At 33.4% G+C, this 144,179-nt stretch overlaps 4 protein-coding genes and 1 pseudogene across 4 annotated transcripts; 4 read left to right on the top strand and 1 right to left on the bottom strand.

Annotated features, from left to right (window-relative positions):
• Positions 1-48,615: 48,615 nt before the first annotated feature.
• LOC120145736 lies at positions 48,616-51,474 on the bottom strand. The gene is made up of 3 exons (XM_039159492.1): positions 50,704-51,474; positions 50,497-50,586; positions 48,616-50,122 (listed from the first exon to the last, which is right to left on the bottom strand). The coding sequence occupies exons 1-3, from the start codon at positions 51,076-51,078 to the stop codon at positions 48,815-48,817; spliced, it is 1,773 nt and encodes a 590-aa protein (XP_039015423.1). The 5' UTR covers positions 51,079-51,474; the 3' UTR covers positions 48,616-48,814.
• Positions 51,475-56,103: 4,629 nt separating this feature from the next.
• LOC120145660 lies at positions 56,104-56,703 on the top strand. Its single transcript, XM_039159442.1, has one exon. The coding sequence runs from the start codon at positions 56,104-56,106 to the stop codon at positions 56,701-56,703; it is 600 nt and encodes a 199-aa protein (XP_039015373.1).
• A 3,219-nt stretch (positions 56,704-59,922) lies between these two features.
• Positions 59,923-63,647, top strand: LOC120145737 (mitochondrial fission protein ELM1-like). Its single transcript, XM_039159494.1, is given in 11 exon segments — positions 59,923-60,191; positions 60,427-60,650; positions 60,860-60,956; positions 61,489-61,638; positions 61,761-61,887; positions 62,425-62,537; positions 62,632-62,695; positions 62,775-62,852; positions 62,855-62,867; positions 62,972-63,080; positions 63,311-63,647. Coding segments are annotated over 11 exon segments (1,260 nt in total). The 5' UTR covers positions 59,923-60,008; the 3' UTR covers positions 63,413-63,647.
• A 35,546-nt stretch (positions 63,648-99,193) lies between these two features.
• LOC120145706 lies at positions 99,194-103,495 on the top strand (annotated as a pseudogene).
• A 20,833-nt stretch (positions 103,496-124,328) lies between these two features.
• On the top strand, positions 124,329-125,389 carry LOC120145716 (F-box protein At2g27310-like). The gene has a single exon (XM_039159472.1). It carries the CDS (start codon positions 124,354-124,356, stop codon positions 125,383-125,385), a length of 1,032 nt encoding a protein of 343 aa, XP_039015403.1. The 5' UTR covers positions 124,329-124,353; the 3' UTR covers positions 125,386-125,389.
• Positions 125,390-144,179: the final 18,790 nt, after the last annotated feature.

The raw sequence follows: 144,179 nt of genomic DNA, 5'->3' as shown, positions 1-144,179 counted from the left end.
ATTCGACCTATTAGGTAAATTAACTATTCCAGCTAGGGTATTGGGCAAAAAAAAACCTTGTTTTGTTGGATATTCACTAAGGGTTGAATTTTGAATTTAGATTTCTATTCAAAACTAAGCATGAACCAAGTTATCTCGATGATAAAAGAATTGTTGTTATTCCCTGAGTCACAGGTTCGAACATCAGAAATGTCAAGGGTGTGAGCGTTCAATATTAATTGGTTGAGAATTATCTTCAAACAAATATTATCTCAGATTAATAAAAAAATCTATTAAATGACTATTTATTTATATTTTATATTTCATAGCCTCGTAAAATTCTAATAATTTTATCCTTTTAAAATTTATGTAAAATATATTTAATTTTAATTTTAAATTTTTCCTTATTAAATCAAATAAATGATTTACTAATTGAATATTCCCCTTTGAACTCAGTTAAATACTAATCCAAACTTATTAAATTAAATTTTCAAATCATATTTCATTATAGTGAAAATGTTATTACTTATATATATATATATATTACATTCTATATCTCATCTAAAAAAATTTAATTTGTCTATGATCAAGAAGCATTCCATTCATGAGTTATAAAGAGGTAGTGAATGGACAATCTATACTAATATGATGTAGGCTAAAATAATATATATAGTTAAATTATAATTATTTGTCTATTAGTTACATATCCATTATTTAAGTTAACGAGTCATTGTAACAAAGTATCAAGACTAAACTCATACACATAAGATATTAAAATTTAATGAATACTCTACATATAGCTTCTCTCCAACACCTAGTCATAACACCTTCGGTCTACCGTCCTAAAATCCGACTTAATATAAATACATAGTCCGATCGAATAGTCATATCAATTTTTAGAAATAAGTTTTTTTTTTTAAAAAAACTCAGCATAAAAATTATTTTTTTAATTTTTTAAAAATATTTTAAAATATGTTATACGAGAAGTATTGAGTAGCCTAAATGTCTAACTATGTTAAAATCGTATTGGAAATTAGATATGATTTAATTTTAAGAAAACTTTGAAATTGATTTAATTTGGAATTCACAGTAAAATGTACTAAAATATAAAAGGATGAAAACTTGTAAGCTCCCAAAATTAATTATACCTTGAAGTTTGAAATTGAGTTATTTTCATCCATTTCTCACGTTATATTTTCTTCCAATTTTACATCTTTTTCCAAAACATTTTAGTTAGTTGTTTTTGTTATCCTAAATCATGACTAACTTATTTTTACCCCTTTCTTGATTTTCTATTCTCCCATAATCCTCTCAAAATTTTATTGTCTTCTACATATTTTCACTTGATTTTCATGAAAACTTTCACAATTTTGCTCTTCATCTTCAATTGAGATAAGATTCTATATTCATCACTTATTAAAGTGATTTTGCTCTTCAGATCAAGGTTTGATCCTTATAAATGTGATATCCAATTTTGATAAATTTTCTAAATGAGATTTTGATAAGCAAAATGGTGATTTTCATTTTACTTTATTAATCTTGGTTCTGATTAATTTTAAACTCGAGATGATGTTTATAAACTTGTTTTAACAAATCAAAACAAGAATTAAATGATTTTATAATTTTCTTTGGTGTTCTTGATGAGATTTTTCATACAAATTATAAGTTGATAATATTAGTGGTGTTGAAGTTGTAGAGTGATTTAAATGGTTAGGAATGATGAATGTAATGTGTATAAAGTATTAGACTTAAGTTTAAATGGATGAAATCAAGAATTGTCATATAAATCACCTTTATATATGTTTTTGTGGTGTTTGAAGTGATTTTCAAGCAAGTAATGAAGTGTTTAATGTTGGATTAAAATCCATAATTATGGACACATATTTATAATGTATATTGTTATCATAAAACATGACATAAATTACTTGACTAATTATGTTATAACGGTGTCATGAAAATAAACTGTAGATACTATTAAAGTTGTATTTATAATTCGATGAGGGGAAGAGTTATAAGTATAGATAATAATTGTTTCTTAAATCAACTACATAAAGGGGTTATGGTCCCCGAGAAATAGACAATATCGTATTTACTTTTATCATGTCAAAGAGTTTCTACTTAAGGGAACTCTATCTTCTTGGTAGATCACCAAACATTAAAACGGTTCTAAATTGCTATTTCATACCCTTTTTAATATAATTCTCATAAAGTAACCCAACGGATATAATGGGCATGCCACTAATAAGTCAAAGTTAGGATGTCTTACTGATACTGTCGGTAGGTTTGATTTCCACAAGATGATGGCAAGCTCCTCACTTCACGTCCTCTACTATATTAGAACCTACGCATGAAAATCATCACGCGCTAAGTAAAACTTAGTGAGACAAAAGTCTAGCTAAAACATAAATTCCAAAGAATATAGGCAATAAACTGTAATTTAAATAAAACATTAAAACTTCATATTGGGCTAGTCAAGTAGTTTTCCTTCTGAAAACCTGAAAATCATTATCTCATGATTTTGTCAAAAAATCATGTAAGTCATCATCAAATATCATAAATAACTTTTATTCTTTTCATTCGAACATATTTCAAAAATTTCTTTTCAATTATATATTACTTTATTTCATTTATTGTCATAACTTTCACATTTACTGTTATAACCCAATGTATATATAAGAGAATACAAGGTATGTGAGTATAAGGTGCGCACTATGCAAAACACGGTGCCGAATCATAACTGAAACTGAGATATAATACACTTCAGTGCAATCATAACCTATGCACCAATGGTACTGATCATAGGGTACATGAATGTACTATAGCTAAATTGAAACTGAGATTTGATGCACTTCAGTGCAATCATAACCTGAAAAGTACTCAAATTAATGGCATGCCAAATGTACCTACGACTCTCAATGCAACATACAATGTGATTATATTTATCATCATAATATCATTTATTAATCTACATCTGATAACTGTAAAACATTTGATAACTAAAAAGTATGATAACTGTATAATATCTGATAATTGTAAACATTTAGAATTCATCATCATAAATATCGTACTTGGGTATTTCATACCCAAAATCATTCATAAAACTTGATGGAAAATATTATGAAAATATTTCATCATAAGAACTTCTAAAACGTACTAGAAAAAATAAAATGAGGCTAACTTATCACAAGTCGTCATCGATCATAATAATTGTCGAAACGATTTTTTTTCCTTAAAAGGTGAGATTTTGAAAACCACATTAATTATTAATTTATTTTTAATTTAAAAAAAATGCAGTTTAAAAGACCTCTCGTTTCGAAAAATTTTGAATTTCCTTTACGATCGAAAAATACGGTTCGAAGAGTCGCCACCAATCTTTGATTAGGGTGTGATTGGGCACCAAAAAAACGTTTCGTCATTTTAAGTAAAAATTAATTTTAATTAAAACAACAAATTGAGGTCTGCGTTACCAAAAAATGAGTTCGGGAGTCGATTACGTGTGGGGAAGGATTAGCACCCCCACAACGCCCTAAATCGGTACCTAATCGATTAATTAACGTCTTTGCAATGAACTTTACAAATTCGGATTTATTTTGATTTTTGATCCCATAAAATAAAAATGTAAATTTAAAACATTCAAAAGCACTCAAAATAATTAAATTAAAATTACCAAGTCGTTTTAGAAAGATAAAGAATGTTCGATTATTTACAAATATCGAGACCAAATCTTAAAGATATAACAACCTTTTCTCGATATATTTAAATAAACGAACATTTCTTTTTATCTCGTTCCCAAATTTTAGGTGACGAATCAATTTTTTGAGTTTCACTTTCGGGATACAATTTTATTTTAAAATCATTAAAAGCAGACCTCAAATCAGTTATGACTGCCCACTTCAACAATTTTAAATTAAAGGTATATTACCCTTAATCCAATTATGTAATATGTCGAGTTATGCAAATAAGGCTATCATGCAAATTGTGCAAAAATAATGTCATGCAAAACTTAATTAAAGAAGGATATATTACATCTAATTACTAAATAATATATGGAATTATACATTTAAAAAAATATATGCATACTTTTAAAATATAAATTATAAACTATACACATATTAACACAAATAACTAAATATGACTCAAATAAAAAAACGAATCATAACACTGAAAAAAAAAGTTCAAAAATCAAGTAAAATGTTTAACCTAGATGCTAAATACTACATAACAGAAATTTACCATCTTAATTATAGAAATAACAATAATTGAGATAAAACAAACATTAAACCATTTTAAGTATTGAAATAAAAAGAAACCCTTGTTATCCTAATGGACTAAAACAAAATAAGCCCTACACATACAATTGACTAAAATTAAATGTGCATGAAACAAAGTAACAAGATTATAAACATGAAAATTTTGACCTAGGACTAAAATGTCAACTAACAAAATTACAGATTAAATATAAAAATAATGTAAAACTCAAAACAACATAAGGGCGAACCAAAATGAAAGACACATTAAATATAAAGAAACAAATAGAAGCCTGAAAAAAATTTAATCTGAGGACCAAATTGCATCAACCCGAGAACTCTAATGACTTGTATCATAGATATACCATGCAAACCGGCCACCCAAAACGCTGCCGTTTTGGCAGTGTTATAAGTTTAAAACCTAAGTAAAAATCAAACCCTAACCTCATTTCTCCTTCCCTAGCTTCAGTCGCATTCTCTCTCACTCTCAATGCGCAGTTCTCACCCCTTAACCACCCTCCCTCTCGTCTGATCCTCTCTTCTAACTCACAAACTCACACAGCCATCTCTCGACCACTCATCTCCTTGAACCACCAACGCACCCAAACGTTCCTCCTTCCCACTCTCTCTTCAAACGACACCTTCAAGAGACTCCAACGGTGAAGCCACAGACAAATGGTAAACTCACTGCTCCCTCGCTCGACCCCGGAGACTAAAGACAGAACAATACACCAAACGCCTCAGGTAAAACGACCCTCTTCCTCTCTTCTACTTTGTTCTCTTGTAATTTTATTTTATTAATGTATGTTGCTGAAATTTCTAACTGCTTTCAAAATAAAGACATACATATATTAAACTGGAAATCGAAATAAGGATGGAAAATACCAAAAAAAACTGCTCCTTGCTTTCAATTGCTTCTTGGATTTCAATACAATGGTGAGTGAAACTCTAATTGCAATGGATGTTTTTTCGAAGAGTTCTGTCCACTGTGGTTGATGAACGCTTTTTGTTTTTAATTGTTGCTTGAATCCTCTGTTGGAATTGCTCTCTGGTTACTGCTGATGATCCTCTGCTCACCTCCCCCTTGGTTAATTTTTTTTGCCCTCTCTTTCTGTTCTTTTTTTCTTTTCGTTCTGTCTCCCTTTTTCAGTAGTTAAATTCCCCCTTCTCTCTCTGATTTCTGATGGTTAATGCTTCCAAAAAAACTGACTCCTTACAGTTTCTTAGTTGTTCAAGTAGTGTTCTCCTCCACTACCGATAATGGCTCCTCTTTTGTTAACTGCCTTCTCACGTTTATTTCTGGTTTTTTAACTCCCACTGCTTTCATTTGAAAATGGTAAAGGCCCCAGACAAATTAAGCATCTACAGCTGCCCCTCTTTGCTCATTATCGTGTAACAAGAATAAGGCAAAGATCAAAAGATGATCGAATTTGTCTGGTCATGAGAACTTCAAAAAATAAACCACTCACTGTTACGTCAGGATAAATAAGACTTGAAAAAATCTTCAAATGACGAGCCTGCTCCCTATTCCTTCAGGAAGTATAAGACTCGAGCAATCCTTGGCAAACGTGTCTTCTCCCTATTCATTCAGGGAATATAAGACTCAAACAATCTTCAACAAACGTGTCTGTTCTCTATTCGTTCAGGGAGTATAAGGCTCGAATAATCTTCAACAAACGGGTCCGCTCCCTATTCCTTCAGAGAGTATAAGACTCGATCTCCAATAAACGTGTCCGCTCCCTATTCCTTCAGAGAGTAGGACTCAAAACAATCTTCAACGAACTTGTCCGCTCCCTATTCCTTCAGAGTGTATAGGACTCAATCTTCAACGAACTTGTCCGCTCCCTATTCATTCAGAGAGTATAGGACTCAATCTTCAACGAACTTGTCCGCTCCCTATTCATTCAGAGAGTATAGGACTCAATCTTCAACGAACTTGTCCGCTCCCTATTCATTCAGAGAGTATAGGACTCAATCTTCAACGAACTTGTCCGCTCCCTATTCATTCAGAGAGTATAGGACTCAATCTTCAACAAACGAATTTGCTTCACTACTCTTTCGTGAAGGCTTATAGATGATTTGCTTCAAAGGTCAAACCTGAAAATCAAACATTATTCATCATGAATGTATATTTGAAAAATATTATACTAAAAAAAAAATTTTAGAAGTTGAGAAAATTTTTGAAAATCCATCTCCATCGTGAAAACTTTTCTGGAGCCATTGGATATTTGAATCTGCTTTGACTCAATTTTCGTATAAACATCAGTCTTGTCAAAATCTCAAGACCAGTTATCTTCATCTCGATGCTTTCATATCTTCAATCTTCAACTATCCCTGGGAAACCTGTAGATATTTAAGCCATCATGCGATTATGAATGCCATGATCCTACTCATGCCTAAAATGTATGCAATTATGTAATTCAATGCGTTTTCTTCTTTGAATGAACTCTATCTCCTTTTGATCTCGATGGAACTCGGCTTCATCTTGGGCACAGAACGTTTGACCAGTTCACCCCAGTTGAAAATCTCAATTCCATATCTCTCGCTTTAACATGACCTTGGTTCATTTCTTTCTTGAAACCCGCCAGTATCCCTGACCAACTTCTCGACAAACAACAATCTCTTAGGGTCATCTTTTAATGGCTGAAATTTTCTACGAACTTCAAGATTTCATTTTCCCGTAACCACACAAGCTTACATGTTAAAACCATCATCAGCTTCAGAATACTTGCATTTTCCGAAACCTTTTACACAATAATACAAAATGATCTCATGTACTTCAAGTTAAGCTATATGTTTTAACCTTTCAAAATAAGATTTACAAGAGGGAAACGAACAAGGAAAGACATCTCTTTATTTATATAAAAGTCGAGAATTTTCAGGTAACTACATGGCAAACTTTTAACTGGAAACAATAAAAGAACAAAAGAGTAGGCGTCTTCAAATATCAATAATGCAAATGCTTTTGAACTGGCACGCCGTTAGAATGTCTCGAGTGTAGCTTCTATCAAAAAGATCTTCAAAATTGTGATGCTTACGAGTATGAAGCTACTTCTAAACTCCCCAAATCTCTATCATTGGATGCCCTAAACCAGTATTGAATCTCATATGCATTCAATTTCTCTTGGTTATTTCAATCGAGACTCATTAATCTTCAGTCTCATCCCTGATCACCAATTGTCATTGTTACTATCCATATCAGGAGCTCTTTCTACTTCCAAAATTAATCCAGAATCTTCCACCATGCACGAATTCTGAATTTCAAATTCAACTCAAGTCGCCCTTTGCGGGTTTTCAACTTGAGACCTCCTTTGGTTCCAAGACGCCCTTTTCAGGTTTTCATCTTGAACCCTCCTTTTATTTCTTTTTTTTTTCTTTTTGTTTTTCATACGTTTTCTTCCCTTTTCCATTTTTTCTTTTTTTCTTTCTTTTTGTTTTTTCCATCATTTTTCTTTTTTCTCATTTTTTCTCTTTTATTTCTTCTTCAAGCAAAATATCTCTTAACAGCGTCGAAATTCACTGGATATGGTAATTCTGATCCGTCCATTTCAGTTAGGACTAGAGCTCCCCCAGAAAAGGCCTTCTTGACAACATAAGGTCCTTCCCAATTGGGCATCCATTTTCCTCTGAAATCCTTCTGAATAGGCAAAATCCTTTTAAGCACCAAATCTCCCTCATGGAATTCTCGAAGGTGAACTTTCTTACCATGTGCCCGTATCATACGTTTTTGGTACATCTGACCATGAAAAATAGCTTTCAATCTCTTTTCTTCAATCAAATTCAACTGGTCATACCTAGCTTGGACCCATTCTGCCTCATCAAGCTTTACCTCTGACAAAATCCGAAGTGAGGGAATTTCCACCTCAATAGGTAAGACAGCTTCCATCCCATAAACCAAAGAAAACGGAGTTGCCCCAGTTGAAGTCCGTACTGAAGTTCGATAAGCAAACAGAGCAAAGGGCAACTTCTCATGCCAATCCTTATAGGTCTCAGTCATTTTCTCTATGAGCCTTTTGATGTTCTTATTGGCCGCCTCTACTGCCCCATTCATCTTTGGGCGATAAGTGGTGGAATTATGATGCTTTATTTTGAACTATTTATAGACCGAGTCCATCATCTTATTATTTAAATTCAACGCATTATCGGAGATAATCCTCTCGGGCAAACCATATCTACAAATGATCTCCTTCTTCAAGAATTTACATATTGTAGACTGGATAACATTTGCGTAAGAAGCTGCTTCTACCCACTTGGTGAAAAAATCTATGGCTACCAGAATGAAGCGATGACCATTTGAAGCTTTGGGCGAAATTTGTCCAATAACATCCATGCCCCACATTGAGAATGGCCACGGAGCTGTCATTACGTGCAACGGATGAGGAGGAGTATGTATCATATCTCCATAAATCTGACACTTGTGACATTTTCGGGCATAATTGATACAGTCTGTTTCCATAGTTGACCAATAATACCCAAATCTCATAATCTGCCTAGCCATAGCATGCCCATTAGCATGGGTACCACATATTCCCTCATGCACTTCTTCAAGAATCAATTTAGCTTCTTTCGCCTCCACACATCTTAACAAGACTTGATCCAGACTTTTCTTGTATAGGGTCTCACCATCAAGCACATACCCTGATGCCATTCTTCTAATGGTTCTCTTATCATTCTCAGTGGCCTGTTCTGGATAACTCTGATACCTTATATATTGCAAGATATCATAATACCAAGGGTTTCCATCTTCTTCCTCTTCGATATTAAAACAATGGGCTGGATACTCATAAGCTTTCATTTCAATGGGTATCATATTTGAATGCTCGTTCATCTTAAACGCTGCTGCCAGTGTGGCTAAGGCATCTGCCATTTGATTCTCTTCTCTGGGGAGGTAATTGAAAGTTACTTCTTCAAATTCTTCAACAAGTTCCATAACCAACTTACGGTATTCTACAAGCTTAGGATCTTTTGTCTCCCATTCTCCCCTGAGTTGGTAAATTACCAAAGCTGAATCCCCATACACTTTAAGCATTTTTACTTTGCGTTCAACAGCAGCTCTAATGCCCAGAACACAAGCTTCATACTCAGCCATATTGTTTGTACAATCAAAATTAAGCCGACTGGTGAAAGGATAATGCTCTCCCTCTGGTGAGACCAAAATTGCCCCGATTCCATGTCCCAAGGCATTTGAAGCACCATCGAAGTTCAACTTCCAATATTTGCTAGTTGATGCAACTGCTTCTTCTACTGAAATAGCCATTAAATCTTCATCTGGGAAATCAAAGCTCAACGACTCATATTCTTGCGAAGCCCTGCTTGCAATGAATTCTGCTATAGCACTTCCTTTAATTGCCGTCTGGTTTACATACTGGATGTCAAATTCGGACAATAAGATCTGCCAACGAGCTAATCTTCCAGATAATGCAGGCACACCCATTAGATATTTCAAGGGATCAAGCTTGGATATAAGCCAAGTAGTATGATACAACATATATTGCCTAAGCCTTCGGGTAGCCCATACTAAAGCGCAACACAACTTTTCAATGGGTGAGTATCTTGTCTCACATTCAGTGAACTTCTTACTGAGATAATAGATAGCCCTTTCTTTCTTCTTGGTTTGGTCACATTGCCCCAGCACACACCCCATTGAATTTTCATAAACTGACAAATAAAGAATTAAGGGTTTGCCTGAGATGGGTGGCGCCAAGATTGGAGTGCTTGACAAATATCTTTTCACTGCTTCAAAAGCTTTTTGACAATCTTCACTCCATTCCCCTGAGTTATTCTTACGAAGAAGGCGGAATATGGGATCACACTTTTCCGTCAGCTGTGAAATAAACCGAGCTATATAATTCAATCTCCCCAAAAATCCTCCGACTTCTTTTTGTGTTCGTGGGGGTGGCAAGTCTTGAATAGCCTTTACTTTATCTGGGTCTATTTCAATTCCTTTTTGGCTTACTACAAATCCCAACAGCTTCCCAGATGTCACCCCAAAAGTACACTTATTTGGGTTGAGTTTTAGTTGGCATCTTCTTAGTCTTTTAAAAAGTTTTCTCAAATTCCCAATATGTTCTTCCTCTGTCTTAGCTTTGACAATCATATCATCGACATAAACTTCTATCTCTTTATGCATCATGTCATGAAATAACGTCACCATGGCCCTTTGATATGTTGCCCCGGCATTCTTCAATCCAAACGGTATTACTTTATAGCAAAACGTTCCCCACATGGTAACGAACGTCGTTTTTTCCATATCTTCAGGGTTCATCTTAATTTGATTATAGCCAGAGAAACCGTCCATAAAAGAGAACAAAGAATTTCCAGCAGTATTATCCACTAGCGTGTCTATATGTGGCAAGGGAAAATTATCCTTTGGACTAGCTCGGTTGAGATCTCTGTAGTCAAACACACATTCAAACTTTCCCATCCTTCTTCGGTACTGGGACAATATTAGCCACCCATTCAGGATATTTGGCCACTTTAAGAAACCCGACATCAAATTGTTTCTTCACTTCCTCTTTAATCTTAAGCAGCATCTCAGGTCTCATTCTTCTCAGTTTTTGATGTACCGGTTTACATTCAGGCTTTATTGGCAGTTTGTGAACAACCAATTCTGTATCCAAACCCGGCATATCTTCGTATGACCAAGCAAACACATCCTTGTATTCTTGAAGCAATTCTATCAAATCATATCGACCTCCAACTGACAGAGTGGTACCAATCTTTACTTCTCTCTTATCCTCATCTGTCCCCAAATTCAAAATCTCAGTAGGCTCTTTATGAGGCAGAATCTGCTTATCTTCATTCTCCACCATTTTCAGCAATTCAGAAGGTAGTTCACATCTCTCATCATCATCACAATCTTCGATTTCCCCTTGACATATAGGCTTCTCGAAATCAATCTCCGGGTCAGAGTCATTGGCATTCATATTATTGATATCTGAGCTCCTGAAAAAATAATGAAAGAGAAGATATATATACATATATACATATGGGAGGATCTTTTCCCATATAAATAAATAAAAAGAAATAAATACATACATATATACAACAAAAGAATGAATGAATGAAATGGATGGGAGAATGTTTGCCATTTGGAACTAACAGAATGCATCCTTTATTGAAAGCAAGAAAAAACAAACAGCTTAACCCTTTACATAAAATCTCCTATTACCCCAGGGTATGAACAACAGGGAGAAAGTTCCAGTGCATTACTCTGTAACAGATTTGTAAACTACAGGCAGTTCTTCTGCGGTCCAATTGTTCAACACGAAGCCCGGTGGTGCAGGATAAATGCCCATAGCTCTCATTTCCTCGGATTCATCATCAGTTATAACATTAATGCCTAAATCTCCCAAGGCATTCTCAACTATCGTCTCAGTGTTCCTTGAATTCCCTTGAAACATATGCCCCCCAGACATGATAATGCTACTCAATGGCGGGAAGGTCATGGGTTCCCAGCTAAGGTCTTCACCAGCCAATCTGGCCTTTCTGATTTCTTGGCCCTTCTTAATTCCCCTCATCTTATCCCTCGAAGTTGGCTGATATCCCAAACCAAATCGATCTTTTTTAGTAATAGGGCATATGGGATTCACCGGTCCTTGCAACTGTCGGTCTAAACCCTTTCCAACTTTTGCTCCTCTTCCAAGAGTCAATTTAAGCCCCATCTTGGTACAGTTTGACAATCGAGGCTTTGGTATCTTCTTGCCTTCGGCCACAAACGTAGCATTGACAAACTCCAACGATCTGAAAGAACACTCGACGGCTTGCTCATCAACTTCAATATACGGAGCAGTAGTAGAAACAGAAGCAATAATGTCCTCTTCAGCATGATACATACCAACCTTCCATCAATCACAAATTTCAGTCTCTGGTGTAATGTGGACGGAACTGCACCGGCCTGATGAATCCAAGGCCTTCCCAACAAACAATTGTACATAGGCATAATGTCCATTACGAGAAATTCTACTTCATAAGTTGCTGGACCAATATTCAGAGGAACATCAATCTTGCCCAACACTTCTCTTTTAGTCCCATCGAAAGCTCGAACCACACTTTGACAGGTTCTCATAAGTGTACTATCTAATGGAAGCTTCTTTAGAGTCACTAAAGGCATCACATTCAGAGCTGAACCATTATCAACCAAGACCCGGGTCAACACATACCCTTTACATTTAACTGTAATGTGCAAAGCCTTCTGACTACCCATCATCCCAGAAGGGATTTCATCCTCAGAAAAAGATAAAAAATTATTAGCTTGTACATTAGAAACTAACCGATCCAACTTTTCAATGGGCAACTCTTTCGGAATAAAAGTCTGGTTCAAAACCTTTAACAGAGCATTCCTATGGGCCTCTGAACTCAAAAGTAATGATAAAACAGAAATACGGGCAGGCAACTTGTGTAACTGTTCCACAACACTGTATTCAATGTGTTTCAGAAACTTCAAAAATTCTACCGCTTCACTCTCGGTTACTGGTTCATTGATAACAGGCTTATCCTCTTCTATCTACACATCAACTTTTTTCCCCTTATCAACTACAACCTTCTTCTCAGACTCTTTAGGTGGATTAAGAGAATAACACCTACCGCTTCTAGTAAAGCGTCCCACCTCATCTACTTCTTCATTCTCTTTTGTTACATCTCCCATCTGGCAATCATATCTCCAAGGCACTTGTTTATTATCCCGATATGGGAATGGAGATGGAGGTGTAATAACCACTTTCGGGGCTACCTTCTCAGCAACTCGATTTTTGGGTGTAATAATTAGGGGACAACTGGCATTGTATACCTCTTTAGACGATCCTTCTGAAGCGCAAACTTCCGCTTCCTCTTCTTCAGCAATCTCTCTAAAGAACTCAATTTCTTTACTGTCCATCATGTCTTGTACCAAAGATAGGAAGTCAGGACATTGTTGAATATTGTGTCCTTCACTGTTATGATACAGACATGCCTCTCCATGTTAAACTGTTCACCTGTCAAACTGGGCTTCAACAATCCTACCTGACCATCTGGCACCACCCAACTCATGGGTGATACCACATCACTAACATTCCTTACAATTCTCTTTCCTTTCTCTTCAGTAATCGCGTTAACTCCTGCCCCTGCATGGCTTGGCAACGGATTCTGAGCTATATTTGGCTGCTCACTGTCACCAAAGTTGATGACATTCCTCGTTCTCAAAGCTTGGATAACCTTCTTAAAAGCAGTACAATTCTCAATGGAATACCCAGGGTTCCCTGCATGGTACTCACACTGAGCACTAGCATCATACCATTTGGGAAAAGGAGGTTGCATTGGTGTCACATGATACGGCGAAACCACATGCCGATCATACAAAATCTGAAACAATTCCTTATAAGACATCGGGATGGGGTCAAATTGAGGCCTCTCTCTCCTCTGGTCCTTGCCCCTTGATTTTGTGTTGACGACCCTGCTCCTCAGTGATGTTATTAGAATCGTACTGCCTCACATTACTGACTTCGTTTTCCTTTTTCCTCGTTGGTGGCCTCTTACTAGACTCTCCTCCCTCGAGCTTCCCACTCTTAACAGCCATTTCAATCATTTCTGCCGCCGTAACTACATCAGCAAAACTTCGATAAGGATTACCGATAAGATGCGAGAAAAAAGGAGCCTTTAAGGTGTTGACAAAAAGCATATTTGCTTCTTCCTCTTCCAATGGCGGGTGGACTTGCACTGCTACATCTCTCCATCTTTGAGCATATTGTCTAAAACTCTCGTTAGACTTCTTTTCCATTCCTTGCAACATCATCCTGTTGGGCCTAACATCCTTCACATGTTTGTATTGCTCAAGAAAGGACTTAGCCAAGTCTTTCCACGATTTAATATTAGCTCTACTCAGCTGGTTATACCATCGAATTGCCGAGCCAGTTAAGCTTTCCTGAAAGCAGTGTATCAACAATTGATCATCCCCTATGTATCCGGTCATCTTCCTACAAAACATTGTGATATGTGCAGAGGGGCACCTGGTACCATCAAACTTTTCAAAGTCAGGAACTTTAAACTTTGGAGGCAAGACCAGATCAGGAACTAGACTTAACTCCTTTGCGTCGAATCCATAGACACTGGTATCTTCCTTCATGGCTCTGACCTCTCTTTCTAACTGCTTCCATTTTCTTCCAACAGATTGTTTTGGTCCTTCTTGGCTTCTTCATCAAGGTCCGGAACTTGATGATATTGATGTTCTTCCTGATACGAACTAGATCCAGGCTGTACGTTAACAGAAGCACCGACTGGATTAATGTGCACCTTCCCGACATGAACAGGGGTCACTTGAACATTCTGAGATTGTTCTGGGGTTAACCCTGGATGATGAAGTGGTTCTTCAGTTACACCTTCTAGCATAGGGCTTTTCCCATGTTCTGGATTTCTTCCTTCCAACATACTCGCAAACTTGGCAAACATCTCCTTTTGGGCATTCATCATATCTTCTTGCATTTTCTTGATATTATCTTGTAACTCCGACTGAGCCTTCTCAATTTGGGCAAGTTTGTCTTCCATAACTTTCTTCCTGGTTCTGTAGATATGCTTGGGATTTTCCAGTATTACTCTGTCACAGAGTCATTTTGTTATCGCTGATATTTATTAATGAATATGAAACATATGATTATGAATGAATAAAATGCGATGCAAAAATTAAATGCATTAAAAATGCATATGCAAAATGCAGGGTGTTGATCCTGGAACGACTCCTTAGAACAACTCTTTATATTAGAACGACGTTCAAGTACAAAGTTGAAACACATCACAAATAAATCTGCACCATTTCTCCTATTTGCTGTACTCGTGCTAGCAACTCCATGATCTTCTGGTTTTCTTCAGCCTCAGGATCCAGTTCTTCAGTCACATCAGCAGCTTCCTCAGATAGAATGACCAAATATTGAGCTATCCCCCGCGCGTGGTCTAGGTAACAAGCAATAAAGTCCTCTATTTGCTTAACTCTCGCCTGAGCTCGCTCCCACCGAAAACGCCACTGTATATCCCCCTCATAAGGAACTATCGATAACTCACTTGCTTGCCTCTGAAAATCTTGAACCATGGCTTCAAGCTCACTCACTTGTTTTTTCAGACTTTCAACATCTCCCTGGCTCAAGCTACCTTCCTTATTTCGATATCATCGTAATGCAGTCTCTAAACTTGAAATTTTCTCCTTCAACTTTTCATTCTGGGCTTGACTCTTTTGTAACCGCTGCTCTAAAGAATCCTTTTCTTTCGATAAAATTTTCACTTGGTGCCTGCTTTGCTTGAGCTCTTCTTGACTCTCTCCGGCTACTCTTTTGAGGCTCGCCACCTCTTGCCTCAATTCGACAGACTTACTCGAGCTAGAACCTACTTGAGCTTTTACCATTCGCTGATAAGTTGATCGAAGATCGTCAAAGTCTAGCCGAAGTTGCTTCTCTACTTTTTCAATTCGATCTGCTCTACTCTTCTGAATATCAATCTCCAATCCCTTTTGATACACTTCATCTTCCAGTTTCTGCAAAGTCATTCTCCATTGTCTCCGTTCTGCTTCGAAATCGCGCTTGGCTAACTCTAATGGAGATGGCACCACTCTCAACTGTTCCTCCACTGGCTGAATATTTTCAGGATTCACCATCGGGATATTGTCATTTACTCGACCGCTTCTCCACTGCTCGTACTCTTGAGATAACTCGAGATCATAAGTGAACAGATTCACACGACGAGTTTGCTTCCAGGCCTCAGCAACCCCTTTAACTTTACCCTTATACTGATCTCCTTTGAATGCAAAATCCGACCCTACCAAGTCCCATGTGGCTGGAATGAACTGCCTTGACCCATACTGTCTGGAAACTAGTAGCGGTGCATACCCAACAGAACCCATATACCTGGCAAAGGAACCCAATCTCGCTCTCCACATCGGTAAAGTATATCCGAAGAGGTATTCCACGAAGATCGCCACAAAATATCTCCATCTCTGATATCCTTGAAGATGGCCATCCATTTTTCTTCAGTAAAACCCCCAGGCCACTCTTTAGAAAGAAAATCTTTCAAAGGCGAAAACCCCTCTAGAAACACTCGTCCTGGTGCTCTTTCAACATGTTTAAAATGATTCAGAATCCACACTAGCAGTAAAGGCGCACATCCTATAAAGCGTCCTTCTCCCTCGCGCCTACAAGAACTCAAAGACCGGAACATCTCAGCTAGAATAGCTGGAACAGGATCCACACGCTTGTCTAATCTTTCAAACAGGTCAACAACTGATACATCTACATATCCTAGCACTTTTGGAAAATTAATGAGCCCATAAATCCCTAAAGCAAACAAATCAAGCTTCTTTCTTTTATCAGGATGATGAGCAATTACTTCTTTCAGAACCGCCCAAGAGATGCACTCATTGTCTCCCTTCTTCTTAATGTTTCTGATTACCCAATCTTCACTCATTCCGATCATCAATAGTAATTTCTTCTTAAATGAAGGAGTGACTGGCAGCTTGGTATATATTCTATCCATTTGGGACCTCGGACAACAGACCAAAGCTTGATACTCCTCTATTGTTGGTGTCAGGTCCACCCTACCAAATGTGAAACAGCTATAAGCCGGATTCCAGAACTGCGCCAATGCTCTAAACAGATTTCGGTCAATAGGAACATCCAGAAGACAAGGAATATCGCCGTACAACTGATAAAACATCTCCTTATCGGCTGCTTCCCATCTTCCCCATATCTCTCTTAGCTCACTCAGATCATTCTGACGTACATTGATGTGAGTGTAACCAAATAACTCTGACACATATCCAGGCATCACGCTGTCTCCATTGGTCAACTGGGACTGTTCCGACCACCTCAGAACATCTGCATTGTCCTCGACCTCTTTTCGAACCGTTCGTTCCATATTACTGGCCTTCTATATGGACATCGACCCCAAATCAACACCATGTAATGGACAATGCAATGCAAAACAGAAAAGAAACAAGGCAAAAACAACAAAAGATCAGTTAGTAAACATAAAGCAATTAAGTCGGGATAATAATTTATTCAAGAATCCTACCCACATGCTGGCTACCCAATCATGCTTTATCAGATCCTACCCAACATGATATCTACCCCCATGCTTTGTTATCCACAAAAAGAAATCCTGACCGCATGATATCTAATTCGCATGCTTATTCAAAAATAAACCTAACCTCATGATATCTAGTTCGCATACTTGTTCGAAAAATAAACCTAACCGCATGATATCTAGTTCGCAAGCATTTATTCGAAAAATGAAAATAAATTACTCAAAAAAGCTTTTCCTTGTGTACCCTCCTCACGGGATTCTTAAGGTTCGGGTTTGGCTCAACCTAAATTCAGGCTCTACGTTCACTATATGCCGGGTTAGGTTCTAAAGCAATAGGTTCTCGAATTGTCCTTGCCGGTGCCCCCTTGGGCTGCCGAACCCTCAATCTTAGCCCATCACAGGCTTTAGGGGATCGAGTTCAATTTCGAGGGAACACACCTCCTTATGTCCATGCGGAGGTGATTATCATCACGAGGACCATAAGGCGTGAGCTCCAGGAGCGATCCACTATCCCATGCGGAGGTGAAAACCACACGAGGGCATAGTCTCTCACTCCTACTTAAATAGGACGGAGCGGGGTTTTAGCTCATGTTATGATAATGCAGCTGTGCAGTGTGTGAGGAAAAGAGAAAAAACAATCAATAACAACACTCAAAATCAATTCCTAAAACAAACAATTATTCTGAAACCATTAGCAAACAGATTAGTACAACTATTTAATTGTCAATCGAATTAAATTAAAGAAATCAAAATACAAACAAACAAAAATTATTAAAAACCAAACAATAGATCAAAAATCAAATTAAAACGAATTTGTAATTTTTCAATTGCAAAGACAATTAATTAATCGACTATCGGCTTGACTCTCTAAACAAAAGTCCTCAGCAGAGTCGCCAAACTGTCGAAACGATTTTTTTTCCTTAAAAGGTGAGATTTTGAAAACCACATTAATTATTAATTTATTTTTAATTTAAAAAAAATACAGTTTAAAAGACCTCTCGTTTCGAAAAATTTTGAATTTCCTTTACGATCGAAAAATACGGTTCGAAGAGTCGCCACCAATCTTTGATTAGGGTGTGATTGGGCACCAAAAAAACGTTTCGTCATTTTAAGTAAAAATTAATTTTAATTAAAACAACAAATTGAGGTCTGCGTTACCAAAAAAATGAGTTCGGGAGTCGATTACGTGTGGGGAAGGATTAGCACCCCCACAACGCCCTAAATCGGTACCTAATCGATTAATTAACGTCTTTGCAATGAACTTTACAAATTCGGATTTATTTTGATTTTTGATCCCATAAAAATAAAAATGTAAATTTAAAACATTCAAAAGCACTCAAAATAATTAAATTAAAATTACCAAGTCGTTTTAGAAATATAAAGAATGTTCGATTATTTACAAATATCGAGACCAAATCTTAAAGATATAACAACCTTTTCTCGATATATTTAAATAAACGAACATTTCTTTTTATCTCGTTCCCAAATTTTAGGTGACGAATCAATTTTTTGAGTTTCACTTTCGGGATACACTTTTATTTTAAAATCATTAAAAGCAGACCTCAAATCAGTTATGACTGCCCACTTCAACAATTTTAAATTAAAGGTATATTACCCTTAATCCAATTATGTAATATGTCGAGTTATGCAAATAAGGCTATCATGCAAATTGTGCAAAAATAATGTCATGCAAAACTTAATTAAAGAAGGATATATTACATCTAATTACTAAATAATATATGGAATTATACATTTAAAAAAATATATGCATACTTTTAAAATAGAAATTATAAACTATACACATATTAACACAAATAACTAAATATGACTCAAATAAAAAAACGAATCATAACACTGAAAAAAAAAAGTTCAGAAATCAAGTAAAATGTTTAACCTAGATGCTAAATACTACATAACAGAAATTTACCATCTTAATTATAGAAATAACAATAATTGAGATAAAACAAACATTAAACCATTTTAAGTATTGAAATAAAAAAGAAACCCTTGTTATCCTAATGGACTAAAAACAAAATAAGCCCTACACATACAATTGACTAAAATTAAATGTGCATGAAACAAAGTAACAAGATTATAAACATGAAAATTTTGAACTAGGACTAAAATGTCAACTAACAAAATTACAGATTAAATATAAAAATAATGTAAAACTCAAAACAACATAAGGGCGAACCAAAATGAAAGACACATTAAATATAAAGAAACAAATAGAAGCCTGAAAAAAATTTAATCTGAGGACCAAATTGCATCAACCCGAGAACTCTAATGACTTGTATCATAGATATACCATGCAAACCGACCACCCAAAACGCTGCCGTTTTGGCAGTGTTATAAGTTTAAAACCTAAGTAAAAATCAAACCCTAACCTCATTTCTCCTTCCCTAGCTTCAGTCGCATTCTCTCTCACTCTCAATGCGCAGTTCTCACCCCTTAACCACTCTCCCTCTCGTCTGATCCTCTCTTCTAACTCACAAACTCACACAACCATCTCTCGACCACTCATCTCCTTGAACCACCAACGCACCCAAACGTTCCTCCTTCCCACTCTCTCTTCAAACGACACCTTCAAGAGACTCCAACGGTGAAGCCACAGACAAATGGTAAACTCACTGCTCCCTCGCTCGACCCCGGAGACTAAAGACAGAACAATACACCAAACGCCTCAGGTAAAACGACCCTCTTCCTCTCTTATACTTTGTTCTCTTGTAATTTTATTTTATTAATGTATGTTGCTGAAATTTCTAACTGCTTTCAAAATAAAGACATACATATATTAAACTGGAAATCGAAATAAGGATGGAAAATACCAAAAAAAACTGCTCCTTGCTTTCAATTGCTTCTTGGATTTCAATACAATGGTGAGTGAAACTCTAATTGCAATGGATGTTTTTTCGAAGAGTTCTGTCCACTGTGGTTGATGAATGCTTTTTGTTTTTAATTGTTGCTTGAATCCTCTGTTGGAATTGCTCTCTAGTTACTGCTGATGATCCTCTGCTCACCTCCCCCTTGGTTAATTTTTTTTTGCCCTCTCTTTCTGTTCTTTTTTTCTTTTCGTTCTGTCTCCCTTTTTCAGTAGTTAAATTCCCCCTTCTCTCTCTGATTTCTGATGGTTAATGCTTCCAAAAAAACTGACTCCTTACAGTTTCTTAGTTGTTCAAGTAGTGTTCTCCTCCACTACCGATAATGGCTCCTCTTTTGTTAACTGCCTTCTCACGTTTATTTCTGGTTTTTTAACTCCCACTGCTTTCATTTGAAAATGGTAAAGGCCCCAGACAAATTAAGCATCTACAATAATCAAATAAATAAATAATTTGCACTCACTTTAACACTTTACGTATTAATCAAAATATAAGTCTCGCTAAGCTTTAAGCTTAATCATTTACTTTAAATTGTTTCCACTACACAATTTATCAAAATTAATTTCATATTTTGACAATTTACACTACCTTCAAAGAAATATTATTCTATATTAATATACATACTGAAAAATTATTCTGTTTGCACCAATGAAAAATTGACTCAAATAAAAATCTAATCGTATAAGGCACTCCATCTAGTTCCACTTGTACAATTTATACCAAATTTTCAAAGTTGACTGACAGAAGTTGTTTTGGGTAGAATTTGTTGCCCTGTTTTCTGGCCTATCACTGATTAAAAAAGCATATCTTTTTGTATACTTTTTGGAATCAATTTCCGTTTGTTCTAAACAAAACTATATTGATATATTAATCCAATAATATAAGATTCATCCTTCAATCATTTTTATATAATTTCTTGTGATTTTCTAAACTTACTGTTCAAAATATAATTTCTAGACAGATTTTACCAACTTGCATCCTTAACTTATTCACTAATTTATTAGTTTACTAAATGAACATGTTGGCTCAAATCACAGTTCCTATTACACTAAGAGTCACTTTTTAACTTAACTCCGGCATTGGCTCATCGCAAGTCAATGTTTGTTTGATAACATAAATACAAATTAAATGCACTTACCTTTGCCTCATTATCAAACATTCTTCACGATAATCTTCTAAATTCCGCATCCTTTCCTTCTCTTTAAAGTTATTTGGATCACTAAATTTATCGTAGTCTGATAACATCATATAAAATCATAAAATATTAAAGCTATATGTTAGTATCGAACTAACATAATTTAAACTTAAATATAAAATTTGATAAAAATAAAATCGATACTTAAATCGATATAAAACTAAATCGTACTTCCATTATAATTTCAAACTTCTCAAAATATTCCTTAAATTTCCTGAAAATTTAATTTCGCTATCAACTCTTCGACTTTTACTAATTTCATAATCCAATCACTAATTATGAATTCTATTTAGAATTCATATCAAATTTCTAATTTAATCCATAATGACCCTTAACCATTATGATCATTTCACATTAATCACATAAAATTTCCAGTACCTCAATAACATATTCAAATCAACATTTAAACATTCAAAAGCTTGCAATTCCATCCTAAACTTTCTTATACTTTCCAAATTCAACCACACAACTTGATAAACTTGAAATTAAATCTCAACTTAAGATTTAAACAAAAAAATCAGCATTGAATCCTCCAAATATTACATGCTTGCAATAATATCCTACAATTCTCAAAACTTGTATATTTACCCTTTTTCTAACTCAAGGCTCCAAATTGACCTAAATTGATCTCCAAATCACATAAAACAATTAAAATATCAATTCTAGACCATATAATTTTTTTCAATATTTTCCCCTAATGGTCGAATATCACTATGATCATAAGGCTAGTTTTTCATTCAATTGCAAGCATGAATTCAACTTCCTTACTTCAAATTCATGCTATTTTAATCAACACAACATCAAATTGAACCAAAAACCAATCAATCACCAAAACTCTAATTAGGCCAAATGCTTTAAATCATTATACACTTAATTTTAAACATCATACATGCTTGAAAATTAATCTCCAACATCAAAGACATAATAATCTTTCATTAATTCTTCAAAATTCAAAAACCCTACATAAAGTCTAATTCTCAATCTCAACACTCAAGCATCTTCACCATAAAATATTGGTACCAAATGATAGAGAATTTCATGTAGATTAGTTCTCTATTTCTCAACTTAATCCAAAAATCAATCATATAAGCTTAAAAAAAATACTTACCTACAAGCAAGAGTAATTTCGGCCTAAGGAGAAGAAGTAGCTAAAAAATGATGCTTAATCTTGATAATTCTAGTATTTAATATCTAATACACTTGGCATAAAATTAATTTAATTGAATTTAAAATTCAATTAATGAGAAATTCAAAAAATACCATTAATGAAACTTGAAAGTTACCAAATGCCATTGCATTATCTTCTATTAAAATATCCCTTACTCAAATATGAATCAACTTGACTTTGACTTTTCACTTCAGTCATGTAATTTTCAAAAATTGTACTTTAGTCACTAAAATTCCATTGTTCGACCAAATATGAAAAATTACACTGTTATAAGCCAAATTTCTTTGATATAAAATTTCGGTTATATCCGATTATCCAATTTCAATAAAGAACTTTATCGCTTTATAGCTTTTAACACAAATCCCGTATTGAAAATCTGATTCCTAAGAAAATCCTTGTTTTAGGAAAAATTGTTCATTTACGGGCTAAAATATATATTTTTCAAAATTACATTTTTGGTCTTTAAACTTTTACAAAGTTATTACTTTAGCCCTCAAACTTTCTAAACTCACATTTTAGTCACTAGTCAAATTTTGGGGTGTTACATTAGAGACACATCAAGATTATTAGCTTACACCCCCTTAATTTCTCTCTTTCAGATATTCAAGTTAGGAGAATCGGTACTTAGAGTTACAATATTATTCAGATTTTATTATATTCATAGTACGACATTTTACATGGTTTTCTATTTCATATTTTATTAATATTTTATTTGAATAATATTTTTTATGTTTAAATATTTTTGGGACATTGGACATAAATGCTATTTTCGACTTTGGGACTTGAACTCTGAATTTGATTAATGTTTGATTTACGTTTTTAATTAATGTTGGTTTATTTCATTACTTTAATTATTGAAATCAATAAATACGAGGGTTAATTTTAATGTATTAAAAATAACAATTGGGTAAGCTTTTGGGAAATTTAGTTAATGGGCCTTCTAAATCTGACTTATTTTATCAAGGTCGGGTAAGGGGGTTACAAGACATAAAACGAATACTAAACCATTATGTTGCTTTTATAGTCTGTGAAACCCTAATTTTGGGTTCACACTTTAATATGAATTATATTTTATAATTACGTATTAAAAGAATTATAGTTACACTAATTATTTCTTTTAATATTTATCCGATGTTATAATTACAATAATTATAATGTCATTAGGTATAATTAAAAGCATTTATATATCAATATATATTGATTTTAATTATATTGATGTGCAACAAATTTTCTTATATATGATTTGTTTAATATTTACTCGGTTCAACCATAGGGTGTGACCCTGTAGGTTCTTGTAACACTAGTAGTAAATATTAGGACAATTCTAATATCACAAACAATGAGTGACATCTAGCAATGCATCATTGTCACCTAAACTACAAGAAATCATGATTCAATATAACCTATTCGTGATTAACTCCCTTTTATATATATTACATCTTTTTATCCTTTATATCAAGATCAAACACAAGTCATGGAATAGTCACACATGTATAGTTCGTCTAATGTTTCTTGATATCTTGAAAAAACTATTATAACAAATAATTTAATATATCGCATATCAAACTATTCGAACATGATCATGTGTTTCTAGTCTCACTCAATCAAATGGCTTGAAATATTACTCCTATTATGTAGGATGAATAAATCCTTTGTTGATCAATCATATCTCACTACATAAATTGTGACATGCCCAAAATCAGTGTTTATGATGTAACTAGTTACGACACATGTTTAATTGTATCAAAACATGGGACAATAAATGTTGAGATAATGATGATCTCAAGTTATAGGATCATATATGAAATTATCGCCATGAGCAATGTTGTGACTGTCACATAATAATCCAATAGACATTCTCATACAAGTCAATCCAATATGTTGTTCACTAATACATACTCATGCATTGATTTTTGACATTTCTATGTTAGAGCTGACAACACTTTGCCATTTATCAACTACACATTAGCCTTAATTGTATTATTGTTGTCCATGTCTACAATAATACATGACCAAAGACTTTTTAAGAATAATCATATCATTCTATGGATTTTATTATTCTACGGTTTTATTTAAGCACACAGGAAAAATAACTGAAAATAATAATGACAGTGTGTTATTTAATAAACTCAATAAAATAAGTATGACATTACAATCATCTCATAATTGGTCTTTAGGCATACTCTAATACTTCATCGGTGCTCTCATTGATTTCTGCAACTCCCTCTCCTTCACTTTCTTCTTAGAAAATTGAAAAAAGTATTTCTAATCCTTCTGTTTCACTTTCTTCTTAGAAAATTTTATTTTTAATCTCTTTATAAGATTCATTTCAAATCCCACTAAAGTTGCATAAACCCTAATATAATCTAGAAAGGGAATTTTATAATGCAAATTCATGTGATTGATGATATGAATAAATTAATATTGGCTAATTGTATAAATTTAATATAGACGATAAATTCCATTATCATTGTGAATTATCAATCCGCTCTAATATGATTCCATTTGAAAAAAAAATTATTGCACAAAGCATATTCCATTTTATAATGTAAACTCTTTACCTTGCTTGTGTTTCATTGTTAAATCTACAAATATTGTTTTAATTGTGCATTTGTGCTTCTTATAAGTATTTTTGTTTGGAAACATTTTTGAACATATATATATAAATATGTTCATGAACATTATACTGACTCTAAAAGAACACTAAACAAACTTATTCATGAACATTAAATGAACATGTTTGCGAACATTTAAATGAACATGTTTGTGAACATTTAAATGAACATGTTTGTGAACATTAAACGAACACATTCGCAAATTTTAAATGAATGAACACAAAAACCTTTAAAAACAAATAAATGAATACGAACATGATATTAAAAAATTAAACGAACATGAATATATTTAAAAATAAACAAAAGAACACGTAATTTGGTTTGTTCAAACTCTTGGTTTATTTAGACCCCTAATTAAGTTATTATTCTCCACTGTGTAGGCTTCTAAGACAAAATATCCTTATATTTTGCAGATTTTAGTCAAGGAAGAGCATAAGAACTAGTTGAGTTCTTTAATATATGTTATTTCCTTTCTTTCATTTTTTTTTCATACAAATGTATTTTCTTTTTTATAGTCATTTGAGATATTCTTGAATTCTAAATTTTGATCTACAATTTTAGATTATTCAAAACTATCTAGGGTTTATTTCAATCCATGTATACACTTATCTATCATTTGGTAACAATTTCCTGGAATTCACAATTTAGGGTAATTTACCCAGATATTGCACAGCCGTTTTTTTTTCCAACATATTGTAATGGTGTTTATATTTTTCAAAATATTGTGAAAGCTACAGTGAATCTAAAAACAGAAGGAAAGTGTGGTGTTTTCACTGTTTACAAATTTGTTTGAATTAAATAAAAAAAATCATGACGGCAGGATTGCATGATGTCTTCTTTATTTGAATTAAAAAATGTGTGACGCCATATCCACATGACGTCTTTACTGTGCACTTAAATTGAATTTTGCTGCAGCATGGCGGCATGGCAATTTTTCCAATTTGCTGCATGCATTTTGCATCATGGCACAGCAGCGCGTCAGGGGGCCAGCGGGAAAGCTGTAGCGCGTAGGGGTAGCGGGGAAGCATGCACAGCGTCAGGGGCAGTTGAATCAGCATATTTTTTTTGGCTAATTTACTTAACTGACACTTTTTTGTTTGTAATATTTTTTTTAACACCCGATCAATATTTCCTGAAGTAGCACACATTCGGCTTACGTGACTCAAAGGCGCATCCCCGGGGACGCGCTTTCGCGGGATTCTGATGACTCGGATGCCACGAGTGGAAGGCGCATCCCCGGGGACGCGCCTTCCATTAAATGTCATAAATGTCCTAATCCGTTTTCCCCCAACTACCCCTACTCCCCTCCTATAGCTTTATTAAAAACAATAAAAGAATGGAAATATAAACATTACCCACGGGTTTGGCGTTCAGAAACATCACCCACCTTCCCCATTTTTTTCCACCAAACAATTTAATGAGGTTAGGGTTCTATATTATATTTAAAGGGTCAAGTATACCAATTACCAAAGGTCATTGAATTATATTTAAATGATTATTTTTATCATCTATTTTCTAAAAATAATAAGATGATTATTGGACTTATCAATCTATTTTAAAATAGTTAATGTGATGTTATAATAAGTGTAAAAGTTCAATGATTATTTTATAATATTTTGATAAAAATGTAATGGTCATTTTTAAATAGTTCGATAAAAATTTAATAATTATTCTAAATTGATTTTTAAACTTTTGAATATTTTAAATTCATCCTCAAGGTATGACCCTCGTTCTATAATGGTCCCCAAAATTTTATATGTTTTAATTTCGTCCTCAAACTTTTTAATGTTTTAGGGGGAATTATTGGAATGTTCGAAAGTTTGGAGATTAATTTAGAATGAGGGTATAATCTAGGGGTAGATTTGGAATATTCAAAAGTTTGAGGATCAATTAATATGAGTCATAATTTAGGGATAAAATTAAAGTGTTCAAGTGTTTAAGGTTAAGATTAATTTAGAATAAATGTTATAGTTTGAACAATTAACTCATAAAAATACTAGAAGGGTCATAAGCATCCAAAAGAATAAAAAATTAAAGAGAAGATTTCGAATAAATTTTTAAGGGGTCTAGGGGTGGGTCAAATTGAAAATAGCCACGTGGCGATAATGTGAGGGTAGTGATACTGATCATAGTAGAGAGGGGAATGGGGGGAGGCACATGGGCGGCGTTTGGTTCAAGAAAGCCATGTGAACACATGGGCTTTCCGTGGGTTCCCTATCTTTCTCTGGATACTTGATCCTTTAAATATAATATAGAACCCTAACCTCATTAAATTATTTAGTGGAAAAGAATGGGGAAGGTGGGTGATGTTTCCGAACGCCAAACCCGTGGGTAATGTTTATATTTCCCTTCTTTTTTTTGTTTTCAATAAAGCTATAGGAGAGGAGTAGGGGTAGTTGGGGGAAAACGGATAGGGGCATTTATGACATTTAATGGAAGGCGCGTCCTCGGGGATGCACCTTCCACACGTGGCATCCGAGTCATCAGAATCCCGTGAAAGCGCATCCCCGGGGATGCGCCTTTGAGCCACGTCAGCCGAATGGGTGCTACTTCAGGAAATATTGGTCAAGGGGTGTTAAAAAGGGAATATTACAGACAAAAGGTGTCAGTTAAGTAAATTCGCCATTTTTTTTGGTAACATAATTGCATGCATGAACCGGGGGCAAATTTCCCGAGATAATATTCTCAAACTTTTTATTTCACGAGATAATGCTCTCGCAAGATTAATTGCTCAAATAGGGTGAACGACCTGTATGGGGTTTGCATGAGCCATGCATGTGAATGGATAGGTCACCAGGGCATCCCAACGACATTGTAGGACGCCATGGCATCCCAGCGACATGGTAGGTTGCCAGGGCATCCGAGCGACATGCATGCTTTGCATGGACATCACTTCACATGGGATAGGTCGCCAACGTTCACGGCTGCTGCTCGCCTCTGCAGGACTGTCCCCTCCCGTTGCGCCCCTGCTCCCATGTAGCATGAATTCAACTGCATTATTGCATCACTTATTGATGCATTATTACAACCCTTATTGTTGCATTATTGTAGTCGTTCAGCTCACGTGAATGACAATTTGAGGGTGATATAATTGAAGCAGACGAGATGGGTTGGTTTTATTATATATTGGATGGGTTAATGAGTGAAATATAAAAGAAAAGAAAGGGAGAAGAGAGCAAGGGAAAAAAGGAAGAGGAAGAGAAAGAGGAAGAAAGGGAGAGCATAACATTGAGGTAAGTTTTTTAATTAATTAAATTAGTTTATTATTTTAAATTATTAGTTTGTTAGTTTATGGTTTAAGGTAAAACAAAATTTTAGTTAATTAGTTAGTTAGTTTAAGGTAAAACAAAATTTTAGTTAATTAGTTTGTTAGTTTAAGTTATATTATTGTTAGTTTAAGTTATATGATACATGCATGGCACATGCAAACGTTCAAATGTTCATTATCTCTCTGCAGCTCACTGGGAAGTCATGGCGATCTACGACCAACACTGTGGATTTCACCCTATTTGAGCAATTAATCTTGGAGTGCATTATCTCGTGAAATAATTTCTTTGAGAACATTATCTCGAAAGTTTTGCCCATTGAACAACTTACAGATTGAATTATTTTATTTCCTCTCCATTTTCTCGGCAAAACTTTCGACATAATGTTCTCGAAGAAATTATTTCACGAGATAATGCACTCCAAAGATTAATTGCTCAAATAGGGTGAAATCCACAGTGTTGGTCGTAGGTCGCCATGCCATCCGGGCGACTTAGTAGGTCGCCATGGCTTCACGACGAGCTGCAAAGAGATAATAAACATTTGAACGTTTGCATCTGCCATGCACGTCCCCATCCATAAGTCGCCATGCCCTCATGGCGATCTTGTAGGTCACCATACATGCACTCCCACACCTTGTACGTCTATAAATGATGCATGTGCCATGCACGACGTCCAACAGAGAGAGAATGATCGCCAACACTCCCACATAGGTCGCCATGCACGTCCGGCGACCAAGTTTCTGTAGCTGCTCCCGCTGTTCCCTCGTGCCATAGTTTCGAGGTTGTCCCCTCCCGTTATCATAGCTACATTGTTGCAGCGTAAAATCAGCTGTTGCATGCAGCAATTAATGTTGCATTATTACAGCGTTCAACGGTTGAAAATTTTGCAGCCTTCAACATGAATTATACAGCTCAAATTGATTGCAGCTTACCAACCGTGCAAAGATCATTATATATTGGATATGAGGGGTTTAGGGTAGAATCATAAGAAAGAAAGAAAATTTGGCGAGAGAAAGAAAAGGAAATGAAATGAAAAGAAGAAGAAGAAGAAAGGGATATAAAGGCTCAAACATCGTTCGTGAGGTAATTTTTTATTGTTTAATTTAGTTTATTATATGAAATAATTAGTTTGTTAGTTTAGGGTTTAGGGTAAAACAAAAATTTAGTTAATTAGTTTGTTAGTTTAAGTTATATTATATTAGTTTGTTAGTTAGTTTAAGTTATATATTAGATTATATAAAAATTAGTTAATGAGTTTCTTAGTTTAAGTTATTAAATGTAAAAAAATATTTAATTAATTTGTTAGTGTGTTTAAACGTATATTAGGTTATTTGTTGAAGTTTAAGTTATGTTATAAAAAAAGTTAATTAATGATTAATTAGTTTGTTAGTTTGTTATTTTAACTAAATTATATTATAATAAAGAAATAGTTTATTAGTTTAAGTTATATTATAATATATTAGATTATATAAAATTAATTTGTTTAATTTATTGTTGTTTAAAGAAATAATTTTTTACACGTATAGGGCATTATTCCACAACATTTGCCCCCGTACAGATTGATTCGAAGAAAGAAACAAGAAAGGAAAAGAAAAGAAAATAAATGAAAGGAATAAGGCATAAATACAGGGTAATTAATTATTTTTTGTTTTCATTTTTTGTTGTTGTGTATGTGTAAATTAGTTAGTTAGTTTATATTAGATTATATAAAATTAATTTGTTTAATTTATTCTCGTTTAAAAAAAAGATTGTGTTTAATAATATATAGTGTTGTTTTAAAAAATATATTGTTTAATTTATATTAGATTAAGTGTAAATTAATAAGGAATAAAACTTGAATGGAATATAATCTTAAAATTTATAACAATTAATTAACAAATTTGTTTGATATTTAAAAAAAATAAAAATATTATCAAACTAATCATTATTATTAGTAATCAATACTAAATGATTTATGAAATTATCTTATCTAATTTTTTTAATCTAAATTTATATATTTTTTTAATTTGTAGAGAAAATGAGCAATAACTTTTTCACGATTGTCCGTTATAATGGACAGATTATGGAAAATGAGGTCGAAGTTATTTTTTAGTCTGAAAAATCAATAAATATGATGTTAAAAAAACATCACATTTATAGAAATGAAGCATAAGATAGGAAGAAAAATTCGAGCTACAGTGGAAGGTTTGAGGTACAGATTTATGATATGTCCCAACCTAGTCAGATATGCTGCAGTTCCACTTGAAGAAGATGATGATATTGGAACCATGATTGGATTACATGAGTCAATCAATATAACAATTATTGAGTTATTTGTTGATGTGCGTAACATATGTGATGTTCCTGGGTCATCAAGAGATGTGGCTCGAAATCCATATGAAATGGCTTTCGATAGTGCGTTTGAGTACCCGACATACAGGTTCTAGAACAGTTTTATGGAACTATTAGAAAGTGAAAATGAAGTCGGAGGGACATCTGCAGCAACAAAGTATGAGGCGAGAAATATACCAGAATTGGTTGTTGATATTGATGCTGAAAATCGATGGGGAGAAATTCATTACGATTCAAGCAAATATGAAGAAACCGAAGAACCCGTTTTGAGCGACGATGAATTTTTTTTTGGTAGAGGTGCAATTGATGAAGTTTCGACACCGTATGAAGCTACTCCTCACATGTACGAGATAGATTATGATGCGATGAGGGCACCTGAATTCCCAGACATGCCACATTTACCTCCGTACCAAATGGCTGAATTATTCGATAATTCTGGTGAATTTTCAGTTGGGGTGCAATTCATAGGAAAAAATGAAGCTACGCTGGCGATTAAAGAGTACTGCATCAAATGCCATGTTGCAGAGTCAAAGCATAAAACTCTATACGTGAAGTGTGTAAAATATGCCCAGAGTGCAAGTGGAAGATCAGAGTGTCGAAAAATCAAATACACGATGCTTGAGTCATCACGAGGTACAATGGTCCGCACACATGTTTGCGAAACTCCATTGAATAAGACCACCGACTATTGGAATCCGATGTAATATGCGAATACGTGAAGGCGATGGTTGAAAAGGATCCGATGATATCTTGTTCAGTGTTAGCTACATTTATTCGAAGCCAATTTGGATATCAAGTAAAATATGGCAAGGTGTGGAATGCGAAGATGAAGGCAATGAAGCTGACGTATGGAGATTGGGATATATCATACAATGAGCTACCACATTTGCTACAAGCAATGAAGCGATTTATCCCAGGAACCATAGTGAAGTCTCAATCCATGCCCGCATATGACGAAGAATGTCAACTTGTGCCAGGGAAGAAAATATTCCATAGACTATTTTGGGCATTCAAGGCATGTATCGAAGGATTTCCATTTTGTAAACGTATGATCCAAGTAGATGGTACGTGGTTGTATGGTAAATATAGGCATGTACTTTTGATGGTAGTTGCGCAAGATGGTGAGCAAAATATCTTCCCAATTGCATTCGCCATTGTTGAGGGAGAGACAATAGAGGCTTGGGATTTCTTTCTGACCAATCTACATCAATATGTCGTTCGTGAAGATGGAGTTTGCTTGATATCCGATAGAGAAACGGGTATTTTAACAGCAATTGAACGACCAGGAAGTCGTTGGATACCTCCGTATGCATATCCGACATTTTGTATCCGTCATATTGGCAAGAATAGTATCAACTAGTTTCATAACGCACACATTCGTAGCGAGATAGTTAGCATGGGTAAGTTTTATTTTCAATATTTGTGCATTTTTTACGTGGTTTTTTTAATTGCGATTTAACACAATATATTATGAAACAAGATACGAACTACACCGACCAAATTTTGACAAGAGATTGGAGAATTTGAAGGTATTTTACGATGATCAGCGTGTTTGGAAGTGGGCTTCAAAAATACCCCGAGAAAAATGGTCGCAAACATACGATGAAGGTCGACGGTACGGACATATGACAACAAACCTTGTTGAGGCCATTAATTCAGTATTAAAAGGTACACGCCATCTCCCAATAGCGAGTGTGGTGAAAGAGACATACTTTAGATTGGCTAAGGTATGGTCGGATAAAGGCAAGGAAATTGAGAGTCTCGTAAATAGAGGTAAAACTTGGGCTCCTACAGTGGTGGAATCAATATAAGCAAATGAGTGATTGGCAACATCAATGGTTGTTCATAATTTCAATCGAGTTGGTCATACTTTTGTCATTTCGTGCATATGTCGTAACATCGGAGGAGAAGACCAAACATTTATAGTTGATTTACAATACAAATGGTGTGATTGTGGTCATTTTCAGGCATGAAAATATCCATGTGCTCATGCAGTCGCTGCATGTATGTTGGTGTAAGTGCATACACTTATGTTAATGAATGTTTTTACCTATGTAGGATATTAAATATCTACAGCTATGCGTTCAGACAAATCTCGAATGAATCATATTGGCCCAAAAAGGATCATGACGAATGACTGTCAAATCCAATGCTTCATAGAAGTCCAAAGGGTCGACCTGAGTCCACTCGTATTTATACCAGTATGGATTTCCATGCTAGAGAGAGAAGTCAAGCAAAGAGACGCGGATTATGTAGGGGTGAAGGCCATTCAAAAAATAATTGTCCTAATTTACCAAGATATAGGCATCATCATTAGTAATCATATATGTATTTCTATGTATTTATCCAGATTTAATTTTATAATGATTTATAATTCGATGACTTGAACAGATTTTAATGAACATGTGGTTCAATTAACCATATTTTCGTTACATAACTAATACACATCAATGGAACACTTGTTTGGTTTATAATAATGATATGATTTGATTTAGTAATGATTTGATAATCATGATTTAGTAATGATTTTATATTTAAAATTATAATAATTATTTAATAATAAAGTAATAATGAGTCAACCAATATTTAATGATTTGATAATAATGATTAGTAATAATGAAATTATTATTAATATTTAATGATTTGATAGTAATGATTTAATAATGATTAGTAATAATGAAATTATTATTAATATTTAATGATTTGATAGTAATGATTTAATAATGATTAGTAATAATGAAATTATTATTAATATTTAATGATTTGATAGTAATGATTAGTAATAATGAAATTATTATTAATATTTAATGATTTGATACTAATGATTTAGTAATGATTAGTAATCATTAAATTATAATCATTATTTAATACTAATGATTTAATAATTATTACTAATAATTATGGAATAATAATATTTAATGTAATGGGATGATAAATTATTATATCTTCATATTGATTTATTATTTATGTAATTTTTACCAATAATATTTTGAACGGACTTTTTAAATAGATGGACCTAATTGATATGACATTCATGATTAAATAATGATTAAGTAATAATGAAATTGTAATAATGATTTAATCATTAATAATTATTTATTGAGAAAATCGCCTCAGTGACCAAAAATGCCTTATAATATACGATTTTAACCAACTTTTTTTGGATTTGCCAAAATGACCAACAAAATCGCAACGCGAAATAAAAATCGCAACGCGATCCCCAGAATCGCAAATCAGTTTCCAAAATCGCAATGCGATTCTTGACAATCGCAATGCGATAGTACAAATTCGCATTGCGATTTTCCAGAATCGCAACGCGAATATGAAAATCGCAACGCGAACACATAAATCGCAACGCGTATCCGTAACTCGCAACGTGTATCCGTAAATCGCAACGCGTATCCGTAAATCGCAATGCGTATCTGTATATCGCAACGCGTATCCGTAAATCGCAACGCGATTTTTAAAGCGCCATTATAATCGCTACGCGTATTTTATTTTCAAATTACAAAAACGAATATTAAGACAAAATCCCGTAATCGCAACTCATAACCTAAAACCTAAAATCACAACTCAGTCCCATCTCCATCTCTCACTCTCTACGGCGAAATCCGTCCCCATCTCCGAAGATTTCCGTCCCCATCTCCGGCAAAATCCCTCACAACCATTCACGGTCAGAAATCCCTCACAATATTCAGAAATGGAAAATCAACCTCCGAGGGTTAGTTTTTTTAATTATTTTTATTTTGAAATTTTTGCATTATTGTAGGTTTTTCATATTGAAACTGATGATAAGTTTACTGGTCATTTCAATAATAGATTAACCATTTCACTTAGATTTCATTTCGCGTTACGATTCTCTCGTTGCGATTTTCATTTCGCGTTGCTATTCTCTCGTTGCGATTTTCAAGTTAGTATTTGTCTTTGTCTTTGTTCTGTCTTTTGGTTGAAGTAATGCAATCCATTTAAGTTTCAATTTGCAGAAGAGTCGCAACGAGATAAATGAAAATCGCAACGTGAAAATGACTATCTGCAACGAGAAAAATGAAAATCGCAATGCGAAATGAAAATCGCAACGAGAGAATCGCAACGCGAAACCAAAATCGCATTGCGATTTTCATTTCGCGTTGCGATTCTCTCGTTGCGATTTTCATTTCGCGTTGCGATTCTCTCGTTGCGATTTTCATTTCTCTCGTTGCGACAGTCATTCTCTCGTTGCGATTTTCATTTCAACCAAAAGACAAAACAGTGTTGCAAATTTTAGTTTCAAGAATAAACTACTACTTTTTATGTTTATTGTTTTTGGTATATCTTCAGTGTAGTTTTTGGTATATCTAACTTGGTATGTTTATTGTTTTTGTAGAAATTTTTTTCGGCTTCATTGACATTAAGGAATAAAGTTAGCCTGGCCACTACAATTGCTTCGAAGCTTTCACCTGCACAAAGACAATTGTTTGAGGAAACCTGCTTCGGGCCATGGCTGAGAGTACAACATCCGGGTGGAGATGCTAATTTGACCCATTTGTGGCTTCAGACCATGACATCAAATCTACCCGACAGTATACAACGTGGTGAGGAAGAGATATGGTTTCATTTTCCACCAGCGTATACTTGTTTTGGGCAGAAGGAGTTCTGCTTAATCACTGGTCTACGATTCGGACACGATGATGTAGGCCGGTACACTCGTCATATCGCCCGCCCATCATGGTTATCCCGGGTTTTTCCGGATGAGTCAATGGAGAAGCCGAACCTACACGTCGACGACCTGAAGAAATTGTTTAATAAGAAAGCTGGTTTCACTCGGATGGATGACGTCGATGTTTTCCGAGTATGCCTTCTACTACTTGTGTATGCCGGCTTTTTAGGCAGAGAGGCCAGACAACCTATTCCTCGGGAGCTAATAATATTGGTAGAGGACCTGAATGCATGGAATCTGTTTCCATGGGTTTCGTATATATGGAAAGCTACCTGGACTAAGTTGTCTACTGCCTTTGATGACCGCAAAAGTTTGCGTGGCGATGGGTCGAATACACTTTGTCAGGCTTTGTTTGGGCCTTTAAGGTAAGAATTTCTATATAATGTTTCTAAAATTATAATTAATTATTTAACAATTACTAATTTTATTATTATATTGTTTGTAGATTTGGATATTCGAGGCTTTCCCCAGCATGCGTACATATGCAATAAAAACGTCAAATGATATTCCCAGGGCTATTTCCTGGAAGAGGAAAAATCTGTTGGATTGGGAAGACTTAATACCATATGCGACAATAAATAATGTAAGTTAACACAAATACTTTCATATAATATATAAACAAGTTATTAATAGTAGACGTTTAACTTTATTTGAGTTTTTATATTGTTAGGAGGCCAACATTCCATTACAAAGACTGACACCCACGGAGGAAGAGCTTGCCACTGATTGGTGGCAAGCTAGTCAGAGTTTTTTTGATGGCACGGATGATGAGCAGCATCCACTTCCTCCAATTCGAGAGCCATCACCTCACCCATAGCCATCACCCGATCGACCCGACTATACACCTCTAGAACGAGAGCCATCACCTATCCCGTCACATCATCGAGCCTCTTCTCCACCATCACCTCATGATAGGCGACCAGTAAAGAGGCCACGACATTTATCTCCTTGTTCTCCACCTCCACGGGATGAGTTACGTGATGAGGTCAATGCCTTGCGTGAGGAGATCGGTACTCTACGCGATAACGATGGTGCATGTCGTGTGGAGGTGTCAACTTTACGTGGTGAGGTTGCCGCTCTACGTGAGATGATAGTATCGTTGCCTCATGATAGGATCGCGTTGCGATTTTTATTTCGCGTTGCGATTTTGTTGGTCATTTTGGCAAATCCAAAAAAAGTTGGTTAAAATCGTATATTATAAGGCATTTTTGGTCACTGAGGCGATTTTCTCTTATTTATTTTGTAACAAATAACAAATGAGTTTACAAGCGTAGACTACTCGAATTTAAATTTATGCATATTTGAATTTATTAATGATTTCTAAATATTTAATGATTTGATATTAATGATTTACTAATGATTTAGTAATCAAGTTTTTTAAAGAGATTCGAACGTTAACCATTTAATTTTTAGCAAAAACACATGGGTTTTTTTAATAATTATATGATTTAGTAATGATTTGATAATAATGATTTTAATATTTAATGTACTGATGATTTAGTAATGATTTGTTAATAATCATTATAATAATGATTTAGTAATAATCATTATAATAATGATTTGATAATAATGATAATAATGATTTAATAATGATTTGGTAATTATTATTAATAATGATTTATTATTAATATTTAATTATTTGATACTAATGATTTACTAATGATTACTAGTAATGAAATTATTTCACGAGATTTGATACTAAAAATCATTATAAATATGTCGAATTTGTTAAAGTTAAAAAAAGCTAGTCTAATTTCAATATTTAATTTGTAACAAATAACAAACGAGTTTACAATTCTTGCCGATGCCGGGGTGTTGTTGAATGATAATGTCGGGGCGGACTTCTGATAAGTTGTGGCCGTTGCGGTTGCTCAGGAGTATGGTACCTATCCTCCTCATTCATTGGGGGCATTTGAACTACCATTCCACCAGTTTGTGATTCCATCCCACTTGTAAACGTTGAGTGACAAATACTGGTATTTGACATTATAGATGTCATGTGTTCAAAGTCATACGTCGACGCAAACATGAGAGAGTATATGGGTGCCTCAGGCTGCACAAAATCTTGTATGTATGTCGGGATAGTAGAATCATCAAATGCGTGATGTAATGATCTCTCATCGTCGAACGGTTGTGGTGCGCTATTATCCACATCGGTCATTTCCGCTTCAGGTTGTTGAGATGAACTCCCACTCGGTAGAGAGTATTCTGCTTTACCAAATCTTTTCTTAAACCTCAAAAACTATCACCTCTCTACCATTGTTGTCAAGAACGGCTTTCCATTATCCCAAAAATAAGCAAGGTAAGCCGAAGTCTCAAAATTAAAGTCATCGTCTTAAATGTCGTCAAGAGTTCGCATGAGTGAAGCCCTATTGTTCCAAGCATTAATGTAGGTTGCATGCTTCTCAACCCAATTCACCTTTTCTTTGTGACGACCATCAAATCTGTGCATGTGATCATGCATCTCAACCCAATTCACCTGATGACGCCATCTAAGTTTTGGATGAGGTCATGATCCCATGGACTCCGTGGAATAGGTTGGTGGAAGTGGAATTGCCTCAGCACTCTATCACCAAATTGGATCTCAACAAAAACATAATTGATCAATGGTGTAACAGCACACCGATATTGAAACCCATCTAAAACATTGTGCGGCACCAACGCCAAAATTTCTTCATTCATGTATGGTCTCCAATTAAACTATACAATTAAATTAACAATAAAATTGATTTAAATCAAATAATATAATTAATTTAAATAATAAATAATAATAACATATTATACATACCTCCTTTTTGGCCTTAATATCGATCTTCAGCGTGAACTCTTTAATGTTGTTGTGCACCAACCCGTGCCTTCAATTTTATGCCTCAATCTGTATATCAATCAAAACAAAAATATGGTCATTTTGTTCAATAATTTTAATCAAAATAAATAAATTTATAATTAATATTTTATATTAAAATAGAGAATTCATATTACCTTCCGGCAAGTGGAAAGTCAACCGCAGTCTGACTAATCGGTGTCAAAAATGGAAGTCTATGCCAAGCCCATGATTGTAGCAGCAGTAGACATCCACCGATTTCTGATGTATTATTATCATTCACGACTAATGACGCCTTGCCCATAATTTTTGGCCTTGCACATCCACCGATCCCCAGCTATATTGGCTATTATTCTCAAAATTTCTTAAAAAAAGAAGATATTGAGTGTGAACATAACTACCAGATTTATTCGACATCAAAATTCCGCCAATCAATTGCAATATATATGCTCGTGTTGCATATATAATTTCGTGCTCTATACTATTTGGTTGAAGCTGAAATTCATTCTTCAACCATGACAACCTCACATGCCACCCTTTACACTCTGGTGGTACGAGCGTTTTCCCAATAAGAAAACTGCAAAGTTGTGCCACATCCTCCAGAGTAATCGTACATTCGCCACACGACAAATGAAACATATACGTTTCTGGTCTCCAACGTTCAATCAACGCACTGATCAAACTTGGGACCAACTTGTAATCTCGCACAAATGTTACATACCAAAATCCAGCCTCTTGCAGGTTTTCTTCTATTAATCGGTGTGGCTTGGGCACTTTATGTAGCCGATGACGAAGGACTCGTTGCTCGTCCTCCTCCAATTAAATAATGCAAAAAAATTATCACAATCATAAAATAATATTCAAATATTTATTAATAATAATTTATCCTCAACAGTGGAATTTGGTCAACCATTCGAATGAATCTATAAAAAAAATTAAACAATAATATTTAAAAAATCATTTAATATAATCTAATGTTAACTAACTAACTAACTAACTAACTAATTTATAACACAACAAAAAAATTTAATATAATAACTTATAATTTACTACTAAAAAACTAATTAACTAATTTTTTTATATAATATAAATTCAACAAACAAATATAATTTAACTATTTAACTAACACAAACTAATTACATATTTTTTTATATATAACTAACGACTAACGACTAACAAATTAACTAATTATTTTTATTAATATGTAACTATCAAACATACTAATTAAATAATTTTTTATTTCTATATGATATAACTTAAACTAACAATAATATAACTTAAACTAACAAACTAATTAACTAATTTTTTGTTTTACCCTAATTTATAATAATAAACTAATTAACTAATAATTTATAATAATAAACTAATATAAATAATTATTCTTTTATATAACTTAAACTAATAAACTATTTTTATTATAATAAAACTTAAACTACTAATAAACTACTTAACTAAATTTTTTATAAAATATAAATTCAACAACCAAAATATAACTTAACTATTTAACTAACTACAAACTAATTAAATATTAGACTAACTAACACACTAATTAATTATTTTTTTAATATATAACTATCAAACAAACTAATTAAATAATTTTATATTTATGTATCATATAACTTAAACTAACAATAATATAACTTAAACTAACAAACTAATTAACTAAAATTTTGTTTTACCTTAAACTAACTAACTAATTAACTAAAATTTTGTTTTACTTTAAACCATAAACTAACAAACTAATAATTTAAAATAATAAACTAATTTAATTAATTAAAAAACTTACCTCGATGTTGTGCTCTCCCTTTCTTCTTCTTCCTCTTCTCCCTTGCTTTCTTTTATGTTTCACTCATTAACCCATCCAATATTTAATACAACCACCCATCCCGTATGCTTCAATTATATCACCCTCAAATTGTAATTCACGCGAGCTGAACGACTGCAATAATGCAACAATAAGGGCTGCAATAATGAAGCAATAAGTACTGTAATAATGCAGCTGAATTCACGCTGCAGGGACGCAGTGGGAGGGGACAGTCGTGTAGAGGCGAGCAGCAGCCGTGAACGTTGGCAACCTATCCCATGCGAAGTGTTGTCCATGCAAAGCATGCATGTCGCTCGGATGCCCTGGCGACCTACCATGTCGCTGGGATGCCATGGCGTCCTACAATGTCGCTGGGATGCCCTGGCGACCTATCCATTCACGTGCATGGCTCATGCAAACCCCATACAGGTCGCTCAGATGCCATGGCGACCTCCAAGCTCGCCCAGATGCCATGGTGACCTACAGTTGCACTATAGAATTCACTCTATTTGAGCAATTAATCTTGCGAGAGCATTATCTCGTGAAATAAAAAGTTTGCGAACATTATCTCGGGGAATTTTCCTGAACCGGGAGCAAGGGCATTAATAATTTTTTAAAAATTGAATTATGTTGTGTAAGTGTAGATAGATGAAAAGGGTAGATAACTAAAAAAATATTTTTTTTTGAGAGAATTGATAATTTATGTTAAATATGTGAAGTTGACGAAGAAATGTAGGGAAAACTTAGAGTCGAGGAGGAGGAAGACGAGCAAGAAAGTTGGTTGAAAATATAGTAAGTTAGTTAGATTTAGTAATTTAATTTTTATTTAAGTAATATTATATTTCTACTTTTGTTTTAAATTTTTATATTGTATATTATTGATATAATTTTAATTTTACACATGTAATTTCAATAGATTTGGAGCAAAAAATAACAATTAAAGAAGATTTGTAGCTTTGGTAGAACTTTTTGGTTTAAACAAGTAAGTTGACCTAATTTTTAATTAAATTATTTTTTATTATACGTATCATTCATCTACTAAAATGTTAAGTTGTTTAGAACCTCGAATTTAAATTGTATGCATTATTTTTTGTTTAGAATTTTAGTGGTTTTCAAGTAATTTTTTTAAATTTGTTATTATTTATTAGTTGAAATTAAGTATGTTAATAGTATATTTGTTTTGATTTATGTATTTTGATTTAAAATATATGTGTTTTTGAACATGGAGAGAAAATGAGCGAAGTTTTTAGCAATTGTCCATTACAATGGACAAATTTTGAAAACTGATGTTGGGTTGTATTTGAATCTGAAAACCCTTTGAATATGATGTTTAAAAGGGACATCATACTTCAAGAATTAAAGGAGAGGATAAAAATGAAAATTGGAGTTGAGATTGATGGTTTGCAGTACAGGCGAAACACATGTTACAATCCAGTCATATATTCTACTATATCACTTCAAGATGATAGTGATGTTGGAAGCATGATTGCAATACAAAAATTAAAAAAAATACTCAAATTATTGAGTTATATGTTGAGGTCCGCGAAATATATGATGTTCCCGACTCATCCAAAAATGTATTTGAAAATTCATCTCAAATGGGTTTCAGCAGTGGGATTGAGGTTCAGACATACCAATCTAGAAATAGTTTTTTTACAATGTTAGAAAGTAGGACATTGAATGCATTTCATCCATATGGTTGTGCTTTGGCATACACAACTGTAGATACAAATGTTGATGTTGACGTTGAAAACCTTCGTGGTCGATGGAGGGAAACACTTGCTGATTCTAGCGATGATGATGAAAAGGATCTCCATTTGATTGGTGAAGACTCTATTTTCGGTGACGATGAATATATTATTAACGATGATGCAACTGCATTCTATCAACCTCACGCATGCGGTGAGGGGGCCTGAATTTATGGATATGGCTTCGGGTAGCTCTTATGACTTATCGATTGGGATTCAATTTAATGAAAAAAATGAAGCACCATTGGCAATTAAAAAGTATTGCATCAAAAAGCACGTGGATTTCGTTTTTGTAGAATCCATTCCGAGAACTTTGTTTGCAAAATGTGTTAAATGTGCAGAATAGTGTAATTAGAAGATCTGAGTGTCTAAACTTCAGAGGAAAAATGCTTGGGTGATCACAAAGTATAATGATGATCACACATGTTTACGAAGTTCCATCCAACAAGACCACCGACAATTAGACTTGAATATAATATGTGAACACATGAAGATGTTGGTTGCAGTAAATCCAAGGGTTCCCGTTTCAGTGTTACAAGCATCTATTAAGAACCAGTTTGGATGTCAAATAAAATACGATAAGGGTTAGCATGCAAAGGAGAAGGCAAAGAATTTAGTGTTTGGTGATTACGATAAGTCTTACAATGAGCTACCAGCTTTATTACAAGCAATGCAATATTTCATCCCGAGAACTATAGTAAAGTATCAAACCTTGGATGTATACAATCGACAAGGTCGAGTTGTTGAAGGGAAAAAAATATTTCATCGATTATTTTGGGCCTTCAAGCCATGCATCGAGGGATTTCCATTTTGCAAACGTATGGTCCAAGTTGAAGGGACGTGGATTTACGAAAGATACAAACACGTACTGTTGATAGCGATTGCACAAGATGGTGACCAAAATATCTTCCCGATTGCATTCGCAATTATTGATAAGGAGTCAGCAGAGTCTTGGAATTTCTTTTTGAGTAATTTATGTGCATATATTGTTCAAGAAGACAGTGTCTGCATGATATCTGATAGAGGAAAAGTCATTTTAGCTGCAATTGAACGACCAAAAAGTCGTTGGACACCTCCACAAGCATATGCCACGTATTGTGCAAGCCATATTGGTAAGAATAGCTGGGAGATGTGGAAAATCCACCACATTCGTTGTGAAATTTTAAGCATGGGTAAGTTTCATTATGTCAATCTCAATTATATATGTGTATATATTTATGCATTTTGGTTTTTCTTGATGCTAACCTCATATATGATGAAACATGATATGAACTATTGTGATCGAAATTTGAGAGTAAGTTAGAGCATTTAAGGTTTACTGTATGCATGTGTGGACATGGGCAAACAACATCGAAAGGGAAAGATGGGCTCAATCGTACGATGAAGGTAGAAGATACAAACAAATGATAACCAACCTTGTTGAAGCCATATATGGAGTGCTAAAAAGGACACACCACATGTTAGCGAATGTTTGGAGTGATAAAGAGAAGGAAATCAAGTACATGATAAATAGATGACAACGTTGGTCTCCCGACCTCGTGAGAAAAATGCAATACAACATAGATAAGGCAACATTGATGACTGTTCACCAGTTCGACCGACTGAATCATACTTTTATTGTTGTTGAATCTATACACAACAACGAATGATGACACCAAGAAATATTTTAAGTTGATTTTCGGATTCGGTGGTGTGATTGTGGTCGGTTCCAGGCATGGCGATATCTATGTGCCCGCGCAGTTGCTGCATGCATGTCTGTAAGGGTTGATCCGCACACATTTGCGAATGAATGCTTTAATTTGCAGTCGATATTAAATATATATAAATGTTAGTTTCAACCAATCGAGCATTCACAATATTGGCCACCAGTGAGCATGACGAATGGCTACCGAATCAAGAAATTCGTAGACAACTAAAGGGAAGACCTCAATAAACTTGTATCCAAACTAGTATGGATCTTAATTATAGAGAGGTAAGACAACCAAAGAGACATTCAAAGAAAAAATTGTCTTAATCGACCAATTTACATAACTAAATGATTTCATGTTTGAGATATTTATACTTAAAACGTTTTAATATTGTAGTTTAATTTTTTAATTCTTAAAATATTGCTTTGGTCGACATCTATTCTATTTTTTAATTTCCCGACGTCTTCACTATTCAACATATTTTAAAATTTTGATTGCTTTGGCCCCCGCCAAGTTAATTTTTTTAAAATTTACTGTTTATATTTTTTTAATTAAAAAATAAAAAACGAGTTAATTAAAATTTACCTGCTGTGCTGCAGCTGGCCCCGGCCTGGCACCCTGCCAAGTTCCATTAAACGCTGCAATTTGCAGCATGATGTGACGGTAAGAAAAATTTCAAATTTAATAATTTAATTTTTGATTGCGTTGGCTTATTAAAAAAAGAATTATTAATTCGTAATTAAAGATCAAAATAATATTTTTCGAAACTAAAATGATGACAATGAGCTTTTGACCATGTTGTTGGTTTCTGATTTTTTTTTAATTCATGTACTTTCATTTTTTGAAAGGTCGTAATTTAAATATGCGCATTTAGTAGAGAGTTTTCATATTAAAATAAAATAAAAAATTAAAGTTTTAATTTAAATATTAAAATAAAAAATCACGTTTAAATTTATTTTTTGTATTTATTTTATTTCATCTCATATTTTATATAATTTATCATAGTAATATAAAATTAAATTTCTTTTTTATATTTATTTTATTTCATCTCATATTTTATATAATTTATCATAGTAATATAAAATTCATCTTACTTAAAAATACTAAAATAATTGTCATTTATTCATGCATTGAAAAAACGAAAAGTACATGAAATCATTTTTTTTCTTAATTTATGTCCATGTTGGGGTGTCGTAGAATAATAATGCATTGGTGGATGTCGATCTCGTTGTGGCATTTGTAATTGGATGGGATCCTGTTCATTGTCGGTCGCCTCATCAGTCACAACAAGAATGGGAGCCGGTGTTGTAAAAAAACTGTCACCACTATTTTCTCTCGTGGAACTATAAGTTGGCATAGGAGCCGGTATTGTAAAAAAAACAATCACCACTCTATTCTCTCGGGTGACTGTAAGTTGGCATGAAATAGTGTTGTGAAAAAACAACACCACTCTGTTATCTCGGATGATTGTAAGTTGGCATACGAGACATAAAAGTTGTATCTCTTGAAAATTCATGTTTGGCATATGAGACATAAAAGTTGTCATCTCTTGAAAAATCATGTTGGCATATGAGACATAAAAGTTGTCATCTCTTGAAAATTAGTTGGCACGGGTTTATTATGGATGATTATGCTTTTGTTGAATGAAAAATTTAATATTTTCCATGTTAAATGCTTGCTTTGTTCATTGTTTTTATGCTTAGATTTGTAAGAGCTTTCGAGAAATAGTCATTATCTATATTTGATGCTTGATATCGAGAGATTTAGGCTTAGATCGACGTAAACAATGAGGTTGAGCTGGGAAGCAAAACCTTAACTCGCCTTTAAGATCAGAATAGGGTTTCAATGATAAAAGGAGTAGGACTTCATTCGATAGTATTAAGTTGATGTTTATATTGAGAGGTATTATTGTAGCATTTTCACTATCAGAGATAGCCTTAAAAACACTTTAGCAAACGCTGTGGAGCAGTATACTCATGGAAGATGTTAACCACTCTAGAAGATAAGACATATGATTCATTAATAAACCCATCCATTTATCCTTCTTGATTCATACCCCAGTTCTCAACTCAATATTGTCATAACAGTTCTTTACTTTTTGTCATAACATTTCACCCACTTCAATACTTTGCCATAACATTCACATTCACTTGTTCATACCATTTTACACTTTATTTGTTTATAATTTATGTTCACATACTTTACTTGATTTCCCTTCAATCTCTGCGGAGACGATACTCACTTATCACTTTATTACTTGTTCGACGTTGATAATTGCACAATTTGCACATCAATATATAATACACTCATACACGCAACACCAGTCCACCAATAAGAATGGAGAATCGTCGTCATATCATTAATAACTCTAGTCGGTAGAAGATAACAACCCATCACATATGTAGGTAGGGCTTGACCCACTGATTTGATATAGACCGATCGACCCCTACTCGAAAGAGTATGTTTGGTCCACCCGCGGACACAAGAAGCCACCTTATCACGGAAAAACCAAAGGATTCATTCTTGTTGCGATCGATCACCAGTGGCATGCCAAAATAAAACCTAGGATCATCCACAAGAGCAACCACCCATCAGAGAACTCAACTGAGTTCAAGTAGCTGATGGAGTACAGGGGCTGCAATAAAGGCTTGATTTCAAATAGTTTACCCAGACATAGATTCATAAGAATCCAATATTGCTCAAACACGAAGGAACTCAGCATTTGAACTATAAAGGAAAAAGATGCAATCATCGGCATAAAACAAGTGAGTGATGTGAGGTCCACCACGACAAACCAGGAGACCATATATATGACCACTCTGTTGTTCGAAATGAAGAAGGGAGGACAACCCCTGAGCACAAAGAACAAACAAAAATGGGGACAAAAGATCACCTTAGCGTAGGCCACGTTGGATAACAAAAGCATCCATAAGACAACCATTGATCCTGACACGGTACGAAACAGTGGAGACATTCAACATGATAAGCTCAACCCAAGAGGAGGTGAAACCAAGGCGAAGCAACATTCCATGAAGGAAAGACCACTCTACAAAATCGTATGCCTTCTCCATATCAAGTTTCAACGCACCTCTTCCAGATGTACCTGATTTCAATTAATGGAGCAATTCATACGCTATGATAACATTGTCGGGAATAAGATGGCCAGGAACAAAAGATTCTTGGGTGTCACAATGCAATATGGCAAAATAGGCCGAAGCCGGTTAACCAAAACCTTTGCCACTACTTTGTAAATGACCATACACAAAGCAATGGGTTGAAACTGCTTCATCAGTGTAGGTTTAGAGACCTTGGGTAGAAAAAAAAGCACTGCAGAGTTTACATGTGACATATGAGTAGGTCCGAACAAAATATTGATGCATAAAGTGAGTACATCCTCCCTTACAAGTGGCCAAAATTTCTGGTAGAAGCTACTCGACAAACCATCAATACCCGATGCCTTATGGGGATGAATTTGCAAAAAGGCAGCATACTCTCTAGTGTAGGCAGCTGTAACAGAAGTTTATAGCCGGGTAACACAGGGTTCCACAGCACATAATATCTTGTCGGCAAAAGGTAACGAAGATGAGTGGGAAAGTGTGGTGACATAAGAAATAGCCTCTCGATGAATAACATCTTCCTCATTCAACCAAGTATCGTCATCAGTGTATAACCCTCGCACCATATTCTTCTTGCGTTGAGCCAAGGACCGAGAATGAAAATAGGCAGTATTCTGATCCCCATTAGCCAACCACTGAACTCGGGATCATTGGCGCCAATAGTTTTATTCTCGGGACAATCTCAAATGTAACTCCTCTTTCATACCAGCAAAAGTACCTAACTTAGAGACAGACATTTGGCGTTGAAGCATACTGTTGACTGTGTTTTGAAGATTGATAATCCGACCTTTATTTAAGATAAATTTTTGTTGTTGCCAATCATGAAGAGAGACTGCATTAATTTTGGACATAACGTCCTCTGCAGGATTATTCCAAACTTTACGCACCTATTGGATACACTCAGTATTGGAAGCCCAACAGTGGCGACGACGATCACTACATCCATGTATTCTAGTGAATCTGGACTCCACATTATAGGTCCCAATAATCACATCAATGTGTAGTGAAGAATAAGATAATAATTGTACCAAAATAGTTGATTTCCACAAGAGGATTAAACCTGTGCAGGTAGTACTGCTAGGGACATAGACATCTCACCATTCCAAGTCGTAGTTTCAGAGACACGACCCGTGGCCGTTGAAGTTGAGTTTCACAGAGGAAGATGAGATCAGGATCCTGTTGATCAACCACATGCTCCAACGATAAAATTGAATAGAAGTTAAGAGATAGATAAAAAAATTTAAATTAAAAATAGCAGAAAGCCTCAATATAAAAAAAACAAAGAATAAAGATATAAATTAGATTTTAGACTTTACATATTTAAATTAAATTATTACAATGCAATTAACTCATCATAATTTTGAATTATGTAAGATTTACAAGAATAAAAAATTGTATTAACATTTTAGACAAAAAGAGAAAAAATGTATAACATTTTAGCAAATTCCCTGATTGGTGAAATAATTAAAGATGAGACTGAAGACAAGAAAACCCTTAGGGAGCTGGAGTAGAGAACCGAAGATAAGAGCTGTTGTTTGGAGTTTTGTCAAATGTATGTTGTTTTTTGAGAGAGAATTTCCATTCTACATAATGTCTCACGGAGGATGGCGACTTTATAATATTGTAATAAAACACATACATAAGATACCAAGTAACATGTTGGAAATAATTCAGAAATAAAAAATAGAATATTTTCATTAAAAAAAAAGAATATTATTTTATTATTTTTTATTTCATATAAACATCCCTGTCTCAAACATCCCTCTTATTCTGCCTTTGAACTCTCCATTATACTGCATAATTGAGTTGTGGTCGGTCATCATTGTTAGAATTTGGTTGTCATAATTTGACCACAAATATATGAAAATTGATAATCCGATACAATATTAACAGATGATAAAAAAATATTATTCTTTCTAAAAATTTTCAAATTCAGTAATAAAATAATTATTAGTCTTTTTAGAAATTTCTAATTTGAACAACTGTTTTTTAAGGTACACGTGTGATAAAGCATTTATAAGAAAATATCTCCAATTGTATTCATAAATTATAGCAATTCATAACTTTATTTTACAGTCTCAGCCTCTCAGCAATTCTGAGTTTGCCGATTGATTCAAACATTAAAAAAAAAAACTGCTTTTGAATTCAAGAAAATGCAACATAGCATTAAGAAAGCAAAAAAGAAAAGAAAAACAAATAAAAAGGCAAGTTTCTTCTCTCTTATCTTGCTGAAGTTCGGCCTTCACTTAATGAGCCAACAAGCTTAGGGTTCAAACCATCCGCCTTCAACACTGGCGAGCCAGTCCTGGCTCCGGCATCCTCGAGGTGCATGGACTGGCTCCATTGCCGAGTCGGACTCGGAAAGCTTTGGATAGGAGCTATTTTGTTACTTGATAATATGTGATCTCTAAGACTCTCTACAGATCTATGTCTCTTTATCTCATCTTCGTAATCACGTGCCTCAACTTGCGAAGCAAGATACTTCGTCTCGGAAAGCGATTTCCTCTCCTTACAGTCGTTTTCGATCAGAAACTTATTCGATCCGCCTCCGACTATATTTCCTCGAGCATAACTCCATTTGTAGCACATGTCATTGTTTTCCATGTTTAATTCAATGGAGTGAAGATCACTATCGGCTGAATCATCTGCTTCGCACTCTTCTCCGTCCATAACATCGAGTTTATCCGCAAATTTCTTGACCATTTGGCCGGAACCGAAATCGATCTTCTTCAAATAGGCTTCAAGCTCTTTGATCCTCTGCAGATTCAGCGAACCGTCGACATTTTCTTCGTTTAGTTGGGTTCCTAGGTAGGTCTCAAGTTCATTCCTCAACTTTTCAACAACTGCATTCTTCTCCTCAAAATGACATTTAGCTTCGGAGAGCTTCATCTGGACTCGCTCCTCTCTTAATACATCTGCGAATTGAATCATTTCCCTTTCCTTTTCCATTTCTTCATGCGCTTTAGCTGACTCTCGTTTCAGTTCTTCGACCGTAGCTCGATCTTCTCCGATACCTCGAGCCAATTCATCACGGACTTGCTCCAAAATCTCTTTTGCTCTCTTCTTACTTTCGAGCTCTTTCATTGCCTCGGACAGTGATGCCGCCGTATCAGCCAATTCTTTCCCGAGCTTCTTGTTAAATCTCTCGGTTTGCCTCCTGAGTTTCTTCTCCACCTCGAGCTCTTCGGCAATGCACGATATGGCATCACGGATTCTCTCGCGCTCGTTCCTCTTCCAAGCGGCCTTTTGTTTGGCAAAATGCCTCATGAGATGCTCGATTCCATCGTGATTCGATCGTTGCTCTCGTATCAATTGATCAACATGGATTTGAGCTCGGTCGAGTTCGACATATAGTGCCGAGACTAATGACATGCTCCTCGAATGTTTATCGTCTAGTCCACAAACTCGACTCAAAACTTCAACGAGTTCATTAGAAGTGGCTAAGCAATTACTGACATCATTTAAACGAGTTTTAATTCCAATGATGCATCCACCATGATTTTTACCTCTAGAATGAGCTTCATCAATCTGCATTCATGGCATAAAATCAGCATGAACATATATTTCATATATTTCTGTAAAATAAAGATTCAAACCCAACTTTTTTTGCAGTAAATTCTCAAAACAATTCTAAAAATATGAAATTTCCCCATCTGAAAAACCTGGAAATAGAGAACCATTCTGAAGAAAACAATATAACATGCATTGCCAAGATTTGCAGAAAATGATACCATATAAGCCCAGATCAGAATTTAAATAGATGTGATTATCGGAATAGCGGCCGTTATATAGAGGTGTCGGTATCATCCGAGACTGTTATTGCATTAACGCAATACCCGCATAAATGGAAAAACTGAAGAATTAAAAGAAGCTAAAATGTATTTGGAAATTGTCTTTATCACCTCCATGAAACTACGGTCAGTAACCTGAAGCTTTTGAGAAACAATTGAAGATCTTCTCCTGTGAGATTTCACTCTGCCTCGATCCATTTTCTATGAAATTCAACACAAAAACAACCGAAACGAAACAAAAATTAATGAGATTTTCACAAGAAATGTTTTCCAGAACTTCAAACCGATTCAAAGCATTAAAGCAACTAAAATCCCCACCTCTGTAAACGGACTATTCGACGGATCAGACAAATTTTGCGGCAAAACATGAAGCATTTTCGAAACTCTAGGGGCTTTTCTCCTCTTATCTTTCTTCTCCAATACTTGTTTAGCTTCTGGGGAAGGAATTGTATTAATCTCCCACAAAGTGGCAGCTAGCTTTCTAGCAGAAACTGGGAACTGAGCGGTTTCCATTGCTAGAGAAGGCGGTTCCGTTGTAGCTGTAATCCATGAAGGAACAGGGGTTGTCGATCCTGCTTTTTTCGCCACCAAAACTGAATGCTTGAATCTGTAGTTTCGGATCAGTGATGAAGAAGAAGACGATGATGAACACCCTCGTTTTCTTATCTTACCATGGTGCCGTTCCCATGGCATTGTAGGTTTTATATATTTATTTTGAAAAGAATCTCGATGACCCAATTTCGAAATTTCGATGTATTTCAAATCTCACTCAAGATCTCAGAAAAAAAAACAAATTTTGAAGATCTTTTCAATTGTTTCAAGGAACGAGATATCTCAACAGGAAGAAGAAAAGATATTAAAGAGTAGCCGTCTTGTTGCCTAAAATTCATCAAAGAAAAACAAAGAAAGTGACAAATAAATCAAAAGATTCTTCTTCTGCTGCTTCTTCTTCTTCTTCGGGATTTTGCAGAAAGAAGGAACTTTTTCAAGAAGTGGGCAGCTGCCAACAACAGCAACAAAAATTGTCAAGAGATTTGATTGAGAAAATAAAAAGAAAGGGAAAGATTTGCACTGTTTGTTTTTGAAGTGTTTATGATTTGATTCCTAGTGTTTAAAATGTAGTTATCGTCTCCATATATATGTATGCATATAGTGTGCGTATTGTCATTTAGACCCTCTCATTTGGTTCCTCCAATGGTGATTTAATTTTCATCTAAAATAATTAAAACATATTATGATAAACTATACATTTAGTCACTTATTTATCACGTTGGTTGCCTTTTGGTTAGGCAATTATTTCTTGTTTTCTAATTCATCACTAACATTACATTTTGATCACTTGTCATTAAAAATTAATCATGTTAATGTGTTACCACAAGATAATATCATATTATCATTAATTTTTTTTAAAAAATACTACATCAATAATTCTATTATTTTTAGGTTAAACGACACATTTAATACTTAAACTATCAATTTTGGTCTATTTTAAAACCTAAACTTTCATTTTTTTAAAAATCATACATAACTTTTAGTTTTTGTTTCATTTTAGTACCCCACCATTAAAAACCTAATGCATTTAGTACCTAAACTATCAATTTTGATCCGTTTTAGTATCTAAACTTTCAATATTTTTCAAACTTAACGTTAAATTTTGAACGGATACTAAAATAAAATAAAAACTAAACTTAAGGTATGATTTTGAAAAAGTTGAAAGTTTAGGTACTACAACGAACCAAAACTGATAATTTAAGTACTAAATGCGTAGTTTACCCATTTTTTAATGTCGGTTGACCAAAATGAAACTAAAATGTTAAGTTAGAGATGATTTTGAAAAAAATAATTGAATGACCAAAATGGAACCAAAGTAAGAGCTGGATGACTAAACATGTAGTTTACCCAAAACATTATAATATTTAAAATAATCATTACTGAAGTTGAAAATTTTTTAATAACAAAATCAATAGTAACATTTATAGGATTATATTTTTATGTTTATGTTTCTTTTGGTAACAATGTTTTTATGTTTTTAAAATGATATTAGCTTTTAAATTTAAATAGTTTATTATAAATTTGCTTCCTCAGGAAAATGTGAGTTAATTTAATTATACTTCATTTTGAAAGTAAAGGAAAACATTACTATTATTTTACAATTATTTAAATTATTATCTTGGTTAATTATTATAATACGTTATTTCAGTACTTCACTTGGTTAATATAATACGTTAATTAATATCTTGGTTAATTATCATAGGCTTTACCCATTAGCAATAGAAGTGTTTGAGCATTCATTATATCTCTTTTATTTATAATTATCATGAATATATCTGATATTACCCTTAATGATGCCTTTGAGACTAATAAAATAAAAATAACTATTTTTTAAAAAATGAGAGGAGACAATTTGGTATACAACCGAGACACAATGCATGAAATATGAACTTTATTTTGTGAATTTAAAAAAAATGCACAGTCAATAATGAGATGATGACACGACTAACGGTTGTTTATGTGGTGTTTTAATGCGATTGTTATGATGTCTAAACAACGTCGTTTTAGATACTGAATTTTAAGGGTGTGCCGATTTTGTCATTGAACTTTTAAATAATTTTCTTTCGGGTAAATTATATGGATGATCCTTATGTTTTTTTATCATCGGCTAAAAAAAGTGTTGGTCCCTTACGTAATAGGTTGATTATTAAAATGCCAATTATATCAGCACAAGCTTGTATTCGTTTCATTTTATTCAGACAATCATATATGAAGCTCTGCGTATTAAACACAACTTACAGCTTCTTCTTCCTTCCCTGCGTATTCAAACAATCATGCATTCCTTTATTTCTTTTTTGTTTTAATTCTTTTCTGTTTTCACAAATAATTGGTATTTTGTTGGGGATTTTAAAAACGATCATCCTTCTTCCTCGACAGGGGTGGTACGGTTTTTAATAATATATATTATAATAGAAGAAGACACTTGGATTCTTCTTAATCTTTTAATAGCTAGTTACGGTTAATGTGAGTTAACTAGGGTTGTAAATGAGACGAGACAGATCGTGAGCTACTCGAGATCGACTCGGTCAAGGCTCGATAAATACTCGGATCGAATGGATTCGACTCGAACTCGATCTCGACTCGAATTCTTAACGAGCCAAAACGAGCTACTCGATACTCGACTCGAAAAGCTCATGAGTAACTCGAAAATATAATATATTAAGATTTTATTTTTTTTTAAAAATAAATTATTAATAATATTAACATTTATGTGTTGATTTTTTTTTTTAAAAATACAATAAGGCTTTTATGTATTTAAGGTTCAGGTTCAAGTTTGAATTTGATGATTTAATATTGTTAAGTTTAAGATTTTTTTTTTCATTTCGAGCCTTTTCGAGCTGCTCACGAGCTTCAGTTCAGGATTTCGAGTTCGAGTCGAGCTTAAAAATTTTAAGCTCGTGAGTTTTCAAGTCGAGTCGAGCTCCATTTCAGAGTTTTCGAGTCGAGTCGAGCTCAGCAATACTCGAGCTCGACTCGACTCGTTTACACCCCTAGAGTTAACTATTGAAGAACTAAAATAAAACGAATCATTTACATAAGGGATCAAAACTATTTTTTTTAGCTGGTGATCAAAATCAATCAAACCGAAAATATAAAGGATCATCCGTATAGTTTGCTATTTTTTAGCACCACACTTTTTGGTCACTGTTGGAAGCTAAACACACCCATCATAAGTCATATCTCGTGGCAAGATCGATACTAAAACGTTCGTGTTTTACTCATCTTTCTTCTCCTAAAATTGATTTTTTAAGAAACTCACCAAAAAACGATGAAAATCCATTTAAAAGTTCAATGAATTAATACTTTGATCTCTTTCAATGATTGTTCGATGAGGCAATTTTTGAGGTATGTTGTTTGTCTTCTCAAAATAATATTTCTCACCTTTAGATTTTCGAATAAACACCCTAAATTTCATAAATCTAAGCAAGTCTCTAAACATCTAAAAAATAGTAGATTTTGTTTGTTTAATTTTGTAGATTTTTAGTGAGTTTCGTGGGAAATTAAACATATAAGAAGGATGAGGAGTGAAATGTAAATATTTTGGTACTAATTTTATTGCAAAAGATGATCAGTGACAGGCGGTGATTGACTGTCAACGTTGGTTGAAAAGTGTATTGTCAAAAAAGTAAATTGTTTAGAAGTTCAGTGGCAAAATCGATACACTTCTAAAATTCGGTGTCTAAAACGATGTCGTTTTAAGCATCAGAATAGCCACACCAAAACAACGTCATTTTGGTGTGACATGTCAAATCAACAACCGTTAGCCATGTAAACGTCTCGTTAGTGATTTAACAGTGGGGTGACATAATTGAATGTAAAACTAAAGTTTAGTGTTATAATTAATAAAATTAAAAGTTCAATATTATAAACGAGTTAACGGATAAAATTAAATGGTACATGAATTAGTTTCACAATTTTTATAATTAAAAGAGTAGAATTTAAATCTTAGATTCAATTAATTAATGAAAATATAATTATTAACAAATTTTATAATTTTTCTTGCACTTTGTTTCTGTTCCACATCTATAATCTATTACGAGGATATGTTAATAAAATATTTAATATTTTTACAATTTGTTATCACATTATTTAAAATAATATATTAAGAAATAACAATTACTAACTTCATTTATATTTTTAGGATAAATAACCTGTTCACTGTCGGTGAAAATATTAAAAAATGTCAACTATGTTTTAAAAAAGATCATCGAAAATGAAAAAAAAAGATTCATTAACGAGATCATGATATAAATTTATTTATAAAGAAACAACCACATAATTTTAATGATTAAAGAATTATTAAAATTAAATTTATCGAAATAAAATTATAATATTTTTATAATTATTAATAATTAATTAATTAATTAATTAATTAATATGACCAAATATTACAAAAATCCATTAGAGGAACTACCTGTCATTTATTTTTAGTATTCACAACGTTTAATCGAAAAAAATTACAATGTTATTATTTAAAGTGTACACAACGTTGGTGGTCCCTTATATTTTTTATATGTTTGATTTTGGTCACCTATTGTGAAAAGGTTTGGTTTTGATCATTTTTGTTTTTGATCCATCTTATTTTGGTTATTGGATCAATAACTTCCCTTACTTTACTAATGCCACATGTTATTAAAAATAAATAAATTTTTTAATTTTAAATATAATACTAATTTGACTTAAATTTTATACAAAATACTAATTTAACCCTTAAGCTCTATATAAAAATAATCAAAATTCACGTCACAGGCCACCGCACATTATTGTCGTCGATTACTGTCAATTGTCGTCACTGGTCCCACCAACCATCGTCATGGGCGATCTTTAGACTCTAATTTTCAATTCGCTCATTTTTACCTCCTAAACACAAATCTAATGTGTGTTCTAGATTTTCTTTGGAAGGGGTCTGACTTGCCTGCTAAGGGTGCTCGTGTTAGTTGGAAGAAAATCTATTTACCGAAGTCCGAGGGGGCTCTGGGTATACATGACATTGGCAGCTGGAACATGGCATGTATTGTTCATTTAATCAAGAAGCTGTTAGCCAATGAGGGTTCTCTTTGGGTGGCTTGGTTGAGGTCCTATGTAATTAGGAATAGAGACTTTTGGCAGTTGAATATTCCCACTAATGTTAGCTAGAGCTTCAAGCGCCTTTTGAAAATTAGGCCTATGGTATTTCATCTCTTCGATGGTCCGGCTTGTGACCTCAATGCGAGATGCATTTGGGAAGATATGCGCTTAAAGGCGCCCAAGGTCTCTTGGCAGCACTTAGTCTGGTTTTCTGGGCGTATCCCCAAGCACAATGTCATCGTATGGATGGCCATGTTGGATAGGCTTCCTATACGGGTTAGGCTTCTAAATATGGGACTAAGTATTGATGATGATAAATGTTTATTGTGTGGCCTTGTGCCTGAATCCATAGAGCGTCCGTTCTTTGATTATAGATTTGCTAAAGGTCTTTGGGCTGCTGTCCTTGTGCTGTGTGGTTTGTATAAAATGGTCAGTAGTTGGGATGGAGAAGTGGCTTGGGCGACCCATTGTTTCAAAGGTAAATCTCTCATAGTGAAAGTGCTCAAGCTTGCTTGGGTGGGTCACGTTTACTGCATTTGGAGGGAGAGGAACAACAGGCTATTTGGGGGCAGAGCAAGATCGGTGGATGATGTATTACAGGATATCAAGGATGCTGTTCGGATTCGAATGATGGGGAAGCCAATCAATAGAGCTGATTCAAGAAATATTGCCCTTTGTACGAGTTGGGGTTTGCCTTAAGATATGATTATTGTTTTATTGTTCCCTGTTACGATAGTTGATTAGCTTTTGTTGGTTGCTATTGTAATTTACTGTTTATTGTACGTTGTAATCTGTAGCATGTCTTCTACTTTCTTGGGTAATGAAATGAAATTATCCAAAAAAAAAGATTAATATAAAAGTAGAAAATCAAATTAATTTCTTTTGTAAGCATGTTAACTTCAATTGCTTTTATAATTAATTTGGACAGTGAATTTTTATAATATAAAATATTTTGTTTTTAAAATAACAATAATAATTATCTCTTCTTCCCTCAAACTCTTCGGGCCATCCAAGGACAGATCTAGAGTTTAATCTTAACAGAGGCCAAATCTTTTTAACGGTTTTAAATTTTATACATAATTTTATTATTTATTTATTTCAAAAATATAAAGAATAACATCAAATATGCATATTAACTCTATCATTTTTATGAAATAATAAGTAGAAAATTATAAAAATTAAAGTAAACAATAAAAATATGATTTTAAAAGGTGTCGAAGACATAACTATCACATAATCATAATAAATACGTTACTCCTTCAAATCTTGAAATGCATCCACGAGTGATAATGTACTAAACATACTAAAATTAAATATAATATCAAACAACTCTAATTATAAATATACTATTGCCTAATTACTTGCCTTTAAAAATTGACACTCAATTGAATTTGGATCGCTTTAATAAATCTCTGACAATCATAATAAAAGGGGCTTACTTTTATTGTAGAATTGACGATTCTATCGCAATATTTTATGCTGGAAGAATAAGACTTTACAACTTATTATATTATTTTTTGAGAAAGAGAAAATCTCTGTAATTTTTTAGGGTAAACCACACGTTTAATACCTAAACTATTGCTTAATTTTTTTTAAATCATGCCTAACGTTTAATTTAGGTTTTACTTTGGTACCTTGTCGTTAAAAACTTAACGGTGATGTTGACATGTCACTATAAAATAATGTGATGCCATCATTGAAAAAAAAACTATATCAAGAGTTCTATTAACTTTTTAAATGACGTGTAACAAATTAAAACTTAAACTAAACGTTATGTATGATTTAAGAAAAATAAAATTTAAGTATAAAAACATAATAAAAGTAATAGTTTAAATACTAAACTTATAATTTATCCATTTTTTTATAATTTTTATACTTATATAGAAATTAAAATTATAAATTATAATATGGGCCGGGATCTTTTGGAACCCAATGGCCCTCCGCCCCCGAGGCCATCTCTCTTGAACACTAGCCACCATTGTTGTGCTTATCCCTAGTTCTACCAAGAGGAATGACATAGTATATCGAGAACTCTACTTCAAAAAGTGCACTTCCTCGTGAGATTTTTTGTAATAAAAGAGTCTTTCAATAATCAAGAAATAGTCACACAAGACTATTGATAAACCAGAACCTCGAAATAATTTAGTTTTAACAAAAATAATACAAAACTCATGTTTTATTGACCAAACACACGAGTAAAAATCATATGAATATCATACCCTCTAAAAGTAATCAATATTGTTATTTGATAAAAGATTTTAGAAGTTCTGCTGCGATGGTGTTCCTCGAACGAATTCAATCAACTAACCTGTGAACGAAAAATTCAAATGTTAAACTTTACAAAGCTTAATAATATATCACTAAATCTAAAGTATACATTATGAATTTCATAAATATAAACATGCATGTAAAAATAATGAAAAGTTATAGATACATACACGATTCATGATTCATGATTCATGATTTCAAGCTCTACATACTTGAGGCTTAACAAATTTCTTGAGCAACAACAGTAATCTCATACTTTTATTAATATGTAACTAAGGCCTAAGAAATGACCATCCAGCTCAATTGGTAGAGTACAAGATTCTTAACCTTGAGGTCGTGGGATCGAGTCTCACGAAAGCATTTCATAATTTGGAATCTCCCACGAAGTTGTTCTCAACCTGGCGTTGGGGCCAACCTACTATCTTACCTCCCTTTACCCATTACATATGAATAAGGGTCCTAATTTAAGGGCCTAACCATAAACTTATATTGGGTTTCTAACCTCAACATTATATAAGTCACACAACACGCTCATGATGTCACAACAAAATTAAGGTACCAACAGACTCGTTAAAATTTACTCAAATATCATGATGCAGAGGAAGATATATAATATGTGGATTAGACTCATTGTTGTTTAGCTCAAGATCCTATCATTCATCCCATTGTATATAAGGATGGGCATATCCGGTTGGATTTTTGGTCCACCCGACCCAATCCGAGAATAATGATTATTCATCAGAAATTGACTCGACCCGCATAATATATACCCTCCACCCGACCCAAACTGACATACTTTTTGAAATAAAATCCGAACCCGATCCGACCCGAAATAATAAAAACTATTATTATTATTCAATAAAAAAAGTGATTTAATTGAAAAAATATATATAGAGGGGTATTATTGTAATTATTCTAAATATGTAAGGTAAAATAAGATTTTTTTCTGGGTCGGTCGTATACTTTTCACCCTAAACTCGAATCCGACACGACCCAAACACTACCTTAAAAAACCCGACTTAAACCTAAAATTTTTAAAAAAAATCCGACCCAATCAGGTCGGGTCGGAACCCATCGGGTCCGGATCCCATGCCCATCCTAATTGTATAATTGTAAAACTTCTCTTTACAACTCAGAACAAAAAACTGTTATAAAAGAGTCATTAATTAGTATTATAGACACGATATTTAAATTTTTATTTTATTTTAATAAGTACTTATTACATTTTTTAGCAAAAAATCTGATTTATTTTTAAGTCCAAAGAACAAACACAGCAACAAAAGAAGTTTCAATGAATGCCTTCAGGGATTTTGCCATGTTTTAAAAGTGTGATAGAGTATTCAGCAACACCAATTAAGGGTTGGAATGGGAAAGTGGAGATTGAAGATTCAAAATAGTTGTCCCATGGTCAAATGATTTCAGGTAACGGTTAATGCATCACATAAATTTTTTGTCACTCACGTTAATAATGGTAGATCGATTTGTTATAAATTAATAATGTTGATGACTAAATTATCAGTTTTGAAACATTAATGGTTAAAAGAAAAACAAACTCAAACATGAGTGACAATTTGTATACTTCAAAAAGAAATTGAAAGAAAGCAAACTACCTCACGACTTGCAGTCGCCAGTTGCCTCGGCCAACAAAGGCATCTTCTTCTTCTACTTCTTCAATTACCCAATTTCTACTTCATATGCATTTTATAATTTATAATTTGGATTGACTCCAAATTCCAATGAGACCAATACGCCTTCCGGATCCTCCCAACCCCACCATAGGAGTTCCGGAGATATTCGAAGGTGGCGCGTACAGCGTAATCAGACGCGCCGTCATAATCGGAAACGGCTCTCCCGGATCCGAGAACCAGAGCATCGGGTTGGTCAGAGCTCTCGGGTTATACGACAAGCATGTTCTTTATGTAAGTCTATCTCTTTCATCCTTCATTCTATTTTTAGTTTTTAATTCTTTGATGGTCTTATCTGATTGCCATAGCTTTGCTCTATTATTTTTTAGGGTTACCTTATTCTTTTTAATTATTATATAACTGTTAAATAAATACTGGAAAAAACACTTGCTTTTATGTTTCAATTTTAGAATTGATCTCAAATTTGGTACTATTTGATTAACCGATTATCCATTGTGCTGATACGCAGCGAGTTACGAGGCCAAGAGGAGGTATAAACGGGTGGCTTCATTGGCTCCCGGTTAGTGTTCACAAGAAGTTGGATTATCTCATCCGATTGATTCAAATTTACTCGCGACAGAGGAATTATGGGCATTTACCTCTAGAAAATGGTGATGGAAGTGTTGGCTTGGCATCTGTTTTAGAAGCTGATGTTAAGCAGATCATAAACATGGCACGCCAGAATTATGAAAAGTACTTTCTTTTTCACCATTCGGTTAATGAAAATGCTTATATGGAATGAAAAGTACTTGTGTTTTGGAGGAATGTTATGGAACCTAATTCACACTTTCATGATAGTAATTTGAACCCATTTTAACTAATTACAGTAAAATCTGGTGCCTTTGTGTTGAATGTTGATTATTTATAGTGGGAATTATGAAATATTTGATAAAATTTTCCAGGGATGGTCCTTTGTTGGTTGTTACATCCGGAAGAGACACCATTTCAATTGCAAGTTCGATAAGACGTTTGGCCTCGGAGAATGTTTTTGTAGTTCAGGTTTGAACGTGCCTTAACTTTGTTTCAACTTCCTATCCTTACATTCTTGTACATCATCTTTATATTTCTTTTCATGGTTATGCCCAAAAAAGAGGAAAAAATGTTTTCTCCTGCTCCTTTATTTTGGTTATAAAATCAATGTATCATTCTTAATCATACCTTCCTAGACTTTTATAGGTTGAACTTATAATGAGTTTACTAGAAATGATGAAGTTTGAAAATTGTATTACTGAAAAGAATAGTTCTTTAGAAACTTCTTCCCTATGTTTATTTGTTAATAAGGAACATTTTAAGTTTATATTTGCAAGTTCTCTGTTAAACCTGTATATATGTAGTATCTAATATCTATCATACCCTCTTCTTGTTCTTGTACCATCCTTAGTTTTTTTACAATATTATAGCCTAAAGAAAGTGAAATCTTTTGTTGCAGGTTGTCATTTAACCCATTTGGCAGGTTTCAAGAGTATGATAACATTATTCGGTTGCAAGTCTAACTATCATTTTTTTTTCTCAATTCCCTTACAATGCACAGATACAACATCCTAGGTCACAATTGAATAGATTTGATTTGGTGATCACCCCTCGTCATGACTTCTATCCTTTAAGTCCTCAAGGACAAGAGCAGGTTCCTCGGTTTCTTCACAAGTGGATTACTCCTTGTGAACCTCCTGATAGGCATGTGGTATGTATGTCGGTCTATAGTATGAAATTTTATTTTCTTAGTATTGGGAACCCCTATCTTTGCTTAAATTGTTAGTTTCTGTCTACTGCTAAAGATAGGTTTATTTTCAACTTTTACATCAGATACTCACTTTGGGAGCTCTACATCAAATTGATTCTGCTACACTCCGCAGCACAGCTGCTGCATGGCATGATGAGTTTGCACCTCTTCCAAAACCCTTACTGGTTGTTAACATCGGCTGGCCTACAAGTAAGTTTTCTTTGTGCTTTGAGACTGATCACTGATGTTTTTAGATCCCACTAGAATTTGCTCTTCATTATTGATGTTTTAGCTGTTTCCACTACACTTGGAGCTTCAATTTTCTCTTATGGATATGGACAATGGATTTGTCCAATTATATCTGATGCATATTATATGACTGATCTTGATCTGGGTTAGGGATATTTTATCTTGAAGGTTGTCACTTACAAATAACATTTGAACATGGTCTTTTTATCCTCATTTTTACTCTTCTTTTTGTATACATGTATAACTAACTCCATGATGCTGAACATTTTTTATGTCATGTACTTGGATTAGGATGTAGGATTTGTTTTATGATCTTGAGAAAGACAAAAATGATTTGGAGCATGGTCTCCTTTTCTCTTAATCTCCATTAACTATCTGAATTTTGTTATTAGAAACTAGAATAAAGATTCTTTTTCATTGTTAACTCTGCTTTTTGTTTTAACCTTATGTCTAGATATTAATATGTATATTTTGTCTGCCGTCTGAATTTCTTTGCAGGCCACTGTCGATATGGTGCAGATCTTGCAAAGCAGTTAACTGCCTCTCTTCTCGGTATCCTTTCAAGCTGTGGGACTGTTCGAATATCTTTCTCCAGTAGGACACCTGAAAAGGTTTTAATAAATGACAATTCACTCTTAATTTGTCTTACTTTCTTCTGTAGTGGTTTAAGTTTATGTAGTTTTCACCTTCAATATGGCCCTACAGGTATCAAAAGTCATTGTGAAAGAACTTTCCGATAATCCAAAAGTTTACATCTGCGACGGTCAAGGTATGTTCAATTGATTAAATGTAATTAGCAAGTAAAATGTGGATCGTCTTTAATTGAGTTTTTATATGACTATCTTCAGAACCAAATCCACATATGGGGCATTTAGCTTGGGCGGATGCTTTTGTCGTCACAGCAGATTCAGTGAGTCTGATAAGTGAGCTTGCAGTACAGGGTATGATATTCTTTTACTGATATTTTGGAACATGTTGAACCCTTTGGAGTGTACATTCTATTTAGTGAAATACTGAGATATCATTCACTTTTGGTTCCATGCAGGAAACCTGTGTATGTTATGGGGTCCGAGCGTTGCAAATGGAAACTATCAGACTTCCATAAATCTTTGAGGGAGCGAGGAGTGGTTAGGCCATTTACAGGTTCTGAAGATGTAAGTAAATATTCAATGGCATCTTTTCATTTCCCTTTATTTGATCCCATTACCGTTTGACAGTGTCTCGTAAGACTGGATAAAGTGACATTTCCACGTGACCACCAGACAGGATTGAACATAATCCCTAACCTATTTTCCATTCTTTCCACCATTATAATTGGAATGTATCGAGTAATGAAAGTCCTTTGGGATTAATTATATGAACTATTTCCTTGGATGTCTTACAGATAGCAGAAAGTTGGAGCTATCCTCCTCTCAACGACACAGCGGAAGCAGCAAGTCGGGTGCGTGAAGCACTTGCGGAACGTGGGTGGAGAGTTAGACCATAATGGATGTGATAATAGTTGTTGTAAACATGGTTGATTTCCCTATTTTTGAAACCTGAGAAACCTTGAAATTTTGGTATGTTGAATAGCATATAAAAGTACCACCTTCAAATTCATTCTTCCCCGGCAGGGAAACTTTACGTGTAGAACGAAAGTTTTTTTATATGGAAGATTGTTTGATTTACAGTCCTGAAAAACAGAGGTGAAGAAATAAAATTGACAGCACTTCATGCCAACATCCCTCCATTGTGTTATTCATTTGTCTTCCTCATTGTGTCATTTTCTGTTTTTGCTTTTGCCTATGGAAGAGTGTTCGTATCAATTTTGCATTATCTGTTGATTTGGTCAATATTTTTCTGCAATTGTTTGAGCTTCATGTTGATTTTTCTGCAATATTTTTCATGTTGATTTTGCTTCATATATTTTAGATATTTTCTTTATATTTTCTATTAATAGTTTTTTTTCGTCCATAAAATTTTAGAAATTCGTTCCTCCTAAAATATTTATAACTTTGTTATCCCTAACATAAAATTATACTTCTGTTCTTATATTAGTGTGTCATCTTGATGTCTTGCAAGAATCTCTTGTTTATCGTAGAGTTCAAGCTTTAACGGTTAATTTTTTTAATGATGTGAATTTAAATATTTTAATATTTAACTTGAATAACTTATAAATCTAATTATTTTTTTATTTAAATTAGCATTTTAAATTTTAATTTCTGCTTGACTCTGAACATTAATAATTAAGATTGAATGCCTAATTGAGTTTAAGGGATCATTTAGATAGGTGATGAGGTTAGTTCTAAACAAATTTTATCGGTGATAAGATGAGAAAGTCATAACAGTCTAATTTAAGGTTGAAAAATGATTAAAACAGACAACTGAAAATGTGATAAAAATATAATATTTTCAGTTTGACACAACTTAAAAGGTTTTCATTCTTCATAATATTGTAGGTTGAGTTCAATCTAAGATGTTATTTTTTTATCACATTTTCAGTTGCGTCCATTTCCGTTGTTTTTAGTGTTATATTAGGTTGTTGTATCGTAGAATTACCCGTGATAAGACTAAGTATTGCAATTAAGGATAGTAAAAATATCAGAGTTTTTGAGTGAATGGAAAATAATGAGAGAACTAGCGAAAACCCTAACAAAATCATCGGGTCTAGGGGTGGAAGATAGCTAGATAAGATAACACAAGTGAAAGATATGTGCGTGCATGGAGAAGAAGGGAACAATAACTGTGGAAGATTTGTTGATAAGGAAGCAAAAGACATATCGATGAGGGATTATAACGCATAGCAGCGAGCAGGTTCACGGTAAAGAAAAGGAAGACATGTTGATCAAAGGAGAATGATCAAAAGAAGGGAGAAGAACTCATGCGGATATGATCGCAGGATCTTCCAAGTCAACGTATTACCCCAACAGGTTATTAGGAGAAGAAGAACTTGAACTAACTGATGGAGATTGCATCATCGATAGGATCGGGGAGTTTCCCTACGATCAAGTTCTCAAAACGTGTTCATAATTTGATCGACAAGAACATACAAAACTCATGATAGTAAGATTGCTCGATAGGACAATAGGGTTCAAAGCCCTAGAAATGAGAATTCAATCTCTCTGACACACACAAGGGAGATTCAAACTAGCAGATTTAGAAAATATCTATTTCATTGTTAGGTTTGAATATGAAGAAGATTATTTAAAATTATTGACAGAAGGTCTGTGGACTATTTACGGTAGCTACCTTACGTCACAACCATGGAGTCACTCGTTTTCAACAATAGAAAAACACCTACCACATGTGGTATCCATTGGTGATTTGGATAACACTTCCGGGATTATCGTATGGGTAGTATACAATGACGTTTAATATGATCGCATCAACCATAGGAAGCGTGGTGAAGGTGGACTACAACATAAGGGAGAGAGAGGTAGTCATTGTAGTACACCTAAACAAACCATTGATTCCTTGTATAGGGATAGATGAGATGGATTTACCAAAAATTGAAATATGATATTCTTTAGTTAATATGCTTTAATTGTGGAGTGTATGGCCATATGAAGGAACAATGTGGATTAATCAAACAACCAAAAGAAACCAACAATAACGAAGGTACAAGGGAGGTAGAGAAACGTCAACCGAAATAAGCGGATGAACATCATGAGAGTTCCTCTAATGAAGATGTATTTGGGCCATGGATGATTGCAAAGATTTGGAAACGCAGACCGAGAAAATAAACGAGCACCAATAAAGCACACCACAACAAAGAAGAATTGTTTAAATTGTAATACCCCGTACCCGGTCACGAGGATGACATGAATACCTAAGCGTACATTAGACTTTGATCTTGTTGGACATGTATAAATCTTATAAACATGTGTATTAAAGTGGAAGTAATGATATAAACATTCATTACGATACATATAGCAACATATCAATATGTATTTAACTTACGACATTCAATCCTTTAACATATCAGAATATAGTCTTCTCTAATACAATAGGGTAACTAAATCAATTTTTACAATTTCAAACATTATCCAATGATTTATGAAGTTATAGTTATTATTAGTCATTATCAATCCCTAATTGGTAACATACAAATTTTTAGTTTAATCAGATATCATCTAAAGTTTCAATTGAATATGCATTCTTTAGAGACTAAAATGTAATTAATCTAAAAGTCTTATACGGACCTCATTTAACCAAACAATATTCCCATTATAAAATTTTTTCATCAAAGTGTGGCAAAATAAATCTCTTCAAATCCTATTTTATAAACAAAAAGTAATTAGAAAATCATTTTCTGGGTCATTTTACACATTTATAAACTTCTTGGGGTCAAATTAGGATTTAAGAATATTTAAGACCTTTAATGAAGTGAATTTTCCCATTTTTCATCAAATAATCAGCGAAGGGATAAATCCCTTTTCACGAGGGATTGATTCTTTGCAACACAGTAAGTGATGGATCGAATCTTTCTCCATGGGATTGATCATTTTTTTTGAAAAACAGTGGAATTTTATTTGAACATACAAGAACAAGTCAACAAACTTTCATATAGTCGTTCCTAAGGTCTAGATACATGCATGTACATGCTCAAATCACTTCATACATCATAATACACTTTTAGCATGCTTCATAGCATCGATCAACACTTCCTAATAGAATTTTGCAACAAAAGTTAAATTTTACACAAACAACCTACTTTATCCTAAGTTTCTTAATCAAATGGCACAAAATCTCTCATTTCGTGCATCTTAAGGCTCTAACATATTATGCACACTCCAATTAACTTGTCTAGGCTATTTAAACACTTATTAGAGTTCATAGCAACATTTTAGGTATTCTACCTAACATGAAAACCACAACTAACAAATACCAAAACATCATCATCAACATAACATGCCATCAAGTAATTCAAAAGACCAAACCATCACCATAATATTTACAAATACTTGGCATCACAAAACTTAACAAAATCCCAACATAATTTCCCTCACATTACCTCAAATTAATCACATGGTCCATATAATCTTATAAAAGCCAAGTCTTATTTGATCATCACCGAATAATGCTTCCACACCACCAGACCAATGTAATTCTCTGTAAAAATTTATACAAAGGAGTGTAAGCTTAACGCCCAATGAATGCCTATACTTTCTATTATAATGCACATAGTAAAATCAATGAGAGTATCTTAAATGTTGTACAATCTTTATCAATACATATCTTAAACTTACTTATTCCTGTGCAACAAGATTTCTTACACTTAACACAACATTTACCTTATTTTCCAAATTATAACATGCTCGATGATGTCATGATCAACAATGCAAACACACATTCACACATGCAGCATTACTTCTTCCGGAAGTCCACACATCACAAAAAATAATTTCATTTAGGACCATTGACATTTGTTTGAAACACAACTTATCAATCGATAAACGGACTCCATAACACTCCTTTTATTTGGACTCACTTAGGTCCCAACTTCTACATTTCATATCAAAGCTCAGTCACCAACCTTACCTCGTATACTTCTCGAAGCAAAGTTTAACGAACCAACCTTATCTCGTATCCCTTACAATCACACTTTTAAAACATTGAGTACTTATTCCTAGGCATGCCTTTCATACCCAAGATTCCATTAAGAATAATTTCCAATTAAGTCAAGTTTACCAAGAATAGTTGCCAAGTGATGCATATATACATATACTTATTCATTTCCAAAACATAGTTTTCAAACTAAGATGATTGTCATGATCAATTTAAATAGAATAGTGATCTGTCTCCACTAATTCTTGGACAGCAAAGTGTCATTACTCGTCCATAACTAAATTCAGAATAGCTTACAAATATAAGTTTCAAAATCGTATACGCATCACAAGGTAACATCATGCTCATGTATGGTCATGCTTATCATGCTCAATTATCATCATAATTATGTTTAAAGAAATGAATCCAATGCTAACTTAAACACTGACTCACTATTAAAATTTCACTAACCACTCACCTATACCGCTTTTACCACTCGAAATCGATCAAACTCACGCCAAAACACCAACGAACATTAGTGCACCAATTTTACTCCATCATAGACCCAAATAACACCTTAGAAACCATAAAAGAGTGTCACCAAAGTATCCAAAAAGAGCATAAAAATCTACTACGAAACAGAGCGAAGAACACCGAAACTTCCAAAAATCTTACCATTCTTGAACTCGAAACTTTCCAAAACTTTAACACAACCTCCTTCCACCTAAAATTGATCAAAAGCAACTTAAATTAACTTATAAACATAAAATAATCATCCAAAATCATTAGCAGCCAAGGTGATTCCCGGATTTCCGAAAAACGTCAAAACTAAGATTATTTCAAAGAAATCGATGTGAAATCTATTTCCGATTGAAAAACCGATTTAACACAATATTTATCTCATCATTAACATCTAATTTATCACAAGAAAGCCTCCAAATCATTGAAAGAAAATTACCGAAAATCATTTTTAATCACTCAAAAATCAACATCTCAATGAAAACTATCATAAATCGATATAGAAAAGGATCTTTTTAATTGGCGAAGCATAAAGGAACCATGAAACCAAAGTTTACCCTGCTGAAAATTTGTTGAAGAAGAAGAATGATAATCAAGAAAGGAAAAAGGAACTCCATCAAGCTAGATCAAAGCCACGGCAAAGAGGAATAATGAGATTGAAAATCAAGTTTGGAAATGGATTGAATCTAAATAAAAATTAGCAAAGGATTTGAGAGAAAAGAGGATGAAGGTTTTGGCCATTAGAGAGAACAAGAGAAAACGAACATGTTTGGATGAATAGCAAAAACATTAGGGAAGTTATAACTAAATTTTGATTTAAAGGAAAATTATATTAAAATCATTTAAAATGGATTAAAACCAAAATAAAGAAATTAAAAATTAAGAAGACTGTACAAATTTAAGTTCACAATAAAATAAGGAAATAAGGAGAAAATATCAACTCTTGATATAATAGTTTCATAGATTTTAATAATTCGATCATATTCCATTTTAGTCACTAAAATCATACTTTTAAATTTATTCAATTTAGTCACTCAATTAACCCAAGTCAAAATCGATATTAATATTCTAAAATAATTTTAACTTTAAAAGTTCTCAAAATTATGACTTTTCCAGAAATCTCAAAAATTTACCGAATCACCTATCCGAACTATCAACCCGAATTTTGGGATGTTACATAAAGGATCTAGGTTTATTGCCTTACAAGAGGAATAAATGGAAGTGAATCAAGAGATACATTGAAGTGGAATAATGAAGGAAAAAAGAGCCTGGAGGTCAGGAGGACAAAAAAGAAAGAACACTGTCAATGAACAAGGAATGAGAGCGACAAGGACAGAACCAAAGATTAAAGCACCCATACAAGACAAGGAACTTGACATCACAAGTAAAGGAAGAAGTAAAAATGATCAAATAGTTAAAGAATGCATGGAGAGAAAAAAGATTCAATAAAAAGATGCAACAGGCAGCGCTAGGAACAAAAGAAGTCGCAACTGGGAAAGACTTGGGGGATTCATTAACGAAAAAAATCAAGTTTGTGCCCAGCATAGATGGACAAACCCCGGAGGTGATAGTCCATTAAAAAAAAGGGGAAGGGTAAACATACTGCAATTACGATAATGGAAGAAGGTCGAGGGTGGTCCTATAAGGTAAAGCAAGAGAGGATCGAAGATAAAGACACAATATGATTTAAGACCTCCGTATAAACCCAAAATAAGACAGGATGGAGTCGGTATCAAATCAATTTGATGCCTTACCCCAAATAACGAATAACAGAGGCATGAAAACAGCGAACTCGATAGGATTGAAGAAGGAACAGGCAATAGGGAGCATAGACAAGAGAAGTACGACAATGAGATCGTTTTTAACGATATGGTTGAGGTTGTAGTTCAAGATGGTACATGCCAATAGATCACGCAGGTTAAGTACGCCACTCATTAACATCCATGATGACTATGATACTATTTTAGAATTGCCAAGGAGCGACTAGCCCTCCATTTAGACTAATTTTCAAAAATTTAGTTCGAAGAAATACACCACAAATAGTGGCCCTTATGGAAACCAGAGTAAGTAAACGATCAGCAGATGGAGTCATAAAAAATTTAAGCTTCACCCTCTTAGAATGGAAGCACAAGGTTTTCGTGGCGACATTTGGATCCTTTGGGAGGAAGATATCAAGATGGAAGTGATACAAGTATCAAATCAGTTTGTGCATGCGACCCCACATTTGGCGCAAAGGAAACTGTTGTGGGACAAAATCAAACAATTGTATCCGGATAACAACGAGACAGAGATATTCAGAGGTGACTTTAATACAATTTTAAGCCAAGATGAGACGAGAGGAGAAATCCATGGGGATCCAGAGTAAGCAGTTCTTTCGTTAAAAACGATTAGACAAATGCCTAGCCAATGAAGGTTGGCTTAGAAATATCCAAATCTCGGTTGTGACGCACCAAGAGATGATTGGCTCGGACCATTGAGTCTTATTATAACAGACAACAACCCACAAACTTGAGAACACAAGCAGGCCATTTCAGTTCATAGCCGCATGGATTGAGCACCCCAGTTTAAGGAATTCCTAGCTACAAATTAGAATAACGAAATGGACGTGACCTCAAATGTGTAAGCATTTAAAGCTAAGGTTACATTATGGAATCAAGAAGTCTTCGGCCACGTAAGGAATAAGAAGAAAAAGATACTGGCAAGGTTGAGAGGAATTGAAAAATATCTAGATAAAGCACACTTCGATTTTCTTGTTGAGCTCGAGAAACAACTAAAAGTGGATCTTGATATATTTTTAGAGTAGAAAGAAAGCCCATGGTTCCAAAAGGCAAGGAGTAAATGAGTCCAACACAGAGACAAAAGTGCACGATTTTTTCATGCGTCGACCATGAACAAGCGTAGACAAAATACAATGGCAGCACTCAAGAATTCAGATGGGATTTGGATCGCAGAACAAGAGGAACTAAAGAAGATGGCTCTTGATTTTTATAAAAAAAAACTCTTTACAAGTTTAGAGGTAGATGTCCATAGTTATGAATTTCAGGGTGACTTCCCAAACAAAGAACCAGAGGAATGGAAGTAATTATTATCGCCGATAACCAATGAAGAGATTAAAGGTGTAATATTTGAGATGAACCCATGGAAAGCACCTGGAGTGGACAACATGCATGCCGAATTCTACCAAAGTAATTGGAAACAAGTGGGTGATCCAGTGTGTCAACTCGTGAAGAATTTCTTCAACGGAACCACACTAAACGAGAACTTAAACCGCACTCTGCTTGTGTCATTGCCAGAAATAAATTTGTCAAAAAATTTAAGCCAATTTCAACCGATAAGCCAATGTTTTGTTTTGTACAAAGAGATAACGAAGATCATGGTTAATTGGTTGAAACCACTTTTTTCGGAATGGATCTCACATACTCAAGCAAGCTTTGTACCAGGGCGACCAATAACAGACAATATCATAATTACTCAGGAAATCATTCACACCATGCGAAGAAAACAAGGAAGATGAGATTGGATGGAAATTAAAATAGACCTAAAAAAAGCTTATGATCAATTAGAATGGTCTTTCATCGATGGCACTTTGCAAGACACAGGAATACCACTAGAGATGAGAAGGAAAATAATGCAATGCGTTACATCAGTCTCGACACAAATGTTATGGAATGACGCTATGACCGAGTCCTTCAAACTAACTAGAGGAATTAGACAAGGTGATCCGATATCACCTTATATTTTAGTTATGTGCATAGAAAGGCTAGCTCAGTAAATAAATCGAGAGTTGCACAAAGGGCATCGGAAAACATTCAAAACAACAAAAGAAGGCTAGAATATATCTCATTTGTTATTTGCGGATGACATGATTCTTTTTGTTAGACAATTTTTTTGCGGCATCAGATCAAAAAGCAAGTGTCGAAAAGACAAATATATTTTTCTCAGACAATGTCCCAGATAAAACAAGGGAAAAATCAACAAAAAGTTTGGATGCAAAGAAGTAAAGGTTTGATAAAGTACCTGGGAGTTCCGATTATCCATGGAAAGTAACGAGGAACTCACATGGATACATTGTGCAGAGGGTACAAGACAAATTGACTTGGTGGAAAGCTAAACAACTATCACTAGCAGGCAGTGGCGGATCCATAAATTTAAGAATGGGGGTCTAAAATTTTAATTTTCTTTTTCTTCTCTGGTTCTTTTTTGACTGTTCTGTTGCAGAGTTGCTCTGTTACTGAGCAGAAAGCAAAGGAAAAGAGATAGCTCAAATTCATTGAAAAACATTAACTTTTGTGTGCGTTACAGTGCTTTTGAAAAAAGAGGGCCTTTTTTCACTTTTTTCCATTCTGTTTTGTGTAAAGTTTGATCCTTTAACTTAAAGATTCACTTTTTTCCATTCAAGAAGGATCGGTAAACTTGACACAATCATAGTTATTTTCATACATAGCAGATCCGGTGGTATTAATCTTTGTTTATATCCTTCGGCTTGAATCCTTCTTATCCATTGAAATCAAGCGGTTTCTTTCAGCTTCTCTTCTTGGCCAAGATCCGTTTCTTTTACTTTACTTCTGAACTAGATCTATGCAGTTACCGCTTACCCATTTCTTTTCAATCTTTCTTCTTTCTGGGTTTGTGATCTTTCTCTTATTCGATTGATCGTATCCTTGAAAATTCCAAGAATCTTCAGATCCCAGATCTTCCTGGGCGCAGTTGAAATAATTCTTCAGATCCATTGACTTTTAAATTTTTTTTTTCTTTTCGTTTTATTCATTGAATCCCAAGAATCTTCAGATCCCAGATCTTCCTGGGGTTTTATCATTCTCGATACTTCCATCGTAATTTGGGAAATTGGTTTAGAATCAGGGGACACCGCTTATTATTATATTTTTTGCTTATTTGAATCTAACTTTCTGTATTTTTAGTATTATTATTTGTTTTCAGCTCAGTGTTCTCGCACTTCCTAACGAACTTTCCAGGCTCAATTTCTTCCGCCTTGCAGTTCGATCGGTCCACCTTCCTCGTAGAGCAACGATCGCCTTCGTCAGCGGTTTAATTTCTGAACAAAAATTCTGGGTTTTCTCTTTTTCTTCTAATTTCATAAGATTTTGCATGCTAATTTCTTGATAGGTAAAGGTTTGATTTTGTGTTATAGCACGGTTTTTATCAGATTTTTATCTGAACAAAGATTGTTAATTTCGCATCCACGAATTTTGATATATCCCTTTTAGCTTTGTCGTTGTTTTGCATATCCCTTGCATATTTTTGTACTTAATATTTCTTAATCTTGTTGTTGTTGGATCTGCTTTCTTTGACTTAGCTTCTTGCGGTTTTTTCTCTTGTTTTTATACTGATATTTTTTTTACCAGCTTTGGGTTTGATGTTTTTCAATTAGTTGAGTAGGATTTCATTACTCTTATATCTCGTGTTACAATTTTAATCATTTTTTGCTTAGCTCGGATATTTATTAAACATTTTAAATTATAGTTTCTAGATATTGGCCTATAGTTAAATAAGATAGTATTATTTTTTCTTAAAATCCTATTAAGTAACCAACTAGGATTTTTAGTACTCCTCAATTCTCTAGCGTTTTATTAGTGCATCTTCTGTCTTATTTGGATTCTTTTTTCATAGTTCCTCATAGCTTCGGTTACAGATGATTACTTGAGGTCATGTCATTCTTTTAGATCCCATGGGGCGTATAGGGGGAGGGCTCGACAGAGTGGTGACAAGGAGACTAGATTAAGAGTTTGCTCGCTGAACGTAGGCACATTAAATGCTAGGCTGCTGGAGCTGACCGACGTACTTAATAATAGAAAAATAGATTTTGCATGTATTCAGGAGACTAGGTGGAAAGGGTCTCGCGCAAGAGAGTGTAATGGGTACAAGTTGTGGTATTCAGGCGTAGATAACGCTAGAAATGGGGTGGGTATCTTGGCATCCTCTAGGCACAAGGAAAATGTAGTTGAAGTTTGCAGATACCGGGATATGATCATGATGATTAAGGTTATTATAGAAGAGGAAGTAGTGAATGTCCTTTCAGTGTACGCCCCACACGTTGGCCTAGGGGAGGGGGAGAAACGTTGCTTCTGGGATCAGTTAGATGATATACTTAGGAGCATTCCGGAGGACCAAAGAGTTTTCATAGGGGGAGACTTCAATGGCCATATAGGAAGTGCAACCGACGGGTATGACGGTGTTCATGGGGGTTTCGGTTATGGTAGCAGGAACGATGGGGGGCGTACGTTGCTTGATTTTGCTACTGCTCACGATTTGGTGATCACTAACTCCTTATTTAATAAGAGAGATGCGAACTTGATTACGTTTCATAGCGGGGGACATTGTACCCAAATCGACTACATCTTGATTAGAAATCAGGAACGATGGGCTTGCATTGACTGTAAGGTGTTCCCTGAAGAGGCATGTGCATCACAACACAAATTGTTGGTTTTGGTGTATCGTGTACCCCACGGGCAGAGCACTCATAGGAGGGCTAAACTTGGTAAACCTAGGATCCTCTGGAAGAACTTACATGAAGCGACAACTGATGACTTTAGGAGTAAGGTTTTGTCTAATACAAGTTTTGAAACTACAAACTCAAAAAATGCAGATATGTTATGGAAAAATATGGCAAATTCCATCAGAGATGTTGGCAAAAATACCCTTGGGTTGTCGACGGGGAAGGCCAAGGAACATAAAGAATCGTGGTGGTGGAACGACGAAGTCCAAACTAAGGTGAAGACAAAACAAACTTGCTTCAAGGAGTTTCTACAATGCAATGACGACGAAGAAAGGTCGAGAGCTAAACAAAGATACCAGGAGGCAAAGCGGGAAGCCAAGAAAACGATAGCTAAAGCAAAGGATATGGCATACGAGGAAATGTACAAGAGATTAGACACCAAGGATGGACAAAATGGCATCTTCAGACTTGCAAAATCTAGGGAGATTAGGAAAAAAGATCTAGGTAACATTAGGCAATGAAATATCCATGGGGATCCAGAGTAAGCAGTTCTTTCGTTAAAAACGATTAGACAAATGCCTAGCCAATGAAGGTTGGCTTAGAAATATCCAAATCTCGGTTGTGACGCACCAAGAGATGATTGGCTCGGACCATTGAGTCTTATTATAACAGACAACAACCCACAAACTTGAGAACACAAGCAGGCCATTTCAGTTCATAGCCGCATGGATTGAGCACCCCAGTTTAAGGAATTCCTAGCTACAAATTAGAATAACGAAATGGACGTGACCTCAAATGTGTAAGCATTTAAAGCTAAGGTTACATTATGGAATCAAGAAGTCTTCGGCCACGTAAGGAATAAGAAGAAAAAGATACTGGCAAGGTTGAGAGGAATTGAAAAATATCTAGATAAAGCACACTTCGATTTTCTTGTTGAGCTCGAGAAACAACTAAAAGTGGATCTTGATATATTTTTAGAGTAGAAAGAAAGCCCATGGTTCCAAAAGGCAAGGAGTATATGAGTCCAACACAGAGACAAAAGTGCACGATTTTTTCATGCGTCGACCATGAGCAAGCGTAGACAAAATACAATGGCAGCACTGAAGAATTCAGATGGGATTTGGATCGCAGACCAAGAGGAACTAAAGAAGATGGCTCTTGATTTTTATAAAAAAAAACTCTTTACAAGTTTAGAGGTAGATGGCCATAGTTATGAATTTCAGGGTGACTTCCCAAACAAAGAACCAGAGGAATGGAAGTAATTATTATCGCCGATAACCAATGAAGAGATTAAAGGTGTAATATTTGAGATGAACCCATGGAAAGCACCTGGAGTGGACAACATGCATGCCGAATTCTACCAAAGTAATTGGAAACAAGTGGGTGATCCAGTGTGTCAACTTGTGAATAATTTCTTCAACGGAACCACACGAAACGAGAACTTAAACCGCACTCTGCTTGTGTCATTGCCAGAAATAAATTTGTCGAAAAATTTAAGCCAATTTCAACCGGTAAGCCTATGTTTTGTTTTGTACAAAGAGATAACGAAGATCATGGTTAATTGGTTGAAACCACTTTTTTCGGAATGGATCTCACATACTCAAGCAAGCTTTGTACCAGGGCGACCAATAACAGACAACATCATAATTACTCAGGAAATCATTCACACCATGCGAAGAAAACAAGGAAGATGAGATTGGATGGAAATTAAAGTAGACCTAAAAAAAGCTTATGATCAATTAGAATGGTCTTTCATCGATGGCACTTTGCAAGACACAGGAATACCACTAGAGATGAGAAGGAAAATAATGCAATGCGTTACATCAGTCTCGACACAAATGTTATGGAATGACGCTATGACCGAGTCCTTCAAACTAACTAGAGGAATTAGACAAGGTGATCCGATATCACCTTATATTTTAGTTAGGTGCATAGAAAGGCTAGCTCAGGCAATAAATCGAGAGTTGCACAAAGGGCATCGGAAAACATTCAAAACAACAAAAGAAGGCTAGAATATATCTCATTTGTTATTTGCGGATGACATGATTCTTTTTGTCGAAGCTTCGTTCGAACTACTAAAGATAATACGCACAATGTTAGACAAATTTTTTGCGGCATCAGATCAAAAAGCTAGTGTCGAAAAGACAAATATATTTTTCTCAGACAATGTCCCAGATAAAACAAGGGAAAAATCAACAAAAAGTTTGGATGCAAAGAAGTAAAGATTTGATAAAGTACCTGGGAGTTCCGATTATCCATGGAAAGTAACGAGGAACTCACATGGATACATTGTGCAGAGGGTACAAGACAAACTGACTTGGTGGAAAGCTAAACAACTATCACTAGCGGGCAGTGGCGGATCCAGAAATTTAAGAATGAGGGTCCAAAATTTTAATTTTCTTTTCTTAAAAATAATGGATATACAAAATTTTTAATTTTTTTCTTTTTTCCTGAACACATTAAGCTAATTTTAACCACTTTTCCAAAATAATAGAAATGCACTTGGCCCCTATGGGGTTTAGTGCATCCGCCACTGCTAGCAGGATAGACCACTTTGACAAAAACTATGTCAAAAGTAATACCAACTTACTCCATGTGATCGATAACACTTCAAATCAAACATTAAAGATTGGATGCATGAAAATCTGACCAAATCTCAACAAATGTATTGAATTATGTACTTCTTATTTTTTTTGTTTCTTAGTTTTTTTTGGATAAATTGATTTTATTATCCAAGGAACCAGAGTCAGATACAAGCTCAAAATCCCAATCACCGATTACAACTCTATATAATTACAACCTACATACAAAAATAATGACCGGTTAACCTATACCTCAAGCATTACAAAGTTGAATATTAACACAATCTAAACGGTTAATTTTCCTTCCTCTAAGTTGAATCCCTATTATCTTTTTGATAGCTTTAAGAATATCTTTTGGTGATCTGGAGCAACCTTGAAAACTTCGTTTGTTTCTTAATGTTGTTATTATTTAATTGTTTGAATTGTAACGTTTGTATTTAATGTTTCTATTTAATTATTTTAATTGTTTTTACTATTTAGTTTGTAATGTTTTTATTTAATTTTCACTTGAGTAGCCCATTACTTGTTGATGCTCAAATGAAATTAATTGAAACTAAACGAAAATGAAATAACACAAATAAATATTTCAGAAACTAAAATTACATTGTGATGCTCAACGGTTTGAGGTAATAGTTTGTATCCTGAAGTATAAACTCAAACGTTTGAGGTTATAGTTCGTATCATGCGCGTCAAAAGTTCCCATAAAAAATGAAAATGATTGAGAAATGAAATTAGACATTGTGACATATCCATGCGCACAAATAATTGGCGTTCATCATTCTTCTTAAATTTTCCATGATAGTTCACGACAATATGTCTGATACAATACCGATATTGGACATGAGACGGTTGCCACATTGGACCTAAAGAGTCCATTCCTGATTTGATCCCAACTCCGCGGTTTGAAATGATGCAGATTTTCCCCCTCATGACAACATGTAAGCGTAAGTTTCTGAGGGAAAAAGCCCAAGAATCTATATCTTCACCTTCAACAAGGGCAAAAGCACTGGAAGAATGTTGCGATTATCATCTTAGACAATTATCAATAGTAAAACTTCTTGTATTTTCCATAAAAGAATGTCCCATTAATTTGGACCACGGGCTTGCAGTATTTCACAACATTAATACACTATGGGTAAGTCCAAAAAAGATGATAGAATTGACATCGATCACGAAGCACTCGATCATTGTGGTATGCATGACAAGTTTCAAAGTCGACTTTTATCCCAGGATTCAGTCTGCACACTACCCTAAACCAACTTGGTAGTTCATTGTAAGATGAATCACACTCGTCGTGAAGTTTTGTAATGACATTCGAATTTACCTTCCATTTTTTCCTATAGGAGACGGTGTATACATATTGACACTGTATAGCTGAAATCAGTACCGCAATAGCTATATAAGAGCTTGCTTTGACCATGGGCATGATGACTTGGTAGATAATGTCGGAGTCCAAGTTGAGATGGTCCTGGTTGATCCCTCTAGCACAACATGTATGAGGAAAATTGTATATTGTTAGTTCCCATATTTTATTTTTCCTATTCCTCTTTGATACACGAATCATTCAGTTGCATCCATTATCACGTTGGACACAGTGACAAACATACTTTTCGGTGGTGGATTGCTCGACTTTAAAGTGAACAGAATTCTTAATTGCAATCATCACATATTCTTTGGATGGAAACTCCATTCTGATATATAACTCACCATCATTGATTGATGACTTAAATCTGTAGTCACCAACATTAGGCATATCCACAAATTCTGGCCCATACATTGCATCATAGTTAGCTTCATACATGTGTTCTGGAGGTTCGGTGTATACCCTATTTGTGGGAACTTCATCTACATTATCATCATTGGATTCCATGTTTAATTGTGGTGATTCTGGCTCAACGAATAGTCTAGTCTCAACATCATCTGCACCTGGCTCATGGAGAAGTTTTTCTGGTGAAGATAAGGGTTTTGAATGCCTCCCCTAAACCCTAAACCCAGTATTTAGATTGAACATGCTGGTAGTTGAATGCCTTCCCCTTGAACTTGAAGGCATCGTGTCATACAGTTTTTGAACTAAGTGTTGTGTCGCAGGCATCTCCACATTGAGGTCGAAGCAGCTCACAGTTGAATGCTTCCTCTAGAAATTGAAGGCATAGTGTCAACTGGGTACTGAGTAGATTATTGTGTCGAGGGTATCTCCATATTAAGGTCAAAGAAATTGGTAGATGAATGCCTTCCCCTTGAACTAAAAGCGATGTTGCTATACGAATTGTTTGTTGAGCCACCTCGGTAGAGATTATAACAAGTTATTGATGAATGTCTCCCCATTGAAGTTGATAGGTGATAACTTCGTAAAAATACCATATTTAGGGTATTTTCACTTAAGTTATTGTTTGTCTAATAGCCTATATAGGATCATATAGATGCATTTAGGAGCATATAGTTGCATGTGGTGGAAATATGTTTGTCGCGACATTTTATTTTGTAAACGGTATTGCGTTATGGGGAAGGTTCTTGTTTGGTGATGCGTAGGATTTGGGAGCAAGGATAAGAAAAAGGGAAGTGCCCTTACATGATGAGACTGCTGAGCAGAATGAAAATGGTGAATCGGATGTCATTTCGAAAGCGAACAAGACGAAAGAAGATATTTTTTAAAGCCAATTGTCCTTATCTTCATGTGCCCTTTACCATCAATCACCCGAGAAGAAACATATACCACTTGGGATGCCTGATGTTGTCGGGACCACGCCTAGCTGCAACTGATTCTACCAGGACCATGCCCAGCTGCAAGCATATCCTATTTGGTTCATGCCCGGTTGCCTGGAGGGGACCACTGCCACAGCTTCTCACTCCCTCACATGAAAGAGACATGTTCAGGGTATCCTAGGAATTTTAACACAAATTCCTAGGTTTATTATCCCCCTATAAATAAGAGATGAAGCCACAAGGAGAAGAGACTTTTACACATGCCACCTTGATCTAAAAAATTCAAAGAGAAAAATGTCTCTCATTTTTCCGTCAATCTTATTTTTCGTGGCATTCCTCTATTAACAAGCTAGAGGGAGTGGCGACCTAGGCGTCCGAGAGGAGCTAGCAAGCTGAGGCAGTACGTGGTGGTCGAGGGGAGCTCTGGCAGTGCACGTCGAAGGTTTTTCCTCCTTCACTTTGCTATTTTCTTTCATTGATATCATTTGGGTTGTATGGAACAAATTAATGTCTTGCTTTGTTGCTTGGAACATTCGAACCCCACCATGAACTAGTCTTATTTGGTGGGAGTTCCTTAAGGTTATTTGAGTTTGCTTTAATGGATGGTTGTTTTTGTATGTTTTTATCTGTTTGTTTATGATGTTTAATGCCTTAAGGTTGCAGGAGGTATGAGAGTAGTCATTCCTTAGGAGATTGCTAAGTGTTCGAGATAATGTCTAAGTAGTATGTCCTTAGTGTTCGAGAGAAACTAGGGAGGATCCACATAAGCAAGGGGTTCTAGGTAGTAACTAGGCCTAATCCAACCTTAGACATAAGACTAGGATTTCAATCGACTAAAAGGAGTAGTGCTTGATCGAAAGGTTATATGTTAGTGTTGTCGCTAAAAGGTATTACTGTGACATATCTTGTTATCTGTACATATAGGATCCCTGCACTAGCTAATGCAAATAGGTTTTCCATGGCATCTTGAACTTGTTAAGTTCCTTGACTAGAGATAGCATAAAGCACCCTTAGTAAACTCTGTCAGGCATATAAGCCATAGAAGTAATATCATTCTGAGAAATAGACTTAAATTTCCTAAGTGACTCCTATAATTTATTCGCATAGTAGCTTATTGTGTTAGGAGTCTAAAGTCCTGATAATCAAATCCAGTATTTACAATTTATTTTGCCTTTACATTTTCATTTGATTGCACTGAACACAATATAATTTGCCACAACATCTCCATTTTCTACCATAACACCATCATTCCATTTCCACAACATCCATTTCATCTTGCCACAACATTCTCATTTGTAAATAACATCACTAAATATACTTAGGTGAAATAATAATTTGTTGTGATTAAGCTTATAAATTTCCTCCAATCCCTATGGATACGATATTCACTCATCAATGTATTACTTGTTTGATTGTGTATACTTGCATATATTTTGGCGACTATATATAGTAATCACAATTCACTGACAAGTTTTTGGCACCGTTGTCGGGGATTGGCAACTGGAAGTAAATTAGTTTTGTCATAGCATTTTTATTTTACTTGTTTCTTTTTTATATATATAGTTTTACTTTTTATTTCCTTTATCTTTTTCAGGTTTTTCTTGGTGTATAAACAGAAGACACTCTGACGAGCCATTAGAACCTGAGATTGAGAGGCTTTTTAGGCAAAGAAGACGTGCTCAACGTGCAAATATGTATCAAATCGAAAATCAAGGCATTTTTCACGAGGAAGATCAGAATGTCGAGGAAATTCCAAATACTGGTAATGTAGCAAGACCTCGTGCCATTCGTGATCACTTAAATCTTATCTTGGATGACTTAAATCATGGAATTATGGAACCCAAGATTCAGGCAGCCCATTTTGAGCTCAAACCTGTCATGTTCATTATGCTAAATTCCATAGGGGAATTTGGGGGCATGCCATTGCGAATGAGTAGACGCTGGTTGAAGAAGATGTCTAGGCATGAAGAGCCTCAACTATCCCTAGTCCCAGAAAGACTCAGGACTCTCCCTGTTACACCAGTATCAGACTCTGAACATTTCAGCCCCACACAATTGTGTAAAAACCCACGTCGCATGATAGCTGCACCACCACCAGTATAAAGTCAAGGTACTTTGCATAGTATAACATTACATTGAATAACATGTAGTCTAGTTTTACCTTTGTTTTTATTTAGCATTGAGGATAATGATTCTCTCAAGTTTGGGGGAAGTAGGGTTCCCAAGTCATTGCATGATAATATTAGTATAATGAATATACCATGACATGAGTAAGTGTTAGAATTAGTTTTCTGGAATAAATTAAGGATGCCCGATGATGATGAACTCTTTATGGCTAGAATTGAATGTATATGCCAGTTGAGGATGATAGGACCAACTCTAGGACTTGCTTATTTGGAACCTTTGAATACACGATTGTATGTTTTCCATGCTTAAGGAACTTAGATTTTTTTTTATAAGAGAACACTTGAATGCCTTGGCATAAAACTTTGATAATGAATGATGAAAACCCCACATAAAAATGATGAAATTACAAATAAATGCTTCGTCATATCTGTAGAGGGATACTCCGCTATGCCATGACATTGCTTGGAAACTACATTTAAATAAATGACAGCTATGACATATGAGTGATGAAAGTAGTCACGGGATGACTCTACCTGACTAGCTCGGGGGTGGAAGATATGCTCCCTTTCACATAGAGTGTAGGATGGTACATATGATGGGATAACTCCCCTCGTAGTAGTGTTAATGAAAGAAAAGAAAACAATATGTGAGTAAACTTGTAATGTCATGGCAAAACAAGAGAGTTTGCTTAGAACATTTTTAAGTTTGTTAAGCATGGACTTGATACAATCACACACATACACTCACACAAAGGATATTGCCCTAGGGGACAATACTTGATTTCTCGAACTATTCTAGCATGTTGAAGCCAAATGTTCCAAGGGCTGAAATTATATCCCATATATCTATTTTGCTTTTGAACTTGCCATTGTATTTTTATTTTACTTAATACTATCCATTGCTTGATGGCAAGTAATATCTTAAGTTTGGGGATGTGATAACTCAGTAAAAAAGGCATATTTAGGGTATTTTTACTTAAGTTATTGACTGTATAAGAGCCCATATAGGATCATATAAATGCATTTAGGAGCATATAGTTGTATGTGGTGGAAATATGTTTATTGCGGTATTTTATTTTGTAAACGATGCTACGTTATAGGGAAGGTGTTTGTTTGGTGATGTGCATGATTTAAGAGCAAGGATAAGAAAAAGGGAAGTATTGTGACATGATGAGACTGCTAAGCAGAATGCAAATGCCGAATCGGATGAAATTTTGAAAGCGAACAAGATGAAAGAAGATATTTTTAAGAGCCTTGTCCTTATTTTTACTTGCCCTCTACCACCAGTCACTCGAGAGGAGTCATCTGCAAGCTGAGATTCCTGATGCTGTCAGGACCACGCTCAGTTGCAGCTGATTCTGCCTGGATCACGACCAGCTGTAAGTAGATATTGTCTGGTCCATGCTCGGTTTCTTGGAAGGGACCACTGCCATAACTATTCACTCCATCATATGAAGGAGACATGTTCGAGGTATTCTAGGATTTTTAACACAAATTCCTAGGTTTATTCTCCCCCTTTAAATAGGAGATGAAGCCACAAGGAGAAGGGACTTTTACGCACGACGCCTTGAGCTAAAATATTCAGAGAGAGAAAGACCTCTTTTTTTTTCTGTCAATCGTATTTCTCGTGGAATTCCTCTATTAATAAGCTAGATAAAGTTGAGAGCTACGCGTCCGAGAGGAACTAGTGAGTTGAGGCAGTCCGTGGTGGTCACGTGGAGCTCCAACAGTGCACATCGAAGGCTTTTCCTTATTTCATTTGTTATTTGCTTTCATTTATATCATTTGGGTTGTATGTAACGAATTAATGTCTTGCTTTGTTGCTTGGAACATTCAAACCCCACCATGAACTAGTCTTATTGGGTGGGAGTTCCTTAAGGATATTTGAGTTTGCTTTAATGGATGATTGCTTTTGTATGTTGTTATCTGTTTTGTTTATGATGTTTAATGCCTTAAGGTTGTAGGAGCTATGAGAGTAGCCATTCCTTAGGAGATTTGTTGGGATTTTCAGAAGCTCGAAACGACAACCGGAACGATTTGCAAAGAGGGGTCGGAATGGTTTTGTGTTTAGGGAGTAAGGAGATTGAAAGATAGAGAATTGCACATCTATTTATAGTGGTTCGACTTTCTCAATCAAAGTCTACGTCCACTACCTTAGCTCCTCACTAAGGATTTTCCAACAAATTCACTAATTTGTTCTTTCTTTTGAGGATAAAGAGTAACCTTACAAACTCCCTAGTTTTTCCGGGCTAAACTAGAACCTTTCCCTAGCTTTTACACGGGATTAGCTAGAACCTTTCCCCTTTACAAAAGGATAAGAAATGTAAACAAGAAAACCTCTCTAAGGTAGGTGTTTACAAGATTGAGCTCACAAGAACAAAATATTTACAAGAGAAAGATGAAATAAGAATGAAAAACTCTTCTCTTGTGTTTGATTACTTGGATAGTTGTTCTCTTACTTCTTCAAGTGTCCTTAGCTTGTATTTATAGCTTGGAATGTGTTTGAAGTCATATCTAGCCGTTGGGGATGTTTTGGAGCTGTTTGGGAATGATTTTTCTGTAAAAATAGGTTGCCCAGAATGGGGGGAATCGGTACCCCTTCATAGGGAATCGATACCCCTTCATAATATTCAAAAACAGTGATTTACTGTTCAAATAGTAAATTTACTGTTCAAATAGTAAATTACTATTCATAAAAACATTTTTGTGCTCAATTTTAAATTAAAAGAACTTTGAATTATTTTTGTAAATTTTGAATAAATTCAATTAAGTCCAAATACATTTTGTAAATTCAATTCAAGTCCAAAAACCATTTTGCCTTAAATTGTTATATCGAAACATAGTTCAACAAGATTGCTTAGTGTTCGAGAGAATGGCTAAGTAGCATGTCCTTAGTGTTCGAGAGAAACTAGGGAGGATCCACATAAGTAAGGGGTTCTAGGTAGTAACTAGACCTAATCCAACCTTAGACATAGGGCTAGGATTTCAATCGACTAAAATGAGTAGTGCTTGATCGAGAGGTTAGATGTTAGTGTTACCACTAAAAGGTATTATTGTGACATATCCTGTTATCTAGACATATAAGATTCCTGTACTAGCTAACACCAATAGGTTTGATATGACATCTTGAACCTGTCGAGTCCCTTGACTAGAGATAGCATAGGGAACCCTTAGTAAACTCTGTCGGGCAGATAAGGCATAGAAGTAAGATCATCATGAGAAGTAGACTTAAATTTCCTAAGTGACTCCTATCATTCATTCTCATAGTAGCTTGTTATGTGAGGAGTCTAAAGTCCTTATAATCAAATCCAGTATTTACAATTTATTTTGCCTTTACATTTTCATTTGATTACACCGAACACACAATAATTTGCCACAATATCTCCATTTGCTACTATAACACCATCATTCCATTTCCACAACATCTATTTCATCTTGCCACAACATTCTCATTTGTAAATAACATCACTAACTATACTTAGGTGAAATAGTAATTTGTTGTGATTAAGCTTATAGATTTCCTCCAATCCCTGTGGATACGATACTCACTCATCATTGTATTACTTGCTCGATTGTGTATACTTGCACATATTTTCGTGACCATATATAGTAATCACAATACACGGACAATGGGATGTTACCAGGATTTGGTTTTCCCATTAACGAGTTAAAATCATTACACATTACTTGAGTTGTACTATCAACTTGATCAACTTGTTGATCCAGCCCATAGTGAGCGCATAATGACACACCATGAATCACATGCACTTTAACAAATATGGCATACATTTGTGTAACAACGTCTGAATTTTGATTATGAGCATCAACCATCATAGCAACATCATAATCATTGGAGAGTTTGAACGTTGTATAAGTTAACGAAAATTGTATCACCCCAACCCGCATCCAACCCGGATCCGAGTCCGAGGTGTCACATTGACTTTTCAAAACACTTTTCTTTACAAATCGGCAAAATCTTAACTTCACATTTAAGGAAATGAATAATTTACTTTAATTTAAATCAATTAGTTTTACAAAACATATCAGAGCATATTCAAGTCAAATCTAATAGTACATGCCAACTATATTCAAAAGAAAAAAATACATAGTAATCATTACTTTTCTGATCTAAACTTCGTAAGGGAGATGCTGACCTGTCTTGCATTGCCTATCATTGCTTTGCTCTTTTTTTTTTTCTTCCAAGAACCTACATGTGAAACACTCACACACTAAGTCGATGACTTAGTGAGTCATTAACTTATAAAAGAAACTCTAACTACTTAACCATACACAAATATATCATACCATACTATCACCCAAAATAATATAACATTACTTATAAACAATTGTACACATACACAAATCATGTCATTATCACTATCATTAATCCATTTAAAATATACAAATCTAATAGTTAATCTCTATATCACTTCAAACCATACATGTCATAAACAAAGCATATCACATTACAAGAGGTTTCTTTATGTTATTTCTTTTATTAGCCCATGTACATTTTGGAGAACTAAAGATATGCGAGTACATTGAGGTTGTGCATATATGCTATCACCACAGCTCGTATAAATTCTCACTAGGGCACTGAATATTTGTCTCGAATGACCATTATATCCTGAAAGACCGCTCCTTAAAAACCATATACATAATACAATAGACCAAATAAGTGTATCGAAGTACCATATATATTTTCAACATAATTACATATATGTCCCGAAGGACCACGTAGAACCCTCGACTCTTGGCATGCCAACTATACCTCTAGCTCTCGTGACACATAACATGGGCATTATCATTTATTTATTTCACATAATCATATCACGTAAACACATGTTCTCATAGCTTCTTATCACCTCATGTGATCATATCACTTATAAGCGCATAATTCATATTCACATATATTATCTACATGTATATACATGAATCCAATGGAATGTACCAAATCATATAAACATATATAGCTCATGTAATCACATTACTTATACTCACAAGGATCAATATCATAGAACTTAGTTCACTTCTTCATGCTATCATACCATCATATAATAATATATTAATCCTATAAGTAAAAGCTATTTATCTTTATCTCATTTTCCCTTGGTACTAGTTTACATTATTTATTATACTAACCTGTACAAAAATATATATAACCCTTATCACTTATCTCACATTATTTAAATACGATCTTATTCTATATATTTAATTTAGTTCCACATAACTCCTATAACATTCTCATAGAGTTTTATAGTTCTTCGTTTTATAACTCCTATATCATAGTTTTCTTTAAGTGTATCACACTTTCCTATAGTGCTTATCCTATATGTTCATATCATCATTATGTTCATGTCCCCTAATTTATATATTATTTTCATAGAGTCTCCTAACTTATTATCTTCTGACTTATATTTTGTTCTCTTAAGTCTTCTCATAGTCACATATCTTCATAACTTATCACTTATATGTAGCTTACATTTCATTCTTAAAATATCACAATAAACCTTGGCTTAATTATTCTATCATTAGAATATACTTACATGGCTTGTCTCTTATAAGCATATAATTACATAACTTATTTTATGCTTTCCCATAAATACATAATAGTATTTTACATAAATCCTGTATCACATACAAAGCATATCAACATATATCACATATAATCATATCAAACCATACTCATGTTCATGACTTCATGCATATTACTCTAGGAAATAGACTCATCGCAAGTCCGATTTCCATTAAACATTACATATCACTAGTATACACCCACCTAACCTCACTAGTCAATACTGATCTCTTATCTTTTCCTCGATGACTATTACTTGTTAACTTGTCGGGACGTTGCACTCGATCAATATCTACACAATCATGTATACATGTCAACATTCCAAATACTATGATTTGATCATCAATTTCTTAAACTAGAAGAAAGTGTAAATCCCAATTTTCTCTTGCAATGGATCGATACCTCCCCCATAGGTATCGATACCCTTATTACATTCTGTAATTCTCATTTAAAGAATGTATCGATACCTTCCTTAAGGTATCGGTACCCTTTGAATATCTTTCCAGATTTTACTCTTGAGGTATCGATGCTTGATGAATGGGTACCGATACCCCTTTGCCCAGAAATCACTCTTAAGCCCGAAAATTCACTCATTATAACTCAAATCATTCATCACTTAGCTCCTTTAATACCCTTGACTCCAGGATACATACTCAAACATTTTACTAGAAATTTAACACATCTAAATCTTCAAAATCTCATCCTCAAGATGGAAATAAAAAATCATACCAATTTTCCAACATGATTATAATTCATTTATATTACTTCTATCTTCTTAATTAGACCCTTGACAAGTAAAAAATTCAACTTAAAAATCCATTTATTGCTTCTTAATCAATAATTCACTTAAAAACTCATTTTACTTAATCTCTCATAACTTGGAATTCTTTGAGTATTAAGCTATCCTAAGATTCCCTTAAGCTTATTTAACATCCCAAGAATAAAACCAACACAAAACTTGAAAGAATTAACTAACTGAAAACATTCTCACCTTGGCAATGGAGACACGGGAAGAGAAGGAGAAGAAGCTTGCATTTTTCAGACTTTTCCTTTTTCTTTTCTCCATTTCCATGTGTTACACCCTTTAATAAGGGAAAATAAAAATCTTCCTTAGTTAATGACCATTATACCCTCTCATCTTCCCAACTTTACTATTAAATCCAACATTAAAATTCTCTAATTAAGTCCTTAAACTTTTAACTTATTTCAAAATTGAGCACAAAGTTTTCAAAGTTTACAATTTAGTCACTAGCCCTATTTTTGGGATATTACAGAAATAATGCTGTTGGAAATATGTATTGAAGTGAAGACAATCTTCAAGTACTTCCAACATGAACCTTCCTTGAAATTTTAGTAATCAACTCCTTAATAGTGATGTTTCTCTTGAAGGATAAGGTGACAAAATAATTTGATGCTAAGATAACACCTTTTTCATTTTCCTGAATTTCTCCATCATAGTAAACTGTTGAAAACATTTTGATATTTCGATATAGAAAATTAAGATAAATGAATTTTAAGATTTTCCAAAAGATTTTCTAAGTATATTTGATATAATTATTCGAATATCAAAATATTACTCCAAATCTTTCAAATGTCATTTTTAATCCTTACTCAAGTGTAAAATTAAGTTTTAATATTAAAATAATTTCAAATAATTTTACAAAGTATTTTGAACCATTTCAAAGCCAAAAATTCCAGTATGTCCAGAGGGAACCGATTCTCCCCCAAGGGGGTACCGATTCCCCCCTGAATGGTTTGACTCCGAGAAAAACAGAATGCTCGGAGGGTACCGATTCCCCCCCAAGAGGGTACCGATTCCCCCCTGATCAATGGTCGAAATATTTGAATTTTACATTTAGGGAACTGATTCCCCATGAGGGGGTACCGATTCCCCCCACGCTCCAAGCTATTTTATTAATTGATTTCACACTAAAACGGCTCTATTGACTCCACTAATCATCCCCAACATTCAGAATCATTTGAAGGTGTATTTAAACAAGCTTAGAAGCCATTTATCAACAAGAATCAAGAGAGAATCAAAGAGAAAGCATCAAACCTCAAGTTTGAACATTTTCAAGCCTATTTCATTCAATATTCATTTTTGCTTTCAAGAACACTTAGTGTGCTCAATTGTATTATTCTTGAGTGTTCTTTCTTTGTTCTAGAATTGTGCAAATATCTTGCCTTGTGAGGATTTTGTTGTAAGTTTGCAAAATTTGTATCGTTCTCTTTGGGAGAGAGTGTTCTCAAGAATTTGGGGTATAATTCTTGAGGGATTTATAAGGTTACTCTTTATCCTCAAAAGAAAGACAAATTAGTTTATTTGTGGAAAATCCTTAGTGTGGATAGCTAAGGTAGTGGACGTAGACTTTGGTTGAGAAAGTCGAACCACTCTAAATCGCTGCGCAATTACTTTCAAATTTCTGCATAAGCTTCCACCGGAATTTTTATTTGCCAATTCACCCCCTCTTGGCCATATTCATCGATCGATTAACTTAATAATTGGCATCAGAGCCTCACACATTTGAAGGTTTAATCGCCTCTTGAGTCGATCCGGGAAGAGTTACATCGATATTCAAAGTCATCAATGGCCAGCACTTCAAACACCAACTCCGGTCTCAATTCAATGCCCGTCAACAAGCCTTCTTTCTTCAATGGGGCTAACTATGCCTATTGGAAGAATATGATGATGTATTTCATTCAAGCAAGTGACATGGGAGCATGAAATGTTGTAGAAGACGGATATATCAAGCCTCTCACTCATCCAATATTGTGGAGCGAAGGAGAGACAAAAATGTTCCAGCTCAACTCCAAAGCCATCCATATCATATTTTGTGCTCTTGGACCAGATGAATATGGAAGAGTTTCATCTTGTACAACCGCCAAAGAAATATAGGATAAACTATAATTCACTCATGAAGGCACCGACGAGGTAAAATAATCTAAATTAAGTCTTCTAACACATAGCTATGAAAATTTCAGGATGAAACCAAATAAAGATATCAAAGCTATGAAGGATAGATTCTCAACGATTTTCAATGGTCTCAAATCATATGGAGAGATCATTCCAAACGAGAATCTTGTGAGGAAGTTAGTTTACTCACTTCCAAAATCATGGCAATCCAAGAAGATGACAATCATCAAGGCTAAGAACCTAAAATCCTTAACTCTTGAAGAGCTAATCGGTTCCCTCCTTACTCATGAAATGATGCTTGAAGATGAGGTGGACCTCGATAAGGTTGAATAGACACCAAAGAAGAAGGAGAAGAAGAAAAACATTGGAGTTACTCTCAAATCCACAAAAGATGAGAGTGATTCAGATGAAGATGACGATGACAAGGAGATGGAATTGTTTGCCAAACAGTTCAGAAAAAGGATGAGACCTTACCGAGGAAGAAAATTCAAACGAAATGAAGGCCTAAAAAATGAACCAAAAAAAGAAGGTTCCGATGAAGAGGAACAAGAAGTAGCAAACTTGTGCTTGATGGCATTTGGGGGAAGATTCTAAGGTAACCTCTAACTCATCTGATTTTGATGATTTATCTTATGATGAGCTATAAGAGGAATATAATGGGTTGGCTTCGGATTATGAGAAGTTATTTTTAAAATATAAAAATGATATTTCAAAATTGAAAAATGAAAAGAATCTCATATCTAAAACCAACAATGATCTTGAAAGTAAAATCAAAGATTTACAAATCAAACTAGAAGAGTTTGAAAAGAAAAATTCGGATTTGCAAAATTTACTTTCAAAGGTTAATGATGATAATCAAAAGAAAATTGATGATCTTAAAGCTTCTTTTGATAAAGTTGGAACAAAACATTTTGAAAAAGGAGAAAATTCAAAAACCAACTTTGTTAGAAAAAGTTTTAAAAACTACAATCATAGAGGTCCCCGAAGAACCTCTAATAGAAAAATCGTTAGAAGTATGTGGGTTCCTAAAGAACTCATTACTACTAAATATAAAGATATCCTACACAAATGGATACCTAAGGGGAATAGGATTTTGGAAATTAATGAATATGGACCCAAAAGAATTTGGGTACTAAAAATCAAAAATTAATCTATGTTTGTAGGAAAAGGAGCATTGCTACAAGGCACGAGAAACAAATTCAAATTCATGGTACCTTGATAGTGGATGCTCAAGACACATGACCGGAGACAAAAGCCGGTTCATAGAGCTTAACGTCAAAATAGAGGAGAAGTGACTTTTGGTGATAATTCAAAAGGTCACATTGAAGGTATAGGTACAATAGGTAATACCTCTTCCATACAAATTAAAAATGTGTTATATGTGAATGGATTAAAGCATAATCTCTTGAGTATTAGTCAATTATGTGATAAGGTATTCAATGTCATATTTAAAACTAATGGTTGTAAAGTCATTGACATTGCATCTAATCGGATTATGCTTGTTGGTCATAGAATAGGAAAAATATACATGGTGCATTTAGACTCCATAGAAATGACTAATTTATGCCTAGTTGCTCAGGATGAGCATGATAATTGGTTATGTCATAGGAGACTAGGACATGCTAGTATGAGTGTTTTGCAACGGTTAGTTCAAGGAGAATTGGTTCGAGGGCTGCCTAAACTAAAATTTGATAATGATAAAATTTGTGATGCTTGTGCTAAAGGAAAACAAAAGTGAGTTTCTTTTAAATCCATTAATGATGTGTCAACTAGTAGAGTATTACAATTGATCCACTTAGATCTTTTTGGGTCATCTAGAACTACTAGCTTGGGTGAAAAACAATATGCATTTGTCTTGGTAGATGATCATTCTAGATATACTTGGGTTCTATTCTTAAGTAATAAAGATGAAGCATTAGAAAATTTCATCACGTTTTCAAAAGTAATCCAAAACGAAAAAGGTTATTCTATAATTAGTGTTAGGAGTGATCATGGAACTGAATTTGAAAATCTTCGATTTACTGATTTTTGTAATTCTAATGGTATTAGCCATAATTTTTCATCACCTAGAACCCCTCAACAAAATGGAGTTGTTGAGAGGAAAAATCGAACTTTAGAAGAAATGGCTAGAACCATGCTTTGTGAAAACAATTTGCCAAAATATTTTTTGGCGGAAGCCACAAACACCGCTTGTTATGTTATAAATCGAATAATGATTAGGCCTATTTTAAAGAAAACTCCATATGAACTTTTCAAAAAAAAAAAAAAAGTCTAACATTAGCTATTTTCATCCTTTTGGATGTAAGTGTTTTGTTTTAAACAACGGTAAAGACAATCTTGGCAAATTTGATGCTAAAAGTGCTGAAGGAATTTTTCTGGGTTATTCCTTAAATTCTAAGGCTTATCGAGTATTTAATAAAAAAACTTTGGTTGTAGAAGAGTCTATACATGTTGTTTTCGATGATAATCTCCTTCCAAGAAAGGATTCTTGTGTGAATGATGATGTAGGTGTTATAAATACAAATAACGTTAGACATGATGTTGGAGAACCATCATCAAAGGAAGAAACGAAAAATGAGGAAACTCATGATCCTCTCGAGAATCAAACCATTGAAGAAAGGGAAGTCTCTTACCCAAGGGAATACAACTATGTCAAGGATGGTGAGATTATAGGTGATCCATCCAAAGGGGTAACAACTCGATCCTCTCTTAGAAATATTTGTAATTATGTGGCATTTATCTCATGCATAGAGCCTAAGAATATTAAAGAAGCATTAAAAGATGAATATTGGATTATGGCTATACAAGAAGAGTTAAATCAATTTAAGAGGAGTAAAGTATGGACATTAGTTGAAAGGCCTAGTAATAAATCTACTGTAGGTACTAGATGTGTATTTAGGAATAAGCTTGATGAAAGTGGTAATATAGTGAGAAACAAGGCTAGACTTGTTGCTCAAGGGTATACTCAAGAAGAGGGCATAGACTATGATGAAACATACGCTCCCATAGCTAGGATGGAAGCAATTAGAATGTTATTAGCATTTGCATGTTTTCATGAATTTAAATTATATCAAATGGATGTTAAAAGTGCAATTTTTAAATGGTTTTATAAAGGAAGAAGTGTATGTGGAACAACCTCCAGGTTTTGAAGATTTAAAATTTCCAAATCATGTTCTTAAATTGATAAAAGCACTTTATGGTTTAAAACAAGCTCCTAGAGCTTGGTATGAAAGATTGTCAAACTTTTTAATTGAAAAAGGTTTTTCAAAAGGGAAGGTTGACACTATATTGTTTTTAAAGCATAAAGGTAAAGATTTATTAGTAGTTCAAATTTATGTTGATGATATAATATTTGGTTCTACTAATGATATTCTTTGCCAAGAATTTTCTAAGCTAATGCAAAGTGAATTTGAGATGAGCATCATGGGGGGGCTCTTATTTTTCTTGGGACTCCAAATCAAGAAAATAAAAGATGGCATCTTCATCAATCAAGCTAAGTACGTTAAAGATATGCTCAAGAAGTTTGGACTAGAAAATGGGAAACCCTATGACACTCCAATGAGCTCATCAACAAAGCTTGACTTAGATGAAGGAGGTAAATGTGTGGATGTTAAATTATATAGGTCAATGATTGGATCTTTACTTTATCTAACTGCAAGTAGACCGAACATTATGTTTAGTGTTTGCTTATGTGCTAGATTTCAATCATGCCCTAAGGAGTCACATTTACTAGCTGTTAAGAGAATCTTTAGATACCTTAAGGATACTCCTAGTTAAGGACTTTGGTATCATAGAGACTCTAGCTTTAGCTTGCATGCCTTTTCTGATGCAGATTATGGAGGATGCAAATTAGATAGGAAAAGCACCTCCGATACTTGCCAATTCCTTGGAAATATGTTGATTTCTTGGTTTTCAAAGAAACAAAATTGTGTTGCATTATCTACTACTGAAGCCGAATACATTTCAGCTGGTAGTTGTTGTGCACAAGTTTTATGGATGAAACAACAACTTTTTGATTATGGAATTGAAGTAGGTACCATTCCTATCAAGTGTGAGAATACTAGTGCTATTTATCTCACTAAAAATCCCATCCAATACTCTAGAACTAAGCACATTGAAATAAGACATCACTTAATTAGAGACCATGTCACTAAGGAAGATGTAATTCTAGAATTTGTTGATACTTTGCATCAATTAGCGGATATCTTTACAAACCCTTAAACAAGGAAAGATTTTGGACACTTATGAGAGCATTAGGTTTAACTGACCTATCTTCACTTAGTGTTTAAAATAATTTTAGCTCTTTTAAGAATAAATGAAAAATGCATATAATAGTAATTTTTGATTGCATTAATTGCTTTTAGTTAGGGGGAGTTTATGATTCTTTATGAAAATTAACTTTATGTTCAAGTAATTTTTAATGATAAATTTGTTTGTTTGAACATGATTAATTTTCAATATATGAGTTGCCAATACCACTAGAGAAAATTAATTTAGCATTTTGAGTGTTTAAAATCAGATTTTATCAGTTTTGGTGAAGAGGGAATCGATGCCCCCTTGAAGGGGAACCGATTCCCCCTTTGAAGGGGAACCGATTCCCCCCTGTAGGGGAATCGATACCCCCTGGAGGTTCTTTTTTTAACACGGGTAGAACCCATTAAACTCAAAACCCTCTCTTCTTCTCTCTTAACGTCGTTTTCCTCTCTACTCTCTCCCTATCTCCATATTTCATCAAAACAACATTTTTAATCAGAATTCTCTTCAAATATCATCTCCTAAACCTGTTGGAATCATCAAAATCGTGCAAACTTCATCTAATCTCACTCAAATCCAAAATTCTTCAAGGTGTTTTTCTAAAACTTATATTTCATCAATTTTTGAACATAGAACTAGTTTTAATTAGTTCTAGGTTGAACTTTAGATCGGGCATTGATTGTTTAGTGATTAGAAACTAGATTCTACAACTAATTTCATCAAAAACACAAGAATTTTCAAAGATTTTGAAAATTTTCGAAATTAAAAAAAATAATTATATTTTCAAATTGTTGTGTTTTGATTTAATTATGTTGTTATTATGAAAACTATATGTGTATATTGATTCTCAAAACCTTATTTTTCAATAGTTTTAAAAAACTTTGCCCATTAGGATTGGTATAGAGAATCTTGAAATATTGAGGACTCAATTGAGTTTTGGGATTGATTATTTTGCATACATGTGTTTTAAAATTGCAGGTTATCTTTTCATTCCGATTATCTTAAATCATGTCTCATAAACGTTCTAGGGCATCCTCTAGTCATTCTAGCCAACCTCCAAACTCACCTCTAAATCCTCTACATATCCCACAAATTCCTATTCCTAACCCCGATGATCCAAATATGACCATTCACAATTCTTGTTTCAATGAACCCGGTCGTAAACAAAATCTCTACTTTAGGTTTTGTCAATACTTTGAGTCCTACAAAATCTGGGAAGAACGTATCCCATCTCTTCAAGCCATGTTAGACATCAATTTTCGTCATCTTCCTACTCTTAATGAGTGGAAATTTGACAAACTCTTCGAGCTTGAACCAATTGTCTACCATCAACTTGTTCGTATCTTCTACTCTAATGCCGTTTGCATTAAAAACCGAGAGAAAACCTTAACCATAGGAATCCGATCCTATCTTCTAGGACAATTCTTTCATCTTGACTCGGAATCCATTGCAAAGCATTAGGATTAGATAATGAAGGGTTAGACAATGAAAAACTTACGGTAGGATCTCAGTATAAACGAAGGGATAGTGCAAGTGTTCTAGACCTTCATGACTGTTTTCTTCACCTAATGATCTCTTGGTGGCTTCGACCATCCGGAGGCTGTTACTCTACTCTTCGAGCCTTAGATCTATTTTGGCTTCATTGTGTCCAAAATAATCTCAAAATCAACCTTCCACAGATTATCTTTGCTGTAAATCTTGTTCCCAATAAAAATTTATGTTCTTCTTTAGTTTACGGTTGTATTCTTAGTAATCTGTTTAAGAAAGCTGGGCTTAGAGTTGGTCTTGATGCTTCATTTCCCCTCAAAAACTAAATCAATATTTTCTCTTTAACTAAATCGGGATGGAAGATCAATGAAGAAACTGGTATTTGGGTTCGTACTGGTGAGCAACCTCCGAAAGAAGACGACTTCGACAATGAGCCGGAGCAGCACGAGGAACAAGCACCTCCAGAGGAACAACCTCGTCCAGAGTATCAAATGCCTCCATACTTCCGATCTTTTATGGAGAATATTGATTTGAGGCTTGCATCTATCGATTCCAATCTGACTGCTACCACCGAAACGATGAATCGTCGTTTTGATTCGTTGGACGAAAGGGTCAATGCACTTTCACGTGATGTGACCAATATATTGGTCACATTTATCTCCTCCTGATGCACCGATGGACGATTAGGCCCTGTTCTTGCTTAGCTTTATTGGATCAAAACTTCAAACTTATTGTTTTAACATTTTGGATATTTTGGAATGTTTGAATTTGTGGATTGGTTGACTTTGAATTTGTTTGGATTTATGGATGGTTTGAACTTATATTTCTGGGGTGGTTAAATTTATTCATTATTGCATCATTTACATCAATTAGATATATGACCAATTTTGCCATGTCACATTGTTTATGAATATTGATTATGAAACTAATGGCTAACGTTTCTCTTGATTGTGATCTTAGCAGCTTAAGCTATATATATTTATAATCAATTGACTAAATGATTTCAAAACCTTGTTTAGAATCTTTTAAAAGTCTTTTTGATTTAACAAAAAAGGGGAGAAATGTTAAAAGCGTTTTAAAGAGGAGTAGTGTTAGAGTAAGAGGGAGTAATTACAAAACTTGATTTCAAAATATTAAAATTACCAAAATGTTTTGTTATATCAAAAAGGGGAGATTGTTGAAAACATTTTGATATTTTGATATAACAAATTAAGATAAATGAATTTTAAGATTTTCCAAAAGATTTTCTAAGTATATTTGATATAATTATTCGAATATCAAAATATTACTCCAAATCTTTCAAATGCCATTTTTAATCCTTACTCAAGTGAAAATTAAGTTTTAATCTTAAAATAATTTCAAATAATTTTACAAAGTATTTTGAACAATTTCAAAGCCAAAAATTACAGTATGTCCAGAGGGAACCGATTCCCCCCCAAGGGGGTACCGATTCCCCCTGAATGGTTTGGCTCCGAGAAAAACATAATGCTCGGAGGGTACCGATTCCCCCCCAAGGGGGTACCGATTCCCCCTGATCAACGGTCGAAATATTTGAATTTTACACTTAGGGAACCGATTCCCCCCACGCTCCAAGCTGTTTTATTAATTAATTTTACACTAAAACGGCTCTATTGACTCCACTAATCATCCCCAATGTTCATAATCATTTGAAGGTGTATTTAAACAAGCTTAGAAGCCATTGATCAACAACAAGAAACAAGTATCAACAAGAATCAAACAACAAGAAACAAGTATCAACAAGAATCAAGAGAGAATCAAAGAGAAAGCATCAAACCTCAAGTTTGAACATTTTCAAGCCTATTTCATTCAATATTCATTTTTGCTTTCAAGAACACTTAGTGTGCTCAATTGTATTATTCTTGAGTGTTCTTTCTTTGTTCTAGAATTATGCAAATATCTTGCCTCTTGAGGATTTTCTTGTAAGTTTGTAAAATTTGTATCGTTCTCTTTGGGAGAGAGTGTTCTCAAGAATTTGGGGTATAATTCTTGAGGGATTTGTAAGGTTACTCTTTATCCTCAAAAGAAAGACAAATTAGTGAATTTGTGGAAAATCCTTAGTGTGGATAACTAAGGTAGTGGACGTAGACTTTGGTTGAGAAAATCGAACAACTCTAAATCGCTGCGCAATTACTTTCAAATTTCTGCATAAGCTTCTACCGGAATTTTTATTTGCCAATTCAACCCCCTCTTGGCCATATTCATCGATCGATTAACTCAACATAAACAATAGCTGAAATACGACTCATTTTGAGAGTTTGAAAGATTGAAAGTCTTATATAAGTAAAAACGAATAATTGTTTCTAATATACGATCATTATCCTAATTAAATAAATAGTATATGAATTAAAATATAAACAAATACTAAAAATAAAAAAATTCAAAATAATTTAAATAACTCAATTTAATATTGCTACCGACAAAATATCTCGATATATGATATCGTCTTTCATTTTATAACCGCAAAAAGTAATAAAAAATAATTAATATAATAAATTTTGGTCAAATAAATTAAATATGAAATAAATATAATATAATAAAAATAATTTTACATTATAAAAACTGTAACAAAATATAATTGATAAAAAGAATTTATAGAAGAAATAATGTGAATGTTATTTTGGTGTGGTTTGATATTTGGTTTTGGGGTATTTATAGGGGAAGGGGATGGGTTGTCTAGGATTTAAGGCAACTACGGTAATAATAGAATGATCAATAATTGAGGGGAAATAATCGAAGACATGCTCATGATCTGTACCTCCTTAACATGTCAAAAAACCTCCGAAGGCGAGGATTACAATCCCCGTTTTTTCACCGTGGTGCCGACTTAGATAAAATCCTATAAAAGTACACTTCGTGATCCGGGCCTTTCATCTACGTCTACAAGATACGTATCTTAAAATGTGCTTTATTATCAATCTGACAGAATGATTGCTAAATCGATAATATTTAAAAATTATGTCTAACAAATAATTATTAATTGTTTAAATGATTCTTTTGAGAGGAGGGTAAAAACACCCTATAAAAGAAAAAATCAACATTTTGCATTTTCTTTGTTTCTCTCTTTATATACTCTCCATTTCCCACAAACTTTCTTCCCTTTTCGGCCATTCATTTCTCTTCCAAAAATAAAAAACCCTATCAACCCTAACAGAGAAATATATATATCCATCTCTTCTTTTCCAGATCTCAACCGGCTCTCTAAAGCTCTTCTCTGCCTTTCTTTGCAGGTGAATTTTTCTTCTTCTTTTAATTCTTGCTGGGTCAAAGTATGGGATTTTTTCTTCTCTTTTCAAAATTATTATTCAGTTTTGGTTTCTCTTTCTTGATCGTTGTTTCGTAATTCCTTCTTTTGGGGTTTGGGATTTTCTCTTGTTTTGGAATTTATATTATTATGTTGCTACCTTTTGCTTGCTTGATTGGTTGCCAATAAATGACTGGAAAATAAAAGATAAGAGAAGCTTTCGATTATTTTAAGTTTGGATAACATTTTGGTTTTAAGCGGGAAGTCAAGTCAGTTAATTAAGCCCCTTTTAGTGAACCCTTTTTTTCTTGTACTTTAATTATGTGATAACAGAGGATTTTTGGTTCATAAAAATGATTTTAAAAGCTTTCTATTTTTCTTGGAAATCAAAGATGGTCCTTGGCAGATAAAGTTTTCAGTTTTTGGATAATTTTTTCTTGTAAATTTTGAATGGTTGTTGGTTGCAGCTTGTACTAGTGGAGGTGAAATTTTCGGGAATTTGTCTGGGTATAAAATTTCAAGTAATTTGAGGGTTTTATTGTTTAAAGTTCTAGGTCTGGGTCTCATGAGACGTATCAGGGGAATGCAGAGATTGCTTCCTGATGAGGCGAACGTGCTAGGCTGGAAGAAATCGTTCAGCCAAGGGATTGGCATTACTGTGTCCAAGGCAAGAACTCGAAACAAACCTATGATTAGGATTTTCGATCTCTAAGTTTTGGGGGTTTTGAAGGGAATAATTAGGGATAGAGTATCTCATTGAGAATAGTAATCATCGATAGCAATGACTCGCATTTTGGTTCAACGAGGTTCTGCTGGCAGCTCTTCTTCGAATCCGAGCCGTACTTCTTCGTCGCCTGGACCATCTTCTTTTCGAGTGGAACCACAAGTTTCTACTCATCAAGTTCCTTCAGCTGCAAAAGAGGGGGATGTTAGTGAGGAAGTGCCGGAACAAGATGCTTCAGATGAGCATTTAGAGTGTTTAAGGAGTAGTGGAAATAAGGGTGTGAATGATGATCCTTTGCTTGAAAATTTGCATAATGATTGGAATGAAACTTCAAGTGACACAATTGCTGTGGCTGAGAAAGTCAACACTCTTGATGCCTTGGGTTCATCGGACATGTTGAATGATTTAGGCGGGTTGAGGATTTCTGCTGCTGAATCTGAAGGTTCAAGTGGTGATCCCTCACCAATTCGCAGTGGAAGTCCCCATCCTCCACCACCTCCCGTTCCACCACCTAAACCTTCTTCAGCAAATTCACATTTAAGAAGATTTGTCTCAGGAAGCTCAAATCCTGTTCGTGCGGGATTATCTAGAAGAGCTGTTGCCTGGCCCATTGTTTCAACGAGGACATCCCCATCTGAGTCAAGGCCTTCTTCTCCTAGATCACATGCTGAGGAGGGTTACAATAGTGCTGATGAGCAAAGCCACGCTTTGTATCATCCTATGGTGATGCTGTAAGTTTTTTGTTCTGGATAATCGAATCTTGTGTGTTTCATACTTTCACTATTAGGGTGAAAATCATCTAGTATGGGAAACTTCATAAGATCTGCATGAAAAAATATATCATATTATTCTATTGTACCTTTCTTTCTTTCTCTCTTCTAGAAATGACTATGATAGTTCACTTTAATCGGTATGCTTTTATAATTTATCCATTTGTATCCAATGAGTTTTATGTTGTTTTGTTATGTTTGAAGAATATTTTGTTGGTTTAATGTTCTTGCTGACAAAGTATGATCGAAGTTAATGCTTAATCTTGCTGTTTCGGTTTTGTCATCAGATTGACTTTATAATGGTTTCTTGCGTCTGCTCCAGGAAAGGGAAAGACAATTTGAACTTGATATTAGACGAGCAAAAGGCTTAGAAGTCAAACGGATGCTAGAAGATGGGAACTGCCTCTTCCGTGCTGTTGCTGATCAAGTGTATGGGGACTCTGAAGCTTATGATTTGACTCGACAAATGTGCATTGACTATATGGTATGAATGTCTAATACTTCAATCCTTATGACGCATGTTAGTTTCAAGCCATATGAAACAGTTTGTGGAAGTTTTCTTAGAAACGGAATTATTCCGAGAAAAAAAGAACATATGCCTTGGTGATAGCTGTTTCTTGATCAGAGAGTAGGAGTTTTCTACTAATGCATTTACTCGCATGAATTATTTAGGATTGCATGAAACTTCTCTTTATATTTTTGGCAATATTTATAGTCGGTTATAAATGTAAGCTATAGATTAAAATATTTTGATGTTGTTAAACATATGCACTGCTTTTGCTATCACTTTCTTAATGGTATATGGTTGTTTTGGATCACTTCAGTTTTTTTAATTTGTTTCAAAGGAATAATTATTTTCCTAATTTGCTTTAATGTGTATTTTGAGGTGCTTGAATGACGTGATTTGGAATATATTTTTAATGTATGCTTACCTTTATCTGTTCATCCAGGAGCGGGAGAGGGATCACTTTTCTCAGTTTATAACCGAAGGCTTTACATCTTATTGCAAGAGGAAAAGACGAGATAAGGTATTCAGGGACATTGTAATTGTTTATACTATCATATTGTTCTTACACAAAACTTGCTTTAGCATCATATTTCTATATCTATCTATCTATTTCTATATCTATCATATCGATGCACTCTTTTCCTCCTTCCGCTAATGGGTTCCTGCCTAAAGGCAGAGAATCATTAAGAGGGAGGTTTTTAACGAGGCATCCTATTCCTATCAAATTTTTTTTTTTGAGTGTGGATTATATTTTTAACCTTTGTTCTATTCCATGGCCAAGATTGCATGCACTCTAATTATTCAAATTCAAAAATATTAACCGTGTATACGTCTCCTCTTGACTTAGTTTCTTGATTCCCAATTATGGTTTTAAAGCATTTATTTCGGCTATCTCAAAAATAGGTCTATGGGAACAATGTGGAGATTCAAGCCTTATCAGAGATGTATAACAGACCTATTCATATCTACTCCTACAGCATAGGTGATGTTCTTGATGGATGTTTTCGATATTGATTTAGTTTGTTTTGTCTTTCTTCATCGTCTTACCTTCAATGGACAAAAACTTATGTGGTGCAGAACCTATCAACATATTTCATGGAAGCTATAATACCGACACGCCTCCCATAAGGCTTAGCTACCATCATGGGAATCATTACAATTCACTTGTTGACCCACGCCGTTTGACAATTGGTGCTGGGCTCGGATTTAGCTGTCTTCAAGGGTGTGTATACATTTCCTTCTCAGATTTTCCGACTTTCTTGCTTCTTCGGTTGGTTAGAAGTTAGAAGTTTTCTAATATCTCGGATGGTTTGATGTGTTGCTGACGCTGTCTGGCTTTGCAGACTGATGTGGACAAGGATCAAGTGAAGGCTGCTATTAAAGCTCAACAAGATCAACAGATTGATAATGCAAGTATTTTTGTAATTAGTTTTTTTTCATCACGAGTGTAGGATGATATTAACATAAATTTTCTTTCTGTTATATACTGCATACCAACAGGCACTCCTAGCTGAGGGGCGGTCCTACTCTGATCTTGAGCTTACTGAGAAGGAAATCGAGCGAATGGTTATGGAAGCTTCTCGAGCTGAGTACCTTGCCAATGACAAGTTTAAGATGCATGTGGGCCTTGGTAAAGAGTTATCTGCTTCCACTGCAGAAACGTCATCATCGGGAGATGGTACGTATTGTAAATATCTTAGAATCTAATTGAATGTTATGTTTGTTATATGAACCCGAACCCAAACCCTAACCTGGTGAAATATGGTGGACAGGGGGTGCATCAGGAAGTGAAAGCAAAATGGAGCAAGAAACAGTACTAAGCAGTGGGATGCAATTAGTGTTGTCGATGGGATTCAGTTATCTGCAGGCGATTGAAGCGTATGGCATATTCGGGGACGATGTGGATTCCATGGTCTGTTATCTCCTAGAAACAGACAGTAGCAGCAGATGCAAAGGTAAGGCAACGCAATGAATACACAGCTGTGGAAGGAGAGCGCCATAATCATACGAGGATCCCTTTGTGGTTACCATTGCTAATGTTGTAGGCTTGGTGCGAATAAATAAAACAACTCCTGTTTGTTGATCAAGCATGTCAGACGGTTGGGTATGCTGAATCTAAATGCCAAGTTAAATAAAAATGAATTAGAAAGCATTATTGTCAAAATATATACGAGTTCTACTGAACCATTTAATTTTATGGAATTCTTGGCTCTTTCTAGTTCAGACTAATGTTGAAAAGGAAAAACCTGATTACTTTTGAAAACAGATGGAAAGGTACCGATCATCCAAGACCTTTCTCATTCTGTGTCTATTTTCCTCACTGTCTTACACAAACTCAGAAAGGGGGTGGAATGTCAACACTGAACCACCCTCATTGGAGCTCGCATGCATGCCAGTTGATGATGCTGAGGAGTAATGAGCTTCTTCTTCAATATAGTAGGGTACCGATCCAGGACCACGACCTGCACTGGAACCCGAATCTGTTGAAGATATTGACGCTGAAGCAAAAGACGATCATAGGGATCCGGAATTCGTGTTTTTTTTCCAATTAAAAACCAAAATGATTAAATATTATGTTCTTTGAATTTAATGAGAAAGAACGTAGAAACCCATAACGAATTTGATTAATATTGTAGTTTACCCTATATTCTAGCTATTTTTCGAATATTCAGAGGTGATTACCAAATAATATATGTTCAGAATTTTCTTAATCGATTAAAAATACACACATACACTATGTAAGTGCAGTTGCTCAAGTTCAAACTCTCTAGGAATAATAATGGTCCTTTTTACCCCTTAGCAAGTTCATTTATGAGACTTCAGTGGACTAAGACGAACATAGAAATTAGATCTATAATAATAAATATAAAAAATTGAACTATAAGAGAAAACAAAAATAAATAAATTTATTTTTTATTACGTTTAATAAATTATCTTATAGATACATCAAATTTTAAATAGAAAACATCAAAAAAATTATTAAAACATGAGCCTCTTTTAAGATGGCTCATGTTTGATTTCAAGCTTTTCCATTTTGTTAAAATAATAAAAGAATAATGAAGTGGAAAGTAAAAGAAGAATTTAAAAATATCATATCAATAACACTGTTAATATTTTAATAATAAATAAAGATAAGAAATAAAATGTAACATTAAATATGATTTTGAAAAAAAATAAATAGATGTTAAAAAATAAAATAACAATGGTTGACTAAATAAATTATTTATTATTTTTTTAATTATATGAGTCGCTAACAGGAGACTCCCCGAGGAGATTCTCCTCTTGTCCAGACGCAACTACAGGCATGCCACTAAGACCAGCTGAATGAGTTCTCATATCAATTTTTTTACATTAACAAACGTTGAAATATGAAATCGTGAAATGTTGCAACATTTCTAATATTTTTCTTGAATTTATTTCACTTAAAAACAGTTTTGTATATCAAACAAGGGTAAACTTCACCATTTACTAATTTTACTCTCTTTTATTTTCTGGGTAAAATATATAAATAGTCTCTGAACTTTTAAGACATTTATATTTTGGTCACTCAACTTTTGAAACTTACAATATAATTATCAAACTTTTAGTTCGTACTATCATTATCTATAGTCAGTATTTGCTGACGTGGAAGTTAACTCCGTTAACCATCCCCTGCTTCTGCTTCTCTCACCATTATTGAGAGGAAAACCCTCACAAAGCTTGAAACTTTTGACACCATTGATGAGACCTTCAAAGCTTCAAGCTTTAACCCCTTTATACAATACTACTTCTTCTTCTCTTCGTCAAAGTCCATGGCTATGGGACGATTAATCAGGTTTGGCAAGTTGGTCCCGACGTCGGAGCTGGTGGAATGTTGGAGAAACATGATTTCGCCGCCACTTATTTACAAGCTAAAGGAATTTTAGATTTGAAAATTGGGCAAAGCACCACTAGTTCTTGGAGGAAACGATAAGCTTAAGAAGAAAATCATGAGTTTCCGTTTTAATAAATTGTTTGAAATCTTAGATTGATTTGGATTTTTGATGAATTTTTTAAAATTTGACCAAAAATTCACTAATTCCATATTCATGGGATTCTAAATGTTGTGAGTTGGGGAATTTTGTTTTCATTGGGGTAAGAATTGTACGTTACATAAAAACATTCAAATCGGCAGATCCAACCTGGTTTTAAGCTTATGCCATAGGAGTTGTTGGCTGGGGAACTGGTATTAAGTTTGGAAGTGAATCCTCAAGAATCACATTTTCAACTCACAGAAAAATTGGAATTGTCCTGTTCGCTCTCGCTACTGTTAAGGTATAGTTCTTTGAATTTCTATAATAAAATGGGAATTTTTTTAGATATACTGGTTGAATTTCTATAATAAAATGGGTTAAAGTTTGAAGCTTTGAAGGTCATCAATGGTGTCAAAGTTTCAAGCCTTGTGAGGGTTTTTCTCTCAAGAATTGTGAGAGAAGAAGAAGAAGCGGGGCAAGGGGGATGGAACGGAGTTAACTGCCATGTCAGCAAAAACTAACGGAAGGTAACGACAGAGATCTTATTGAAAACGAACTAAAAGTTCGATGATTGTATTGCAAGTTTCAAATATTAGGTGACCAAAGTGCAAACGCCCTCAAAGGTCAAGGACTATTTATTACTTTACTCTTATTTTATTCATTGCACTTTTAATTTTTTAATTTACTTATTGAAATTTGAAATCGTTCACTCTGAATTATTTTATTATCATGTGACATTTTTTTATTATTTAATATAAAAATATTTTTAAAATATAAAATTAAACCCCAAATGGTAGATAACCATTGTTCATCATCGTTGGACACCACTGTCGACAACCATCAAATATGATTGCTAGGTCTCAAATTTCATTATTCGCTTTGTTTTGACCCCCTAAATCTGAATTTAACCTCTATTTTGTCAGAACATGGTTCGAATCCGATTAAAAGTGAGGAAAACCGAAACATCGACAGTCATAGATGGCGGCTGTTGGGTCCCATATTTCATCACTCGCTTCGCCTCGAACCCTTGAGATCGAAATCCTACATCCATTTGGTCGAAACATGCTCTGAAGTCCAAGAATATGAGCTCAAAAGTGAGGAAATTGAAATGTTTCAGTCGATATTCATGGGTTTGAAGACAATTTCTGATGAAACAACCACTAAATTTAGACTCAACATGTCAAAACGAGTCTCTCAATACAATTTGGGATCAAACAACTATCGGTTCCGAAAGTCAGCGGCGGTCGACAATGATGAGAATGGGCAATGATTATTTTAAATCTTTTTAAATTTAATATTAATAAAAAATGTTATTTTTAGTATTTTTTAGACTATTTTTATATTTAATAATATATAAAAAATGTCATGTCATAGAATAATAAAAAAAATAATTTGTAGTGAACAAAACATGAACAACACAAAAGTTTAGTGATAAAATTGGAAAAACTAAAAGTATAGTGAGTATAAGAGTAGAGTGAGTAAAGTTTAGTGATGAATAGTGTAGTTTACCCATCAAACAATGCCCTCTATAGATCAGTGGAAAGCCGTACATGGTTGGCTGCTTTCCCACGAGCAAATTGCAGCTCTTCCACCATGGCGGCTCGGTCCACCAACAGCTTCAAGAAAAAGAAATTCAATCTCATTCATGATATTACGGATCGGTTTGAAACTAATATCAAGCATTTTAATTTTCTATTTCAATTAAAGATCTGATACAATTCATTTATCTCAAAATTGAGTTGTTCTCATTGTTATTTATATTGTAAATAATCTTTTATTTTTAGAAAGTGAATTATACATATTATTTATAAAATTAATATATTTATAAAAGTATATAACAAATATACTAAAATAATTATCATTTTAATCATTGAGATCATTTAATGGGTTTATATATAAAATTAATTTAATATTTTTATTAATGTAACTGAATTATATTGAAGTGTTTTACTATGGTTGTGTATGCAAGTCGGTCACTATCCGGACTGAAAATAAAAATAAAATAAAATAGCTCTTTAGTATATTATTCATTGGCTGTTACATAACTATCAAGCTAAAAATTTAAAGGTTTTTGCTGAAGAAAAAGGGGTTCCTCGTAGACTTTGAAGAGGGTTGTTATATAAAATCAATTGGTTGTTATTTGTTAATTAAACACTCTTCTTTTCCACATACATTATATATTAAATATTGGGTTTCTTTGACAAATTGGTTTGTTCCATTAATTAGTCCAACCTGCACGATTGACTTATTAGGATCAAACAAGTAATTATTTTTCATTTGTCAAAATTATAGTATTAATCACTAATAATTATTAATCCTTTGGTTATAAGTATTTTTAAAGAAATAAACAGTTGATTTGAAATGAAGTCTGTTTCCATATATGGGTAATCAATTTTCTTTTAACAATAACAATTAGATTTTATTAGTAAAAAGAATAAAAGAATCAAAATTATAATACACTCACACAAAGAGAAAAAAGATGGGAATAATAATCATCGGAAGACACGTACAAAAACAAAAAATATTAAAAACTCAAAGATATGAAGAAAAACATTAATAATACGACCAACGTAAAAAGAATTCAGTAACCTTCATAAAAACTCATTGTCTCTATCGAAAAATACATTTTACGAAGTGATATGGAGTGGTGAGCAAACCAAACTATCCGTCAGGTTATTTCACCATACAATTCTGATTATATTGGTAAACAATCTTTTATCAAATAATTAAAATTTGTTTTTTTATATCAATTTATCCTTTGTTTAAAATCCAACACATACTTTATAAGTTTTATAATTATCAAGATTTATTAAAATTTTAGAATTAAGATCAAATTAGTATAATATATAAAAATTTGAGGTTAAATTTATCATTATATCAATTTAAATTATATTAATTTAATAAAACTATGAAAAGATGTGATTAATAATATTAATTACATTCAAATTGATGAAATTGAATTATTCCTCAAATTTGAGAGAAAAAATATATTTGGTTCTCAAATTGAGAAGATACAATGAGGTTTCTAACAAAAATGATTTGAATTATATTATATCCAATAAAATACTTAGAAACAATAATGAAAAATGTACGAACCAAGCTACTTTAGTGCTTAAATGGATGATTGTCATCTCTAGAGGTTATAGGTTCGAGCATCAATGAATGTTGGGTATTTGAGTGTCTATTGTTAAATGGTTGGGCCTTTAGAATAAATACTATCACTTATAATCACCCTAGATTAATAAAAAAACAATAATAAAGAATGAACCGTCTTGATACCATCAAATTTATTAATAAAATAAAATATAATTTAAAAATAAAAAAGAGTTATCATCAATATATTTTTTTAGGTAAAACTGGATCATCCAAAGAGTATTTTATTTTAATAAAATAGTAAAATAAGTTAAATGTATTAAAATAATAATTTTAATATGCAGAGGAAAAAAAACGAGATTAAGAGTATGGTAGCATGTGAGGAAGGATTGACTCCCTCACAACGCTTATTAATAAAATAATACCATTTAATCACGTGTTATCCTATCAACACATTTATTGTAATTCCTCTACCTATCGAACACTTAAGTCTTTTAAGTTCATCAAAGCCTTCGAAATCTCATATCCTCTAAGTATAGTCCTTTGACATGACCACTACTAGGATCACATGATCTACCAGCTAAATCTATTGTCTGATAGTCAAATCTATTTATCCTACTAACCTACAAATAGCCATCATCTTCCTAAGCTTGACACCAACACTAATAGTTTGTATATACATCACCATGCAATTTTTAAGAAGGGATGATAAAATCTCTCTTTTTTTCTTGATCTCTCTCGAATGTTCATCATCTTCTTTTAGCCCATCTATTCTTTTTTTCCCCTCAACTGAAAAATCGTCTACGACTCTCCACCCAAATATAAAGGGATGAACCACTAAAAACTATCATAACACCATTTATCCTATCAAGAATAAGTCAAGATGAACATCCAAGAGCAAATAACTAGTCCTATCTCTCATTTTCTTCCTAAAATCCCCCAATTTGCCTAGTTTTTTCACCAACACCAATAAACTACGTACGAGTCATCGTACTATTAGATTTATCACAATACCTACAACCAAACTAATCAAAATTACCCTTATGATACATGCATCACAAGGCTCACATCAAAGGAATGTAGACTAACTCTTCCAATTGATCCACACAACCAAGCCTTGGAAAAGAATATCATAATAGTGGCAGACATATGATAACTTTTTGATTGGGATTTTAGTTTTATTTGGTCAACATGTCTTCTATAGATATGATCAACTATCTCTTAGCTTTCCATGTGTGTTTGAATTGCATTAATCCGATGCCGGAAACTCAAGATACATCCATTTTACTGGAAACATCGCATGCAAAAATTCCTTTATGGGTTTAATACGAGATTTTGTAAATATTACAAATTTTCAATATTTTTATTGATTATTTGTAATATAATTTAAGATAGGATGATGGATTATCTTTTGCAATTAGATTTATTAATTTATTAGGAATTAAGATCTAGTTAAAACATTATTCTTAGTTTATTATTATTTTATTAGGAATTAGAATTAAAACATGTTTAGTTTATTATTATTTTATTCATTAGTTATTTAGGACTTTTAGAACTCCTCTCCTACATAAAGTAGACTTCATTCAACTTTTTAAATCATATTTCTTTGATTAATAATACAACGAGAGTTTATTTTTGCAAGTGTTGATTGCCTTATGCCTTCGAAGAATTCTTTATCATTAAGTTCTTTCAAGTTTTCCTTCTCAGTACGATTAGGAAGGTTGATTAGAGTCGATTATCGAGTTTTCCTAGTGAATTGCGGCTAGGAGAGTTCGTAAGGCAACTATCTATCAATCACCATCATCATCATCATTGTCAAATCATTATTATCGCCTAGCACCACCAAGTTACTTCAAACCAATCCACTTTTTATTCTACTTCACCTTTTCCACGGATAATAAATCAGACACTAACATCGATGAACATGATGTTAGCGACATTGTAATTGAAGATATCAATTTTCAGTCATTGGAAACGAAAAAAATGCACTTGCAAATCAAGTGATGACATTTTGTGAGGATGGTGGGGAAACAAAAACAAAAAAATAAAAAGAGGGAAAAAAACAAAAAAGGTCACTGGTTACAAAAGTTTAAAAAATCATGACCCATGGGAGGTGAGTGAACCTAATTGTGAGTAGAAAAGAGTGATTGGAAATACATATGTGAGAACAAAAGAATTGAGAGAGAATTTTCTTCACAAAGAGCCTTGTATTCATGTCCACTTTAGACAACCACTGGTTTTGATTTCTAATAATAACACTAGCTTGCCTAGTACAATTTTTCCTTTCTTTATAGAGTTGTTAAATGGTGTTAAGTGCCCTCCTAATTGGTTACCACTAGAGAGTCTTAATCACTATGTCATATCAGTGATGAATCACAATTTACAAGAGTCCAAAGGTAAGTAGTTAGTACTCATTTTAATGATATTCTAACCCACTTCTTCTCCTTTTTAGAAGGTAAGGATCTTGAAGTTTTCATCCATACTAACCACAAATCCTTTAATTGATTAAAAGACCGAAATGGGTTTCCTTTACAACTGAACATGTTATGCATTCCACAAAGCTCCTCATGGGAATTCTTAGTTCTTGAACCACACTTAGGAGACTTAAATGATTACCTTAATGAACCAGTTAACATGGTTTTTATATACTACTCCTCACCACACACAAGTAAAACCATAGAGAGAACGAATAATGGTTGAAGCCATATTGAACTGCAACCTAAACACCAAACTACAAGACTTTTAGAAAAAAGAGGATTTCAATACAACAAGAAATTAGTTCAAACAAAGAAGAATCCTCTACAAAAATGCATAAAGACACACTACATTGATTTGGGTAAGTATTTCACATAATTTCCTTTAAACACATTTAATTCTGTTTCTCTTAGATTTCCAGATTTGTGAATGAATCTTTCACGAATCTTTTTTAAGTGAGGGGGAATGATACATGCTCCAAAATCCATAATGATGATAACACAGCTTCTCTGGACTAATCTTTCTACTCGAACCTATTAGAAGAACAAAGTCTCGAAGATTCAAAGCATATCTATTCAGTGAGTATAATGTGAGCGAAGTCTTTAAAGATTATAATGTTTCTCCATTTTATGTTTTAAGATTTTATGTGAGTGAATGTTGATTGTCAATGCCAAAACTTTGGATTTAGGTTTAGGTTGGTATTGGTAAATTTTCGGGTTTAAGGAGTGATTTCTGGGCTAGTAGTATCTGTACTTCTTCATCCAGTACTGATACTTCAAAGGTAAATGAGTGATATTTGGAGTAGGTATCGATACTGGTTGAACAATATTGATACCATAAGCCAAAATTGGACAAGTTATTCAAGGCGATATCTAGAGGGTAATATCTGTAATACCCCAAAAATTTAGATAATGACCAAAATGAAAATTTTGAAAGTTTGATGGTCAAAGTAGTAAATTGGGAAAAGTTTGAGGAAATTAAGTGATATATTTCCGAAAAGAATTTTATTCCATAAATAGATGGTTTACTCTTGAGAGTGGAGTTTTATGGAAATCATATTTTTGGAATTGGATTTTTAGTAAAGAAAACTAGAAAGGGTTAAAGTCCGATAAGGAATCGGTAATTCTGATTGAATTAGAATTTTACAAAAATTTGAAGGATGTTATAAAATGGTTGAAAATATTATTTTAATATTTTGGATCAGAGAAATTTGGCTTGGAATTGTGCAATTTTTCAGATTTAACCGAAACAATGAAATTTAGTGACCAAAACGCAAGTTTTGAAAATTCAAGGGGAATTTCGGAAATAAAAGTCAAAATAATTCATATTTGACTTTGTAATATGATAAGAATCAGATGACATGGTTTTATGGTGAATAGAAAGATTCATTAAGGGAAAAATGGAATTTCCTATGGTGTAGAATAAAAAATTCTATGATATATTATTAAGCATGTGTTAGATCTATTATAGGATTAGAATATCAAATATGGTGGAGCATCTTCAGCTTCTTCTTCATCCAAGACCGACATCTCCAAGCTTGCAAGGTAGGTATTTTTGTTTTGAATTTTGAAGCACTCTTGTTGAGAATTACACTTACGTGTGATTAGGAAAAATATTCTACGTTCAATTCTCTACGTTTTGACATGAATATTACTAGGGTTCATGTTCAAGTTCAACTTGAGTGATGAAGGGATGTTGATTATTGTTTTTATGAGTTTTGAAGAGTTAAGTGATTTTAAATAATTGGTTGTAAGAAATGATGAAGAACCTAAGAATGAAGTTAAAGAAAACAGTTTGGATTTTTAAATATGGCAGTAGGTTCGAAAATTCACAAGAAATTAAATAAAAATAATTTAGAGGTTATTTTTATATATTTGTGTTCATATATCGATCTAGTTTCGTTTAAAACAAACGGGGATCAATTTCAAGGTGTATACAAAAAGATATGGATTTTTAACCAAGGAAAGGTCATAAAAATCGGACAGCAGATTCTGGACAGATTTAAATATGGCAGTAGGTTCGAAAATTCACAAGAAATTAAATAAAAATATTTCGAGGTTATTTTTATATATTTGTGTTCATATATCGATCTAGTTTCGTTTAAAACAACGGGGATCAATTTCAGGTGTATACAAAAAGATTGGATTTTTAACCAAGGAAAGGTCATAAAATCGGACAGCAGATGTCAACTTTGAAAATTCACCATAAATTGTACAAAATGAATTAGAAGAGTTCTTTAGATTCGTATTCGAGTCTAGTTGTCACGGAATAAACGGAATTGAATTCCAGTGTGTACATAATATTGATTCTTTAAAGGTATAGTGCGAGTTATATTCTGGAAAATTGATGGGTTGTTGTGTAAATTGGAAAAGTTGGTCCCAATGTTAAAAGGAGTTGTTAAGTACTCAGTATTTGGTGGAAAATGAGTTCCAAATATATTGAGTTATTTTGGGATATGTTTATGTTAGTACAATACTAACATATGTATCATTATGAATTAGTGATTTATCAGATTGTGATTGATTTGCGATTGAAGCAAGTCAAGTATAAAGGGTTTATCGTGGAACATAATGAGACACAAATTTGGAAAATTTTAAAGTGTCAAGGTGAGTGCAATACATGCATGAAATTATACATGGATGTTTTATACATCATCAGGAAGACTTGCGATAAGTTGGCCTGTTTATGTTGACATGATATTTATGTCATTTATCATATATTTGATATATTCTAAATATGTCAAAGGTTGAAAATAAAATGCATTGATCACTGATTGTTGCATATGATGTTCTCATGAATATATATGATTTTTATCATGAATGTTATTTCAGGTATGAACTGCCCAATGTTAAATATTGATAATATACTTTGCCATGGATGTATCAAATAAAATAGACTGTATGCCCAAGTCAGTTATTGAGGGACAAGGTATAGTTGGCATGCCATAGAGTCCAACAGCAGGCTGCATATTCGGGAATACACTAAAGGATACCTAGTGTATATGGTGGGCACGAACTTATGTGTCATATTCGGGATTGTACTTAAGGATACATAGTACAGATGGTGGACACGACCTTATGTGTCATACTTGGGATAGCACTACGATGCTTATATTTGACTCGTGTACCCATGGTCCTCAGGGTTGTAAAATTGGGCTATTGTCTATTGTTTATGGTTATTTTCTATGGTATATGGTTATGGAATAATGACAAGTGTATTGGTAAAATAAGCTTACGAGCTTATGGAACATATGGTAAGTATATTGGTAAAATAAGCTTACGAGCTTATGGGATAAATGGTAAATATATTGGATATACATGTAACATGATCTTATGGCAATTGTTTTTGACATTGAAAATCATGCATGAATTGTATTGCACTGTTTATTGTTTTAATTACCTCACTAAGTTTATACTTAGCGTGTGATGATTTTCACGCGTAGGTAAAAAGTCAGAGTTCAAAGTGACATCAAGCATCGAGGAGTATATTTCAATATCAGTAAGACATCCTATGATGAAATTTGATTTAGATAGTGGCATATAAATAAAAAAATATTCAATTTGTTTTGTTGAATAAATTTGGAAACAAAATGGTAACTTTACATGATGAAAGGTTGAATTTTTATGAATTTATATGTATTTTCGGAATTTCCTGTAGTAGTTACTGTAGAAGTGCGTCGATACATTGTAGCATCAATAGCATCGATACACTGTTCACTATACACTATTCACGATTACTGTTCATAAAAATCTTTTGAACTAAATTCGTTATAATGAAACATAATTTATATGATATGATATTTTTATAATATCAATTACCATTTTAAGGAAATGAATTTTAAATAAATTTTGAAATGGAAATGGTTTTTGAAATTCGGGTGACATCTATAATCTGTATATGTATAATTATACGGGTTATGGGTGTTACATTTATTGGCATCAGAGCTACAGGTTTAGCCGATTCTAGGACTAAACCGAGTTTGTTTTGAGTTAAAAAGTGTATACATGCCACTAGGATGTCAAAAGTTACTGATAGTTGTATATATACTATGATGATGCTTATTGAGAGTAAATTTACTCTTTAATAATGTATGATGATTCTGACTATGTTCAGATATTCGAATTAAAGACAAAGGTTAGAAAGTTGAAAATGTTGAATAGAAGGTTGAGATTGAATTCGACCAAAAAGGGAACCGACATGACTTATGTAAAACACCTTAGAAGGGTGGATGTTGTAAGGGATTTTTCTCCATTTTGTTGAAGATTTTGAATGGAAGAATCGATTAAAAAGTTTGAATGGCTTACAAGAAAAGTCGAATAGGATGAAGATCCAGAGGAGATTTCTGAATCTAGTGATAATTCTGAGGTTTCTCCAGGTAAGCTTAAATAAGTGAGAAATATTTAAGCTAAGCATTAAATTGTTTAAAGCATTGCTGAATTGAGTAAGAGGAAATAAATAAGCGGTAAGGAGTTGTCCGCTAAAAGTTTAAAGAAAGTTGAGTTATTGGTGAATCAAATGGTTATAAGTTGGATTGAGAATAAATATCAAGTTCATAAAATTTGATAAAGTTACCTTGTGAAGGTAAATATGAGGAAATGGATTGTCTAACCATTCCATGATGTAATGAAAATATTGTTTAGATTGAGATGGATTCTCAAGAACTTGAAAAGTTTCAGATTCCTAGTGTGAGGGAAAAATAGTAAATTTGCTTGATAGTGTGATTTTAGCATTATCTGTTATGAAGTTATTGCTACAAATTTATCAAGCTGGAAAATGTTTCAACTGTTCGAAAACATTATTTTGGATATGGAAAAAAAATTATACAGATTTCCTTAAGATGAAATAAGGAATTCAAAGTAGAAATATTCAATTCTACTTGATATCGAGTGATATTATAGCGGAAGACCCATAGGTCACGGTCATGATACAAGTGTTAGACGGACAAATAGTAAATGTCCGATATAGATTCATGAGCTTATGTTAATGATGAATATGATGGGATTATCATTAACAAGTTTTAGATCATTTTGATCATGAGTTGATTGTCTCTGCATTAAGGTTGGGTTAATAGTCGTAAGAAGCGATTAATTTAGAAAAAATGCAGAGAAATTAAAAATTATAATGATTGATGAAAAAGTGAAATATCACTAATGTGATATCAGCAATGGTTGTGAATAAGATGATGTAAAAAGGATGCATAACTTTTGTAGCTAAGGTGATAGATACTCAAGTAACTAAAGTAAGATCATATGATATTTCCATAACTTAGGAATTTTCATATGTCTTTTTAGATTTATTAATTGGGTTACCTCTAGATTGGGAGGTGGAATTCAATATTAATGGTTATCAAGGCATTGATCTTGTATTTATGGGTTCGTATCGAATTGAGTTAAGAGAATAAAGAACCAATTGTAAGAACTGCTAGATCGAGGATTTTTTTAGATCGAGTATTATAACTTGGGGTAAATCGATATTGTTTAAAAAAATGGATATGTGCGATTATGCATAAATTATCGATAGTTAAACAGAGTAACAATCAAGAACAAATATCCTATTTTGAGGATTGATGACTTGTTTGATCAGTTTAAAAGGAGCATCAATGTTTTCTAAAATTGATATTCGAATGGGATATCACCAGTTAAATTTTAAAGAGGAAGATGTTCCAAAGATAGTTTTCAGGAAACGGTATAGACACTACAAGTTTGTAGTAATGCCGTTTTTTTGAGAAATGCTCTGGCAGTATTCATGGATTTGATGAATCGAGTATTTTAATTTTGCTTGGATTAATTTGAGGTGACCTGTATTGATGACATTCGGGTATACTCAAATACAAAGATAGAGCACGATTTTCATATTCGTATTGTGTTCGAGATATTTACGGGTAAAAAGTTATATGTCAAAATGTCAAAGTATGAGTTTTGGCTATCAGAAGTTGCTTTTCTTGGTTATGTTGTCTCGACAGAAGGTATAATTTTTTTCACAAGCAATATTGGAGTGAAAACCTCCAAAGAATGTTCAGAGGTCCGAAGTTTTGCGACTTGCTGGTTATTATCGAAGGTTTGTGAAAAACTTTTCGATGGTTGCTTCTCCTTTGACCAAGCTCTTGAGAAAGGATGTTTCATTTGCTTGGACTGAGAAATGTCAAGAGAGTTTTAAAGCTTTAAAGAATATTTTAAACGGAAGCACCAGTGTTGGTACAATCGGAATCGGACAAAGAGTATGTGGTGTATAGTGATATATCTTATAATGGTTTGGGTTGTGTACTTATGCAACAAGGTAAGGTGGTAGCCTATGTTTTGCGACAATTAAAGATGCATAAGAGGAATTATCCTACTCATGATCTTGAGTTAGCATCGATTGTTTTTTCTCTAAAGATTTGGCGTCATTATTTGTATGGTGAGAGATGCCACATCTACAAGGATCATAAGAGTTTGAAATATTTGTTGACTTAAAAAGAGCTCAATTTGAGACAACGAAGATGGATAGAACTTTTAAAGGACTATGATTTGATCATTGATTATCATTCAAGTAAGACAAATGTTGTAGGAAATGCACTTAGTCGAAAAACTTTTGCAGCTTTGCGAGCTATAGACGTGCGACTATTGTTGAAAGAAATGAGGCACTAATGATTGAATAAAAAAAATAAAGCTGATGTTTTTATATCGGATAATAGAGCTACAAAAGAAAGATAGCAGATGAAAGGTAACAAAATGGTTACTGTAGCATGTAAATAAATTTGATTTAGATAGTGGCATGTAAATAAAAAAATATTCAATTTGTTTTGTTGAATAAATTTGGAAACAAAATGGTAACTTTACATGATGAAAGGTTGAATTTTTATGAATTTATATGTATTTTCGGAATTTACTGTAGCTGTGCATCGATGCACTGTAGTAGTGCATCGATACACAATTTTAATTTGATGTTTTTATGCATTGGTGCACTGTTCACGTCACTTTAGCAGTGCATCGGTACACTGTTCACTGTACACTATTCACAGTTACTGATCATAAAAAAAATCTTTTGAATTAAATTCGTTATAATGAAACATAATTTATGTGATATGATATTTTTATAATATCAATTACCATTTTAAGGAAATGAATTTTAAATAAATTTTGAAATGGAAATGGTTTTTGAAATTCGGGTGACATCTATAATCTGTATAAGTATAATTATACGGGTTATGGGTGTTACAGTATCGATACCAAGGGTACTGATACCATAGGTTAAGTATCGATACCATTTTGAAATAAGGATTCTAAAACGGGGAAAGGGTATCGATACCCAGGCTCGGTATTGATACCATAGCTAGGGAAGTATCAGTACCATACCTTGGGTACCGATACTATATAAAGTGAAAAATTTTATTAAGCCTTTCTTTTAGCTTGGATTATTAAGGATCGAATTATAATACTTAGAATTCTGATATGAATATCAAATGTATGATTGTGCAGATATCGAGCATAAGCAAGTTCCGAAATAACCAAAGAGTTAGGATCGATCAAGAGAGATAAAGTCATAGAAGTGGATTTGGATTAAGTGAGGCTAAGGTGAGTGCATGCTATAGTATAGATGTAGTTTTATGGAACTAAAACTTGTGATAAGTCTATTTCCTATGTTTAAATTTCATGGTCCAATAGTTATGAACATGTATATATTATGATCATTATAAGCACATGCATAAGTGTTATATGTTTATATGCTTTGATACATGCTATATGATCCATGTGAACATAATCAAATAACATAAGTTATATGATATGAGATTGATGATTATATGTACATGTGATTTATGGTATGAGATAAGACATATGTGATTATAAGAGAAATTACATTAGTACAAGAATATGTGATGAATTAGTGATATATGGAACATATAAATTTTCAAGCCCATGTTATGTAATATGAAATCTGTAGGTATAGTCGTCATGCCAAGAGTCGAGGGTTATATGAGGTCCTTCGGGACATATACGAGGTTCTTAGAGACATACATGAGGTCTTTTGGGACAAATTTTATATGCCACTCAGTGGAAAATTATACAAGCTATGGTGACAGCATATGTGCACAACCTCACTGTACTCACATACCTTAAGTTCTCAGTAATATACATGGGTATATAAAAGATATAAAAGGAGTTTATTTTCTTATAAGATATCATGTTATTATTGTTAATGATGGATCATATGTGACATGATTGAATAATTATATGATAATTGTGATTGTATTTGAAATAATTAGGTTGCATGCTCATATTTAGGAAATACATTATTTTATTATATGCCTCACTAAGTCAATAACTTAGCGTGTAAGTGTTCCACACGTAGGTACTTCAAAGGAAACCTCAATTCAGAGAACAATATCAAGATACTTCAAACTAATCCACTTCTTCTACTTCACATTTTTCCATAGATAATGAATTGGACACTAAGATCGATGAACATGATGCTAGCGTCATAGTAATCGATGAACAAGAATGCAAGCTAAATTGATGCTAAACAAAAAATGCACTTGAAAATCAAGTGATGACATTTTTTGAGGATGGTGGGGAAACAAAAAGAAAAAAGAGGGAAAAAAGGTCACTATTTATAAAAGTTTAAAAAATCATGATCCACATAAGGTGAGTGAACCTAATTGTGAGAAGAAAAGAGTGATTGGAAATAAATATGCGAGAACAAAAGAATTGAGAGAGAACTTTCTTCACAAATAGCCTTGCATTCTTGTCCACTTTAGACAACCACTGGTTTTGATTTCTAACAATACCAAGCTTTCCTATACCTTTTTCTTTCTTTATAGAGTTGTTGAATGCTGTTAAGTGACCCTCCTGACGGGTCACCACTGAAGAGCCTTAATCACTATGTCATATCAATGATGAATTATGATTTACAAGAGTCCATAGGTAAGTATGTTAGTACTCATTTTAATGATAGTGTAACCTACTTCTTATCCATTTTAGAAGGTAAGGCTTTTGAAGTTGTCATCTATACTAACCACAAGTCCTTTAGTTGCTTAAAAGGCCGAGATGGGTTTCCTTTACAACTGAACATGTTATACATTCCAAAAAAGTTCCTCATAAGAATTCTTAGTTATTGAACCACACTTAAGAGACTTAAATGATTACCTTAACGACCATTTGACATGGTTTTTACATACTTCTTCTCGCCACAAACGAGTAAAACCATTGAGAGATCGAATAACGGTCATAGCCATATTGAACTTCAACCTAAGCACTGAACTACAAGACTTTTAGACAAAAGAGACTTTCAATACAAAAATAAATTATTTCAAACAAAGAAGAAACCTCTACTAAAGGGCATAAAGACACACCTCATTGATTCGAGTAAGTATTTCACAAGTTTTCTTTTAAACACATCTAATTCTCTCTCTTAGATTTCCAATTCGTGAATGAATCTTTCACGAATCTTTTTTAAGAGTGGGGGAATGATGCATGCTCAAAACTCCATAATGATGAGAACACATGCTTCTTTGGACTAATCTTTCTACTCAACCTATTAGAAGAACAAAGTCTCGAAGATTCAAAGCATATCTATTCGGTGAGTATAATGTAAGCGAAGTCTTTAAAGATTCTAATGTTTCTCCCTGTTATGTTTAAAATTTAAGGTCAAATATTTTGAAGAGAGGGATGATGATACATGCATCACAAGACTCACATCAAAGGAAGATGGACTAATTCTTCCAATTGATCCACACAACCAAGCTTTGGAAAAGAAGAACAGAATAGTAGCAGACTTGCGACTACTTTTTGAATAGGATATGGTCATTATTTGATCAACATGTCTTTTGGAGATACAACCGAATGTCTCTTAGCTTTTTAACGATACTTAAATGGCATCAATCCGATGTTGGAAGCTCAAGATACACCTATTTTACTGAAGACAACATGTAGAAATTTTATATATGGGTTTAATACGAAATTTTGTAAACATTATAAATTTTCAATATTTTTATTAATTATTTGTAATATAATTTAATATAGGATGATGCATTATATTTTAGGATTAGATTTATTATATTATTAGAAATTAAGATCGAGTTAAAACATTATTCTTAGTTTATTATTAGTTTATTGAGAATTAAAATTAAAACATGTTTAGTTTATTATTATTTTATTAATAGTTATTTAGGACTTTTAGAACTCCTCTCCTATATAAAGGATTCTTCATTCAACTTTTTAAATCAGATTTCTTTGATTAATAATACATTAAGAGTTCGTTTTTGCAAGTGTTGATTGCTTAGTGCATTCGAAGCATTCTTCATCATTAAGTTCTTTCAAGTTCTTCGTGATAGAGTTCTTCACATTCCGGTTTGCATTGTCATTGCGATTAGGAGGGTTGGTTAGAGTTTATTATCAAGTTTCCATAGTCAATTGCGGCTAGGAGGGTTCATAGGACAACGATATATTAATCACCATCATTTTCATCATCTTCAAATCACCATTATTACCCATCACTACCAAAACTCTAATTTTGGCTTAGTATTCCTACCTTTATTCATTCATCGTCTTTGTTTATCTTCTTTATCTTATGTTTATCTTTATTGTCTTAATCTTCATTTTGTTTGTCTTAATCGTATAGAAACTTTCTTCTTCGTTCAAAAGTCTAGATTGTGACAACAATCTAATCTATCTTCTATCTCGTCCTTTGATTGAGTATAGATCCCTAGGCTTCATTCTTCGACTTCGAACAGCGTTCACCGCTCCGCTGTCATTCCCTATCACCTTAGCAACAACATCAACAATTTATATACTTTCAACAACTAAAACATCCAACAAGTTGCGAAGTTTTCTGCATAGTTTTAAACTTCTCAATCAGCCTAATTGCAGTTGCAGCAGTAAAACCAACATCGACGTCAAGCCTATAATGACAAGAACTTTCACGATGGTCTTTTAGATTGCAAACATCAAAGTTTTTTTATCCTCCGATTAAGCATTAAAACTCGATTTATGACTAAAAAGCTTTTTTTAACCTTTTCTAACCGGTTTAAAACTCCGTAAAAATAAAAATGACACTTTGATATTATTAGAAATGCTAAGATAATATCATAATTGTAAACTAAAAATATAGGCGAACTCCTACGAGTGTGAAAAATAGATCGATGCGTTGAAACCTTATAAAACCATGTGAAACAATTGTAACTGAAGCTGAAAGGCTACCAAGCAAGAAAGCACCAAGTCAACGTAACAATTGCTTATCCTATATGTTATTTTAAACCATGCGAGCAAAAAAAATAGGACCTTTTTGCACGACATTAAAAAAATAAATGAAAATCAGCAAATAATCATGTGGATAATGATTGAATGGCCCAGCTTTATCTTACACGTCCTTTGCATACATCACATGTTTGATTAATCATAAAAGCCATTAAAAATATGATAAAATGCTGCATTTAATTCAACGCGCCTAAACTATTAAAAATAAAGTTTTTGAATCAATTTATCATATTTAAACAAACTTTTTGTCCTTTTATTCTAAATGAAATTTTAATTTATGTTAAGTGTTTGCTTAAGTATAAATTAAAATTTAGCGATGACTTAATGATAAAAAGATTAAAATTTTAATTTTATCAAACCCTAAAAATAATAGAGTTGAAGAAATTATTTTTTCATTTAAGGAAAGAATTAATTTTTTTTGAATTAATTACAGGTATCCGAACTATTGACCGACTAATTCAGATCGGGTACTGCAGAGGTGAGGACGACACTCCCAACCCAGTTTGCTCTATTAGCAAACATTAGGATTTGAACCCTAACCTTAATTAAAAACCTAATACCTCATCTCATTAGATCAACTAGTTGTTGATAAGGAAAGAATTAATTTAAATGTAGTAAAAAATTGGGAAGTGGTACTTAATAATTGATGCAGTCGGCTAAAGCATTTTATCGTGACCGCTGTTTGTTCTAGTCAACCAAACAGAACACGGTTTTGCTTGTATCTTCTGATCGTCTCACTCCTGGTCAATATTTTTTTTATTAACATTTAGTTATCATAGCGTAGTGGTTGATGCTTAAAATTGTGACATTTAGGAATAACGATTTTTTTAATTGTTAAAGTAAGTTGGCTCATGTCTGGTCAATATCTTTAATAAAATGATATGTATCATTTTTTAGTGACAAATAGTTTGATATATAAATTACGGTAAACTATATCAGACACTATTGAATTTTAAGCGTTGTATTGTTTATATTACTAAATTTTAATTTTGTCAATTATAGCGCCGAACTTTGATTTTTTTTTAACTATACCATTGAACTGTTAAATCGTTTCTGACAAGATGACATGACGTCTTCTGACATAGAAATTTCACCAAAATAACGTCATTTTCGACTTGGTTGTTTACGATTAACGACTTAATGGTATAATTGAAACGAAATCAAAATTTAGTGTTATAATTAACAAAATTTAAAGTTCAGTGGTATAAACGATATAACTTATAAAGTTCGACCCTATAAATTATATAAAATAAAGTTTATATAATTTTATTTATTTTATTTAAAGTTTAAATTTTAAAAATTAAAAATTTAAAACTGAGAATTTCTGACGTTTAATATTAAAATCATCTTATTTAACTATTATTATTATTATTATTTTGAATAAGAAAGATTAAGTTTTATTAAAAAGAAAGTAAATATAGCACGTACATACAAAGAATCTTGGAAATATGGCTAAAGAAACTCATGAAAATGATTATGAAAAATAATGATAAAATAATCAATTTTAATTTAATCTTTGGGTGTTGTCACGAAAAACTCATATAATATATATATATATTTAAAAAATATAGGAATGAAATATCTTTTTTAATTTTAGAGTTAACAATCCCTTACATTGCTCTACTATGAGTTCAAACTGCATTGAATTTTTTTTAAACTAATATATAAGCAAGAAATACCGTCAAGTCAATCTTTCTTGAACCAAACACACACCATATTGTTCACTACTTAATTCACAACGATTTATAAAGATAAATCAATAAATTGTTATAGAAACAAACACAAATAATATACTACAAACAAAAGAATAAAACAGATGAAATTTTTATTTGGTACAATTTAAAAAAAAAATCAACCGGCGACGAGACGGTAATTGTTGGGGACAGCTATATGAAGAATAAACTATCAAAGAATTTTTTTTATAAAAAAAATAGAGTTAGTGAAGTTAACTTTTTAATTATCAAAAAATTAAATTAAATAAAACAGAATAAAAAATTATATAAAATTTCTTAAAATTAAATTATTTTATAGAAAAGAGAGAGAGAGAGAAACGAGTGAAAAGGAAAGGCGTGGAGATATTCAAGTTGTGCAATAAACAAGAGGATAAGAAGAGATATTTGCGGACAAAAAGTCCGCGTTCAAGTTTTGACTGCCATTGGATTACGAAGTTTCCACTCTCAATCTCCCTATAAAGAGCTTTGCCCATTGCTTCTGTCTTAAAACGAAAACAAATGAACACCGTAACTTCCACTGCCTTACGTCACGGAGGCGACGCTTCTGTCTCCGCCCTCCATCCCGACGTCTTCCAATCCCACATCCTCTCCCGGCTCGACGGCGCTTCCCTCGCCTCCCTCGCCAGCGTTTCCTCTCAATTACACGCCCTCTCTAACGAAGAGCATCTCTGGCGTAACATTTGTTCCTCCACGTGGCCTTCCGTCAATCATCCACGCGTTCAACAAATCATCTCCACTTTCCCTTCCGGTCACCGTTCATTCTTCTCCGATTCCTTTCCGTTCCCCGTTCCCCGACCGTTAAACCCCGCCGTCAACAACACTTCCACTCTCCCAACGGAATTGATCTTCGCCGTTGACGTTTACTACCAAAACGAGATTATTTATTCCAAAGTCGAAGAAATCGATACGTCAAGCAGCTGGTTCTTGTGTTCCCCGTTTCGGGTGGATCTACTTGACCCGAAAGATTCCGCTTCGATACCCGTCAAGTATTCAAACGGCAGCGAAGACGAAACGTGGCTCAAACACAAAGAGGAGAACTTGAGTTTGAGCTGGATAGTGATTGACCCGACCCGGAAGAGGGCGGTGAACATGTCGAGTAGGAGGGCGGTTTCGGTGCAGCAGCACTGGTTGACAGGCGACGTGCACATGCGGTTCGGAACGGTGGTTTCCGGCGATGAACGGAGAGGATCGGCACGTGAGTGGGTGGAATGCGGGGTGGTGGTGACGTGCATCGGGAAAGAAGGGGGAGAAATGCAGGTGAGGGAAGTGAGCATGGTGATGGAGGACATGGAAGGGAAAGGGTTGAACGGGAAGGACAGTTTGGTAATTTTGGAAGGGATTATAGGGGAAGGTAGGAGGAGGAAGGAAAGGGATGGAAATGAAGGGAAAGAGAAATATGAGGAATTCCAAGAGAGGAAAAGGGAGAGGAAAGAGGAGAAGCAGAGGAAAGAAAGGGTTTTGGATTTGGTTTGCATCACGGTCGGCGTCGCCGGTTTTTTGACGTTTTGGTCGGCTATACTGTTTAAGTAAAAAAAACATACTTACTGCTATATAATACTTTATACAAAATATTCAAACTTGATTGTTAACTGTATAATATCAATATAATTATAATTAAATTTAATGAAATCAATTATTCTTTTTTATATACTGATTAATTTGATTATTAAAATTTGATAATACTCATATATTTGGTATTCATAATTTAGATTCTAAGGTTTATCAATATTCCATTTTTTTATGTATTTTCAGACCACACTATGATACTCTTTTTAATTTGAAAAATAATTAAAATTTTAAATATAATTTTTACATCAATTAATTACATTTATTTTAATTTTATATTTTTAAAAGTTTTAATTTAACATTGAATTAGTACAACAATGATTAATAAAAAAATTAAGTGTCCAAAATATGTTTCGAAAAATATTTTAGTACTTAAATAATTTTTTCTTAAAAATAAGTGTTTAACATTTTCTCTGTTACACTTTAGATACCTGGTCGTTAACCGACGTTAATTTTTTTTATTAAATGACATGTGTCACTTTCTAATAATTTTAAGAATTTATTTAAAAAATTCAAAATTCAAAAATATTTTTTATTAAAACAACCCACATGTTCTTCCCTTCTCCCTCCCTGTCTTCTCCCTTCTCCCCTCCCCTATAACCAATTGCTATGACCAAAGGCTGACTGTTTCTAAGGGAATTGGAATCTGTGAGGGAATTGGAATATGAACGAAGTGAAATCTGAATTTAAAACCTGTTTGGTTGGTAGGAAATTGAATTGGAATCCAATTCTATATTCTGTTTGGTTCGCAGACATGTCAGATGAATTTGATTTCTGTAATATAAAATGATAGAATTGCCCTTCTTGTTTTTTTTTCTTAATTTTAGTTTGTTTATAACTTACATGTAGCAATATATTATAAAAATTTAAAAAAATATTAATTTTTCATTTTATTAATTGATTATCCATTTCAATAAATTGTAAAAATCATACTTTAAAATCATCCCAATTAGGGATGGCCATGGGTCGGGTTTTTTGGTCCACCCGACCCGACCCGAGAACAAGGGAACCTCCACCCGAGAACCAAACCGACCCGACCCGAATATATGAATTAGAAACCCTACCCGACCCGAAATAATAAAATATTATTTTTATTCAATAAAAACATTTACTTAATTGAAAAAAAATTATATATAGAGGGTATTATTGTAATTATTCCTAAATATATAAGGTAAAATTATATATTTTTTCGGATCGGGTCGGGTATTTTTCACCCTAAACCCGAACCCGACCCGAATATCACACTTTAAAAAACCCGACCCAACCCGAACCCGAAATTAAAAAAAATCAGACCCGAACCCGAAATTGATTTTTTTTTATAAAAAAATCCGACCCGATCCCAAATTTTTTTAAAAAATCCGACCTGAATACCAAAAGATTGATGAGGGTAGTATGGTCAAATTTCACATTCCCTCCTCCAAAGGATTTTAATTCCGTCATGTTATGGATAAAATTTACTTTCCCTCCCTTTGTGGAATTGGATTCCAATTCCCCCTTTGAAAACTTGAACCAAACATGGGAAAGTAGTGGAATTGGATTCCAATTCCCCCTAATTCCAAGGGATTCCAACGAACCAAACGTCACCTTAATGTTTCCTCCAACAATTTCTACTCTAAGCATTCAATTTATCAAAATTCTCAATTAAAAAACTAAAACCCTAGAACGAAATCTTTCATATACACCGTTTTTGGGTGTTCGATCGGTTGCGTAAGTATGAGGGTTTTGATCGTGGGTGGTTTGTAACATCCTCAATACCGGGTTAGTGACCAAATTGAAATATTTTAGAATTTGTTGGTCAAAGTAAAATAGTTGAATAGTTCAATGATTTATTTGGGGATATTTCATGAAAGGTTTTAGTAATTATCCAAAGAATTAAAGGGCAAAATGGTCATTTGACAAGAAATATATTTTTTCCCTTATATGAATGAATCACGTGGGGGAAGAGTTATCTTTTCTCTTCTTCATTTTCTTCTCCAACCGTGGAAGCTAGGCAAAGGTAAGAGTTTTCTATTTTGTTGATTATTTGTTGAATTAAAGGTTGAGTTTTGATCATTAGATGATAATTAAGCTTAAGGAAAGCTTAATTTGTTCTAAAACAACAAGATTAAAGGTATAAGAGAGATTAGAGATTTTGAGTTCTTGAATGAAATCTTGAAATAGAGTTGATAAGTTGAATTTGACTTGTCATCTATGTGAATAAGAAGTTAGAAGTGTTAGAATTAAGTTTGGATAACATGGAAATTTTGGTATGATTATTGATTTTTATATGGAGAATAGAATTTTGAGGTTTAAGATGAAATAAATGGATATAAATTAGTTTAAGTATGTATATTTGAGTTAAGAATATGAAAGGGGATGAAATATGAAGAATTGAAGTGGAAATAGAGAATTTTTCGTGCAATGAACAATGACTTCTGGGCTTGAACGAAAATTCCAGATTACGCAGGGGGTACAGATTCCCCCCTGGGGGGTATCGATTCCCCCCTAAATGAAAAATGGAATTTTGGTTCATTAACCGACTTAAGTTATCAACATCAAGTTTAAGGTTTAGGCTTCAGATAGTTGTTTTGAAATGTTATATTTATGTAGATATTGAGCCTAAACAAGTTCCGAAATAATCAAAGGATTAAGATTGAATCAAAGCAAGGCTAAGGTGAGTGCAATTTAATTTGTGTTTATGTTATAGAATGAACATTGGCTTGCGATGAGCCAGTGACGGATTTACTATGGTAAGAAGTAAGTTCTAAAATGTTATGTGATTTATATGTGTTAACATGTTATAATGTATGTTACATGATTTGCATAAGTATATGTTAGTGTGATAAGTCATATGAAACAATATAAATAATCTATAAGATTATATAAGAATATGAAATATGTTATAGAAATTACATGATTACATGTTTGTTCCTTGGTGTTGTGATATATATATATATGTGTGTTATTTGATATGAATATGGTAAGTAAAAGGGGTTAATGGGGATGATAAGAATAATAAGGATAATGAAATGACATGTATATGGGAATATATGTATATTCGATCCAAGTTATGTAATATATGAGAATACATGCCTATATGATGAGTTATGTGATGTATATACCAACATATGTGAACAAGATATGACATACGTACATGGACAAATGAGAAATGATATATGTTATATGATATGGACCTATATGACTACGTGAGAAAGAATATATGTCTATGAGAAGGCATAAGAACAAAGTATAAGCTATGTGACATATGGATATGAATCATATAAAAATGTTCTACGTGTAAGTGAACTATGTGATGATACGATATGTGATAAATATGAAAAATAATTCCCATGTTATGTGTCATGAGATCTAGAGGTATAGTTGGTATGCCAAGAGTAGAGGGTCTACGCGGTCCTTCGGGACAAATTCTACGTGGTCATTCGGGATATATATGTATTCTTTGGAACATGTATGAGGTCTTTTGAGACACCTACTTGATCCTTGGTATATGTATATAATTCTTAAGGAATTTCTATGTGGTCCTTATGGACAATCTTATATGGCACTACGGTGCAATTCTACGTAGCACTTCGGTGCAATTCTACGCGGTCCTCCGGGAAAAATTCTACGTGGAACTTCGGTGTAAACTTATACGAGCTGTGGTGACAGCATTAGTGCACAACCTCAATGTACTCGAATACCTTAAGTTCTCAGTAATGTACACGAGCTTATAAAATATATCAAAAGTATTGGCATTATTATATGATATCATGCTACTATTATTTACACTGAATTCTTTGTGTACATGAGCTAAATAAGAGACAATAACAAATACAATATATGTGATGTATATGCTTTTGGTGATATAAAATATGTTTCATGAATTATATGATGTTATGTGTGTTTTGTTATGAAATGATAATGTGTTCCATGATGTATATGAAATGTTCAACATATGCTTATATGATATAAAGGAATTAGTGATAATAATATGATTATTAATAAATATGTTCATGATAAAGGTATATGTGTGCATTGGTTATATAATGGGAGATATGCTTTTATATAATATGATAGTATTTGCAAATGTATGCCTTTTGTTTATATGAATGGTATATGGTTATACTATATGTTTTATATGCCTCACTAAGTCATCGACTTAGCGTGTGATAGTTTCACACATAGGTTTGGAAAGTGAAAAGAGAAATAAAGAGGAACAAGACAGTTCAGTTCTCCTTACCAAAGATCAGATCAGAAATGTAGATTGAATTACATGTATTTTGTTAGAAAGAATTAGTTGGCATGTAATAAAAAGGATTTGTATTTGAAACGCTCTGATTGAGTTTTGGGATGTTTTAAACGCATATATATAAATGTATAATGATGAACGTTTTAAATTTTATGAATTTATACGTATTTTACGAAAGTACTGTAGCAGGGAATCGGTACCCTGTAATAGGGGAATCGGTTCCCCTCTGACATTCTGGAAAAATTTTAACATTCGAGTACTGTTCACGATACTTTTCATTACTTTTCATACAGTACTTTTCACTATTTATACCGTATTTTACTATTCATAAAACATATATTTTCTTAATTTGGTTATAACAAACTTGATTCAACAATATATTATCGTATTTTCTTAAAAAGAGTTCAAATGTCTTGATATTTTGTAAGAAAAAGGTTTTGAAAAGTCAATGTGACATCTCAGACTCATATTCAGGTCGAATACGGGTTGAGGTGTTATATTTAATGGTATCAGAGCTACGGTTTAGCCGATTCTATGCTAAAAACGAAGTAAAAAGTGTTGTAAAAAGTATAAATGGTGTAAGGAGTGTACTGTCTTGCTAATAGAATTAAAATGCTATGTTATATTAGATGTATGATCATAAGAGTTTCCAAAGTGAAACATAAGGCAATAGACTGAAGGTAATAGCTTTCACCTGCCTTGGCCATGCAGGGAGAAGAGCGAAAACCTCAGGGAGTGCCTGTACAAGATTAAAGAATATTTCATGATGTTTCATGATATTATGATGTGTTTTCAATTTTATACTTCTATAATTCATAGAATGAATGTATCGAAAAGAGTTGACAACACCCGAGTTCAAGGGTGAATTTGAGAAACGTTATATTGTTATAGATATTTGATTAAATGATAGGAAGATAATGTTAGAAGGTTTTTATTTCTCCAAAGTGGAGAAGTTAAATTGAATAGTTTCGTTACTACGTGGGCAAGCTAGATTATGGTAGACAAATGTCACCATATGAATGTTAAAAGAACAAGTGACGTGGTTATCATTTGTAGAAGAGTTCAAAAATAAGTACATGGATGACCAGTTCATAAGACAAATGAAGCAAAAGAATTACACATGCATGTGTATGAGTATAATTTTAATAAGTTAAGCAGATTTATTGTTGAGTTGATTCTGATTAAGAAGGATAAGAAGGATACATGTGATTGGTTGTTTAAGGCTTGCGCCTTAAATTAAAAGGGTGTTACTGGTTTTGAAATTGTTCTTATTTCAAGAAATGGTTAATCGCGTTAAAACTCTAGAGATGTCTAAGAATAAAATGATTGGAGAACAAAAATCTCAGATGATTAAGAGAATTAGTGCTTCATATGAGAGTTTGACAGACTCAAGCAGTAGGGTTTGATCTTGAAAGATTAAACAAGGAGTTAATTGATAATAAGTCAGGGTTAAAGATAACCTTTGTGAATTGGGTTAAAAGCTCTGTTAAAAGTTATGAAAATTGAAGCAGGAAAATTATTTTAAAGGGATGAGATGGGTATTGAGATCTGATAATTGTTGAAACAAGTGGAGAAAACACAAGTATAAGAATGATAAAGAATAAGGTTATGTGCAAGTAAAGTTGACTATCAAAGTCATGAAAATGTGATAAGAGTGATAATTAAGGATAAATATGTGTGATATAAAAGAGCATGGGAGTATAAAGGACATTTTATGGTTTAGTTATGTACAAGACAAAGGTAAATGGAATGGTTGAATTCAAACCAAAGGAATTGTATTATGGATGAGTGAGAATGAAGGTTTGATAAGTGAAAGAAATAGATGATGAATTATTTTGATTGGAAAGAATATATATATATGGATAATTTGATGAAAGTTTATGTTTTGATTGAAAGAAATAAGTTGAATAATAAAGTAGTGTGATGGTGAATGTATTAAAGTTAAAGGATTGGTATGTTTAACGGAAATAAAAGATTGAAAGAAAAGTTAAAAGGATAAAGAATGATAAGTATAAATGATATGAAAGGAATGTAAAAAGATAGGGGAAAAAGGAAATGAAAGAATTAAAGTAATAAAGTGAAGTTTATGATAGCACGAAAGATTTGTTGAAGAGGTAATATGTGAAAAGGAATAGTAGACCTGTAAATAGTAGTGTGTATAAGCAAGAATGTGGATATAATAAGGGGTTTGCATTATAGATGGAAAGAGTTAGCGATGGCTAACAAAATTATGTGATGGAAATGTATTGGAATTATAAGATATTGTTAGGCTATGATAACCAAATATGAGATGGATTCAGATAGAGTTGTATATATTAATTATGTAATGTGATGTGGTGAAGGAAATAAGGATTTATATGTTTAAGAGAAGATAAAGAGTAAGAGAAAATTTTAAGAATGAGTATATCGGTGATCAGTTTATAAGACAAAGAAAGTTATAACATTTGATTTTGAAATAGAGGAATAATATTGTATTTGAGTAAAAGTATGAGTTTGAAAAAAATTGAGTAAGATATCATCGAGGAAAATTTCGATGGAAAAGAAAGTATATGATCAAGTTGATAAGGGTTGTACCCTAGATTAAAAAGTTCATGATTGCGTTCAGAAAATTAAATGTGCGACTGAATAATGTTAGAGGATCTCCACTATCCTAAAGTGGAAAAGTTAGATGAAGTAATTTAGTTGCTATTCGGTTGAGCTAAAATATGGTAAACAAATGTTATAATAGGAATAATAGAAGATGCATTGAGGTGAATAGTGTTTCGGAAGAGCTTAAAGAAATAGTACATCAAGTGCTTATTTTATAAGATAGAAGAAGTTGAAATGTTTAGTGTGAGCAAAGAAAATTTCATGGTGCACGGGAATGAATATGGATTTGAAAGGTTAAGTAAACTATTGTTGATATAATTCTGGTTGGAAAAAGGGTATATGATTAATTGATTAGGGCATGTTCCCTAGATTAGGGCATATTCCCTAGATTGAACAGTTGTTATGGACTAGCTGTAAGAGTAAAGAAAATAGAGTAATAAGATTGGAAGAAAGGATAAAGTGAATTAATCAAGTATAATATGGATCTAGATATGGTTATGTATTTTAACCATATAGATATAAAGAAGGCAATGAGAAAAGTATTTATATGTTTTAAAAAGGAGCTTTGGGGAAGAAAATAAAATAAATACAAGTACAAGAGATGAATATAAGTGAGATGAATAGAGTATGAAAACACTGGTGAAAGATATGATTTAGTTGTGGATAAGGGGGTCTTGATTATAGAAAGATGGAATTTAAAGGATTCGATATGATAAAGATTATCTAGAACTGTAGATTATAAGTTCAATGGAGAAGTAAGAAAAAATGTGCAAGGTAATGTGAAAGATTGTTTGATTCCGTAAAATATATGTTATTGTCAAAGTGTGCAATGAAAATCCGAGGATGAATTTTCTTAAAAGGAGGGGAGATTTGTAACATCCTCAATACCAGGTTAGTGACCAAATTGAAATATTTCAGAATTTGTTGGTCAAAGTAAAATAGTTGAATAGTTCAATGATTTATTTAGGGATATTTCCTGAAAGTTTTTAGTAATTATCCAAAGAATTAAAGGGCAAAATGGTTATTTGACAAGAAAGATATATTTTCCCTTATATGAATAAATCACGTGGGGGAAGAGTTATCTTCTTCTTTCTCTTCCTCATTCTCTTCTCCAACCGTGGAAGCTAGGCAAATGTAAGAGTTTTCTATTTTGTTGATTATTTGTTGAATTAAAGGTTGGGTTTTGATCATTAGATGATAATTAAGCTTAAAGAAAGCTTAATTTGTTCTAAAACAATAAGATGAAAGGTATATGAGAGATTAAAGATTTTGAGTTCTTGAATAAAATCTTAAAAAATAGTTGATAAGTTGAATTTGACTTGTCATCTATGAGAATAAGAAGTTAGAAGTGTTAGAATTAAGTTTGGATAACATGGAAAATTTGGTATGATTATTGATTTCTATATGGAGAATAGAATTTTGAGGTTTAAGATGAAATAAATGGATATAAATTAGTTTAAGTATGTATATTTGAGTTAAGAATATGAAAGGGGGTGAAATATGAAGAATTGAAGTGGAAATAGAGAATTTTTCATGCAATGAATAGTGATTTTTGGGCTTGAACGAAAATTCCAGATTACGCTGGGGGTACAGATTCCCCCCTGGGGTATCGATTCCCCCTAAATGAAAAATGGAATTTTGGTTCATTAACCGGCTTAAGTTATCAACATCAAGTTTAAGGTTTAGGCTTCTGATAGTTGTTTTGAAATGTTATATTTATGTAGATATTGAGCATAAACAAGTTCCAGAATAATCAAAGGATTAGGATCGAATCAAAGCAAGGCTAAGGTGAGTGCAATTTAATTTGTGCTTATGTTATAGAACGAACATTGGCTTGCGATGAGCCAGTGACGGATTTACTATGGTAAGAAGTAAATTCTAAAATGTTATGTGATTTATTTGTATTAACATGTTATAATGTATGTTACATGATTTACATAAGTATATGTTAGTGTGATAAGTCATATGAAACAATATAAATAATCTATAAGATTATATAAGAATATGAAATATGTTATAGAAATTACATGATGACATGTTTGTTCCTTGGTGTTGTGATATATATATGTGTTATTTGATATGAATATGGTAAGTAAAAGGGGTTATTGGGGATAATAAGAATAATAAGGATAATGAAATGACATGTATATGAGAATATAAGTATATTCGATCCAAGTTATGTGAATATGTGAGAATACATGCCTCTATGATGAGTTATGTGATGTATATACAAACATATGTGAATAAGATATGACATACGTACATGGACAAATGAGAAATGATATATGATATAGACCTATGTGACTATGTGAGAAAGAATATACTATGTGACTATGTGAGAAAGAATATATGTCTATGAGAAGGCATAAGAACAAAGTATAAGTTATGTGACATATGAATATGAATCATATGAAAATGTTCTACGTGTAAGTGAACTATGTGATGATACGATATGTGATAAATATGAAAATTAATTCCCATGTTATGTGTCATGAGATCTAGAGGTATAGTTGGCATGCCAATAGTAGAGGGTCTACGCGGTTCTTCGGGACAAATTCTACGTGGTCATTCGGGATATATATGTATTCTTTGGAACATGTATGAGGTCTTTTGAGACACCTACTTGATCCTTGGTATATGTATATAATTCTTAAGGAATTTCTATGTGGTCCTTATGGACAATCTTATATGGCACTACGGTGCAATTCTACGTGGCACTTCGGTGCAATTCTACGCGGTCCTCCGGGACAAATTCTACGTGGCACTTCAGTGTAAACTTATACGAGCTGTGGTGACAGCATTAGTGCACAACCTCAATGTACTCGAATACCTTAAGTTCTCAGTAATCAGTAATGTACATGGGCTTATAAAAGATATCAAAAGTATTGGCATTATTATATGATATCGTGCTATTATTGTTTACACTGAATTCTTTGTGTACATGAGCTAAATAAGAGACAATAACAAATACAATATATGTGATGCATATGCTTTTGGTGATATAAAATATGTTACATGAATTATATGATGTTATGTGTGTTTTGTTATGAAATGATATATGTGTTCCATGATGTATATGAAAATGTTCAACATATGCTTATATGATATAAAGCAATTAGTGATAATAATATGATTATTGATAAATATGTTCATGATAAAGGTATATGTGTGCATTGGTTATATAATGAGATATATGCTTTTATATAATATGATAGTATTTGCAGATGTATGCCTTTTGTTTATATGAATGGTATATGGTTATACTATATGTTTTATATGCCTCACTAAGTCATCGACTTAAAGTGTGATTGTTTCACACGTAGGTTGGAAAGCGAAAAGAGAAATAAAGAGGAACAAGACAGTTCAGTTCTCCTTACCAAAGATCAGATCAAAAATGTAGATTGAATTATATGTATTTTGTTAGAAAGAATTTAGTTGGCATGTAATAAAAATGATTTGTATTAGAAACGATCTAATCGAGTTTTGGAATGTTTTAAACGTATATATGTAAATGGTAAATGTATAATGATGAACGTTTTAAATTTTATGAATTTATACGTATTTTACGAAAGTACTGTAGCAGTATTGTAGTAGGGAATCGATACCCTGTAGCAGGGGAATCGGTTCCCCTCTGACATTCTGGAAATATTTTAACATTCGAGTATTGTTCACAGTAATGTTTATTACTGTTCATACGGTACTGTTCACTATTAATACCGTATTTTACTGTTCATAAAACATATATTTTCTTAATTTGGTTAAAACAAACATGATTCAACAATATATTATCGTATTTTCTTAAAAAGAGTTCAAATATCTTGATATTTTGTAAGAAAAAGGTTTTGAAAAGTCAATGTGACATCTCAGACTCGTATTCGGGTCGGATACGGGTTGAGGTGTTACCTGGTTGACCGGTCACACATCATTGGGTGTTCAGTCGGTTGACGGTGTTGGTGGGCGCCGACAGTGACAAATGGATTAAAATTAAAGTTTTAAAACTTTTAAATTTTTTTAGATTTGAAAAAGATTAGGTTTTTTTTAAAAATATGTTTTTTATTTTAAATAAAAATTCTCAAACTTACTATAACGTGGCAGGTGCTACTTAATGGATTTTTAAATAACGGTTAACGTCTGAGCACCTAAAATGCTAACGAAGAAAATTTTATATATCTATTTTTGCGAAAAATTCTTTAGGCATTAAAACATTTTTCAATACATAATTTAGACCCTTATTTTTATAATAAGCTTTACAACAATTATATAAATTGAATGAGTTAACATTAAAGATTAATTCGGATGGCTCATGCCCCCATCCTTTTGACACCTCAGCGATTGGCATCATAGTTAAGGATAGTGATGATTTTGTCGTGACGGGTTGTATTGTTCCTCTTCCTAGTCATGTGATGTCAGACTTATCAAAACCCATGCTATCTGTTACAGAATCCGACTAACTGTTGATCCTAGATTGTTACAAGTATAGCAATCCGAGTGAAAAAGATTGTCTTGGAGAGTGACTCCTGGAATGTCGTCTGGTAGTTGCAGCAACCCTTCACAAATAGATCGGTGCTCAGTTGTTTCCTTGTCGAGGTTCATATGCTCCTTGACTCACATCCTCATATCTACCTCCATCATGTCCGGATGGTGGTTAATTGAATTGTACTACTAGCTACTTCTACTTTTGGTTCATCTATGTCTTTATTTTTTATTATAATTTTCTCCGTAAAATATAATCCAGATTAATTAAAAAAATTAAAAAATATCAGACTATGATAAAGTCAACGAAAGAAAATAAAATAAAATTCACTTTTAGAATAAAACAATTTTTTTCTCATGAAAAACAGATTCCGAAAAATGAGTTATATTTTCTGGAAATTATTTTATGGTGTTTAGTTTATGTTGTGTAAATATTTTTTCATTGGTTTATACATTTTTAAAAATATTTATTATACATATCAAATACAATAAATAATATTATTTTTAAAATATGAGAATAATTTATTTAATAACATTATTAAAATATTGTATCAATAATTTTATAAATGAACTATTAAAATTATTGTATTTTATTATTATAAAATTTATTAATTATTTATTAAAATAAAAAATAATATATTATTAATTATATTAATTACTTATTAAAATATTAAAATTTATAATATTAAAATAATAATATTATATTAAATTTTAAGAATTATATTTTAAATATTTAATAATTCAATAACATTATTTTTATGAAATTAATAAATAATAGTAATTTTATTAATAATTTATTATATATTATTAAAATTATCAATAACTATAATTTAATAATTAATATATTTATTTAAATTGTAATAAAATAATATATTAATATAATTTAATAATTAATTAATTTATTTAAATTGTAATACAATAAAATAATATATTAATATTAAATATATAAAATAATAATGTTTTGAGTGTTTATACTTTGAAGTGAAAAGTTCGTAAAATGACTTACGAAAAATTAGTATTTAGTGCTTGATTTTAGTATATTTTTTAGTTCAGTCCTTAAACCTTTTTACGTTCTATCTTAAGATTTTGGACTTTTTATCATTGTTATAACATTTCACCCCGATATTATTTCATATTTATAAAATTTGTCAAATTTCAATATTGTATGAATTAAAAAAAAATAGGGGTCAAATTTGTTAAAAATATTAAATTTACGAACTAAATATTTCTCTATCTCTTAAATAAATATAATTAGTTTATAAATGTTCGGTTCACTAGTTTAGAATAATAATTTAAATATAAAATTGTAACACCCTAATTCAATTACCCAAAATTTAAAGTATTAAAATATTACACGGAACCACCAAAGTGATTAACTATTTTTTAAAACAATAATATTGTAAATTATTCATCAAGTCGATAATATAACGTAACCGTAGGTTTAAAAAATAATTTAGTACAATTCACAAAATGGGAGCTCCCAATAGTATACCTCAAAATACACCTAAGAACCTACACACATAAATAAATTTCAAAAGCTGAGCTCACAAGCTCAGTGCCACACAAATAACACTATTGTGCTACATATATTTACCATATGAGCATGTTACAAGTATAGTCATGGATAATAATGCATTAATACACAACACGTGTAAAGCTCTAGGTAAGAACTAAGTCACGTAGTATCAGCATCTTACAGCTAGATGACAATTGTTGCCAAGTACCTTGGGTGAGATCTGGGCCACGTAGCATCAACATTTTGCTTGGCTACTCTGCTCCTCTTGAGTACAAAGGATGTGTTCGGGTCATAGAGAATCAGAGCAACATCTAACTAGTATCTTAAGTATCCTTGTACTTGATTGGATATATCTGGATATTCCTCACATAACTAAGACGCCTATCACATACAAGTAACTTAGGTGTCCTTATCGTTTCCCATACGTTAAACAAAGGCATAAGTCTTATGGAATCTTACCTCATAATATTCTTATACTTAATCACACAATTCATTTAATGCTTTCGCTTGTAAGCTTATGAATAGGTCATCGACCTTGGTTTCTCTCTCTCGAGTCCCTTTTGCGATCTAAGGCCCCTAGCCTTAATTCCATTTATTAGTATATGTACCATTCCTTGGGGTCACGATACCCTCTTTAATTTCCACATTTTGGAAGTCTTTAGTATTGATGTACTTGTATAGAGTATCAATAATCCCCTTTAGTGATATCAGTACTACCTTTAGTATTGATACCAAATTTATATTCAATGCTAAATACCATAGCATCGATACCCCTAGCTAGAGTATCAATACCCTTTTTATTGTGGTATCAATACTATCCTAGTACCAATACAAAATTTAGTTAATGTAATTTACAAATGCCTTCTTGTATCGATACCAAGCCCTTAAGTATCGATACCCTATGAACAATATCAATATCCCTAAAATAGGGTACCGATACTACTTAGCTTAACCCCTTTATTATGGCCTATTGATTCTATGTATGAAGCTATAGAAATTACGCAAGTATACGTATCATTCAAGTAATAAAGTGGTAGCTCAAAGGAACTACAAGTGTTGAACCCAAAGGGAGCAAAACAAATTACAAAAGAGTGTGTGGCAAGTGTAGGAAATATATGGTTGAATTGATAACCTAAAAACAAATGTCAAAGTAAAGAAATCAAGATAATGAAAGTAGGGGAATGATGCATCAAACAATAGAGCAATTAGACTGATAGACATATGATGTTGTTGTTACTTGCTATTGGCAAAATGACTATGTTGTAGCAATACAATTATGAGTTATGCAGTGATTAACACATTCATTCTCTCTCAAGAATTGAACACACAACCTAATGGATTTAATTCACACCAAAACCGTAGATTAAGTAGTTAACAAAGCCTAACACCTGGTATCATATATCTCTATATGAATTTGTTTACTCTCATAAAAATCAATGTTGGGACAATAATAGCATGTAATCTCAATAATATTTATCTCTAAAAACAACCAAGACTAACACACATAAAGATGCATTTATCTTTAAAAATATCTAATTAAAATTCAGCTCATAAACATAGAGCTAAAGCAAAAACCAATGAGTCAAGCAATTCACCGAACACCTTATGTTAGGTACCAAGTAAAAATAGAAAATTAAACATCCAACTTAGCAAAGTGTATTTCCCTTTTCAAGTCAATAACATAAAGGTATGGTTAAACCCTTACCGTTACCAAATATAATGGTGGAAAGATTTAGGTTGCTCCATTGCTGCTGATGCACTCCCCGACCATAGATTTAGGTTTCCATCGTGGATCGAATGTGGTGGAAAGAAATATTGGAGATGAATTAATTAATGCTTTTAATGGTGCAAGGTGCTATCCTATTTATAGGTAAAAGGAATAGGCCCTCAACTAATGTTTCTCTACATTTTAGGTAGTTTTAAATCCCTTGATAGCTGCCCTCTTCCAACTGTTCATTCTATAAGGTTCTTTAAATCACCTGATGAGTCACCGATTGCTGCAGGTTCTGTTCAGCAATATGACACAACATTTCAACATAACATCACCTGCAGCTTCAATCCATGCCACAACATCAGAGTACCAAATTTCAGCATAAAATATTAAAATAAAGCCAACTTATACCAACTTACTCTCATGTTGCGATATAAAATATGTAAAAAATTATCTTAATATGATCCTAAGGATGCTAAATTTCAAGCTTAACCTAGGTAAAAATATTTTAAATAATAACTCTTTTGGAGAGTTATCACACCCCTAAAGCCAAGTGTTTGCTTGTCCTCAAGCAACTACACACATAACTACTAAAACTAAAAGCAATGCCACAGAAAAACATATTAGGAAACCAATCAGCATTTTTCTCCAATTTCATTTTTCAGCCCTTAGAGAACTATTGCAGTAGTGCATACAACATATATGATCTTAAATTAAAGAATGCAATTTCAACCTAGCAAATTCAGAATTCATAAAGTGTAGTAGTGTGCAAGCTAGGTGTATCCAATCAATATTTAGCTAAGTTAGAAAAAATTGTCTCTACTCAATTTACGATTTTTAATGCTACAATAATCTGTCTAGATTTAATGTTAGAGCTATTACCAGTTTTTCCAACCTATTCTTTAAGACTATGTTAGAGCTATTACTAGCTTTTCTAACTTATTTCCTAAATAGTTTTTAAGAACAACATTTAATGTAGCATCTAATATCGATATGAGATTTAAAGTTCAAAAATTTCTATCATCGCTAAGTATTGAGAACATACACCTATAGTGTTAAAAAGTATCTATGAACTCTAATTCTACTAAGTTTTTATAATATTCCCCTAACATTTCACAATATATGAATTTTCATCATTGGACATCATCAAAATTTTCTAAAAGAAAAGTACTTTCATTGATTTCTTAATACTAATCCTGCAGTATCACAAATGCATTTCCTATATGCTAAAACAAAGGTTGCTTAAATTATGCAAATACTAAACAACATGAATAACAAACAATCCTAATCACAAAAAGAAACATAACACAAAACATAAATTAGACAATACACCCCCAAATCTAAGGGATGCATTATCCTCAATGCATTCTAAAAACAAAAATAAAAAGTTTCATGATAAAGGGAGAAGGATACTCCCATAAATTGGCTTTCTTAGGCTCTTGTGTGCGCTGATTATGCTCGAACGAATACGTTTGGCAGTGACTTTGGCCTTTGAATAACTCATCCGCTTTTAACTTGTTGACGTTGACATGGCCTTGGCCACAACAACATCAGGAATTGGAGTAGCCAATGATGTAGCAACATCCTTCGATTTCGGTGTAGGGGTTTTTAATTTGGGCTCCTCCAATGATTCCTTAGTTTCGCCAACGAGCTCAGCGGTAGTATTTCAATGGATTGATTTCAATGGTTGTTTCAACTTCTGTAATGACATTGCTGATTATCTGAGAAACATCAAGATCTTTTTGTTCAATTGCTGCAACATCTTTCATCACAGTGCCAGCATTCAAGTCTAATAATTATTGGGCATCTTGATCCTCCGTACTTGGCTTGTCCTGGTGGATGATGATCTCTTCATCAACTTTCTCCTCATCGATGTCCTTAGACTAGACAGTAAAAACATCAGTAGATGCCACCAAATCAGCCACGCTCTATTTATCTTCATCATCTTTCTCCTCTGAATCATTGTCTTCCTCATCTTCCTATGTTGTTGCATCATTGTCTTCAACATTTTCCTCATATTCATCTCCCTTTTTAGAGTAATTAGAGCTTGTTGCAACATCTGGCATTTTTGGTGGAGCTAGGTCATTTAGCACCAGCATTGGGAAAATAGGAAATGAAGCTTCGATTTTCTTAAACTATTTACGTATGATTTGTTGAATTGCTTTGTCACAGTCATTGGCATACTTCCAATACTGCACTTGATCATTGTACATTTGCGATTGATTTTGTAGCACGTGACTAAGCTTTGACAAGATATTATCTTGCGTAGTTTCCATCGATGACATGTCATTTTGTAATTCCAATAGAACATGAATTACTTGTGGTATTATTTTATGGCCCTTCATTCAACAATGTTTATTTGATAGAACCTGACCTAATAGGAAATCAATTGGCATATATTGTAACACCCCAACCCGTATCCGACCCGAATACGAGTCTGAGATGTCACATTGACTTTTAAAAATGACATTCTTACAAAATATCAAAACATTTGAACTCTTTTTAAGAAAATATGATAATATATTGTTGAATCATGTTTGTTATAACCAATTTAAAAAAATATACGTTTTATGAACAATAAAATACGGTATAAATAGTGAACAGTACCGTGTGAACAATACTGTGAACAATATAATGAACAGTGCCGTGAACAGTGTCGAATGTTAAAATTTTTCCAGATTGCTTGAGGGGAACCGATTCCCTGCTACATTACCTTCGTAAAATACATATAAATTCATACAATTTAAAACGTTCATCATTATACATTTACCATTTACATATATACGTTTAAAACATTCCAAAACTCGATCAGAGCGTTTCTAATACAAATCCTTTTTATTACATGCCAACTAAATTCTTTCTAACAAAATACATGTAATTCAATCTACATTTCTGATCTGATTTTTGGTAAGGAGAACTGGTCTGTCTTGTTCCTCTTTATTTCTCTTTTCGCTTTCCAAACCTACGTGTGAAACAATCACACGCTAAGTCAATGACTTAGTGAGGCATATAATACATATATAACCATATACCATTTCATATAAACAAAAGGCATAAATATGCAAATACTATCATTAATCACTTTTACTTACCATATGTTCATCATATAACACATATATCATTATACCAAGGAATAAACATATCATCATGTAATTTCTATAACATATTTCATATTACCAAATATACATATCACATATAGTGTATTTGTTATTATCTCTTATTAATCCATGTACACATGTCACTAATTCTTTTTATCATATAACATATCATGCATTAACCAAGCAATACACCATTACATAAATCCTGTGATCTATTACATATAACAAATCACATATACATATCATATTCAATATACTTATTAAATTTCTTTGTTAGCCCATGTACACTGTTGAGAATTAAAGGTATGTGAGTACATTAAGGTTGTGCACTAATGCTGTCACCATAGCTCGTATAAGTCCCACTGAGTGGCATATGAAATTTGTCTCAAAGGAACTATGTATTTGTCCCGAAAGACCACTGTATATGTCCCGAAGGACTGCGTAGACCCTCGACTCTTGGCATGCCAACTATACCTATAGCTCTCGTATTATATATCATGGCATTATTCTTATGTTTCATATGTTCATGTACTCATGTTATTTCTCTTGTGATCACATATACCTTTCTTCTGTCACATATCACATGTATGTGTAAACATCTGTATCATATCATTTAACATGTATCACAAGTGAATGTAGTCACGTATTATATGTAATCATGTAGATCATTTCATATGGTTATATCATTTCTCATTTATTCATGTACGTATGTCATACCTTGTCCACATATGTTCATATATATATATATATATATATATATATATCACATATACTTTGAATCATCTTTTTCACCTATGGCATATCACATAGCACATATAACCACATATCAATTCATATAATTAAGTATACATACATTTCATGTCATTCACATCCTTATAATCAATACTCCATACACTATAACTATTGAGAATAGACTTATCACAAGTCCAATTCCTTATAATCCTATAAACTAAAATGCACTCATAAGAATCATATCAATCATATAACATTTTAGGAGTCACTTCTTACCATAGTAACTATGTCACTGGCTCATCGCAAGCCAATGTTTTTTGATAGCATAAGTACAATTAAATTGCACTCACCTTAGCCTTGCTTTGATTCGATTATAATTCTTTGATTGTTCCAGAACTTGTTTAGGCTCAA

Source organism: Hibiscus syriacus, unplaced genomic scaffold (assembly GCF_006381635.1).
Source record: "Hibiscus syriacus cultivar Baekdansim isolate YM2019G1 unplaced genomic scaffold, ASM638163v2 tig00110893_pilon, whole genome shotgun sequence".
In the NCBI taxonomy this organism is placed as follows: domain Eukaryota; kingdom Viridiplantae; phylum Streptophyta; class Magnoliopsida; order Malvales; family Malvaceae; genus Hibiscus; species Hibiscus syriacus.
This window is presented reverse-complemented; position numbering and strand designations above follow the sequence as displayed.

What these genes read in the sequence shown, in the direction of transcription:
- LOC120145736 (XM_039159492.1), bottom strand. Translation starts at nt 51,078, where the DNA reads ATGCCATGGGAACGGCACCATGGTAAGATAAGAAAACGAGGGTGTTCA. An exon ending in CGAATAGTCCGTTTACAGAG is followed by an intron (nt 50,587 to 50,703) that starts GTGGGGATTTTA and finishes TGAATTTCATAG; the next exon opens with AAAATGGATCGAGGCAGAGT. An exon ending in CTGACCGTAGTTTCATGGAG is followed by an intron (nt 50,123 to 50,496) that starts GTGATAAAGACA and finishes CCATGAATGCAG; the next exon opens with ATTGATGAAGCTCATTCTAG.
- LOC120145660 (XM_039159442.1), top strand. Translation starts at nt 56,104, where the DNA reads ATGGTATTTCATCTCTTCGATGGTCCGGCTTGTGACCTCAATGCGAGA.
- LOC120145716 (XM_039159472.1), top strand. Translation starts at nt 124,354, where the DNA reads ATGAACACCGTAACTTCCACTGCCTTACGTCACGGAGGCGACGCTTCT.